Source organism: Vigna umbellata, chromosome 4 (genome assembly GCF_029865625.1).
Source record: "Vigna umbellata cultivar VRB3 chromosome 4, Vumbellata_1.0, whole genome shotgun sequence".
Taxonomy (NCBI): domain Eukaryota; kingdom Viridiplantae; phylum Streptophyta; class Magnoliopsida; order Fabales; family Fabaceae; genus Vigna; species Vigna umbellata.
In genome coordinates this window covers 16,993,164-17,101,112 of record NC_142168.1, presented here as the reverse complement: position 1 = coordinate 17,101,112, position 107,949 = coordinate 16,993,164, and the positions used below count along the sequence as shown (strand labels likewise).

The 107,949-nt window shown below is 35.0% G+C and overlaps 8 protein-coding genes and 3 pseudogenes across 14 annotated transcripts; 7 read left to right on the top strand and 4 right to left on the bottom strand.

Annotated features, from left to right (window-relative positions):
- Positions 1-7,628: 7,628 nt before the first annotated feature.
- LOC148199368 (abscisic stress-ripening protein 2-like) lies at positions 7,629-8,466 on the bottom strand. Its single transcript, XM_088114071.1, has 2 exons — positions 8,307-8,466; positions 7,629-8,026 (listed from the first exon to the last, which is right to left on the bottom strand). The coding sequence occupies exons 1-2, from the start codon at positions 8,451-8,453 to the stop codon at positions 7,841-7,843; spliced, it is 333 nt and encodes a 110-aa protein (XP_087970197.1). The 5' UTR covers positions 8,454-8,466; the 3' UTR covers positions 7,629-7,840.
- Positions 8,467-13,336: 4,870 nt separating this feature from the next.
- LOC148199367 (uncharacterized) lies at positions 13,337-15,184 on the top strand. The gene has a single exon (XM_088112639.1). It carries the CDS (start codon positions 13,337-13,339, stop codon positions 15,182-15,184), a length of 1,848 nt encoding a protein of 615 aa, XP_087968765.1.
- A 7,340-nt stretch (positions 15,185-22,524) lies between these two features.
- Positions 22,525-22,896, top strand: LOC124820913 (uncharacterized). Its single transcript, XM_047292702.1, has one exon. It carries the CDS (start codon positions 22,525-22,527, stop codon positions 22,894-22,896), a length of 372 nt encoding a protein of 123 aa, XP_047148658.1.
- A 5,599-nt stretch (positions 22,897-28,495) lies between these two features.
- On the top strand, positions 28,496-34,930 carry LOC148199366 (uncharacterized). 7 transcript variants are annotated; one of them, XR_015786056.1, is made up of 7 exons: positions 28,496-28,756; positions 28,897-29,083; positions 31,241-31,287; positions 32,364-32,407; positions 33,211-33,345; positions 33,439-33,914; positions 34,568-34,930. XR_015786056.1 is itself a non-coding variant. In XM_088113544.1 (7 exons), exons 6-7 carry the CDS (start codon positions 33,220-33,222, stop codon positions 33,667-33,669), a joined length of 357 nt encoding a protein of 118 aa, XP_087969670.1. In that variant the 5' UTR covers positions 28,496-28,756; positions 28,897-29,083; positions 31,241-31,287; positions 32,364-32,407; positions 32,500-33,126; positions 33,211-33,219; the 3' UTR covers positions 33,670-34,184. The 7 variants fall into 7 exon arrangements, 6 of the variants coding, with proteins under 6 accessions (XP_087969670.1, XP_087969667.1, XP_087969669.1 ...); XM_088113544.1 differs by lacking the exon at positions 34,568-34,930 and adding an exon at positions 32,500-33,126 and having other exon boundaries at positions 33,439-34,184; XM_088113541.1 differs by lacking the exon at positions 34,568-34,930 and having other exon boundaries at positions 33,439-34,184.
- On the top strand, positions 33,716-42,932 carry LOC148199365 (uncharacterized; annotated as a pseudogene).
- Positions 42,933-44,202: 1,270 nt separating this feature from the next.
- LOC148199364 (protein FAR1-RELATED SEQUENCE 5-like) lies at positions 44,203-45,045 on the bottom strand. Its single transcript, XM_088112638.1, has one exon. The coding sequence runs from the start codon at positions 45,043-45,045 to the stop codon at positions 44,203-44,205; it is 843 nt and encodes a 280-aa protein (XP_087968764.1).
- A 3,108-nt stretch (positions 45,046-48,153) lies between these two features.
- Positions 48,154-49,005, top strand: LOC148199363 (uncharacterized). The gene is made up of 4 exons (XM_088112114.1): positions 48,154-48,257; positions 48,331-48,432; positions 48,521-48,586; positions 48,677-49,005. The coding sequence occupies exons 1-4, from the start codon at positions 48,240-48,242 to the stop codon at positions 48,827-48,829; spliced, it is 339 nt and encodes a 112-aa protein (XP_087968240.1). The 5' UTR covers positions 48,154-48,239; the 3' UTR covers positions 48,830-49,005.
- A 977-nt stretch (positions 49,006-49,982) lies between these two features.
- LOC148199362 (uncharacterized) lies at positions 49,983-53,240 on the bottom strand. Its single transcript, XM_088112637.1, has 7 exons — positions 53,162-53,240; positions 52,905-52,939; positions 52,683-52,814; positions 50,553-50,681; positions 50,348-50,451; positions 50,180-50,270; positions 49,983-50,084 (listed from the first exon to the last, which is right to left on the bottom strand). The coding sequence occupies exons 1-7, from the start codon at positions 53,238-53,240 to the stop codon at positions 49,983-49,985; spliced, it is 672 nt and encodes a 223-aa protein (XP_087968763.1).
- A 10,854-nt stretch (positions 53,241-64,094) lies between these two features.
- LOC148199361 (uncharacterized) lies at positions 64,095-65,238 on the top strand (annotated as a pseudogene).
- Positions 65,239-69,810: 4,572 nt separating this feature from the next.
- On the bottom strand, positions 69,811-71,527 carry LOC148199360 (uncharacterized; annotated as a pseudogene).
- A 7,845-nt stretch (positions 71,528-79,372) lies between these two features.
- LOC124831776 (uncharacterized) lies at positions 79,373-86,513 on the top strand. The gene is made up of 3 exons (XM_088111866.1): positions 79,373-79,514; positions 79,837-86,143; positions 86,224-86,513. Exons 1-3 carry the CDS (start codon positions 79,373-79,375, stop codon positions 86,231-86,233), a joined length of 6,459 nt encoding a protein of 2,152 aa, XP_087967992.1. The 3' UTR covers positions 86,234-86,513.
- The last annotated feature ends 21,436 nt before the right edge of the window (positions 86,514-107,949 follow it).

Genomic DNA, 107,949 nt, shown 5'->3' with positions numbered 1-107,949 from the left:
GGTATAAGTAGGCTGTTATATTTTTTTCCTTGGAAATATAATTCAAATAACTAAACGGCAGTTCAACAAAAAAGCCAGAACATTATTTTTGGCGGAATGTGTTTTTAATTGCATCGTGTTCAAAATTAACCTGTATATGTTTTTTTTTTGTTTTGAATTAGTTCAGATAGCTATGAAAATAGTTAACAAGGTACATCAAATATTAACTAATGCTACTAAAATTTTTCACTTGTTTTATTTTATGGCGAGTGATACTATCTCTATACACATGCAGGGGATGATTAGTTTTTCATAGTATAACATCATTATTACGTCTCATTACATAAGCAAATTTATAGTATTAGATATTTTATGTTTTATTTAGATTATTTAAGTAGATTTATATAATAGGTTAGAATGATAATAGTGAGTTTAAGTCTTATATTGAGTAAAAATAAAAAAAATAAAGTATTATATAACTGTGGATGAAGATGAATGTATCTGTATTTTACTACGTATATGTTTAAAAAAGAATTGTGTTGTTAAGCTAGAGTATGATGAAATACATTATTATTTATATTATTTAATGTGTGAGAGACTGAAATTGATTAACGGTCATGAGTATGGAGTAAAGGTGAAGTTATGAACAATGTCACTAAATGTTGACTGTATTACTTATGCGTGCTTATGCTGATAGAACAAAAATATTATGTGTTTATGTTCATTAGATGTTAATTTCTATTTATATTTCAGATTTTAACATAATACTTTATTGTAATCAGAGTTAAGCAACAATTTACCTATCTCTTAATAATTACATCTAAAGCTTATTCGTTTTAATTACCTAAGGCAACGCGAAATTACAACTTTTACATTATTTTTAAGAAGACTGTGAAGTTTTGATTTTTTTTTTTTTTGAAATTTATTGTGTATCATTATCAATGTTAACACACATCTCAATTTTTTTGAAAAAGAAAAAAGTTAAAAGGACATGTTACATTCTCGAGTTTTGGGATTCTTTATGCTTTATTTCTTTTGGTAAAAAACTATCCATGAATTTGGCACACGAAAGAGTTGTCTTAATATTTAGAAAGCACATCAAGAAATGTCCTTAATACTATTATCATTTTGGCTCGAAAGGACCTCTTTATGTTAAAACATATCTAACGATAAATAGAAGATATTGGTTTAATCTCTTGAAAATAAAAATATAAAATGTATAATTAAAATTCATATAACCTTTATTTTTCTTTTATCTACACACTTTTTTACCTTTTTTTAATTGTTTAATTTACCGTAAAATTAATTCACCTTTTCAATATACTTTTTTTCTTATGAAAACCTTTGTGCATATATATTTCAAATAATCTATATAAATTAAATATTTTTTATTTTATATTTGAATATTTTTACTCATTTTTAACATTTTTATTCATTATTTTTTCTTACATAAAAATATTTAACTCTGAATTTAAGTGTTTAATAACATAAATTTTCATTAACTAGGTATTATAAAAAAATGTGTTCTTTAATCACGTTAAAACCCTTTTTTATTCTAGCGATTGTTTTATTTTTTAAAGAAAAATAATAATAATACAATTCAATACAATAGTACAATCCAATTCAATAATAAATTAAATATATACATAAGAAAATAATAATATTAAACATGATAACAATATTAGTAATAAATTAAAATAATAGAATAATATCATTATACATCAAACAATATAATACTTATGATTTTTATAAAATGAATTTTATCTATAACAATTATATATATATATATATATATATATATATATATATATATATATATATATATATATATATATATTTAACCCTTGGCACATGAGAGACTATCCATAAATCGGTGGTTAAAATGGACACTAAAAATTATCTATATATTTTTTTAATTGTTTTATCGAAGAACATTTTACAAACGATTTTTCGATCATTCATAACTCGTCAATAATTCTTATTTAGCCACAGATTTTTGTTATTATCAACAAATTTTATCTATAAATAATTCTATTTAATGAATATAGGTTATTAACTGAATAAATAAAAAAAATATTTCTGAATAGTTTGTGAATTATTGAGTGAGTCGTAGCATATCTAAAGTGGTGGATAAAGTTGTGGTTCGAAGGGACTCGGAATTACCAATAAGGTTGAAAGCACTGTATTATGTAATAGTTTGAGCATTAACCTTTAAAATGGATGCTATTAGGCAAGACATTACTTCCCACCTACTGATAGGGACTTACACGTGTGAAATTCCTAAATTGCATTCAACTTTTTATTATAATGCAAAAAAGTGATTCCATGTGGAAACCGAATTGTTGGGTTTGAAGGGTAGCATGTGACTTCAAAACACCCATAACATTTGATTAGTTGTTCAATTATATATAATTATCATTCATAGAAAGATAAATGATGATAACAACACAAAAAATAAAATAAAATAAAAACCAGTTCCTAAACCATCTACTAATAAGCAAGATTAATTACACTTTTAGTTTTTATTATTTTTAATTACAATTTTCACATTAATCCAACAACTTCTCATCCAATAATATTTTATTGGGTGGTATTATATTTGTCCAATTGAAAATTCCACAAAGTTGTTGATAATAAAGAAAATTATCATTTTTTTTCTTTTATAAAGTAATTCTGTGGCGATTAAAATAATTTAAAATCAATGTATAAAGTAACAATTTTTGTACCATCGTATAAAATTATTTATTGCTAAAAATGTTTTCTTTACTTATATCATATACTTTTTCTTGTTTCTATAATATTAAACGATTTATTATAATATTATCAGAGAAAATATATTTAATTTTTCGCTTTTCCTTTTGACAGGAACACCTAATAAAGATAAAATTTGTTTTTCATCTCTTTTTTTGATCGTTTTTATTTTGCATCAATCAAATTTTGGGCACCCCGCACTTGTATACTAACAATACTTTTTCCTATTATTTGAACAAAAAAAAATTGTTATATTTGAAAATATTACTAATACAATATACATGTTTATATTCAGCATGATACGTTTGGATTTAACATCATTGCAAGTCTTCTTGTGATGGGTACAACACAACACTTTTTTTAGCTGAAGTGCCTAGTTCACAAAATTAATTATAACCATTCTAAGTTACTTTGTCATCGTTTTTTATTCTTGAATAATAAACTTTTAATGTTTTCTAAACAGAAAAAAGGTGATATTTAAAAGTAAAACAGCAAAATATTTGTCTTTCTAAGATGATGGTATTAGTGTTTAATTGGTGTGAATAATGAAGCAACCTAGGTGTTGTTGAAAGGATTTAATAAGATTTTGTATATGAGAGTATATATTAATTCATGAGTATTATTGTTTTGTGTTTTGGTTTAAATAATAAATAGTTTGGTTTGAAAGAAATTATGTAGTGAAGCAAAGTTTGATCAGTGAAGTATAGTTTAGAGGAGCGATAAATCCTACATGTGGAATTAAAAACATATTTAACTTTATTATTATAAGTTTTTGAATTCAGATAATGTTAAATTATAAATTAATTTTATATTTTATTGATACTATATGTAACATCCCAAAAATACAGTCTAAAACTATATAATAGAATAATCACATTTAATAATATACAGATCAGTCTTACATTAGAAGAATGTACGGTTATGACTGAACGACCTTACAAAGCATTGCAAGAAATTAAAACTATACAGGATTACAATTCTGACCGAACGGTTTACAAAAACCTATACCGAACGGTCAATCAAAACAAAAGGAGAAGGTGATCAAACGACCACCTTATTATAACTAGACTACTGACCGAACGTCCTATTGTTCGGTCTTCACTTCTACCATTTTCTTCCTCAAGCTCCTCTTCTAGAAGCTCGTCTCCTTCTGCTCACATCCACAACGGATGATCATTGCAATGACAAGACGAACGTACAAAATATGACAAGATAGGAAACACAGGGTAAGCTTATGTAATTTAATTCATGTATAGACATTCGTTTCACACAATCAAACACACAAGATATATTTCATCATACATTTCATATAAATCATAATACTAGACTGACTGTCCGGACTGTATGAAATCTGTGTAGCTACAAGCGTTCGTGAACCCGGGTGATGTAGTAACTGGGATGCCCTCAACAACTACCACCCGAGGTTAGTCCTATGTGTCCAAAGTACCCCTAAGGACTAGGACCTCCTGCCGTTCCCACACATGACCTACCATCCTCTACGTGAGGACGAGTACTCACGGAACATCAGGATGAACCGCCAGCTTAGCATGCCCATAGTCATTATTTACCAATTCAATAATCATCCATGAGTCGTTCCTCCCTGGAACGCTCGTTCAAATCCACAACATTTCATTCATCTCATATTTTCTTCATCTTCCATTATAAATCTTCTCAAATTCATCTTTCATTATCAATCCTCTCAAATTTATCTTTCATTTCTAATCATTTCAATTTCCTCTTTGTTCAAAGATTATTAATGACACCAGATACCGAACGTTCAATCCTCACTCAGAACGAAGACGAACGCTTGGAACGAGACAAAAATGTCTCCAGTTCCATAATATAATAAGACCAAGGGGATTACTATCGGTTTGAGAAAGAAACCGAGTATAATCATATATAACAGGAACGACTAGAACGAACGTTACTTAAAAAGTGAGCCAATTAGATGAACTGACCCTTGAGAGTTCCAACCGAACATCGAAAGAACCATGCCAAGTACTAAGGCTCTAAGCCGAAACCAATGGATGTAGACACTTCAAGACATTAAGAGAATAATACTTAGAAGGATTCACATTAAGAAACCGAACGCTTATGAATACTTAGTTTATTTGAATTTACATCAAGATATCCGAATGCCAGTCAATGACCGAACACGGTAGAAAGAAAATCCTATTGAAGTTGGACGAACGTTATTTTCATCAAGATAGATCATACAAGAAACGAGTACGAGCGCTTGGTATAAGACCAAACACTACTCATTACGAGCGCTTGGTGTGAGACCGAACACTACTAAACTTATAAATAGAAAGCTTAATAAATATAATAAGATACTATTGGAATAGTGTTTAAGAATAACTAAAATATACAAATACATATATTTACAAATTTAAGTTTATCACAGAATACTCAGATACAACTACGCTTGGCCTAACGCTCAAGCATAGTATTACCACACGAAGACGCTCGTTCTCAACTAGGATTCTTTCCAAATGAAAGAATCCAATTTTAACCAAGGTTACTAGTATTACCGAACGGTCAAGGACCGTTCAGTGACGAACGTACACCATCATAGGGAAATTTCATATCCAGAATTCATTCATATTCAACTCATTTCTTAACACAATTTCATAACTTTATACAATTCATATCATAATCAATTTTTCATACTTCATACAATCCATATCATAGAAATTTCATATATTTCATATATCAGAAAATAGCACAATCACATGTCATTTCCAATCATCCATCACGAACGTTCATGCATTACAGTACACATACCAAATTAAATTAAATAAGTTTCCCTTACCTCTGAGCATAAACGAACGTCCTAGAGACAAAATACGGTTCGCCTGACTACAATTCCTTCTACCCTCAACGCTCAACAACTCTTCAAACTAAACCAAACAACAAAAAATCAACAATGGCTCAAACAAGACGACAACATGAAATCAGAACTTGGTTCGCATGTACCAGATAACGAACGCCTAACGAGAAAAAGAACTTACTAGTTCAGAACTCGAAACTGTTCGGTTCAAACTGAAGCTCTGGACGCCGGAAGTGCTTCTACGGTGCCTGAACGGTGATCGGAGAAGAAAAAGGATGAGTTTTGGTAGAGAGAAGGGAGAGCTTTTAGTGAGAAGGAGGAGAATTTGAGAATATCAGAGTTTGGAGAAGAAGATGCATGCAGAGAGTGTGACGTAAACTTTCAAAAACTTAGTTTTGTTTAAAACGAACGTCCGCTCATCTGCTGACACCTGCATTCCACTATTTGATTTTCGGATCCTCGTCGCTTGACACCTAGGGTCCGTTCAGAGGGGTTTTGGGTGTGTTTTTAATGATTCTCTCGTAAATACATGAATGAATATTTATGATTAAAATTTAATTGTAAAAATGTCAAGTAATACGTAAACTATACACAAAATGTTGAGTCATTGTCTTCTCCGAGGAAGTCATACAATTATTTTTCTCTATCAAATTTTTGAAGTGTATAAAACAATTTTGTCGGTAAAGAAAAATAATTATTAGCAAATATGTCATACTTTGACCTTAGATACATAGCGTTTTTTTTTTAATTTTTTATTTATTACGTGAATATTAATCATACTATTATTCATATGTAAACAATTTATCCATTTAAAATCACAATACAACTAGTTTCCATCATAAGTAAAATTTTCTTGAATCATATTCAAGCTTCACAACAAACATTCAACTTACGTTGAGAAAACTTGTCGTTTAGTTCTTTTCTTTTCTTTTTTCTCGTTCATGTCTGGTGATGTAAAACTCTTTGCCATCTCACAATTATTCCATATCTTGATTTTAGTGGAAAAAAATTTGCCCACTAAGATATGTTTATTTTGCGTTTCCAATCATTCTTGTTCTGGTTGTGGCAATGTTCAAAGTTATTATTATGTGGTTTTATAATTTTTGTTTCTTTCATCGTTTTGGATTATTATTGTTGATTGTTACATTTGGTGATTTCTACCTTTTTCTTGGTGTAGTAATAATGAGTGGTTTGTGATATTTTTTTATAATAGAGACTTTTAATGAGTAGTAATAATTAGTATTTATTTGACTGTTAGTTTGGTTTATCTCTCATTTGAGTTGGATGTTGAGTTTGTTGAATTTATATATGTCCATATTAAAGAGTGGGTCCAATAGCCTGTTTAGTAAAAAAAAATAACAAAACATATCAAAGGTGAAAAAATATATTTAGACAAATTTTCTATAAAAGCTTATGATAAAAAATTAAGTATTTTTTCTATAAATTAAAATTACTTTATGTAAAAACTTAAAAAGTAAAAATGACCAAAAAATATATAAAAAAATTCAACAAATAACTTACATATATAAGCCAATTTAATTTATAAGGATTTTTTATTTTATTTTTTACCATCCTTCTCAACCCCAGTCTAACCTGTCTTGGTTAGAACCTGTATATTAGCACATTCTCTCCAAGGTCTATTTAAATTTTAGTTCTTTCAACTTAAGAATCCACAGTTGAAATCAGAGTTCATTTCTTTAATGTGATCATTTTCACTTATAGAAAGAGATTGTTGAGTTTGCAACAAGCTAACTTTTTAAATCATTGTTGAATTTGCAACTTTATATATATTCATTTTAATAAAGTGCTTTTTAATCAAATAAGCAATTGCTTTTGCTGTTAATGCATTATTTCCTTTTTTATTTTAAAAATTAGTAATTTCACGCTTTATTTAAAAGTTCTTAAGAAAATTGTTTAATTCAGAAATACTTATTTTAAGTTTAACACAATTTTTCTAATGTCTTCAGAATGACTCTTCCATCATGCTTGCATTTCGAATGATTGGTAATATTTTATATTATCAGAATAATCAGAATATCAATGCAAGAAAAAGGGAATGATGATAAAATAATTTAAAATCACTCGACTATGTTATTAATATAGCCAATATAATGCAGATGTACATTATTATAGCATATGATAGTAGATACATAAAGTATAACTAATAAAACACTCTTCAAACATGCTCAGAAATTATTTTTAGGCACTGCAGAATATAAAATAAAACAGACACACTGATGATATTCTGAGCTTGAATATTGTTATCATGTTGATGTCGATTCAGCCAAAGAGATGATGGTGCTTCTTTCCATGAGCTTCCTCATCTTCTTTCTTGTCTTCCTTTTTCTCATGGTGTTCGTGGAACACAAAACCACCAGCACCAACCGCAGCAGCAGCTGCAATCTCCTCTTCTACCTTGTGCCTGTGAGCATGTTCTGGGTCTTTCTTTGCCTCGTGCTTCTCATGCTATATCAGATCATTCACAATTACAGCAAAACTAAATCAATTTGGAATCATATTTTCTTGAGATTAAAAGGGACTCAATCAACTCTTTTATGCAGCATCATGAAAAATTTATACAAAACACAAACCAGAATGGCATGTACAGAAATATATATCTTCAACCTTTTTCCAAATGAATGATGATTACTAAGTTTTTCCAAAGGGGAAGGGGTGATCACACACAGATAATAGATATATACGAGTAAAACGTGAATTGCTTGAAGGAAGATAGATAAGTGATTACCAAGGCATAAGCACCAGCTGCAGCAGTTCCAAGTTCTCCAAGGTGTTCAAGATGCTTGTGATGCTTCTCCTCCTTCTTGTAATCAACCTCACCGGGAACTTCCTCTTTGTGGTGGTGGAAAAGGTGATGGTGGTGCTCCTCAGCCATGATGATAGATATATAGAAAGTCAAAGCCAAAATGTATATGATTAGGGAAATGGGTTTTAGGTGTGTTGGGAGAATAAGAAGCTTAGTTGTTGTATTTATAATGGAAATGATGATCATCTTAAGCATGTGTGATTGGTTGGTTAGATGCACCTTTCTATAGGCCAATAGATGATTTTATAAAAGATTTACTAACTTTGCTGCCAATTGTAAAGCAAACAATCAGTTAATGTAATTATCTTATACATTAACTTTACTAGCACAAAAATATGTTTGGTAAAACATTTCAAAAACTATTTTAATTTATTTTATATGCTTTTAGTTGTTAGTTTATTTAATTTTTATTATTGTTTTTATATTTTACTACATTATTATTATTATTTAAAAAGAAATTAATAATTGTAAAAAAAAATTGTGAAAGATATATTAGGAACTTATAGCTATATAGTATAGATTATTTAAGGTAAAACTTCGAGTTTTAATTTATTTACTTTATCTTTATTGTTGTTTCTTATATTTTGAGATATTTTTTATATTAACAACATCTTTTATTTTAGATAATAGTTTATTAATAGTAATGATAATAATTTTAGGATTTAGGAAAACAACCAATTCAAATTGACTTTTGAAAGGGTATTCTATTGTTGAGACATGTCACACACAAAAACAATGTTTACTTGGTTGAAAATGTAGCAAAACTACTAGCTAAAGCTGTAACTCCTTCATATACAACATGACTCATCTACATATGCATATGCATGTGACATAAATTAGTGTATTATTTTAAACCAAACCACTTAACATTATTAGCATTTATGTAACATATGTAACATACATCTTGAATGAGATTATTTGTTCTAACCGCTTTAGCACCAGCTATCACAGAGATACATTTCTCAGCTACTCAAAACATTTCCTCATGTTTCCTCCTTAATTGTATATTGGAAACACTAGCTTGTCTTTCTTTTGAGAACAATTCTTAGTTGTATGCCTCTCCTTTTGGCGCTTGAAACACTTCACCTCAGTCCAAGGAAAATCTTTTCTCCCTGTGAACCTGTTAGGAAGTGGAGAGTCTATGAGAGGAGGAGAAAGAATTAATAGCCTAACTGCTTTAGCAGTTAGGAATGGCGGGAAAGGGGTTTGTATAAATAGAATTATGTACTTTGCTTTGGACAATTTTTGACAGTTAGTTGTATAGGCAGGTACCTTTTGGTCCTGTGGGGGAGATTAGGCTCCCATTGATTACTTGTACACTGTTTCTACCATACTGAATAACATTCATTCATTCATTCTTTCTTTTTTGTGTGAGATAGTTAGAGGGTGTGTTTGGGTTTCTTACCCAGAAACATAACAATTTGGTCTGACTTACCGGATCCCAAATTGGGCGAAGTTGAGCGTGAAGGAGGGGAGGATGGACAGACAGTTGAACGTCGTGGAGGGACAGTTGGAAGCGATGGAGATTGACGTTGACAGGATGAAGGCGGAGATGACCGCACTACGTCAAGATTATGCTGCCATGCGCTAGGACTTGCAAGAAATCATGAGGATGCTAGGGGGCGAAATCACGAAAATGAGGGACAATCGGACGACAGCCAAGCGTCCGTCAATGAAAACATGAGAAGGCGTGAGGAAGTAATTGGAGGGAAAGGGGGCGACCGACCGAAAGGGCAATCGAACTGGAGAAATAGGGTCAAATTGTCGGTGTTCGAGGGTCTGGACCCTTTGAACTGGATTTACAAGGCTGAGAAGTTTTCTGAGTTGCAAGGGGTTGTCAACACCCAATTTCGTCCGGGTAAGTAAATATTTAAAAAATAATAAAAAATAAGAGAATAATAATTAATGGTGGGTAAAAAGGGATAAAATAATAACTTTAATATCAAATACAATATTTTTGAAATGTTAGTTTAATATGGTAATAATTCGAATTAATATTCCGCTAATAATTATAAGCAATAACGAAAATAGTATATTAATATAATTTGTTGCATCAGTTGCTTTTAAAGAGGAAAATATGATTTTCTGACAATAATGATAATCAATGTTTTGAATATTATTTAATTTGTTTTCTAGCAACCATGGCAATTATTTCCCTATTTTGTTTTATTGTCAATTAATTCACAATTAAGGCAAGATTTCCATAATATTGCAATGTGTGTATATAAATATGCACTCTGCCATAGAGAAAGGGAAAAAAAAAAAAGAGAGAGACACTATGAAATAATGGAGATAGAAAAGGGACGAGAGAGTATAGAGAAAAGTAAATTATCACGCTAGAGGAACTCTGCCAACAGAAATTACCAAGGAAGAATTAGAGAGTATTGAAAGCTGAAAAGGTACGTCATCTTCACACCTCTTTTTTTTCTTTTTTGTTGCAATTTGAAGGTTTTTTCTAAAGGTTTTATTTTTTATACACAAATGACGTTCTTTTAAAAATCATGATTTTTGAAGTATAGATACGCGTCGACATATGGTCGGTTTCTTTCCTTTTTTCCCACCGTTCTTAAAAATAAAAAATACAAAATCTTTAAAATAAAAAAAATATCAATCTTGTTAAACCAAATCTTTTTTCGTGTTCACTTTTCAAAAATCCAAATCAATCTATAATATTTTTTTTAACAAACTCACAAACCTTTTTCTAGATAAAGAACTACGTGATCCCTGATTGTCCATCAAATGGATGTACGTAGGACCAAGATCAATTCTTGTCGGGTTCATAAAACAAAAAATATATTTTTGTCTCTCAATAGTTTATTTATATTATTTTTTTAGGGAAAATTAAACATTTAAAAAACCACTTCAATCTTTATACATTTAATTAAAGGTACTGCCTTTGGGCAGGCGCGATAGGGTGCTAACACCTTCCTTACGCGTAACCGATTCCCGAACCTGAAAATCTCTTTTCGCAGACCGTGTCTTATTTTTTGGTTTTCCATAGTTTTTCCATAATAAATTATGGTGGCGACTCCACAAATCTATTTCTCAAACCCGTTTGTTTTTCGGGTTGCCGTCCCGTCGCGATCCCGGTTGCGACAGATGGCGACTCCACTGGGGACGCTAGAGAATCAGGCCGTCTTAATTAAATGTGCAAAATTGATGTGGTTTTTATTTTATTTTATTTTATTTATTTATTTTCCCTTTATTCATTATATATGTTTGTCTTTATTTATTTTGGTAATTTATTTATACTCATTTTTATTATTATTATTACTTTGCATATCATGAGTGGGACTCTATACCCGGGTCTGAGTGTAACATAGAATTAGAGGGGTTGTGTAGCGGTGTCACGTCTGGACTATTTCCAGTTTGGCTATCGTGAGAACCCCAGCCAGTGTCTGTTCTCTTTACATGCAATTTCACACCTAGTTGCGTTTCAACTGTTGTGGAAAAGCTGTGAAAAGGACCATAGCTCTGGTGGCCTTAATTTTAGGTTTAGGAAGCTTTCCCTGTGAGATTGCATATGCAATGCTTAGGCTTTAGGACGTTGGACCTACCTCAAAAACATAAAACATGTTGTCTTTTAATCATTATTTTGGCATAGACATCTTCATGCATCATATGCATTAGCAACATTTTTATCATTTTCCTTCGTTTTCTTTATACATAACAATAAATGTGTCTTGTTTTTATTTAAAACAAGAACAAAAATAAATGTGTCTTGTCTTTATTTAAAACAAGAACAAAAATATCATGCTTTAATGAATGAATTGATAAGGAAAAATAAACACTTTTTAGTCAAATGAATTAATAAAACTTTCATTTTTTGAAGCATTTATTAACATGAAATTGTGAAAATAGTTTTCTTCTTCATCTTTTTCTATAATCCATTTTTTATCCATAAAAAAAATAAAATCAGTTTATAAGGGGCACTCTCAAAAAAATAAAAAAATTGAAAATGAAAAAAAACAGGGGCAACTTATCTAAGTTAAGATTTTCGAAAATAAGGCGATCATAATTTAATGGGAAGATATGTTTCTTCAAAAAAAAAATAAATAAATAAATAAAATAAAAAAAATAAGTATCATTCTTTGTAACCTATTTTGAGTCTTAAAAATTTAAAAAAAAATGTTTTTGAACAAGTCAGGTTAACATCATGTTATTTAAGAAAGATTTGTTTTTTGAAAAAAATCAAAATTTCAAAACACAAGTAAAAATGAAAATGGCAAACTTAATTTTCATTTCACTGTAACAAGAACTTGTTTTTTTAAGTCCATTGGGCTCAGTTGTTAGTTTTCTTCAAATTCAATTTCTTGAAAAAAAAGGCAAATGAATGCAATAACTGGAAAATATATAAAAAAAAACATAGAAAGGGAAATCATTACATTTTGAGTAATTTATCATCATACGTTTTTGCGACCAAATATTTTAAATAAACAATAGCATCTTCTGTTAAGACATGGGTGTGCATTGCTTGAAAACACTCATTTTCCAGCCTTCCCAAAAGAAAAAAAGATTGACTCTAATAAACAATAACGCTACCGTATACTAGAGCATATTTGTCTTGCCAAAGTTATTCTCGCTTGTGTTATTTGAGAACTCCCTAACTAGCCATGCAAAAGAAAATCAAACCATTTGGGGCAACCCTTTTTCAGTAAATCCTTTCCATACCTGTTCCCTATCATGAACAAAACCCATGCCTAAAAACTGGGGCAGCTTTGACGTTCATGGGTACATATATATTACACACCAACGTTGGCTATCCAGTGTCTTTTAAATCCTTACCACTTTCAACTTTTCTGTGATTTTTTTAGCATGCATCATTTCTGCATTTTCGCATAAATCGTTTTCATCTAATCTAAGTTAATAAAAACAGTATAAAGTTTAAGAAAAAAAAAACAACGACGAAACTTCCACGACATCCTTATAAGACTCGAGCAAACTCTAAAGCTATGGAAGATTGGGAAGAGGAACGTGAAACTATAAAGGCCGACATTAGTCAGCTAAAGGATCAAGTCGGTCAAATTTTAGAAGCGTTGAAAGCCATGAAAACCGCAGGAGAGACTTCGTCTGCAAAGGCTGATGATAATGCTCACACTCCAGTACATGACGCTGTGGGCACACAATTCACATTTCCAATGTATGGTTTACCACCAGGTTACACACCGCCAATTGGAGATTATTCAGAGGCAGAGCATACTTCTTTGGCTTTTCCCGTAACCAGCAATGTACTTCTCATTAGTACCCAGGGGCCTATCCATACAACTGAGGCAAATCTGAATGAAACGTCCAAGCTTCCCCACACAATTGTCGCACAAGATATTGCTTTGCAGGCGAACGTAGAAGGAGCGAAGGATAAACTCGAAGTTCTAGAAGGTAGATTGAGAGCCATAGAAGGGTTTGAAAGTTACGGGTTTGGTGACGTGGCAAAGTTGAGTTTGGCTCCAGGAGTGACCATTCCACACAAGTTTAAGGTGCCAGAATTTGAGAAATACAAGGGAAACACATGCCCTAAGAACCATTTGACCATGTATTGTCGAAAAATGGCTGCCTACGCATACGACGATAAACTACTTATTCATTTCTTTCAAGATAGTTTGGCTGAAGCAGCGTTGAGTTGGTATACGCATCTGGAATCCTCTCATATCCATTCTTGGACAGATTTGGCAGATGCCTTTGTAAGACAATACAAATACAACATGCATGTCGCGCCAGACAGGTTACAATTGCACCATATGGCAAAGAAAGATGAGGAGTCTTTTAAAGAATACGCACAACGATGGAGAGAGCTGGCAACGCAGGTTGAACCACCTCTATATGACAAGGAGATGGTTGCAATGTTTGTAAGCACACTACAACCACCTTTTTATGAGCATATGATTGGCAACGTGTCTTCCAATTTCGCCGATATCATCATCATAGGCGAAAGAATCGAAATCGGACTGAAAAGTGGGAAAATTATATCTCAAGCCACCACTCCGAAAGAGAAAGAAGGGGGAGTGCATGCAACATCAGCAATACCCATGTGGGGAGGTCATGCACCCACACATAGCTATCAACCAAGCCCGAGTTATCCTCCTTATGTGAACAATACAGTGTCTGGTCCCCAAATGAGACCTCGACAACCAGGATATTATCAACCACAACAGGCTAATGCCAGGGGCACTGGAGCCGGTTTAGGTCCAGATCAGAATGTTGGTCAGAACACTCATCCTAGGAGAGAACCAGAGAAGAATTTCACTCCCATTCCTATGACATACACAGAATTGTTACCTCATCTCTTAAAGAAAGGCATGGCCAGTATTCGTCCCATGAAACCTTTACAACCTCCATACCCTCATAATTATGATCCAAATACAAGATGCAATTTTCATGGGGGAAGCATTGGCCATTCGACTGAAAGGTGCATGGGTCTTAAGTTCAAAGTACAATCGCTAATTGATGCAGGATGGTTGAAGTTCCAGGAAGACAAACCTAGAATTGAGGTCAACCCCCTTGCCGAGCATGGAAACGCCTCAACCAATGCCATCGAGGTTGGACGACACAAACTAGTAAGGAATGTAAGTGAAATTCAAAGCTCCAAAGAGATCATTCTTGATAAATTGGTAAAACTGGGTTTGCTCAGGAGCAAAGGTGACCTTGAGAAGGCATGTGGAGTACATCTAGGATCCGAGCATTCCATTAATGAGTGTACCAAGTTTAGACTCATTCTCCAAGATTTGATCGACAGAAATTTCCTACAAGTATACCACAAGGATAAAGAAGAAGATGTATTTGCAAACCAAAGACCTGAAGGATAAAGAATTTGCCTGTGATGCTTATTGAAATGTAATCATTTTTTAATTAACCTCACTGCTTTGCCCGGAGCCTTGGGGTTCCTATTTTAGGGTTGACGCTTTTTTTTGCATTTGGTTTAACATTAAATCATGTTTGTTTCGTTTTTTATCATCATCTCGTGTCTTAAATATTTTTTTTAAAATCGAATAACATGGATATGACAATAATGTTTTTCCTAATTTTAAGCACCCTATCAATAACATGGAAGATGATTATGACTGACCCGGAACCCTCTCCAGAGTTAATGATATTTGTGAAGCAAGATTCTAAAGAAATAAAACTCCATCAAGTAAAGAAGTCTTTAGTGTAAGAGAAGAAAGCGAGAGAAAAAAAGGTAAAAGTCGACACTAGCACGAAGAAAGAGTTCAACATGAGTGTCTTCAGAATCAAAGATGAAGTACAAAAAGTAGTTCGATGCGAGATTTCTAGCTGGGGCAAGATACTCCCAAAAGGTGGCAAGTATCGTGTTGAAGAAGGACTATAATGAGCAAATTCATGTCGACTATCATACTTTAAAGACAATTTCTCATTGCCGCAAACCTGAACAATCAAACTTCCCATCGTCGTCCAAAGATGAATGGGATAGTCAAGGCCGCTAATAAAAATATATCAAGAGGAATATACCTTCAGTTACCTCACATCGGTACGCATATCGACTGGGGCAATACCTTTTTCTTGGGCATATGGAACCGAAGCAGTACTACACTTTGAGGTAGAAATCTCATCCCTACAAGTGTTAATGGAAACCAGTTAGAAGAAGCAGATGGAGTTCAAAATCGGTTTGATCAGCTCAATCTCATTGAAAAAAGATTGACCACAACATGCCATGGGAAACTATACCAGCAAAGGGAATTCCAAGAAGGTGAATTGGTCCTAAAAAAGATTTTGCCAATACTAAAGGATCATAGGGGCAAGTGGACTGCAAATTATGAAGGTCCGTATGTAGTAAAGAAGACTTTTGGTGGTGGTGCACTTATTCTCACCAGAAAGGATGGAGAGGGGTTACCTTTGCCAGTTAATTCTGGCGCAGTAAAAAATTTTCTAATGATTCCATGATAGGGAATGCTTTTAAGGTGGAATTGACAATATTATATTATTCAATAAATTTTTTTTTTTTTCATCTCTTTCATAAGGTCGTTCTTAACTTTCAAAATCCCTCCCGAAAATAATAAGCATCACAGGCACATTCACAGGGTGCGAGCTTGTCCTTAAGGGATGTCGTGGATTTAAAACAAAACAGGAAATATAATGCCATCTTTGGGCTCAGCTAATTTTTCACCCATACATGCATGCATTCATCATAGTGTAGGTATCATCATAGGAAAAGCATGGCACACCATTCATCGCCAACAAGAATTTGTAATTTCAATAGAATACAGTTCAAGGAAAATACATCAGTGACAAAATTCAGAATTTTCAAACAAAAAAAGAGACCAGTTTCTATCCTGGCACCAAAGACCAGTTTCTATCCTGGCACCTAAGACCAGTTTCTATCCTGGTACCTAAGACCAGTTTCTATCCTGGCACCAAAGACCAGTTTCTATCCTGGCACCAAAGACCAGTTTCTATCCTGGCACCTAAGACCAGTTTCTATCCTGGCACCTAAGACCAGTTTCTATCCTGGCACCAAAGACCAGTTTCTATCCTGGCACCAAAGACCAGTTTCTATCCTGGCACCTAAGACCAGTTTCTATCCTGGTACCTAAGACCAGTTTCTATCCTGGCACCAAAGACCAGTTTCTATCCTGGCACCAAAGACCAGTTTCTATCCTGGCACCTAAGACCAGTTTCTATCCTGGCACCTAAGACCAGTTTCTATCCTGGTACCTAAGCCCAGTTTCTATCCTGGCACCAAAGCCCAGTTTCTATCCTGGCACCAAAGCCCAGTTTTCATCCTGGCACAAAAGGAGTTATACGAATTTTACGAGGTTTCTGCACTCACCATTTAATTTTACGAGGTTCCTGCCCTCATCATTCAAGTTATGCGAGGTTCCTGCCCTCATCATTCAAGTTATACGAGGTTCCTGCCCTCACCATTTAATTTTACGAGGTTCCTGCCCTCACCATTTAATTTTACGAGGTTCGTGCGCCTCACCATCAAATTTTACGAGGTTCTTGCCCTCACCATTTAATTTTACGAGGTTCGTGCGCCTCACCATCAAGTTTTACGAGGTTCCTGCCCTCACCACTTAATTTTACGAGGTTCCTACGCCTCACCATCAAGTTATACGAACAAAGTTCATAGGGTAGGACACACCCCCCACAAGTGTCACGGCTTTTTCAGCGAGGTCCACAAGGTTGCCACATGCTCTACCAGGTAAGCTTCGAGGTAACCTCTCTCCTTTTCTTTAGACCCGAACGAAATTAGCGTCTTTATCTTTATTTAGCTTTTACTGTGATAACACAAAAAAACTCTAAGGTTCATGTTATCCAGCAAAATCCAAATAAAGAGGGGCAGCTGTCAACACCCAATTTCGTCCGGGTAAGTAAATATTTAAAAAATAATAAAAAATAAGAGAATAATAATTAATGGTGGGTAAAAAGGGATAAAATAATAACTTTAATATCAAATACAATATTTTTGAAATGTTAGTTTAATATGGTAATAATTCGAATTAATATTCCGCTAATAATTATAAGCAATAACGAAAATAGTATATTAATATAATTTGTTGCATCAGTTGCTTTTAAAGAGGAAAATATGATTTTCTGACAATAATGATAATCAATGTTTTGAATATTATTTAATTTGTTTTCTAGCAACCATGGCAATTATTTCCCTATTTTGTTTTATTGTCAATTAATTCACAATTAAGGCAAGATTTCCATAATATTGCAATGTGTGTATATAAATATGCACTCTGCCATAGAGAAAGGGAAAAAAAAAAAAAGAGAGAGAGACACTATGAAATAATGGAGATAGAAAAGGGACGAGAGAGTATAGAGAAAAGTAAATTATCACGCTAGAGGAACTCTGCCAACAGAAATTACCAAGGAAGAATTAGAGAGTATTGAAAGCTGAAAAGGTACGTCATCTTCACACCTCTTTTTTTTCTTTTTTGTTGCAATTTGAAGGTTTTTTCTAAAGGTTTTATTTTTTATACACAAATGACGTTCTTTTAAAAATCATGATTTTTGAAGTATAGATACGCGTCGACATATGGTCGGTTTCTTTCCTTTTTTCCCACCGTTCTTAAAAATAAAAAATACAAAATCTTTAAAATAAAAAAAATATCAATCTTGTTAAACCAAATCTTTTTTCGTGTTCACTTTTCAAAAATCCAAATCAATCTATAATATTTTTTTTTAACAAACTCACAAACCTTTTTCTAGATAAAGAACTACGTGATCCCTGATTGTCCATCAAATGGATGTACGTAGGACCAAGATCAATTCTTGTCGGGTTCATAAAACAAAAAATATATTTTTGTCTCTCAATAGTTTATTTATATTATTTTTTTAGGGAAAATTAAACATTTAAAAAACCACTTCAATCTTTATACATTTAATTAAAGGTACTGCCTTTGGGCAGGCGCGATAGGGTGCTAACACCTTCCTTACGCGTAACCGATTCCCGAACCTGAAAATCTCTTTTCGCAGACCGTGTCTTATTTTTTGGTTTTCCATAGTTTTTCCATAATAAATTATGGTGGCGACTCCACAAATCTATTTCTCAAACCCGTTTGTTTTTCGGGTCGCCGTCCCGTCGCGATCCCGGTTGCGACAGGGGTGATAAAGGAAGAGAAGGTACACCTAGCGTATGTTAGTATGGAGGGTAGCGCAGGCTACTGGTTCTGATTCTGGAAGGAAAAGGCCAAGAATCGTTCTTGGGAGGGCCTGAAGAAAGCGATGGTATGGAGATCCGGAGGACGAAACCGGGGTACCGTTTTCGAGATGCTAGCCGCAATGAAAAAGGAGGGCACCGTGGAGGGGGGCGACCGATCGGAAGGGCAACGAAACTGGAGAAATAGGGTCGAATTGTCGGTGTTTGAGGGTCTGGACCTTTGAACTGGATTTACAGGGCGAAAAAGTTTTCTGAGTTGCAAGGGGTGATAGAGGAAGAGAAGGTACACCTAGCATATGTGAGTATGGATGGTAGCGCGAGCTACTGGTTCCGATTCTGGAAGGAAAAGGCCAAGAATCGTTCTTGGAAGGCCTGAAGAAAGTGATGGTAGGGAGATTTGGAGGACGAAACCGGGGTACCGTTTTCGAGAGGCTAGCCGCGATGAAAAAGGAGGGCATCGTGGAGGATTACGTTCAAGACTTTGAAATATTGGTGGGTCAGATGCGAGGGGTGTCGAAAGAACAAATGTTGAGGCACTTCCTCGCTAGACTGCGAGAAAGTATACGAAGTCTGGTCAGACCCCATCATCTGCAGGAATTGATAGTGGCAATAAGGATTGCATGGGATGTCAAGGAGGGTCAAGGCGGCGCGAAGGCGGGGAGTTGGAACACAAACATAAATCAAATGTCTTGGGGGCGCGCGACGAGTTCGGTGATGTCAAGTGAGGTAGTCGAATTAATCTGATTCGACTAGGGGCGGCGGAAAGTATGGGATCGGTGAAAAGAGAAGGAAATGCAAATAGCGGAGCGGCGAAAATGGGGAATGCTGCGGGAAATGACAATAGAGGAAGAAGTGTGAGAAATCTGCCTTATCCGGAATTCTTTAGGTGTGGCGGACCGTTCAGTCCAGGCCACCATTGCCCTAAGCAGAGTTTGCGGGTGGTTATCTTAGCCGAGGATGAAAAAGTGGAAGAGGAGGTACAATTGACAGAGCGGGATCAGAAGCAAATGAAGTTATCACCTTTGTCAGTTGGAGGATTGACTCAGCCAAAGACTATGAAGTTGCAGGGGAGAATTGGGGAAGAAGGGTATTAGTGTTGATTTGACAGTGGTGCAAGCCACAATTTTATTAGTTGAAGGTTAGCAGAAGAGTTGGACTTGTCCATTGAAGATACGCCACCTTACTAGGTGAGACTAGGTGATGGCCAGAAAAGGAAGACCAGCGGTTGTTGTGGGAAGGTTCTGATCACCCTAGAGGAAACCGAGGTAGAGGAGAAATTCTATTTGTTTGACCTAGGAGGAGTGGACATCATATTGGGAGTAGAATGGTTGGCCAAATTTGGAGAGGTGATGCTGAACTGAGGAGAGATGACGATGAGCTACAATCAAGGAGGGAAAAAGGTGGTTATTAAAGGGGACATTGCTTTGGCTAGGAGGTTGGTGGAACCCAAGGCTTCTAAAGCTGACAAAGGTGGAAGTGTGGTCATTGGTTTGGGATTTGGGTCAGGTGGGAAAGGAGGCAGAGGTGGAAGACTTTCCAGGGCTGACCAGGACATAAGAGGAGGAGTTGGAGGAAATACTGAAGTTATCCTCCAGAGTTTTCCAAGAGACAGGAAGGTTGCCCCCAGATGTGTATGTACTGTGTTATTTGTGTTACATATGCTTATGCTTATTGTGAGATTTGTACAAGCATAGTTGTGGACATATTGTGTTGATTATTGCATACTATTGTGTTTGAAATGTGATTATATCTGTGCATGCATAATATAAATTTTGGAAATGGAAAAACAACATGTACGAAGCATATCTGTATGACTTAATCAATTACAATGGTGTGTTAATCAATTAAAGTCATTAGACAACTTAACTTTTAAATTGTGGCAAAACAACAAGTTTTGAATCGATTACGTTAGTGGTTAAATCGATTAAAACTTGTATCTTTGCACAAATATTTTTCAAGTGTGCTTTGATGGATTTTAAGAAGAAAAAATTTCAAAAATATGCTAAGTGTTAAAGCCTAATCGATTACATGGATCATGTATTCAATTAAGTCTGTTAAAGATTTGAAAACTATTTCATTGTTTGACATAACTATCTCAACGGTCATATTTTTAAATATGTTGACCAAACATTTATTGCAAATCGATTATATTAAGTGAGCATTCAATTAATGGCTTTGACTGTTGTTGATCTGTTATAACTGTGAGATGAAACCGATTAGAATAATAGCATAATCGATTAAACTGCGTCTGATTTGACTTACACTATATATAGACACATGATTTGAAATTCTGTAAGACAATTGAGTTTAACAATTTTCATATTAGTTTCAAATTGAGCTTTGAAGTTTTACAGAAGAGAGAAATGCTTCAAGAAACAATAATTGTTGTGGTGTACAAGTCTTGAAGATTTCTTGAGAAGCAAGATTGATAGATTCGTAAAGTCTGATCGTTCTGCACAATAGAGGTGCTTACTGCTGATCAGGAGCTTTAGCAAACGCTGAGTATTATTATTTCCCTGTAGTGTATACAGGAAAAAGAACGTGGTTCTTGACTTTGAGAAGGGTCTCAAAAGGGTGACTGTAAAGAGGATTGTTCTTGCTGCTAGTCATTTTGTATTTGCCTATATTAGATTAGTGATCATTTTTATACAACACCAATTCACCTCCCTCCTCTTGGTGTGAGAAACAGAGCACATCTTTTCTAACAAGGACTCACCAGGGCCATTATGAGTTCTTGGTGATGTCTTTCAGCCTCAATAACGCGCCAGCAACCTTTCAAAGCGCCATGAACAACTTATTACAACCTTATTTGAGGAGATTTGTGATGGTTTTCTTTGATGATATATTGATATACAACCCGAATTGGGAGGAGCACTTGAAACATGTGAGAGTGGTACTGCAGGTGTTGGAACATAATAATTGGATAGCTAATAGGAAGAAATGTGAGTTTGGGAGATCATAGATAAGATATCTAGGTCACCAAATTTCTAAGAGGGGCGTTGAGATGGATCAGGAAAAGATAAGGGCAGTAATGGAGTGGGAAAAACCTAAAACTCTAAAGGCTTTGAGAGGGTTCCTAGGCTTGACAGGATACTACAGGGGAATCATGAAGGACTATGGAAAAATCACAAAACTCGTGACAGAGTTTTTGAAAAAGGGGCAATCTGTTTGGACAGAGCACGCTAGGGATGCAATGGCAAGGTTGAAGGAGGCTGGTACATCAGCACCCGTGTTGATATTGCTAAATTTTAGCCAGACTTTCCACATAGAATGTGATGCTTCAGGAGGAGTGGGGGTAGTTCTGACCCAGGGAAAGAGACCCATCGCCTTCTTTAGCAAGGCTTTGTCTGAAAGGTCCTTAAGCAAGTCGATATACGAGAAAGAGTTGATGGCTCTGGTCTTGGAAATCCAGCATTAGAGGCCTTATCTCTTAAGGTAGAGATTCATTGTGCACACGGATCAGAGAAGTCTCACGTACTTGTTAGAACAGAGAATCACCACTCAGAATCAAAAAAATTGATGGCTAAACTTTTGGGATACGATTTTGAGATTTTGTATAAAGCAGGGACCACCACCAGAGTAGCAGATGCCTTGTCAAGGAGAAGGGAAGGTAATGGAGAGGAAGAAAAGGAGTTACGGGCAATTGCCAGACCTTATTGGCAGGATTTCCAAGAAGTGTTGAAGGAGGTTAAGGAGGATGAGGTATTGGTGAAGGTGATAGAGGATATTCAGAAGGATCTCAACTCTCATTCAACTTTTACTTTAGAGCAAGACAGGCTGCATTACAAAGGGAGATTGGTGCTTTCAGCCAAATCGATTTGGATTCCCAAGCTTTTGGTTGAGTTCCACATGACAAGAATAGGAGGCCACTCGAGTGTTTATAGGACTTAGAGGAAGGTGGCCAAATCTTTGTATTGGATAGGGATGAAAAAGTCACTAAATTTGTTGCGAGTTGCCTGGTATGCCAACAACACAAGTATCTTGCATCGTCTCCGCAAGGGCTGTTACCACCGTTGCCATACCTCACGCAGTTTGGGAAGAGGTGAGTATGGATTTTATAGTTAAGCTTCCAAAATCGCAAGGATATGATGCAGTGTTGGTAGTGGTGGACTGTCTAAGTAAATATGGTCATTTTCTACCATTCAAACATCTTTATTCTGCGAAGAAATTCGCAGAGGTTTTTGTCAAGGAGATAGTTTGGCTACATGGGATCCCGATTTCCATTGTCAGTGACATGGATCCTTTGTTCTTAAGTATTTTCTGGAGAGAACTATTTAAGATGCAGGGAACTCAACTCAGGATGAGTACCGCTTACCACCTAGAGTCAAACGGCCAAACCGAGGTGTTGAATAGGATTCTGGAAGGTTACTTAAGGTTTTTTTGTTTTGAGTAACCACAAAATTGGAGTATAGTGTTGCCTTGGGCTAGGTATGGTATAATACAAACTATCAAGGTGCAACCAAGTGCACTCCTTTCGAGACAATATATGGCAGGGGTCCTCCCTCTTTGAAAAGATTCATACCTGGGGAAACTCTAGTTGAAGCGGTCGCCCAGGAATTACAAACTAGAGATGAAGCCCTTAAGCAATTGAGGTTTCATTTAACCCGAGCTCAAGATCTGATGGCCAAACATGCGAATAAAAGGAGGAAACTAGTGGATATAAAGGTTGAGGATTGGGTCTATCTAAAAATCAAACCCCACCGATAATCTTTAATGCCATCCAGACTACACCCGAACTTATTAGCTCGATATTTCGAGCCTTTCCAAAGCAGGTGGGGGAAGTGGCATATAAACTACAACTATCGAACACGACTAGGATACACCCAGTGTTTCACGTGTCTCAACTTAAAAAAGAAGTCGGTGCAAAGAATGTAGAGAAAGAACTGCCACCAAAATTGCAAGCGGAGGGGCCTACTTTTTGGCCAGTCAAAATCTTGGATAGGAGGGAAATACAACAAGGGGAAGAAAGGATCTTACAAATATTGGTGGAATGACAGACAAGAGGAAGAGAGGGAGCAACGTGGGAGGATATGGTGACTATTAAGGATCAATATCCAGATTTCAACCTTAAGGACAACGTTGATGATGAGGCGGTGAGTAATCTTAAGAAGTGGAGAGTGTATGAGAGGAGGAGAAAGAATTAATAGCCTAACTGCTTTAGCAATTAGGAATGACGGGAAAGGGGTTTGTATAAATAGAATTTTGTACTTTGCTTTGGACAATTTTTGACAGTTAGTTGTATAGACAGGTATCTTTTGGTCTTGTGGGGGAGATTAGGGTCCCATTGATTTCTTGTACACTGTTATTACCATACTGAATAACATCCATTCATTCTTTCTTTCTTTTCTGTGTGAGATAGTTAGAGGGTGTGTTTGGGTTTCTTGTTTTGTTTCTTACCAAAAAACCTAACAGAACCTCTAAACCTAAACATTTCTTATGTAATTGTTATTGATGCAATTGTTGTTGTTGAAGGGATCCAACTACATTTTTATGTTGCTGGTTTAACATAAGGCTCTTATGATACCTTACCTTTACCAACAAATTTTTTCTCTCTCTTGAGAAAGCACCGCCATACTTGATTGGTCCTCAAAACTCTCTATTATAGTAATCACCTCCACCAAGAGATGAACCTCTACTTACAACATCAAGTCATTGACCTCTCGAACTTTATCATCAAGTCTCTCACAAGCTTCCTACACTTCCAAGCCTCAAACACTGCTTTCAATTGCGCATTGTCATATTCTTAAACCTTGTTGCTTACACATGCATTGACATGTCACTTTGTACCAATTGTATGAACTCTGTTTGTCTTGTTAACTCTTACTTTATCTGGAAATATCACCTTTCTTAAAACCTCCTCTTGAAGCTCATTTGATCCAAGGTCTCGCTTCTAGACTCCACATCTTGTCCATCCCACAAAACCATAACTTTGCTTTCCTCACCCCTTAATAGTCATCGTACAACAACTTCATATCTTTGAGGCAAAAGCTTACCTTATGGGCCTTCTCCAAAGGCAAAAATATGTCTAGTCTAGTATCAAAAACACAACTGAAACTACAACTTTATTTCTTCTTTTAAGAAACATAACTTTTGTATACATACTCTCTCAACATCTACTAACTTCATAACATACTTTTTACCCACTACATGTTGTCTATCACTCTACTTTTCCCAAACTTTCAAAATTAAGAAAAGAAAAAAAAATTTGATATAGTCATAAGTGTGAACCCTCATCACTCTATGAAGATCTGTTTTGTTCTTAATACTTCCAGTTTCATAAACATATCTACAATCTGAACTTAAAAATTTATACACGTAAGGAATCACAAACCAACAAACTTTAAGTCATCCTAAGGAAGAACTGCTCTGATATCATGAATGTAACATCCCATTTTGAACTCCTCTTTTTAGTTTTTTTAAGTAAAAAATAGAAATAAAGGTTTTAAAAAAATGAACTCACATGTGGTATATCTATAAGGTTTTAATAGTATAATAGTACTAAAATATAAGATTTCATTATAAATATTCAGAAAACAACTTATCCAAGATATATCTTACATTAATACAATATAGCCCAACCCGACTTGTTTTTGACGGGCCAAAACGGGTTGGACTGGCTCGTTTTTCTACCCCTAAGAAATATAAATTCCAAGCTTCTATATTATGTTTCTATTACAAAAAACTATACCTAACATGATCTAATATCGTTCCATGACTCAGACAATTGGCTAGAACATCCTTCAAAATGTGCCCTTACACTTACATCTTCATTTGCTCACACCAATAATGTTATCATTGAAAAAGAAAAAGACAATCACATACACAACAAAAAAATACAAGAGGGTAAGCTAATTTATAATAGAAGCACCATATATTTAGGAAACATGTTCAATCATAATACAATGCACTCCAAAATAATCACATAGATATACACCATATATCAAAGACTCTTATAAACTAAATTATCCGAATATACGCATTGATATCGGATTCTCTAGAGACATGGTCAACTCAGAAAGAGAAAAGAGAAATAGAAAATTAATTTCTAGAGATCATATATTTGAAAATAATTATGAATCTAATTATTTTATAATTGATCGTTTAATTTTAAAATAATGAGTCTCATTATTTTACAACCACGGTAAATCCTATGATACCAAATTTTTTGGTCCACTGTAAATCCTATGATACCAAATTTCTTCATCCTTACAATAATACTAATAATTTTTAGTTTGAAGTGTAAATAAAATAAAATGTCCTTAAAATAATAATCTATGTTCAATATAAATATGCGGAAGAGATCCAAAATAGTATAGTCCTCTAACTTTGTATCCTTCTCCATTTTATCTCCTTGACCCATGTTCTTGTATAATAAAAGATTTGTTATCAAAGGTTATTGAACAATTTAATATTTTGGTTAACTTACTTAAGGAAATCAAATTCAAAGGGAAGTTAGGGACAAATAAGAAAAAATTGAGATTTAGAGAGGGAGACAATGAGGCTTGACCGACACCCTTTGAAGAAATTTTAAAGCCATTGGCAAGAGTTATGAATGAAGGTTTTTCTTGAAAGGAAATGGTTGAGAATAAGAATGTATTACCAAAGATGTGATTAGAAGCACCTAAGTCAATTACCCATGAATTTTGAGTTTCCATTGATTGAGAAATACAAGTTGTAGATGTACTTGAAGTTAGAACCACAAATATTCGTAATATTCTTCTTTAGTGAACTTGGAATGGATAGTTTCAGCCATCGAGATATTAGCGGTTTTGGAAGGAAAATCATGCAAGAAGTAGCAATTTTCTTGATTGTGACCCATTCTTTTACAGTATGTGCATTAAAGACATCCCCAACATCCTCGTCCTCCTCCTCTAGTGTCAGATCCTCCTCTTCCTCGTGTGCCAACCATGACAGATGGTCCCACTAGTTCATGAGGTTCTAGAGTCTGAGGTGTAGGGACACGTAGAAGGCGATTGGTCAAGGTTTCCATGGAAGAGACATCATGACTGATCAAAAGTTGATCTTTGACATGATCAAAGTCTGGATGTAGAGCACGAAGGATCAACACCATATAATATTTGTCTAGTTTCTTCTTGATATCCTCCAAAGAGTCAACTTCCAAAAACATCCTCAATTCTTTTACATCAAATTGAGCATCAGTTATGAAGGACATCATATCATGGTCTGCCATTTTAAGAGAGACAAGCTTATTTACCATGTCATAGAGACGTTGAATATTGTTGGCATAGATGCTTTGAGCTTTCTTCCAAAAGGAGTGACAAGTTTTAAAACCACTAAGAGATATAAAAAGTTTGGGTGCCACTGATTGCCATAATAGGGCACATAACTGGAAATCAACTTGTTTCCACTTATCAGTTTTTCAACAGGTACATGGCTGCCATCTTGCTCAAAGTGATCATAATGTTCTTGACCAAGAAACCACATTTCAACTATAGCCGACCAAGATAGGTAAGTTTTGTCATTTAGCTTCTTAGAAGTGATTGAGGGACTTCTAGAAAATGAAATGGTACTTTTAGTCGCCATTTCTGATCAAGGGTTAAAGAACTAGTCAAGAAAAATAAAAACAAAATCTAGATGACTTTGAAAAGGGTTGCTTCTAGACGTTATCGAAACAAGGTTATAAGGGGCAGAATAGAGAGAGGAGAGTTCGGCGACAACTATGAAGGTGGCGCGTGAACAATAAGTGTTTGTTCACGGCACACAAAAATGAGTTTCGTGGCAGTGCGTGGAGGGGAACAACACTCTGGCATCAGCGAGGTTGGCTATCACACGGAGAGACGAACCAGATCTGGTGGTCACTAGACTAAACTATGACATCGATCGGTGGCGAATGGTGGCGAACGACAGTGGACAAGAGCGTACAATTGAAAGTACACTGGACAACTGCATATTATAGGTGGATAGCAACAAAAATACACTGGATAATGGCAATTAGTTCCCGATAATAGTGGAGAGCAATGATGGTTGTTTGGTAGATTAAGAAGGAAAAAAAACTAGAGCGGGGAACGCGCTTTTATACCATCTCATATTGAAACTGAAAATATATTTCTAGAGGGCTTCACTCTTCTTTAATCTCCATGTTACATATATAGGAAGTAAAAAGCAATCAACCAACTCAATCTTGTTAGAACACACTTAAACACAACTCACACCCCACTAGCACATAGCTCCCACATAACACTAATTAATTATTCTAAATATTGTCTTATTTTTTTCGAGCTTGGTCCTGCCCATAGAGGTCCGGGCTGCTCAAATGCTATTGGTTGAGACTGGTGGAGATGTGGTGGTACCCTTAAATTAAGGGCATAATAGTCTTTTGCCTCCTTGGGATCACATTTTAAAGTAGAAAAAGAATACTTTGACACGGTTAAAGGAATCCACATTCATTTAACACGGCGTGGGACCCAATAATTGTCAATGTCATTAAGGATATATTAGTCATTTCAGTCCGTGGGCTGCTGCTGAGGTGGTTTTTGAGAGACTAAATGAAACGATGCATTTCAGTGAATTGGAGCTGCTGATTTGAAAATTTCAAAGGGCGACCATTTCATTTTGAAAGATGCAGTTTTAGTGCTAGGGTTAGGATTAGGAGAGAACACAAGAAAGAAAGAAAAAGAGAGAAGTCCATGGTTGCCACCGAAGGGTGGACATGATCGGAGAAGTTCTTACTGGCGAAGTCGAAGGCGAAGGAGAAGTTGTTACCGGTCGTGAACGGTGTGGAGCGCGGAAGGTTCGTCCCCTTTCTATTTTCTCCCCTTTGTAGTGTTTGAAGAATAGAAAGTATGAGGTTGTTCTTCCTTTCTACTTTTGTCATCATTTGTCTATGTTTTCTTTAATTTTTGATTGATTTTCGAAAACCTTAAACTAAAGGGGGAATGTTATGAGAGAGAGTTGCGGTAGGGAGAAGAGCAAATGCTGAATCAGTAACGAATTTGATAGCTAGTGAGTGAGACGCATTGAGAAAACAAGTTTGGTAGTTAGAGAGTCAACACAGGAGCAGAGAGTGAGATACATGAAATTTGAAGCTAAGGTTGAGGAAAAGGGGAAATCGAACAAGGTATGTGAAGTTAAACTTTCTGTTTTGTGATTGTTTACGCATGGTTGTTAGTCTCTTTTTGAATATTGTACACACAACGCATCCTTCATCCTACTTTAAACCATATCACATTTTTTTTAATTGAATGATCAATCATTGTACTAAAAAACAGAGACAAACGGTTAAAACTACATTAACCATGCATAAGACTCAAAAAAAGAAGAAAAAGTTATGGCTTAAGAGTTACAAAAGCTATCACAGTATCATAATAATTACACTTACTTCCATAAATCCACATACTTAAGTGCTTTTGGAAATGTGATTTCAGTGACTTTTTATTGAAGTTTATGAATGTTTTCGGATATAAAGTTGGAAAAGTTTAGTCTGTTATTAGAGAAAGAAACTTTGTATTCTCAGTAGAGAAGCTCTTGAAAGCACTTCTATTTTGAATCCAATCACACCCATATGTTTATGATAAAGTTTTGTACATATATATTCCAGTTATAATGAAAAAAAAAAGCAATGCATGATTAAGTTTTATTGAACAAAATTAAATCATGAGAAGAATATCTTCTTTCTCTCTAGTTATATGAATGTAATAATTTGTGAAACTTGCCTGTGGTGTGTCATTTACGTGTGTTTGAAGTCGATACTCGTGCATGATCCAATCTGATTTTATTCCATTGGGTGCTTGAGCTTTGTAAAAGACTAGGGTTTTCCTCATTCCTATGAAGTCATGCTTTGAATAAATTGCCTTGTTTCTTCCAGTTTTTTTCCAAAACCCTGCTGCAGTTTGTGTATTTGTGCGAGTTCCTGTTGGATAGTTGTTGTCTTTATGGCTAAAGAAGTACCATTCATTCTGCTCTTCTGTTCCTATTCTGCAAAGCTCTTCATATTTTCAAAACACCAAAATATCAGTGACTTTCTTGTTAAGTTTGAATTATACAATCCAATTTGACTGTTACCTTGAAGATCCCATGGGTCAATTTTATATAAGTCAACATCTTTTATGACATGTAGGAGAATCCTTCGTGAGGTAACTTTCTTCCACATTTAGTAGTCAACAAGTTCCTAATCAGTGGGGTGGAACCTATAACCGGGGGTAACATTAGAAAAACTATTCATATTGTCCCTCTTTCACTTTGATCCCTGCATGTAGACAATACATATATTTTAGAAAAGATCCACATATCAAGTGAATGTAGATGTTGGGTTAAAAGTAAGCCAATCTTGTATATGCAGATATATAGTGTGCTACTATCTTTAAACATAAGGTTGTGTTGTTCTAAGTAAATAAATCTAACAAAGGGTAAGAAATGCATGTAGAAGGTTTAAAACCTCTAAGTCCAATCATTAAAAAAATGATCAATATTAGACACTGAAGGTAATAATCACCTCTACTTAAGAACTAATGCATATGAATAATAATAGTGCACTGCAAATTGGTTATAAAAATTGTTGTGAAATATTTTAACATAACATTCACTTTATAAATCTGTTCTCAACATTAGGGTTTATTCCTTAGCTCGTTTCTGGAAGCATGCAGAGGATAATTTTTTAACCTAATTCACCATGAAGGACGAGAGAAAATAAAATTATTTCCATAATTTTGTTTACCTTTCTAACATAAGGTTTTACTTTTTACTCCTACAATTGTCTTCTTTTGAGGAATTATATTTACATATTACTTACTTTCATATAGAATTTTTACATGTATCATAAAATAATATTGCATATTTTATCTCATAAAATATTGTTTTTTGTTTGAAAGCATATATAAGATTAGTAACAATAGTTATAGATAACTAAGCTTAAATATTTCAATATTTCGTTAGCATAAAATGAAAGTATATTTCCTCATATATCTTGTATGCAATTACAATATAGCTAGCATGTTCCGCAAAAGATTAGCCTAAAATAATTAAATTATGCAACACAGATGAGGAAGACCATTATTTCTAAACGGAAATGTCTTGGAATAATTAACATAAAAGAGTAGAAACAGAAAATAGAATAACTATTGTACATGTTTGGCTAGTTATTTTTTGTCTGGTAAAAGCATAGACTATGCCACAATTTGTATTCCAAGTCCTGACCGATGTGAGATTTGATTCTGCAACCATTCTAGAATTTGTTGTGGTGTTTGAATTTTAACTAGTTACCGATTATCCCTTATAGGTTTTTGCAGAGAAGAATATCAACATCGAAATTCGGAGCTGTCATTGGTTAGTATTGCTTTGAGTTTATATTTTGGTAATTATAGCTTTATATTCCATGACCTTTTGACCATATGTTATAACTGAAGAAGGTTATTGTTTGTTCTGTACTTTATAGTTTGGTAATTATTGTAGGTTTGACTAACATTTTGCGTACTTAAGTTTTCAAACTTTTTTTTGTGTTGATATGTAATTATGGTGGAGGTTTTGATACTCTAAGATGGATAGATGTTGTTAATTTTAAAGCATAGCTCCTCTTGACATGTTATTTTGTTAATTGTTCTTCCTGGTTGCAAGTAGCTGGTGCAAAAGTTGTTTCCTGTGGAGATTTTTGTTCAATTAGTCAAGTATGTATTTCATTTCTATCTTTATTCCGACTATTGAGGGGAGTATTATGTATGACTTTTACCCTGTGATTAGAGGTTGAAAGAAAAGTAAAAAGACATTACGAAATTATTAAAATGGATTTAATGATGATTTATATATCAGGATTTCATTTTGAACCAAGTTTGATGACATTCTTTGATCCTTGCACTTGAGTTTATCTAGTTGAATAGGTCTATTAATGTTGATTCTGTCGGGCTGTTTACTGTTATAAAGTAGTCATCATCCAAGAAAAAGCAGCATGGTAGTGTGCTCCTTTGTGATGCAACATTCTGGTTTTGGAATCCACTATGAGTCTCATTCACCACTGTTCTTCAATATGCATTTTTAGGCTTAGCCCTCTGATGGATTTGAAATTGTGCAAAGTCTTCGTCAATATTTTCCATCTTCATCTATTTATTTGGTTTCTTTCCTTTTCTTGTTTTTGTCATCATTAATGATTACAAATATCCATGTCACTTGATGTTCCTGTTTGTTATTGGGGTATACCTCATTTGTGGTCATCATGTATGTTGTGATTCCACAATAAGGAGTACTACACTTATTATATATGAGTGGCAGACGAAATGAGATACGTGGAAAATATAATTATTATATATGCTCCTTTGAATGTGATTTTGTTGTGAGATGTGCCTATATATGTCTTTCATTTTAATCTTTTATGGCTTGAAGTCTAACTTGTTTATTTTATGGACATTCAGTACAAACCATAGAGATAGTTGGAAGAGTCATTATGGAGAAACAGGTTTGAATGCACATGATGATGTATTATGTTTTTAAAATTAATTTGGTGAAGTGGTTTGTTTGACTTATTCAATTGTATACTTTGATGTATAGGTTTATGCACAACATTGATGTAGGACAAAATACTTGGCACATGTGAACACATTATTAACAGATGTGCAAAAGACATTGATACAAACAACTCCTTTTGCATGGCTATTGTCCATTGATGTGGATGCCAAAATGAGTAGGACACTACTTTTAGAATTGTGTAGTAGATGGTCAGAGAGGAGGGGCAGGTTTGAAGTTAGGTCTATCTTTATTCCATTCACCAAGTTAGACCTTTGCTTAGGTTTAGGGGTTAGGGTTAATGGAGAGATGTTTAAGTTGTTTAAAGAGGAAGTTGATTGTCATACTAGGAGATTGTTTGACACAATTGATGTAAGTGTACATAATATTTATGAAGAAATTCAAAAGCGTATAAAAGGGGATGAAGTGGGTGATGTTTGTAGATTATATTTACTGTTAGGGTTGAGTGAGTTTTTCTTCCCAAATAGAGGTGGAAAAGTTCACTTAGGTTTATTTGAATTATTAGATGATTTATCGTGTATTGGAAAGTATAACTAGGGGTGTGTTATTTATGAGTATTTGGTTTCTAGTTTCTGTGATGCTGCATTGTGTGTGGGAAAGAGACAAAACAGATCACATTGTCATGTGGTTGGTTGTGTATTTGCATTACAGGTATATTTTGATGTTAGTTACAAAAGTTATTGTGTTATAATTTATAATTGTTAGTTTTTTGAAATTGAAGTTTGTATGTAACAGATCTGGGCAATGGAACATGTTTTATTTGGTCACAAGAAGTTGGCTAAAACAAATAGTTGTTTACCTAGAATCCTTCATTGGATACATGTTAAAGTTGGTGAAGTAGAAATTGAGAAAGCCTTTCTGTGTAATGAAGTGAGATTAAATTAAAATATGTTAAACCAATTGGATGTTTTTTAATTTGTATTGATTTTAATATGAATTTTGTGGTTATTTTGTTTTGTATAGGTCATTACTGAGGTATATGTAAGCAATGAAGAGATGTGTACTGAAATAGTTAAAGAAGGCTTAGATGGTCATCATAATGCTGGACTGAAGGAGAACTTGCAAAGGCGATCTATGACTGATATTGTTGCAGAAAATGAATCTTTGGTTGCTATCATTGTTGGCCAAGAGGCATCCATTGGCAAGCTTGAGAAAATGGTTGACAACCTACAAATGTTTGTTGCACAGAAGTGACAATGGGCTAATGATGTTGAGAATTCAAATTCAAAAAAAGATTGACATGTTAGTTGATGAATTTGGGACCAGTAATTCAAAGGAAGATTATGAGGTAGTAGTTTCATCTGTTGGGAAGTCAAATTCTAAGAAAGAGTCAGAGATTGAAGGTGATGATGTGGAGAAGTCCAATTCTGAGAAGGTTTTTGACGTTACACCTGATGTTGTTGGAAAAAGTTTCAATGAAAAAACTGGTGATGTTTTAGGTAATGAAGAGATGGATACTGAAAAATCTGACATGTACACGCATTTAAAAGCTCAACCTAGGAAGCGTGTTAGAAGTGTTCTTTTGAAAACCCCTTGGACAATATTAGATAGGAAAAATCGTAGCCGCATTGTATAGTTTATGAACTTGTTTATGTTACAATATTAGGTTGAAATGATAAATATTGTTACCAAACTCAAATGTTATTTTGAATTATGTTAACTGTTGTATTTTTTGATGAATAGAGGTTGAATCTATGATCCATTTGTAATTGTTATTGAGTTGTTACTTTTTCAGGTTGATTGAACTTCATCTCAGAATACGTAATTTTTTATGTTGTTTTTGTTGATAAGGGAAATTGAATTAACCATGTGCTTCATTAGAGATAAGCAATAACTGAAATAGTTTTGTACTCAATGTTGTAAATTACTAGATTTTGTGTTGCAGTAAGTGGTTATTTGTTTGAAAAGTTGTGGTTGGTTGTAACAGATATTGTGATGGAAAACCATCAAGAAATCACATTGGACCTCTTACTAGAGCCATGGCAAGGAAGATTCAAGAAGAAGAAGGATCACCTAACATTTTACTTCTATGGAAGGTTACTTATAAAAATCCTTCTTCTCTTAACTAAAGCACTTATACTTTGTTTTGTAGGAACTAATAAATCTTGGAGACCATGATTGAGCCATCCAAGAAGTTAAATCAATAAAGGCAAGCAAAGGAGCCAAAAAGGAAGGTGCTTGCGGAATAGGAAATGCACCAGCATTTTTCACCCGAGAGAAGACCAATCCACGTGACTTGGCTTATTTGGAATGAAGCATGCACCTTGCTGGCTGAGCTGGAATGAGGCATGGACCTTGCTGGATCAAAATGAATGTGCCTCTTATGCTAAATAATTTGAATTTAGGAGGGAATTAAATCAGAAATTAGGCTCCTCTTCACCTATAAATAAGAGGGCCTTTTCTTTGTATTTTCTCACTTTTGAGCTTAATGATATGCTGCAGAATTTGCTTTCCAGCTTTTGTGCTCTTAAGTCACCTTTGATTTACTACTTCTTCTCCTTTCCTCAAGCTTCCTTCCTCTGTAGGAAGGCCCTCTGAGCTGTGAGGCTTCACCCATACACCTCTCCTCCATTAAAACATTTCAAACATTTCACTGTTTTCATCATTCCGCTACACCTTCTTGCACTGCTGATTTCTTCTGGTATGGAGCTTCTGCCTGCATAATTCCAGCTGGGATTAGTCTCCATCAAGTGGTATCTAGAGCTCGGGTTGTCCGCGCAAACCATAGCTAAGTGCCTTTCCATTCTGCTGTTTGATTCTAGTCCATTTTGTGCTATTTCTGTTTTTGTTTTCAGTCCAGTTTGTGATGTTTCTGTTTCTGTTTTGTTGCTGTTTTCAATTCTGTATTGCTTTTCCAGTCATTCAATTTTAGTTTCCTTTGTGTTCTTATATTGTCCTTTCATTTTAATCGGTGAAACCTTCTTGTTTGGGTCCTTTCCAGCTTTACATTTCAATTCTGTATTGTTTTAAGTCATGTGCAAGTGAATATTGCAGTTTTAATTTTTGTCACTGCTTTAGTATTCTTTTCTGCTGGTTTAATTCATTTTGTTTGAGTTCAAGTGCTAGAAAAGCTTTAAATCAACCAAATAAGGCAATGAGAACATGTTCTAGCCTTGGTGATAGAAGCAAAAGCACTAGAAATTAATTCTGGTTTCAAATCTGCTCAAGAAATTCAAATATGGTTTTAAAATTTGAAATCTGTTTCAGCTGGTTTTATTTGATTCTGCTGCTTGGCAAAAATTTGTTTGCTGTTATTGGAAGTGGCTAAAGGTGTGGCAGACCATTAAAAGCAAGGAAATGCATCTAGCATAGCTTGGTTGCCTTAAAAACCAGTAGCCTTTGCTGTCCAGTTTTTCTGTTCCAACTTTTCACCGTGCTATCACATCTTGTTTGGTTTATATCAAGTTTAATCATACTAAGTACTGTAATTCTAGCTTAGTTCAATGTATTGAGACTTCTTTGAGTCATTTTTTCTTTGTTGTCCATCTTTGAATCCCTGGAAAACTGAATTTGGTTGGTTTAATTGATGTATTTTACTGCATAATTTGATATAACAGAGGTGATTTTCGGAATCTGTTGTTTCTGTGCTTTTGGAAAGCTTGAGCAAGTATAAATTGATGATTGAAAGTTGCTCATACTGTTCATTTGGTCAAAAATTATTTGATATGCAGATTTACATCTTGATCCAACATTTTTTGAATTAAATTGGAAGTGAACCAGTGATTTTTGGTTGGAATCATTTTCTGAGTTGTTTAAGAGTTTGAAAATGCTTAAAATCATCAAGCAAAGTTGTTTGGTCATTCACATGAGCTGTTGAATCACTTCCATTCGCTTTTGGGTTCAAAACCACCATTTTCAGTCATTTTTTTTGGTACAGACTGCTGTTACAGCCACTGTTTTGGTATTGTTGTGCATAATTATTTTTGGATTGTAGCATGAGCTGGTTCATTGTTTTTGATTGAAAATTAATGATCAAAATAAGTCAAAACAAGTGTTAAAAAGCCTGTTGAACCGTGCAATTCAGTTTCAAGTAGTTAAAAACCCCAAAACACAAAATCTGGTTTTCATTGGGGCATTTTAACAAACACTTTGGTAAAATATAAAACAGTTTGGTCTAGATGAGTTTGTGATCTGCTATTTCTATTTTTGTTGCTTTCTTAATCTGTTCTAGTGCCATTATTAGGTTCATTTTGAGTGCTTTCTGTTATTCCATCCCTGTCCCCATTTGATTTCCCCATTCTTGGCTTCCAAAAATTGTTAAACATTCAAAAATCTGGTTTGAAATTCTGGTGCAGTTTGCTAATTCTGTTTGGTGTGTTTTGAGTGGAATCTTGAGGTGCTGTGGTAACTATTGTGAGGCATCCAGAAGCAGAAACCTTCACCTACTGAGGTAGCATATTAGGAAGTGAAAAGGGGGCTGAAGTGGGAACAAAAAGGGAGCTTTTGAGCAGCTGTAACTCTGCTATTCCAACAGCTAAAGATACACTAGAAAAGCTTGAAGTGCAACTTGTTTTGGAGTAACAATCTGCAGCAGCAAGAGAGTGAAGCTTACATTGTTTTAGGCCTTCTTTTAATTTTGTTTACACCACATATCACGGAACCTTTGTTGTTTAAAGTTGATTTTCATTTCTTGGCTAAGTGACTTGGGAAAATGCTCTTGAAGCAATTCCAAGATCACATTTAAACATTGTAATAGTCCAATTTCGTTTTCTTAGTGTGGAAGTGTGTCAAGGGGCTCCAAGTGTCACTTGCATTTTCACTTAGGGCCGTCTAACATTTACATTCTTGCATCTTTATTGCTTTCTTTAATTTCTTGCTTAATCTTTTTGTTTTTTTTAAGTCTCCGTGGTATATAGGATTGCATAGCATTTAGTCAACCATTCTTTGGTTTTAGGTTCATTTCATAACATTTGAAAAGAATTTGAAGAATTTCTACTTAGAAACTAAGGTAAAAGATAGCTCTAAGGAAACTCTGGCTAAGGAAGAACTTGGTTTCTAAGCTTGTCCATTTGTAACTCACCTCTTCTTCCTGGGAGCTACTTAAAAACATCTTTTGCCTCTAGAATCTCTTTAGAATTTTTTTCACCAAAAACAAAGAAAGCTTGTGAAAATCTTTTCACTCATTACTTGTCAAATATTTTGAAAACTTTGTGAAAACCTTTTCCTTTGACAAGAATGAGTCAATCAAGTGTGCAAGGAAGTTTGAAACCCCATAGTGATAGTTCTTTAAGGGAGGAATTTGAGCAAAAATTTGAACAAAGGGATAGAGAGATTAGTGAGCTCAAAGACATGATTAGTCAACTTTTGATTAATCAAGACAAAAAAAGAGAGAAATCTTCCCATAGGAGAAGAGAAGAATCATCATCTTCTCATAGTGAGCTTGAGTAATATAGTAGTCACCACAATGATGACCACTACCAAATGCCTCCTAGAAGACATCATAGAGTTAGAGAGCACCATCCAAGAGAGCCCAAAATTGATCTTCCTTCCTTTCATGGAAAGGATGATGTGGAAGAATACCTAGAATGGGAAATGAAAGTTGAGCAATTGTTTGAGTGCCACCAGATAGATGATGAAAAGAGAGTCACCATGGCTTCTCTAAGTTTTCAAGGCTATGCCTTAATTTGGTGGACAGCCTTGGTCAATGATCATAGGCTAAGACACTTACCTCCCATCAGGTATTGGAATGAGTTGAGAACCGCCTTGAGAAGAAGACATGTACCAACCTATTATGATAGGGAATTAATGGATAAGCTCCACAAACTCCAACAAAGAAACATGAGTGTTGAAGAGTATAGGCAGAAAATGGAGTTGCTTATGTTGAGAGCTGGAATAAGAGAGGAATCAAGGATAACAATTGCTAGGTTCCAAAGTGGACTCAACTATGACATAAGAGATAGGGTTGAACTTATACCCTACAATGATCTCAATGAATTAGTCCAACTTTGTGTGAGGGTGGAGCAACAACTCAAGAGGAAAAGCTCCACTAAGAAAGATTACCCTCATAGTTCCAACCACAAGAAAGAGTACAAGAGGGAGGGTAGTCTAACCAAGCCAAGGTATGAAGAATTTAGAGAGAAAGAGAGAGGGAAAGAAAAATTCAAAGAACCTTCAAGAGATCATAAAAGCAAGGAGACTAAGTGCTTTAGATGTGGGGGAAAAGGGCACTATGCATCTGAGTGCAGCAATAAAAGGTCAACTTACATTCTTGAGCATGAGAGTGAAAATGAGGGTTCTTCATATAGTGAGACTGAAACAACCACTTCTGAAGAAGAAGAAACTTTACCTTGTGATGGTGACTTACTTATGGTAAGGAGACTCCTGGAAAGCAAACATGTAGAATTAGAACAGTCACAAAGAGAGAACCTATTCCACACAAGATGCAAAGTTTTGGAAAATACATGTTCAATGATTGTGGATAGTGGCTCTTGTTGCAACTGTTGTAGTTCTAGAATGGTAGAGAAGCTTGGCTTAACCACTACTCCTCATCCTAAACCTTACAAACTTCAATGGATCAAAGAGGATGATGGAATAGTAGTTAAAGAACAAGTAAGAGTACTCATTTCCATTGGCAAATATGAAGATCAAATTGTTTGTGATATAGTACCAATAGAAGCTGGGCACATATTACTTGGAAGACCTTGGCAATATGATAAGCAAGCTCTACATGATGGAGTCACCAACAAAATCACCATTCAACACAAGGGAAAGAAAATTATTTTGTGTCCTCTTACACCTTCACAAGTAAGAGAGGACCAAATAATTCTTAAAAAGAAGTTAGATGGAGAAAAGAAAAGTAGGAAAGAAAGAAAGGAGAAGAGCATAACCCATGCCTCAAATAAAGAAGTTGTCCAACCACAAACTTTGAACATTTCTAAAAATCTTTTTCTTGGACAACCTCATTTTCTTCTCTATTGCAAAGAGGCATTTGTTTCAATCACTCAAGAACTTGGTTCTCTACCAAAGGGGTTGCAAAAACTTTTAAAGGAATTTGATGATGTATTTCCCAAAGAGGTACCAAGTGGATTACCACCTTTGAGGGGAATAGAACATCAAATAGATTTGGTGCCTGGGGCAAGCCTACCAAATAGGCCAGCCTATAGAACCAACCTCATGGAAACAAAAGAAATAGAGAAACAAGTTAATGAATTATTGAACAGGGTTAAATATGTTTTTAGTCCCTAAACTATTGGTCGTTTCTGGTTTTCGTCCCTCTTTCAAAGTAAGGTACAATTTGGTCCTCATTCTTTTCGAAACGTTCGTTTTAGTCCTCGAAATTTTGGTTTTAGTCCTCATTTGTTGCTAAATGAGGACCAAATTTTTAAACAGTGTTTAGTTTTCGAGGACTAAAACGAACGTTTCGAAAAGAATGAGGACTAAATTGTACCTTACTTTGAAACAGGGACGAAAACCAGAAAGGGCCAATAGTTTAGGGACTAAAAACATATTTAACCCTTATTGAACAAAGGATGGATCCAAAAGAGTCTAAGTCCTTGTGTTGTGCCTGTGTTGTTGGTCCCTAAAAAGGATGGAACTTGGAGAATGTGTACAGATTGTAGGGCCATCAACAACATAACTGTCAAGTATAGACACCCCATTCCTAGGCTAGATGATATGCTGGATGAATTACATGGAGCAAATCTTTTCACCAAAATTGATCTCAAAAGCGGATACCATCAAATAAGAATTCATGAAGGAGATGAATGGAAAACTGCTTTTAAGACCAAGTTTGGTTTGTATGAATGGTTAGTCATGCCCTTTGGCTTGACCAATGCTCCAAGTACATTCATGAGATTAATGAATCATGTCCTTAGGGAATACATAGGAAGGTTTGTAGTGGTCTATTTTGATGACATCTTAATTTATAGTCAAAGTCTTCAAGAGCACCTTAACCATGTCAAAGAAGTCTTGCTTCTTCTTAGAGAACATAATCTCTTTGCCAACTTTGACAAATGTACTTTTTGTCAAGAAAGTGTGTTTTCCTTGGTTTCAAAGTTGGAAAAGAAGGTGTACATGTTGATCCAGAGAAGATCAAGGCTATACAAGAATGGCCAACCCCTAAAAATGTAGGAGAGGTGAGAAGTTTTCACGGGTTAGCAAGTTTTTATAGAAGATTTGTGAAAGACTTCTCTACCATAGTTGCTCCTTTAAATGAACTAGTCAAGAAAGATATGCCTTTTCTTTGGGGTGATAAGCAAGAGTTGTCTTTTGAGACTTTGAAACACAAGTTAACTCATGCACCTATTCTAGTTTTGCCTGATTTTTCCAAAGCCTTTGAACTAGAATGTGATGCATCTGGGGTAGGTATAGGAGTTGTTTTAATACAAGGAGGACATCCCGTAGCTTACTTTAGTGAAAAACTTAGGGGGCCTACCTTGAACTATCCTACCTATGACAAAGAGTTGTATGCCCTCATTAGAGCTTTAAAAACTTGGGAGCATTACTTGGTAACTAGAGAATTCATCATACACATTGACCATGAATCTCTCAAGTACATTAAAGGGCAAGCAAAGCTAAACAAAAGACATGCAAAGTGGGTGGAATACCTTGAGCAATTTCCCTATGTCATCAAACACAAAAAGGGGAGTACTAATGTTGTTGCGGATGCTTTATCTAGAAGACACACATTATTAGTAACCCTAGGATCCCAAATATTAGGATTTGATGACATAAAAGAGTTATATGAAAATGATGAAACATTTGCATCCACTTATTCATCATGTCTTAAGAAGCCTTTTGATGGATTCTATCTTTCTGAGGGGTATCTTTTTAATAAAGGAAAACTTTGTATACCCCAAGGATCCATTAGAAAACTTCTTATCAAAGAGAGTCATGGAGGAGGACTCATGGGCCATCATGGAGTTGATAAAACTCTAAAAATTTTGAAAAGTAAATTTTATTGGCCACACATGAGAATAGATGTTCAAAGGCATTGTTCTAAATGTATAGCTTGTTTACAAGCTAAGTCCAAAATTATGCCTCATGGACTCTATACACCTCTTCCTATAGCTAATACCCCTTGGGAGGACATAAGCATGGACTTTGTCTTAGGATTGCCAAGAACTCAAAGGGGGTATGATTCTATATTTGTGGTAGTAGATCATTTTAGTAAAATGGCTCATTTTATACCCTGCCACAAAGTAGATGATGCTAGCTATATCTCTAGACTCTTCTTTAAAGAAATAGTGAGATTGCATGGCTTACCCAAAACTATAGTGTTTGATAGAGATGTGAAGTTCCTAAGCCATTTTTGGAAAACTTTATGGGAAAAGCTTGGAACTAAACTTCTATTTTCTACTACATGTCACCCACAAACTGATGGGCAAACTGAAGTAGTAAATAGATCTTTATCTACATTATTAAGGGTAATATTAAGAGGTAATAACAAATCTTGGGATGAACATCTACCTCATATTGAATTTGCTTATAATAGAGTAGTCCACAAGACTACTAATCTTTCTCCTTTTGAGGTTGTTTACGGTTTTAACCCTATCACACCTCTTGATTTACTACCTCTTCCAGAATCATCTTCTTTTCTTCATAAAGAAGGTGCTTCTAAAGCGGAGTTCATCAAGAAGTTACATGAGAAAGTCAAAATCCAAATTGAAAAACAAACTCAAAAATATGCAGAATACAACAATAAAGGAAGAAAGAAAATAGTTTTTGAAAACGGAGACCTAGTTTGGCTTCATTTGAGAAAGGAAAGATTTCCCTCTCAAAGGAAGTCCAAACTTAGTCCAAGAGGAGATGGTCCATTCAAGGTGGTCAAAAAGATAAATGATAATGCATACATATTAGACCTTCCTGAAAGTTATGGTGTCAGTCCTACTTTTAACATCTACGATTTAATTCCTTTCACAGGAGATGATCAACAGGATGAAGCAGATCTGAGGACAGATCCTTTTCAAGAGGGAGGGTCTGATGGAAAACCATCAAGAAATCACATTGGACCTCTTACTAGAACCATGGCAGGGAAGATTCAAGAAGAAGAAGGATCACCTAACATTTTACTTCTATGGAAGGTTACTTATAAAAATCCTTCTTCTCTTAACTAAAGCACTTATACTTTGTTTTGTAGGAACTAATAAATCTTGGAGACCATGATTGAGCCATCCAAGAAGTTAAATCAATAAAGGCAAGCAAAGGAGCCAAAAAGGAAGGTGCTTGCGGAATGGGAAATGCACTAGCATTTTTCACCCGAGAGAAGACCAATCCACGTGACTTGGCTTATTTGGAATGAAGCATGCACCTTGCTGGCTGAGCTGGAATGAGGCATGGACCTTGCTGGATCAAAATGAATGTGCCTCTTATGCTAAATAATTTGAATTTAGGAGGGAATTAAATCAGAAATTAGGCTCCTCTTCACCTATAAATGAGAGGGCCTTTTCTTTGTATTTTCTCACTTTTGAGCTTAATGATATGATGTAGAATTTGCTTTCCAGCTTTTGTGCTCTTAAGTCACCTTTGATTTACTACTTCTTCTCCTTTCCTCAAGCTTCCTTCCTCTGTAGGAAGGCCCTCTGAGCTGTGATGCTTCACCCATACACCTCTCCTCAATTAAAACATTTCAAACATTTCACTGTTTTCATCATTCCGCTACACCTTCTTGCACTGCTAATTTCTTCTGGTATGGAGCTTCTGCCTGCATAATTCCAGCTGGGATAAGTCTCCATCATATTGTGTACAAGAATAAAATGATGTAACTGATTTCAAGTGGTTTGATAACAATAGTTGAGTAAGCAGTTAATGTGCATCCCAATATTTGGGTAAAGGGAATGGTATTATGCACAATAATAAATTGGTCATTTTAAATGCTCACTCTTTTTGCTGCAGTTAATGGTTATTTTATTGAAAATTTGTGGTTGATCCTCACACATATTTCGTTCAACAATAAATTGATCAACCTTATTTCTATTCGTTCGATATTAAGGTTTGATTAAGTAGTTAATGTGCATCGCGTGATGTGGTCAAATGGACTGGTATTTGGCAGAATAGTTATTTGGTCATTTTAACTGGTTTGATTATTTGGTTCAGTAAGTGGTTATTGAATTACAATTTTCTGGTTAGTTGTCTCAGACATTTTGTACAAAAATAGAATACTTCAAATGAATATAATTGGTAGAGTATAAATAGAACATTTGGGTACAATGATTGTAAATATGACATTCATTTTCACCATATATTTTAAATCACATGACCCAAAAAAATGTAACAACATAGATATGAGGAATCGAATCCTAAATGTGAATATTGTATTTCAAAATACATTGTCAATATTAGTTGTGGACGATTGCGTGTTTTGCATGTCATTGTGTAATGATGTCAGCAGTGACATGAACCCAATGGATTGCACAACTGATACTTGCATGACAGAACAAGTGTATAAAATGACATTTAAATATATGCACGACTTACTAAATGTTAAATCAATAAATTATGAAAATGGAATTCAATCTTACCAGTCCAATTGAGTTGGATGTTGTGTAATGTGTGTTGAGTGTGACATTAATGTTGTTGCTCAATGTTATATTTGGTACGTCCATCATTGTTTCCTTTATGAGTAGTCAATATGAAGTTAGTTTAACTTGCATTAGTTTGGAAATTTTGACATAACCAAATGATTATTGCAACTAATAACGGTAAAAATTAATAACATAATTACTTACACCAATATCAATGGATGTTTGATTAGTGCCTTTTGTTGATGGTTTCTTCCTTTTTATTCTCTCAGTTGTTGACTTCAACCTTCTGTCTTATGTCGACCTTTCGCTTGATAAATTTAGGGTTTTGGTTTTGAACAGTGTTTGTACTGGTGTCTACATCATGGCCTATGTTACTATCATACAGGTGTTCTTCTTGTATGTGGCTGTTGTTGTCGACGTATGGTGAAGGTGAAATTTGTAGGCCATGCTTGTTTATAAATGAACTAAGGCTGTCAACCAATAATTGTGTCATGTGTACTGACTCACAGGCAATCTCAACAATATTTCCAAAACTCTTTAGTAAGTTATCATATCGTTCAATATGTGGGTCATTTTCCTTGTTGTTGTATGTTGCTCTAATATACCTGTGCTTTCTGCGAACATTTTTACACCATCTTGTGAGTATGTACTTAGCAGGAACCTCTGTTACTCGCTCTTGGGCCAAAACACAAACACAATGTCTACATATAATGCCCCTAAACTCAAAAAGCAAACAACTACAATTAACATCCATTGTGTCTCGCTGAAATGTAACCATGAATGCCCTCTCTTCCCTTATTTCATTATGAATGAAGTCCTCCATGACTTTGTACAGTGACGAATTATCTTCTACCACAACGCCATCAACGAAACAATTAATTTTACCTCTAAATTTTGACTGTATTTCTGTAAACTTAGCATGTGTGTAATGCTTTTGGAATTGCTGCTCTATGAGTGATTGTGAACCACATGCAAGAGTTGGGTTTAATGACGTGAAGTCAGCTTGGGTCTCTTTCTTTATCTTGTGTTGTAGTGCATTTTCGTATTGTTTAACAAATTCTTGAAGAGTAGTGCGGGAGTTAATATATCCATCAAAGAATGCATTCATGCTCTCGCTTCTTTGAGTTGTTGACATGCCAGCCCAAAAACTGTTTCTCAAGTAACAAGGAACCCACCTACGTCGTTCTTCGTAAAGTGAAGAAAGTCATTCATTGGTGTGAAGTGAAAAGGTTGTTATCATCCTCTCCCATCCATAAACAAAATTATCAACTGAATCAGAATTGTACACAACTTGCTTAAGTTGGCTCTTGATATCATTGTAAGCTGCATAACCTTGTTTCTTCATTGCTTTGCACTGATCCATAACAATTCCTTCGGGTGGTCTATTGGACATGCACCGAAGCCATGAATTAAATAGCCAAACAAATGAATTTGTGTCCTCTGAACATAACAAACCACAACCTAACAATATAGATTGGCCATGATGATTGACAACAATGAAAGGAGCAAATGGCATGTCGTACTTATTCGTTAAGTGTGTTGTGTCAAAAGATATGACATCACCAAAATACTCACAAGCTACCCTTCTTCGTGCATCAGCTCAAAACACATTAAGTATGCGGTTGTCGTCATCCATATCAATGTCGTAAAAAAATCCTTATTTAATTCCCTCATGGAAGAGAAATGGTTTAAGAGTGTCTTAGCATCACCATCTTTTGATAAGGCTCTTCTTTGTTTGGCCATATAATTTCTAACATCGTGTTCGAAAAACTCCATGTTCTCATAACCTCATGTTGCAAAAACCAAGGACCGAAAACTCTTGTTAATCCTAACTCCTGCTTCGGCATTCAAGTCTAGATTTCTTTTGACATTGAGATTCATTCTTTTATTGCCTTAGAACAATCTGGACTTTGTTGGACTAAGATCATGACTATGTACATCATCAAATCCTGAAATGTACCAGTTATCATCTCTTTTCAATACAATCATTCGAGCTGAACAATCATTAGCACATGTTGGACGTCCAATCATTTGATTCTAAATGGGGGAGACATATTTTCCAGCCCTAGAACACACCATCATGAAGTAACATAATTCGTTCTTGTTGTTCTTCCTTGAACTCCTTGTACGAATTCCAAAACTGTATTTGTATGCTCCATGTTCCTGAGTTTCCTACATTTAATCAATAGAAAAATGATTACTACTTACTGCACTAATTAATATGGTCATTCATATTCAAGAAAATGAATTTTGTATATGTCCATAACCATTTAAATAAATAACCACATACCGATGAACAAATAATCACTTACTGCACCATTAAATGTTGTTCATCAATGTCAATTTCTTTCGAAGATGTATTTATATGTCTTCCATCTACCTCTTTTTTCTACATTAATGGAGTACAATAAATATTACTAAAAAGTGGACTAATGAATGTCATCCTTGCTATTCAACTTCATCAATCTTGTACATGTACATAATCATTTGAGGAAATAACCAAATACGAATGAGAAAATAACTATTTACTGCACCATTAAATGTTGCTCATCAATGTCAATATCATCCGAATATGCATGTATAATGTTCATGTACTTTGTTTAAGCACATTAATTGAATACACCTTTTATTGTCAATTATTGGACTAATTAATATCGTCCTTCATAAATTTAAGTTAATAATTTTTCTATATGTACATAACCAGTTTAACAAATAACCACATACCAATGAGGAAACAACCATTTACTGTACCGTTAAATCTTTTCAAACGTACACTATGCAATGATTTCTGTCACACTGAACATTACACACCATTGTCCCATCTCTATGAATTAAAAGGGGGTATAAATTCAAACATCACACTGAGAACTATATCAGAAATACAAGGAAGATGACAAATATCATTCCCAACAATAAATAATGTGAACAACCTTCTGAGCAACTCTAAATGTTTTTGAATTTGAATAGAAAGTTGTAATAACTTACCTATTTAATAAAACTGCAATGGTTGTTGAGATTAATGCACTTCAATAAATGAGTCTGAGCTCTCCCCATTCAGTCATCTCGTCTCCTACCAATATTGTGGTTTATGGTTGGGTAAGAATTTCATTGAGTTGGAAACAACATTGTCACTACCTTTCATTCCAATCCTAAAACGAAAAAAATGTGTGGGTCATTAAGTTTTGGCAGAGGCATTAAATGGACTGTCATTGCATGACTTCTATCACAAGAAATCACAATTAATGCTTCGTAGGGGCATTTATGTAATTGCACAATTCTCTTATTAAAAACTATGGTTGGGTAGGAATACTAAACATTTCACTGGAAGGGAGGCACAATATTCGCGCTTCAAGGTATGCCCAATTTTAAGGTTTCATTTCCTTCACCCCCAACTAATTCTTTGCTTATGGATTTTATTTGGTTATGTCCACATCCTCTTCATTTTTAATTTTGTGAAGAACAACACAGACCTTCGTTGTTGTATCCCCGGTTTTGAAATTTCCCCCAATTGTTTGCTTACCTCAGACATCCATTTACTTAGTTTATATCCAGTTCCTCTTCAATTTTGTGTTTTTCTCATGCACATGTCATAGGATTTAGGGTCATAGGGGTGTAAGATACAACCTGAACGGTATACAACAACGGAATCAAATGGTACCTAGTGGGACCGAAAGGTAGAAAGGGGGGACCGAACGGTGCAGAGGGCGGAACCGAACGATAGACAACCATATGCTATAATGTTGTGGTTACATTTCGTTCTCGGTAATCCAATACTTTGCTTAGGGAATACATCATTTTAGTTTGTTTAACTTGATTTTTTCTTCAATTTTTTTTTGTCAACACCAACAGAACCCAATGGAGTCATGTGAACAACTTGATATTGATGAAAGTGATCTTGATGGTTTATTCGCCATTGCAATTCTAATAATAGTGTCATCTTGGGCCCTGCTGGTGTCACTGAGGCAACTATGCTTAACCGACAAGTGAATGAAAACATTCCAACACAAGAATTTTTGACTGACATAGGTAAAGCTTGTTTTGATCGTGACTTCACTTCCAATGCTTGGCTGTGGGCTGAAAAATTCATTGACATCCATGGTAAGTACCCTAATTGGGAGATGTTGATAGACTTTTTGTAATTTGCTAGTTTAGGAAGATTATCGAAATAATAATTTCATTTCAGGATTGTTGGTTAAACATGAGGTTGAACATATCTCAACCCTTGATTCATTAAGAGGAACTTGTAAGGTATCTTTGTTGCGATGTCTTGTTAAAGCTTGTGAACATAACGAACTGGGTGACATGAAAATAACAATTCGGGTTGGTTGATGCATATTTACTCTAACTACCATCTTCAAATATTATTGTGGAAAATGATCCTCTTTCTTAACAGGATCCAACAGGGACTGTAAAAGCAAGTGTTCACCACAAGGCCATTGATCATCCTGAAATAGGTGTACACTTAAAAGTTGGAAGTGTGATAATCCTACAAGATGTAAATATATTTTATTTTCATAAATAATTAGCTATTGACCTTATATTCCCACATCAATATATGGAGTCAACCAATAATGTTTGAACAGGTTGCAATTTTTTCACCAATACGCGGAACATATTATCTTAACATAACTCTGAGGAATATTGTTAAGGTAAAGATTTTTTTGAACAGTTGTGTATTGTACTGTCATATATATCGTGAACTTTTTTATGACTTTGAATGATAGTCTCGGATTGTGCAGGTTTTTGGAAGTGATATTTGCTGCCCAATTGATGACCTAATATGTCTATCAATACCAATTGATACCAACAAGCCTCCAACACGTTCTGTTGATGACATCCTATCCAAATTGATTCCACCTCTTCACAACGACAAACCTGAAGGCAGTAGATGAAAGAAGAACAATGAAAATGCAACAACTTCAAAACTTTCATAATTTGCTTCCTTGTATTTCAGATTTATCGTTCTTGTTTGTTGTCGAATATTGTGCGTGATTACATGAATGTGTTATGTAGTAAAATTTGTGGACTACTAAAGTTAGCTTGATCAATTTGTTGTTGCATTAAGTGTTTATGTAATGTCCGTTATGTTATAAGGTTTATATGATGTTCATTTGCTGAAAAACAAAATTTCATAAATTGGTGCAGTACCTGGTTATTCCTTCTTCATTATGTGGTTATATATGAACGTAGTTCTGCACAACTTACAAAATGTCTAATATGAAATCAATTCTCATCCAATGTTGCAGTTCAATAAGTCTTAAACCATAATAGAATGATTAAACAACAAAGTACAATGCTTACACTAAATAATTATAAGCAGCCCAAAACAATCAGGGACAAATGCCACAACTGAGTCCAAAAGAAGTAATGGTCTAGTAAGTGGTTATGTATTAACTGTTTTGTGGTTATTTGTTACTGTTATTATGTACAGAAAAAAAATCCTTTTTTTTCACTAAGTTCTTATGAAATGAAGGGTATGTTGTTTACTAAGAAATTGGTTATATACATGAAATGTAGTAGTTCTTAACGACACATTTTCATCACATTTGTGGTTGTAGTAACTGGTTATGTTGTTGGACCTATGTGGTTATTTCTGATACAATAAGTGGGTATATGGACAACTTTATTTGGTTAATTACTGAATTGATTATGTACAACAATACAAGTGTTCAAATTCAATTTAAATGTTAAAAAAAATTTCGTACAGTAAGTGGTTATATGTTCAGTTTTATATGGTTATTTGCTCAATAACTTATGTACACTATATGTTCTACTAATTTACTTAATAACTTATATACACAAAATGGATATTGGTCATTGAAACCTTTTAATTCACACGTGCTGCAACTACATTGGACATTGGTGGTAGTAGTACATAAGTAATGCAATTTGTGATTGTATATTATACATACTAAACAACTTCAAAAACAATAACAAAAATTGTATCATATTCTATCATATTCCACCAACTTCATTACAAGTTCTATCCCTTCTTTAGTGTCTTCAAATTCTTCATGTTGTCGTACTTCATGACTTCTTCATTTGCTATAGCATTCCACAATTCTTCATTATTGTACTTCTGTGAAGATTTCCTTCATGTAATACCCAATCACAAACCGTTTGTTGTTGAATAAGTTGTAATTGCTCCTGCATTGATATTACAGTTGTGAAATATTACAATTAATAACCTCTTATCATAAACCACATAAAACAATACAAACATATACTTAAAGAAGACCAACCGTTGTGTAATCGGGCATTTTTTTGCCATCAAATTTAGGTTGGTTGTCCCATAACTCCATATATTTCATCACCAACAAACCACAATCATACCTACACATTAAACTAATATTAGAAAGATTACATATATGAGACAACCCAATACATTGGTTATGGATAAGGTCACTAACGTATTTGGTTGGATTGACAAATCTTCTTTAATGACCTTCAATTGTCGCTCCTTACAATTTGTTTCATTATCAATCATATTGAATAACTCTTGCAAACAACCAACCTTACAAATTTGTATTCAACACATTCAATATTATTGTAAAGTTTTTACTCTAAAATAATACTTTCATCAAAAGAACAAGACTACAAAACAACTTCTCTTACCATTGCCTTATCAATAACATATCTGGTCTGCTTCTTATGACCAAGAGAATATAAAATAAACAATTCCCTTAATTGGCAATTGACACAATAGCACCACCAATGGTCATCACCCACAGTGGGCACAAACAACTAAAGAACCACAACCACAAAGATCAATATAGTGAACAAGACATGTTATGATAAAGGTATAGGTTGAAGTACTTACAAATTCAGAAATTAACAAATGATTCAATGAAGAACTTTGAGGTTGGAAGAAATGATGGTAATATGTTGCTTGCAATAATTCTCTTTTTTTTAGGAATCTTCATTCTTTCAATGATCATTGTCTACAAAAATTGCATCAATAACATTAGTTCTAACATGTGTACTTCAGTAAGGTGAAACATCAATGAATAATTAACGTACCGCAAAACGCAAAAAATGGATTGAAACAGCATCGAGTAATCATTCCTGATTTATGCAATTGATTGTACACAGTCATCGCAGTCGCAAACAACATAACCTACACCAAAAGTTCATAACCAATCATTGAATATCCTTTTCACATTTATATTTCATTAATATAAAATAATGTAGATATTTTGAATCCTAACCATTCTATATACTCCTCACATAGTACTTGTACACAACGCTTTTACCTGACTACTTACATGGTATTACAAAAAAAATTGTCTCTTGGATATCGTAATAACCAACCGATACAAATAATGATTTCAATTTTTCGGGTATTTGAACTTACGATGTTATCAATTTTTGCACGAGGTCGAAAGCATTGCAAGTCTCCTCTAGCTAAGATGTTGTTAGACACCTCCACAAGCGCTCTATATACAAAACAAATTCATCATAAATTTCAATTATAAAAACATTTATACATCATTTAATTTATTTTTGTAACCATTGTGTTATGTATAACTTACACATCACCATCATTAGAAAGCAATGAAGTGTAGGTGGTGTAAACACTTCCAAATCAATGTTCTCATGTCTGGAAGCTCCCTCCATACCCACATCCACAAAATTGACAATAGATAAATCATTCGTTTTGTCATATGTGGATGATCCCTCCATACCATCATTAAAAGATGACATTTCATTGAGAACCTCTTCTTGAAGACATCTTATTTTCATTTCTAACTCATCAAGTCGTTCTGCATGCTAATCAACTCTTCTCCTCAACACTTTCTCCTCTTCCACAACTCTAGCAAACTCTAAGTTCTCATCATTTGACTCAGGATTACTTTTCCCACCGTAAGATTGTGATTCATTTATTTCATCATTATCTAATTGCTCTTCAGACAAGTAGCATTCCCACAATATCTTCAAAACAAAATAGAATTTTACCAACGCTAATAAATCATATTAAGTAAATAACACAACAAATCTGAGGATTATATAAAAAAATATGGAATTACCTCTGTTTGTTGAAAAGTTAATTTGATTCTTTTCCTTTTATCTTTAATAACAACCCAATGAAGAAATCGGGGATAAATACACCCTTCACCAACATAATACAAACTGATGTGTTCAACAACCTACAACTGTAAAGTTCATCACAACAGTTATAACTCTTTCAAAAAAATATCATCATTTATTTCCTAACATTTAAATAAATGAATGTATAAACATACCTGCAAAAATATTGCACTCCCAGCTATGTGTATAACTTCGTGGTAAGATCTGCGATTGTATTTATCGCATGCCCGATTCAAACTACTTACTATCAAACCATGTACAACATCACCCGAGTTGTATATATTTAGATTATTAATGTTATCTAGTTTACTAAAAGGGACAATATTTATCACATTACTATTCGTAGCAAAATAAAATGCTCCAAAACCTAACAAAATATACAACCTACAAAACATGTCAACACTTTTTTTGGATTTAAATGTCTTATGCGGCATCTTTTCCATTATACTTAAAACTGTGATGTCCTCATCCTTAAACAAGTCATTGACAATGCCACCAACATCATTCTCTAAATCAACACTCTCACCAACATTAGGTAAACCAAAAAAAAAAAACTTCATCAACTCTAAAAGGCACTAAATTCTCCCTAATCCTAAACGCCTTATGAACCATGTCCCACCTAATAATTAACTCTATAAGAATGGGGCTAGAAATAACCATATTGTCAACCATATCCACCAACCACTTGAAAGGTGTCGACTTTAAATGTTCCTTTTGAAAGGATGACAGACAACCGTTCACTTGAACTATATGTTGTGTCTGGACTCGATGCCTAACTCTAAGTGAGGCCTGCAGGTATAAATCAAACCATATGTTACTTAATTGAATACAACAATGTGCATATTCAATATTAAATTATTAAAATTTAACCATACTTACCATTTCACTAACTTCTTTGTCAATATAACTATATCCTACAAATTTATCAAAACAAAATAAAATTGATTGTATAATACTATGTATCTCACTTGACAGTCACATGTTCAAATTAATAAATTGGTTAAATACAATGTATCTAACTAATGCATGCATAAAGTGGACCTGTGATATTAAAATTTGAACATTGACCACTTACTGTACCAAAAAATACAATGTATCTAACTAATGCATGCATAACTGACCATATCACCACTTACTGCACCAAAAAATGTGAACATTGATATTCAATATAAAAACTTTATAGTTGTACAAAACCCGATTTACAAATAACCACATCCGACTAACAAGATAACTAGTTATTGCAGCTCATTACTCAACTAATGCATGCATATAGTGGAACTGTAATATTAAAATACTACCAACTACATACGCGACTTATGGTGCAGATCAAACTACCATACACGAACAATATGGAAAGTGTAATAATAAAGTGGTTGGTCAGCTTTTCAATTCAGATATGCCTTTTATAATCATCAAATCATTTTTAATCCAAAACTCTATTATCACTTTACTTTCAATCAAGATGACAGTGAACCTGAAGAGGTGAGGAACTTGGTGCAAGGCACTGTCCTTCTTACAGGGAACTTTAATGTGTCAGATTTTGTTTGGTTCTTGTGGGAAGAGGAAGAGATGATGATCAAATCAAGGATCTACTTCATGTGTAATTAGACATACATGAAGATGAGAACTCTGACATAAAATTGACAAAAGAGAACATAAAGGCCTTCATCTTGGTAAGTCCACTTTCTGTGGCTAAAATTTGGTTGATTTCAATTTGAAGAAATTTTTGTGTTGGATCCAAAATTTGTGGAACATGAGAAAACTGATGATGTACTTGTATAAATTTTGCAGCACGTATTTATGGCAGGAATAGGCACTGCAGCCTTGACAATCGTATGGGCTCTGACTGAGTTTATCAACCATCCAGATGTGATGGACAGAGCAAGCCAAGACATTGATGGTGTGATTGGAAGTGGTAGATTAGTAGAAGAATCAGACTAGGAGAACCTATAGTCAAAGAAACGCTGAGGATTCCACCAAAGACTCAGTTGTTTGTTAATGTGTGCGCAATTGGTAGGGATCCCAACCACTAGGAGAACCCACTTGAGTTTATACCAGATAGGTTTCTTAATCAAGAGGGAAGTGGTAAGAGCCCGTTAGATGTGAGGGGACAATATTTTCATTTGATTCCATTTGGGAGTGGAAAAAGAGGTTGTCCTGGAACTTCACTGGCTTTGCAGGTTGTACAGGCCAACCATGCTCCTATGATTCAATGCTTTGAATGGAAGGTTAAAGGACAAAATGAGACTGTTGACATGGAAGACAAACCTGGGTTAACTCTTTCAAGGGCTCATCCATTGCTTTGTGTTCCCTTGCCTAGGCTTAATCCTTTTCCTCCCCTATCATATACTCTTCACCATAAATTTCACATAGCCCATCTATGCTTTTCAAAATGAAAAGGTGATACGATGTCGTTGAGGCTATCAAATTAATACTACTTTTCAAGGCAACTTCAGTATTGCCAAGTAGTATTTAAGAAAGTAGATAGGCTTAACGTAACCCTGAGTCGTCTCCTAACGAACACGAAATTGCTTTCGAATATCTGACTCTTATGAATGTTATGCAATGCTTAAAAGTAATGGTTGTAGAGTGTTTAAAGAATAAATAAGAAACTTAAAAACAGTTATGATGAAATAGGCTAATTCCACTCCTTTTCCAAGATATATTCATCATTGGTTATTCACAAATAATTGTTCAATTGATTATTATTTAAGTTTCAAATTAATTAAAGTACATTCTTAATTAATTTAAGGGCGATCATGCATTTAACCAAAGTAAATTCTCAATCAAATGCAAAACCTTACTAGATTATTCACAATAAATTCAACCAAAGTACATTCTCAATCAAATTTTATTGTGTTTAATCATGTCTATTCTTAAATCTCCTAACCAAATTAAAAGCCAATCAATCAAAGTAAATTCTCAATGGATTATAGTTGAAATTATTACTAATCAATCAAAGTACATTCTCAATTGATAGTAAAAACCATTTAATCATATGAAACTTCCTAAATTAAATCAAAGTAGATTCTCAATTAAACCTAGAAACCCTAGAACTCATATAATCAATATGCATGTAGATTCAAACATATTATGATGCAAAAATCTTTGCTTTTAATTTGATAGAGAGATGAAAGACATAGAGAGAGAACAACTTAAATCAATAATCAAAATAAACAATTGCATTAACTCAATCTAACCTTAGAATCCATAATGGAATTACAGCAGAATAGCCCTAGATGCTTAGCTCTCCATGAATGGAGTTGAATACAAGATGAAAGAAAAGTGAGAGGAGTATGAGAGAATGAATGAATTAAGTGAAGTCCCTTCGATCTCTTTATATAGGGCTTGATTGGGCTTGGACTCTGAGTATTCAGTTGACAAAATCTTTTATCTTATATCTTCCAAATAACTAAAAGATTTAGACAATTATAACATTATTTGGAAGATATTTTCTGTTGATATTCCCAAATTAAATTAATTCAACAACTGAATTTTATCTTTTAGCTTTTCTGACTTTCCAAAATTGTACAAATACCCTGAAATTGTCTCTATCTGCACTTTAGCCCCTTCTGAATTTCTAAAATTGCAAGAAAGCCTCTTAGTTGACCAGACTTTGACCAAAGAAGGCTTATTGACCAGGTTTGACCAAAGGAGGACGCGCCCAATGGGAGCTCGACACATGTCAGGCTCCTCCCTACCCAAAATTAGGGTTCAGAATTGGGGAAAGGGCTTCCCCCTACGTTCCCGCTTCCGCCGCTGTGGAGAAGAAGCTCGTGGTGGCCGTTTTGGATGCTGGCTTGGAGGAGACAGCAGGGGCTAGGTCTCACGATGGTGGGGAGAGATTGGGTTTTGCTGTGCGCATTTGGCTTCCTTTGATTTTCAGGTGGAGACGCGAAGATGATGATGAGAACAAAGGCAGCGTTGGCACGGTTTCTCGATGGCTGCTATGGATGTTGCGCTTTGGTGCTGGCGATGCGACGAGGAAGATGGTGGCCTGAAGATTGTCCGATCATGGCAACGGCGAGGAGGCTCGCGAAGTGATGACGGCTTTGGGTGGCAGCAGTGTGCGTTGAAGCGTGGATGAGAAGATGAAGATGGTTGTGCGATGGTGGAGAACTTCGCGATGAAGGAGGAGGAGTGCGCAGCGGCTTCACGGCGGCATGGAGATGGTGGCGCGATTTGGTTCCGAGAAGGGAGAAGATGAACGGAGGTCGCGGCGTGGTGGTGACGACGGCACGGTAGTGGCGTTGGGCTTGCGGCAGCAGCACGACAGTGGCGGCTAGGGTTAGGCTGGATTAGGGTTTCTAAGTTAGAGAAGACAAGGCTGACGTGGCGTGTTTTGAGTGGTTCACTAGTGAGTGCAAGGATAAGTGATGTGCCTTCATCTAAGTGGTTCAATCTGTTAGTGGTGGACTACCACGTGGCATGATCTGGTGAAGTTTGGCTTAAGAGGGGTATGGGTAGGGAAATTTAGGAGGTGTAGTAGAAAAGGCTTAGTGTTTGGGCTTGGTTGTTGGCCTGTTTTAGAAATAGGAGTGTATGTAGGAATTTTAGGAGGTGCAAGGGTAAAGTCTATCAGTTTGGCCCATTTGTATATTATTTTCTAAATAAAATCTAATTTTGGGCCTTGAATTGCCATTTGGACCAATAAATCTTATATTTTCAGCTCCACAAATAAACATTAGAACATCCAAGAATAATTTATGCGCTAAAACTCACTTTTTATGTCTCTTTATTTTCCAAACCCAACAATTTCAATCATCACAAATTCATTTAAAACCAACCATTTGAACATAATTATCCCATCAAAAATTTAAATCTTAAAGCATAAATGTGGGCATAAATATGCACTCATCAAAAGGTTTATTCCAAAGTTAACGTTGTTATTCAATTACAACTAAGATTTTGTTCCTATTATACAAACCTTTTTTATGTATTGAAGGGTCTCATTATTTCTAAGGGTCTCATTGTCTCATTGAATATAAAAACTTCTACTGTTGTACAAATAACCAAATAGGACTAACAACATAAGCATACTGCAGCTCATTACTCAACTAATGCATGCATAAAGTTTGTTTTAGGAAAATGCTTCGTGGACATGCATTGTGCTGTCCACATGATTTTGAGATGTGAATGTCTTTTTTTGCAAAGTTAACACATGATTTTGTTCTTAAAATTATGTCTGTACACCATATGTTGTTGTCTTTTAACTAAGGGACAACAAAGGGAAGAGGATGGGCAATTTATCTGACAATGAGGCACAATCAAGAGGGAAACACACTAACACAAATTACATTCAACTTCTGTAAACTTCATACTACCACTGAAATATAATCTAGTGGAATCAAGGCTACTCATAATGTTAATCAATAATACCTAAACATAAAATATGAAATTAACTTCTCTAAATGAAATTTAAAATTTTAAATATATATATTATAACTATTTCCAATTTATTTTGGGTGAATCTAAATTTTGCATCAGCCAAGGTTTCATTGTAAAGCAACCTAAACCCACCTCGGCCAATGAAGTTCTTAGATCAAAAAATATTAGTCACTTTCTAAAGCTCCCCAATTTTTAACGAAATGGACCCCGTATTACGCCTCAATTTACGGGGTCAAAATCAAACTCAAAAGTCTCAACCTTTTTACTAGTGTGCTTCCTGTCACACCACACATGAAGCTCCTACAGAAAAGTCTCAAAGAGTACTAATAAAACACATCACCAGCAAAGTGATAACGGTTGAAAAACCATTATTTTTATACTTAATTTTGATATTAAAAACACCCTTTATGACTTAGAAACTAGCTTGGAATCATGCTTTTGCTTATTTTTTTGAAATAAGGGAGTTGGATGGGTTTTATGCTTGGTTTTCCTTGTTTTGCAGGTTCCAAGATGAATTGAGTGAAAGAAGTGAAGTACGCAGAAGTTGGATTCAGAAAATGAAGAAAATGTGCATAAAAGAAGAGCCGCAAGTACCGCTCAATGCCAACGCACTCTGAAGACCCGCAGTCATCGCTGAGGGGCAAAACTACAACTGAGGGGCAAAATAGAAGAAACACACTTACCGTTGAGCGCCACTTTATTGAACTTTGGCCCAATTTTCATCTTTTTTTTTATCTTTTGTGCTAATTGGGTGCTCTAGTGCAGTGTTCTATAGTGTCTGCAGGATCAAATTTGAAAATCTGTACTAGGAGCACAAGATCATCAAGAGAAGAAGCACAACATCTACTGATGGATGCCAGGTGATTGAGTATCTACTGAAGGATACTATGCTATCAAACCCTTACTGATGAGTGTTGATGAAAAGGATTTGCATCTACTGATGGATGTTAGTGGAAGAGTATCTACTGAAGGATACTATGTTTGTATACACCTACTGATGGGTGTTGGTGATAAAGATATGCGTCTACTGAAGGATGCTAGAGGATTTTGGGTTAGGCTCGTGACGTTAAACAAGCGCTTATTGGGAGACAACCCAATTTCTGACTTTTTCTTTTGGATTTGAATTTACTTTGCAGGAATGACAGCATCTACTGATGGATGCTGCTATGATGAGGGTGATGAATGATAGCGTCTACTGATGGATGCTGATGAGAAGGATCCGCATCTACTAATGGATGCAGGAAGATTCAGATAAGAGAGCATCTACTGATGGATGCTACTGAGAGCATCTACTAATGGATGCTATGCTACTAGACATTTATTGATGGATGTTATTGACAACATCTACTGATGGATGCTGCTGGATCAGGATTTTTATGTTTTTTCTTTATTTTATTTTAATTTTGTTTTATTTTTGCTTATATACTTGGTTTCATGAGTTGTGCTGCAATGGTTTGGTATGATGTGGTAAATTGTTTGTGATGAGTAATATTCTTGTGTTTGCTCTATTGTTCTATGATGCATGTTGAGTTGATGATTGTTGAGGCGTTTTAAGCATAGATGGTGGTTGCTCATAGTTTTGTTAAAAAAACATATGCATGATTAATATGTTGGGCAAGATGTTTATCAAATTGTGGAACTTGAGTTAACCTGTGAGAGATTAGGCTCCAAAGGTTTTGATTGATTGAGTGTTATTGCTTTGGAAGCATGATTGATTTTTCCTAATTTTCTATGATTAAACCACTTGCTTGCTTGTTACAAATGATCAAGGCCATGTTTTTTCTTCTCCCTTAGAGCCAATGTTTATAGGTGAACCCAATAAAGATCAATGTTTTCTCTAACCTTTGCACCTTGAGCCTAAATTTGAAAAGTGGAAAAACCCTTTTTGAAATTCTTACCTTGAGTTAAGTAGAATATGTTTTTGTGGTAATAGAGAATGGTTCAAGTTTCGGGTGATGAGAAACCGAAAAAAACTTTGTGAAATTCATTAAAGAGCATTGGGCAAAAGCAAAAAGCAAAAGAGAAGAAAATAAAGAAAAGAAAAGGTTAAGCTCAATGCAAGTCAAGTTTGGGAATGAGTTGAATATTGGTTTCTCACATAAAAAAGGAGAAAGAGAGATTATTGTTAATGTGAATGAATGAATTATGCACTCTCTTAACTCGAGGAATTTTGTTGTCTAGAAAAACCAATTTTCTTCTTAGCCCAACCTCAATATAAGCCTTGAAAAGCCCTTGTGATGATAACTTGCTTGTAAGTGTGTTTGATATGTGTTTAAATGAAAGGCAAAGTTGATTCATGTGACATTGTGATGGTAGAGTGTAAGAGTGTCACCTCATTATACACTTTTGAGTGCTTGAGTGAAATACTTTTGATTGCTTGAGTGAAACACTATCTTTGGTGAGGAATTGTTCCATCCATTTTATGATAACATTCTTGCTTGGTTGTTGATTATTCATGAGGTTTGCATCTGTTGTGTATGTCTTGATTATGTGAGCACCATAGTTGAAGCTTGATTGGCTAAAGCACCATTATATCTTGACTAATCTTTCTATGATGAGCACTCATGAGTGATTTACTTGTCCTAAGTGAAAAATGCTTTTTAGTGTGCTAGACCATTGTAGTATCATTATTTCATTAAAACCAGGTTTTGTTTTGCTTGAGGACAAGCAAAGTTTCAAGTTTGGGATTGTGATAACGTTGAAAAACCGTTATTTTTATACTTAATTTTGATATTAAAAACACCCTTTATGACTTAGAAACTAGCTTGGAATCATGCTTTTGCTTATGTTTTTGAAATAAGAGAGTTGAATGGGTTTTATGCTTGGTTTTCCTTGTTTTTGCAGGTTCTAAGATGAATTGAGTGAAAGAAGTGAAGTAGGCAGAAGTTGGATTCAGAAAATGAAGAAAATGTGCATAAAAGAAGAGCCGCAAGTACCGCTCAGTGTCAATTACCGCTGAGCGGCACTCTGAAGACCCGCAGTCATCGTTGAGGGGCAAAACTACAGTTGAGGGGCAAAATAGAAGAAACGCACTTACCGCTGAGCGGTAATTACCGCTGAGCGCCACTTTATTGAGCTTTGGGCCAATTTTCTGTAATTTTTATGATCTGTTTTGGGCTTAGACCTGTTTTCTGTTATTCTTATGGGCTTGGGCTTACTTTTCTGTAATATTTAGAAGTCTATATAAGGCTTTACTCTTCCTAGGGTTAGTATCTTTTGATGGCTTAAGCACATAAACACTTTTCACCCCTTGGGGGTAGATTTGGAGATGGTGATGGCTCTCCTCTTCTCTTTCTACGGCTTTTCTATCTCTTTCATTCTTTCATTCCATTATTCATCTAGTTCTTCCATGACGATGGAGGGATAACCCTTATTGTTGTTGGGAAAGATGTAACCTTCTTAAACTCTCATGTATTGAATTTGTTCTTCAAAATCTTCTTTAAGATACATGCTTTCTTTTAACCAACCGGAATCATCCACAACAAACCACTGAAGCGCCTCAAACACAAAAATGGGAAGCAATTAAGAGTGATGGAAATCGGGTTTTGAAAGAAAACCTAAATGGGGATTTCGATTGTGAACCCAAACAAGAAACAAACCCCAGTAGGTGATTTTCCACTTTTACCCTCCGTCACTTTGCAATTTTTTTTAAAAAAAGCTGACGTGGACCATGTCAAATTAGTGTAACACGTAGGCGTGTCAACCTATTACTACTCTTTAAAGTAATGATGTTTGAGCCGTTCTCAGCTGGGAATTTCATCGGCATGTGTGGGTGATAACAGTTGAAAAACTGTTATTTTTATACTTAAAATTTGACCTTAAAGACAACCTTTATGACTTAGAAACTAGCTTGGAATCATGTTTTTGTTTATGTTTTGGAAATAAGAGAGTTGAACAAGTTTTATGCTTGATTTCCTTGTTTTTGCAGGTTTTAAAGATGAATTGGGTGAAAGAAGTGAAGCAGCTAAGAGTTGGATTCAGAAAAGGAAGAAAAAGTGCATAAAAGGAGCTAAGAGTTGGATTCAGCGGTAAATGGCGCTAAGTGGCACTTTGAAGACCCGTAGTCACCGTTGAGGAGCAAAACTGTTGCTGAGGGGCAAAATAGCAGTCACGCACTGACCGCTGAGCGATATTTACCGCTGAGCGGCATTCTTATGGGCTTGGGCTTACTTTTCTTTAATTTTTAGAATATTATCTAAGGTTTTAGTTAACCTAGGTCAATGATCTTTGGCTGGAACAAAGCAAAAACACACTCTTTCACCCCTTGAGGAGGATTTTGGATGCTACAACTCCTTTCTCACCTTTCTAGGGTTTTATCTTTCACTCTTTCATTGTATTTCATCTAGTTTCACCATGAATATGGTGAACTAAACCTTTATTGTTGTTGGGGAATCAATGTAATCCTTTGAAGCTCTCATGTATTGAATCTGTTCTTCAAGATCTTTCAAAGATACATGCTTTCTGTCATTAATTGTTAGGGTTTTTCCTCTTTGCTCTAAGCATGCAATGTTTAACTCATTCGATGTCATGATTATTGATTTTGTCGATATGGACTCATACGGAGAAATCTAGATCTGGGAAATCTCTTCCAATAGTAGTATAAACCTAGACATAGGAGTATGATGGTTGGTTGCCTTTAAGCTTCTGTTCTTTATAATGCATGAGTGATTGTTAGGAAGACAAGACATTGTAAACTAGTGATTATGATTAGGCTTTCTTCGCCGCGATATCGGGTTTAAGGTAATTTAGAAAGTCGCATTAACAATTAATGAAGAAAGATGAATTATAGAATACATGAGAGTGGATAGGATGAAATTGATAAACCCCAACAACATATTCATTCATATATTTCAAACCACGTGTTTTGTCTCTTCTTGCCCATTGATCAATACATGCATTCATATTTACTTTTCAGTATTTTGCATTTAAACCTACAATATTTTGGTCACAAGTCTTAGATAATCAACAAATCACATAACTGTCTAGGTCGTGAGTCCTTTGGGAGAACGATACTTGGTCTTACCAGTTTTATTACTTGATACGATTCGGTTACACTTGTCGAGGGTCTAACAAGTTTTTGGCGCCGTTGCTGGGGACTCGTGGTTTAACTAGTGAATTTGTGTGATTATTGATTAACTTTGACTTGATTTGTATTTTTTTTTATATTTTAGATTTATCTTTCTATCTTTTTATCTTTTTATTTATCTTTTTGTTTTTGTTTTTATCTTTTTGTCTTTTTGATTTTATTTGTTTTATCTTTTCTATCTTTCTATCTTCTATCTTTTTTTATTTACCTTTTCTATCTTTTTATGCTAACAATTGTTTCTAGGAACTTGTCTTCTTGTGTATGCAGGAAGCAATTCGGACTAGAAGCAAGAAAAGTTCAGAACCTCTTTTTGAAGGCTTGGACTAAAGTAGACGAAGGAGAAGAATCTGTACATCTAGAGAACTATTCCCTCCTCCAGAAACACTTTTACAACCTTCACCATAAAGGTTTAACCAAAGCACTGAAAATATGGCAGAGAAGAATAATGTTAGACGCACTCTTGCAGATTACACCACTATGGTTGGCCCTCAACATTTTAACAGTATAGCAAGGCCGAGGGTCAATGCTGCAAACATGGAGATGAAACTGGCGTTGATACAGTTGGTCAAGAGCAACCAATTTAATGGGCTATCGCATGAAAGTCCATATGAGCATCTCACTACCTTCAATGAAATTTCCAACACTGTAAAGATTAATGGGGTGCCGGATGAAGCAATCAAGCTTAGTTTGTTTCCTTTCTCATTGGGAGGCAATGCTAAGCTATGGTTGAACTCTTTTCCAGAGGATAGTTTCATCGAGTGGGAAGTTGTGGTTGAAAAGTTTTTAAACAAGTACTTCCCACAATCTAAAGTCAACAAATGGAAGCAAGAGATATATTCTTTCAGAAAAGGCATGGAGGAGACATTAGGTCAAGCATAGGATCGGTATAAAAGTTTGTTGAGAAAGACTCCCATGCATGGCTTTGATGAAGCAGTAGTAGTCCTACTTTTCCTTGGAGGTCTTGGTTCACAAACCAAGTTGATGTTAGATGTCTCAGCTGGAGGTAATATTAAATGGAAGACTCCAGAGGAAGCAACCGAGTTGATAGAGAATATGGCTACTAATGATAACGAGTTGCACAGTGAAAGAGGAACTCCAATTCAACAGAAAGGGGTTCTACAATTGCAATCCAGTGATGCCTTGCTCGCTCAGAATAAATCATAACTCAACAGTTGGAGAATTTAACAAACACACTTACACAATTGCCAAAGGAGCTAAAGGGAGTTGCATAGGTTCAACAAATGTGTGAATTATGTGGTGGTGACCAATGCGCTTTTCCAGTGGAGGCCTTGGAAGATGTAAATTTCATGGCCAATCAATTTCCATACTGCCAAGGTAATTACAACAAAGGGTGGAAACCTCACCCAAGCATGGGTCAAGGTCAAGGACAAACTGGACAAGTTGGGCAATTCAAAAGGCCACAGTAGCAACCATCATTATGGCAACAAGTGTCTACACTCAATGAAAGATCAACAAAATTGGAAGAAACTCTTCAATAATTTATGCAAGTAACTATTTCCAACCATAAGAGCATCGAAGCAGCCATTAGAAACTTGGATGTGCAAGTAGGCCAAATAGCTAAAAAGTTGGAAGATATGCCTGATAAGAATTTTGGGGCTAATACTGAGGTTAACCCTAAGGAAGAGTGTAAAGTTTTAGTGAGTGTGGATGTTGAAAAAGTTGAGTATGAGAGAAAAGAAGAAAAAGAAGAGAGAATAGAGAGAAAAGGAGAGGATGAGAGTAAAGAGAAAGAAGAGAAGAGACAAGAGAAAAAAATTGAAAAAATTCTTCCTTATCCAAAAGATTGTGAGAGAATAGAGAAAGAGAGACAATATGGGCATTGTAAAGATATCTTCAATCAAATGGATGTTGATCTACTTGTGAATGAAGCATGGCAACAATTTTCAGCTCAGGTAAATCATATGAATCAAATCTCCAAAAGAAAAAGATATATATAGATGAGGAGATTAATGAGTGCAAAGCTGTAAAGAACCAGGAAGTTTTACCATTCCTTGCATTATATGAAAGGAAAGGATAAGGAAAGCCCTACTTGATTTAGGGTCAAGTGTCAATTTGATGCCTTTATCTATACTTGAGCGAATTGGAGATCTTAAAGTTAAGCCAACAAAGATGAATTTGCTAATAGCGGATGGATCTTCAAAGAAGCCTTATGGTGTAGTGGAAGATGTTATGGTTTGTGTAGGCAAATTACAATTCTTGGTGGACTTTGTGGTGATGGAGATGGAGGATGCAAGGATTCCTATTATTCTTGGAAGACCGTTTATGAAAACGGCCAAGGTCATAATTGATGTAGATGAAAGAATTATAGTGCTTCAGGATCAAGAAGAAAGGGTGGTTGTTGATGTCTTCAAAGAAGAGCAGCAGATGCAAAAGGAAGAGGCTAGTCATAAAGCTAGATGTCAAGATGTACCCATGACTAGCTCTAAATATGCAAACTCGTACTTCAAAGATAAAAATTGTTTCTTGTCACAGGTTAGGGAGGAAGAAAAAGATGGCAAAGGAAGGACGGTTCATGATGACTTGATGCAAGCACAACCCAAACTTGGTAAACATGTAAGATTGAAGAACAAGTTATGGGTTGTGAAAGACTATAAAGAGAATGGAGTGATAGAGATAGAATCCCCATATTCAAGAAGAGTCAAAGAGGTGGACCAGAAGCAGTTGATGAGTTGGTGTGATGACAAAAAGATGAACACCAACATTAAAGATGGAACTTGAACTTTACTAGGTCAAGCTAGTGACGTTAAAAGAGCGCTTGCTGGGAGGCATCCCAGTGATTTAAAAACATTGATTTCTTTAGTTTTTATTTTTTTTTAATGTAATTTTATAAACTTTGGACATTTTTATATGTTGAGACTTTTGGTTATAGCATCTACTGATGGATGCTAGGTGGTTAAGTATTTACTGAAGGATACTAGATTTGTTACAACTACTGATGGGTGTTAGTAAGAAAGGTTTGCACCTACTGATGGGTGTTGGTGGATTTTGGGTCAGGCTCGTGACGTTAAACAAGCGCTACCTGGGAGGCAACCCAGTTGATTGACTTTATTTTTGTTTGTTTGTTTTGATTCTGCTTTAGTTGCATGATAGGGATTGAATGTTTGAGTGAGGTAAGAGATTAAATGCTTGGAGTGAGTAAGAGGGATGAGTATAGGACACGTAGGGCAAGCTAGGAAGAAGGAGAGCAAGTCACGCAAATGCCGCTCAGCGGTAATTTCCGTTGAGCGGTAACACTGCAGTCTTGGGGTTTTACTATTTGGTCCATTTAAGCTCAACGAGAGTAGGGCCCATTAGGGTATTTTTATATCCTAGGGTGTGGTTTTGCTTCTATTTTCATATCTACCTCTTCACACACACTCTCAAGCATTTTTCTAACAGTTCTCTCCACTTTTCCCTCTTCCCCCTTTAAAAAATCTCACTTTCACTCACTTTCTCACTAGGGTTCCATTCAAGTTTGGGGTTTAGTGAGAGCACTACAATTGGGGGTTGTTTTCTTCAAATTCCTAAAGCATTTTTCATTCATCTAGCGTCTCCACCCAAGTAAGTTCAAGGAATTTTAATTATAGGGTTCTTGAAAGCATGAATTTATATGGACATAGTAGTTTATGCATGACTCTTTAGGGATTTTGATTTTTATGCATGATTTGATTAATTAATTGCTGTTTGAACCGATTAAAATGCTTGATTTGGGTTTGGAACTAAGAAGATTGCATGTGGGTGGAGAATAGGACTTTCAAAAAGAGGTTTTGAAAAATCTGCAGAATCCCCGCTCAGCGGAAATTTCCCCTGAGCACGATTCTGGCAGAGTTGCTTTTATGGCTCTTTTGCTTGCTAGTTGAATGTGCAGGTTGCGCTGAGGGGCTCTATTTGCCCTCAGCGGTGGTTTGGCATGGTTTTGGGGTGTTGTTTGTGGTTTACTAATGAATAACAACATGTCTTTTGGTTTTATGAATTGTGTTTGATGTAGGGATGACCTCCTCCTCAAGCAAGAGATTCAAGACTACTGCTTCCAAGAGGAAGGATAGGAAACCAGAACACGCCCATTCTAGCAAGTTCCTTTCTCGCAAGCATGAGAAGCACTTCAAGATTGTCCAAGATAGGAGGCTCCTAATGGAAAGGAAAGCTGGACTGATTCCTAATTTTGCTCCACAATTTGGAGAGCAATTGGTGAGCAGGAATTGGAGATTAGCCACATACCCTGCACCAGCTAACATAACAATGGTAAAAGAATTTTACACCAATGCAAGGAGGTTGGGTAATCATCCTGATGAAGACTACTTGAGCTATGTTAGAGGCCACGCCATTCGGTATGATCCTGACTCTATCAACAGATTTTTAGATACTAAATTGGTTGGTGAGCAGTGTTAGTTTGCTTTCTGCATGGAGGAAGGAACTGATTTTGATGATGTGGAGAGTGTTCTAATGTGTACCTGGAGGACACTTCCAGAGCAACAAAAATGATGCAGTAGTGAACATTAAGAGGACTGATTTAACTCCTTTAGCAAAGTATTCGATGGCATTCTCTCATGCCAACATTCAGCCATGCTCCCATGTTTCAGACATCACTGTCAGCAGGGCACTTCTTCTATATTGTGTGATCAGAGATATGAGCATTAACATTGGCCAGGTGATAGGCAATGAGATACAGGTGTGTGTCAACACTATGAATAGCAAGGCACCTTTGGGACATCCCTCCTTGATTACGCACCTGTGTGAGGTAGTTGGGGTGAATACTTCTGCCCCATCATTTGAGAGGCCGAGAAAAGCTATTGATGAGGCCTACTACAGATAGTACTGCGAAGGTGAGGAGGCAGCTTAGCCAGTTCCACCACGCCGTCCTCACAGAGGCAGAGGACTAACACAAAGTCAGGCATCTGCAGAGACTCATGAGGCAGAACCATTTCAGATCAGGGACATGTACATGTCTCTTATAGATGCCCAGATGCAATCCATCCACAGAGGGCAGGTGGCCACAGCTGAGATGATCATTGGGATGTATGATACACCCCCAGCACACAGGTGGACCATGGATGAGTTTCATAACATGGTGGCATGGCTAGAGGAGCACGCCCAAGGCAGTAGAGCTGGAGCAGCTGAAGCTTCAGCTATGGAGGATGATGAAGATGTTGATGATGAGGACGCATTTGAAGATGTTGAGGATGATGAAGAGGAGGAAGACACAGATGACGACACAGGCTAATGAGGAGCTGAGATAGCATTTACTGATGGATGCTATCAGCACTAGAGCAGGATCTTTTTTGTCTTTTGTTTTAAATCTGTTGAACTCATTTGCTTCTGTTTGTAGAATATGGTTTGATGTACTCAATTTGAAACTTTTTTGTTATGATGGTTTGCTTGTGACTTTTGTGTGATAAGTAATGTTTGATGATGCTTTGATATTGATTGATGTTGAGAATGTGCACATTATATGCGGAGATACAGGTGGTTCACAAGATTTGTGAACAAATGCATGATGTTGTGATTGTGATTATGATGCTAAGCAGAATGTGTATGTGGAATGGTTAAATAAGCCTATATGTGAGGTTTTGAGATTCAGAGTTTTGATTGAATGTTATCACATTGAAAGCATGAATGACTTTGCCCAGGTTTTCTATGATTGAATCACTTGCTTGTATGTGTCATATGATCAGGGCCATGTGTTGGTAACCCTCTTTAGCCAAAATGCATGATTCTAGCCCATTAAAAGAGAACACTACGTGTTCTATCCTTTGAACCATTAGCCTTGAACATGATTTGAAAACCCCTTTTGAAAAAGCTTTATCTTGAGTTGAGTTGAAGATGTATAGTGGTATTGATAAATGTTCAAGTTTGGGGTTGTTGGGGAGTCTAGAAAGGGAAAATAACAAGCATTAAGCCAAGAGCTAAGCATGTGAAAATCAAAAGAAAAAGGAAGAAAAGAAAGAAAAAGAGAAAGGCTCAATGCAAAAGAAAGTTGGGAAGAAGGAAGAATGGTTTTGCTTAGATGATTCACTTGACTCAAGGATTTTGTAATCTAGAAAAACCAATTTTCTTGTTAGCCCAGCCACATTATAAGCCATTGAAAAGTCCTTGTGATGACACTTACTTGTGAATGAGTTTGATTGTGATTAAATGAAAGGAAAAGTTAATTCATGTGACATTGTGATAGTAGAGTGAATGAGTGACCTCTTATACACTTGTGTGTTTAAGTGAAACAATTTTTCTGGTGAGGACAAATTCCATGAGCACATAATTTCATCTTTAACCTAAAATAGCCACCTTCGTTGGCTTGGAGAGCAAGGAGAAATCCTCTTCAATAGGAAGGAGACAAGTGACAAAAATCCTCTCAAATGAGAGAGTGACATGTGGCAACTACCTATGGAAAAACTCTCCATTCCTAGAGTGACACATGGCCACTAACTAGGAGGAAAACTCTCCAATGGGAAGCCTCCACATGCCATGGACAAAATCTTTCTCCCTTGTCCTCCAAGCTTAGCCAGAATCTTGACTCCTTGGTCGATACACCCATTTTGGATGTCCAAGCATAGTCAACTTTGGGTCTTTGCCCTTTGTTTACTTGTTTGGTCAAAATCCTATTATACTTGGCCTAAAATACAAAACCCAATTGAAATCCTATACTACTAGGCCTATAATACAAAGCCCATATAAAATCTAGACTAGTTGGCCCAAAATACAAAACCCAAATAAAATCCAGACTACTTGGCCCAAAATACAAGGCCCAAAATTATTTTTACTCTACTAAATCTTCATGATGACTTAAGATGGTCCAAGAGAAGGGGTCTAGGTCCATCTTCTATAGATGCCTCCAACTCTTCATGAATGTGCTAGGTTATGACAAGGGGTATGTCATCATCCCCGCCCCTGTGAAATGAATTTTCGTTCAAATCTTCAACATGGGCTGGCAACTTCCTTTTCTTTATAATCTTCAATTCTTCCTTATTTTTCCACCAAGGTCAAATACACATTTTATAACAAAAGTTAGAACAAGTTTTATAACAGTGAGCATATGAAGGATATAGCTCCCAATAAGGATACACCATAAATCAAATGAATGATTAAGGTCTTGGAAAGTAGGAGCATTTTTCTTGAATTTTATTTCCCACACAAGGATGCTTTGGGTTTTTTCTTGTCATGCTTCTAGAGGTAGATGGCAAGGAGACCTTTACACTTTTACTAAAGCTTTTGGCCCTTAATATCTTAATTTTCTTGTTGGGGGCATTCTTGAGACTTGTGCATCATGCTTTGACACTTAGAACAAAAGGTGTCTTTTATTTTCTTTTTAGCTTCTTTTTATCTTTCTTTTTCTATTTTCTTTGTCATTTGTGCTTGATCCTCTTCCACTTGAGAAGGTGTGAGAGGATGAAGTACAAACTTCTTTTTATCGTGAGTGATGGTTATTTCATTGGTGTGACCATTATGTAGAGATTTTCTATCAAAAAGCCAAGGTCTTCCCAATAAAATGTGTCAAGCATCCATAGGTACTATATCACATAGCACACTATCGTCATAATTCCCTATGGATAGCTTAACCATCACTTGTTGATTAACTTCCAATTCCTTATCCTCATTGATTCATTGAAGTTTATAAGATTAGGATGAGGAAAAATAGCTAATCCAAGCTTGTTAACCAACCTAGGGCTACAACAATTTGAACATGAGCCACTATCCACAACAAGGGAACATGTTTTGTCTAAGATTTTACATCTAGTGTGGAAGATGTTATCTTTTTGTGTGTGCTCTTGTGAACTAGGTTGATTATGGAGAACCTTTTTTATCATAAGAAGTTCTCCCTCACAAGGATGGGCATCCTCACTTGCGCTTTCTTCTTGTTTCTTTGCACCACGTCTCTCACTCTCACTTTCTTTATCTTGGCTACTATATACATCAATACCCCTTAAGATCATGGTCTTTTTGGTGGGGCATTGTGATGCAATGTGACCTCTAGAAAGACACTTGAAACACTTAATTTCACTAGTGCAAATGTGAGATGATGTTCCCACCCTTGGCCTCTCTTTTTCTTTCTCTTCTCTCTTCTGCCTCCTTAGATTCCTAGAGAGTTCTTCTTCTACCACTTGCTTACCCCCCCTCTTGTAGTCTTTCTTAACACTAGAGTTAGAGTGGAAAACTTTAAAACCTTTTCTTAAAACTTGTTGCTCTACCTTAATGCAAATTTGTACCAAGTCATTTAAGTCTTGGTAGGGCAAAAATTTCACTCTATCCCTAATCTCAAGATTAAGCCCACTTAGAAATCTAGAGATGTGGTCTCTTTTTCATCCCTAATTTTCGCCCTCAATATGTAGAGCTTCATTTTTTTCCTATAGCTCTAAATACTCATGTCTCTTTGTTGGAGTCTTTGGAGTTTGTCCATTAGCTCCCTATGATAGTATGAGGGAATGTGCATTCTTCTCATGGAACTTTTCAAGTCATTGCAATAGATGACTTGGAGAAAACTAGAGAGTCTTATCTCTCTCACTAGGGAGGTCCACCAATACATGGCATTCCCTTGGAAACTCAATGTGGCCAATGTGACCTTTCTCTCCTCACTCACTTGATGGCACTCAAAAAGTTGTTCAACTTTCATCTCCCAATCTAAGTATGCCTCAACATCTTTTTTACCATGGAAATGGGGGAGGTCTACTCTAACCTCTCTTGGAGTGTGCTCTCTATCATGAATTCTATGTGGGTGTGGTTCATAGTACTGCTTTGCAAGCCTATTATCTACCTCTTGGTGTGTGAGTTGAGTTGAAGTTTTAGAACTCCGCCTTGTATGACTCCTACTTCTCTTTATTTCCTCTTAGGCTTTTTCTTGTTTCTCATTAAGGACTCTAAGTTCTTCTTCCAACTTAGCAATATACTCTTCTCTTTCAATTCTTTCTTTATCTTTGAGAAGAGTTTATTGCCTTTTCCAAATTTTAAGTGACTTTATCGCTTTTGCTAAATTTTTCAAAGTGGGTTTTACATCCTCACTAGAGTCGCTTACAATTTCATAGGAATTAGTCTTAGACATCCTTAAAGGTTTTGAAAAAGATGCAATGTAACAAACAAATACTTAAATTTCAAATAAAGTTCCTTAAGAGACTTAAGGAGGCAAAAGACACTGAAGTTCACTTCCAAGAAAGGGAGGTGAATCACAATGGATTTCTTAAATACCAAACCTTTCCAAGCCAAAGTTTACCTTAGGCACTCTTGAACCAAATTTTTCAAAGGGAACTAAAGTTTAAATTAAAGTTGACACATACTAAAATATCACAATTAAAGAAAACAAATAAACTAGCTATGCGGCCTAATGATTAAGTTAGAAGAAATTTGGTTCCTCCAACCAACTAAAAATGAAATTTACTAAGAAATAAAGGTTCTTGTTAGGAGATGGGATTGAGAACCAAAGAATACCCCAAGACACCTAACAAAGCCGTGAGTTATAAGAGAAAAAAAAAGAAAGATTACAAAGCCAAAAAAGTTACAATCAAATCAAAGCTTCCTCCCAAGATGTTTCTCTCCTTTCTTTTTGGCTACCACTCTAGACTTCTATCTCCCTTTGGGTCTCCACCACCTAAAAGGATACCTCTAAGATATTGGATCACCTCACAAAGAGAACCTACACCACACAAAGTAACCAAAACCGAAATTGTGCAAGAAGAAACAAGGAATAAAACAAATAAAAAGGTAAAAAAAAATAAAGGTTTTGCAAGAGGAATTTAATTATGACAAAAAAGCTAATAAATCCAAGAAGACAAGAAATTAAATTTTAAGAAAGAAAGGTTAGCACTCAAAAGAAATCTTAATGAAAGGTGTTAGAACAGATTCACAAAAGGAAAATTAATAGAAGAAAAGTGGGTGATTCTTGTCTTTTGAAAACTTTGAGAAAATGGGGCACTAAGGCCACTCTTTTAACATCATAGTGAAGACTTTTAGCCACTGTAAAATTGAAGAGAAAAAGGCCAAAAATAGTGAGCAAAACGTTCCAAACAGATTGAACAAAAACAGTGGTAGTGGTCCAAGCACACAATTGTTTTCAACACTTGTTAGGCTCTCTTTTGGTACTCTTTTGAAGCCTTATGCTTAAAAGCTTTTATCACTTCTTTTTCCACTCTTTTAAGGTGCAAAATAAGACAACCATGCACTTGGAACAGAGGTGATATATGGGTTTTAAAAGCCACAAAGACAAGAAACACAAAATAGGAAAGAATCCTACTATAATCAAAATGAAGTTGAAAACTAGAAACGTCAATAGAATTTTTTTTTTAAGATCTTGCCAATGATCTAATGGAAAGTATGAATCCAAAACATCAAAGATAAGACCCTCAAATGGTTGTATATGGTGCAATTTTTCAAACTAAGTTACATAGTTCTTTTGATGATTTTTCAAAGTTTCAACTAGGAAATAAAGACATCAAAAGGACTAAACATGACTCTAGACAACATGGAAAGATTTGAAACATAAAATGACTCAAACAAACATATATTGACCAACAAAAAACATTAAGGAATGACTCAAAAAGGAAAAGGCACAAAACAGTAGTTAAAACTACCAAAACATAACTTGAAAAACGCTAATGCCAACATTCTAGCAGCTTTGACCTTTGTTGAGTATTTTACTCATAACTTTCTCCAAAGAAATCCAAATGAAATGATTTTTTTTGTTTGAAACTAGACTCATGGGCTTTCATTTGAGTATATTTTACGTATTTTTTGGCCAACTGGGCTAGGTGCAGTTTAAGTTTGAAAATCGTCATAGTTTACTACCAGAACAAATGATATGAAAAAAAACACAAGACAAGTAAGGAATAACATCAACAACACAGAACAATAAAGGATAGACAAGGACCAAAAGACAAGAATCCTCTCAAATGAGAGAGTGAATTGTGGCCACTACCTATGGAAAAACTTTTCATTTCTAGAGTAACACATGACCACTAACTAGGAGGAAAACTCTCCAATGGGAAGCCTCCACATGCCTTGGAAAAAATCTTTCTCCCTTGCCCTCCAAGCTTAGCCAAAATGTTGACTCCTTGGTTGATACACCCATTTTCGATGTCCAAGCATAGTCAACTTTGGGTCTTGGCCCTTTGTTTACTTGTTTGGTCAAAATCCTATTATACTCGGCCTAAAATACAAGGCCCAATTGAAATCCTATACTACTAGGCCCATAATACAAAGCCCAAATAAAATCTGAACTACTTGGCCCAAAATACAAAGCCCAAATAAAATCTAGACTACTTAGCCCAAAATACAAGGCCCAAAATTATTCTTACTTTACTAAATCTTCATGATAACTTAAGATGGCCTAAGAGAAAGAGTCTAGGTTCATCTTCCATAGATGCCTCCAACTCTTCATGAATGTGTTAGGTTGTGGCAAGGGGTATGTCATCAAAAGGGGACATGGGAAACGAGAAATGGATGGAAAGGGGAAGGGAATAACTTCTCACCAGAGCTTTTCATTGCTTCACCAGAGTCTCACTGGATTGCCTTACTGTAGAAGATGACCCTTTATGATTGCTTCATGAGAGAGAAAGGAGAGGAACCACACATTGTGAGAGAGAGCACGTACAAAATGAAAACAAAAATGGAGAGTAGAGAGAGAATGAAAATGAAAATGGGAGGGGTATTTTCATAAACGAATTCCTATCACTCTTGCACATATAATTCGTTGTTAACATATTGGGATCCAGCTAAGAATTCGATCCAAGCACCTATGTCGTCAACATCATTACATTAGACTCTTTCTTTCTTTTCTTTTCTTTTTCCATTATAAGCCTCCCAAAACGTTATTAATTCACTATGGCAAAAAGTTAACAAACAGAAGGTTTCCATTCATGGAATAATTTGACTTTTTTCTTTCAGTATCATTTTGCATGGCATTAATAGTATGTGATATTATAAGCTTTCATTTGATAGAAGTTGCAACTTTATTTCTCTGATTGCTTGAAAAGTGGACTAATATTTTTTAACATAAGTGAAGAAAATTCATAATTTGACATATCACGTCACAAAAACACAACAAGTCACAGAGTTACACTATAGAAGCTAATGAGCTCACTTCCCAAAAGCCCCAAAACATTTTAAAAAATCATGCTCTGATACCACTAATGTAACATCACATTTTTTTACCAAAAGAAATATGAAATTTAAGAATAGAAGCTTTGTTTATTCGAAACATCATTCTTGTCCAAAATACTTAAAACGAATTTTAAATATTAAAACTTAAAACATTTTTCCAAATGCTTTCCGAAAACAACCAAAAGTTTCCTAGTGTGTCTCCTCACACTTATACGTATTCAACTATATTTGTATCAAACTTTGTTCCTGTATAACACACACGTTATACGACCATCGCACAAACACAAACAAGTAGGGGTGAGCTAACATGCAAAAGATCATTCATAAAACATGTATAAATATATTACTTCACATAAGAATGATCATGGGGTCATTCACTTGTGGGGCCTCTACTACTCTTACAGAGTCATTGTCAATGCAATACATCATGTCATCCACAAGATTAGTCCGTCAACACTTATGTCCAAAGAAGGCACATAGACTAGGATCTCATGTCACTCTCACCACACAAATCATCCTTCTCTACTTGAGACTAGATGGTTATTAAAGTATGAGGATAACCTCCAACATCAGGACTTCCAACATCAACGTGTACACTAGTCCATTACAAACATAGAATCTCTTTGCAAGACCCTTGACCAATCTCATATCATGTTCATATTCATCAACCAATTAATCATGCAAATTTGATCTAAATTCATGTTCATATCTTAACTTAGAATAGTTTTCAAGTCAATGATACAACCATACATACAAATCAATAATACAATCACTCAAGATTTCACTCGATTTGATCAAAGATTATTAACAACTTAACCAATTGAAATATTACAGGGAAGCATTTTTCTAATTGTAGACATTTAATCAATGATCTAATCTGATCAAAGTAAATAAAAACATGTTTAGAATATATGGTAAAATTTTAGTTCAATCCAACGGTTAATGAAACAGAAATCTTAATTTTGCCTAGATGATCCAAAAATAGAATTAAGGTGGCGTTGAGTTCCCTAAGAAGTATAAAACTAATTTCTCTGTATTTAACATTTAATTACAAATCTGAGCGGTCAAAGTGAATCAATATGTGTTAAAAACTACATATCCAAATTTTAGGTTAATCTAACGGTTAACTAGGTAGAAATTGAGGTTTTACCGAGAGAACTTAAGGACATAGATAAAGTGGTGATCAAGTTCCTCAAAAATTAGAAATTAATAACCTTAATCACATACCTCATCTTAATAATCTGAACGGTAGAAGTAAAGTAATAGATCTTAGGAATCATAAATCAAAATATTAGCTTAATCTAATGGTAAACGAAGTGGAAATTGATGTTTTACTTATATAACTTAGAGCTAGAAATAGAGTGATGATCAGTTTACTCAAAGAAGAAAAATTAATTCCTTAATAATCTGAGCATTCAAAATGAAGTAATATGTCTTATAAACCATATATCTAAATTTGAGGTTAATCTAATGGTAAATGAAGTAAAAATGGATGCTTTACCGAAGTAACTGGAAAAATAAAAAATAGGGAAAGCATAGTCTAGAAAGAGTTAGCTCTCCCTACCTCTTTTTTAGAATTTGTGCTTAGTCCAAGAATGTTTTTAAACCCATGTCCCTAGTGTCACCACACATAACTACCATATGAGCTATCACAATTTCTTGTTTTATTTACCACTTTTCTTTCATATAAATCTATTCATCACATTTTTTATCCACAAAAAATTACTAATAATAATAATAATAAGAGAAAGTCATTACTATTTATTATTAAGGTAATTATTTTCATTGGTCTTACATTCTTCGTGTAGCTCAAAAATCATTTTGAATCAACATAATCAATTATTATTAAACATAGTGGACTATTTACGAATTAAAATCTCTTTAACATAATTTATTATTGTCTAAATTAATTGATAATTCGTAAAACATGTAAAAATCACATTTTGATAAGGATAATTGATTTTTTTAAATATAATCAATTATTTTTTTAACATAATTGATTATTTTTTATCATAATCAATTATATTAAAAAAAACATAAAATTAGTTTTTCTATGCAAATTTACTCAAAAGTATATTAGAGATTGATTTATGCTTTACATTTTGAAAAAATTTAGATAATGAGTCATGGAGAGAGGAACCAATAATGTATCTTCACATATATAAATGTTGTAATTGGTTTGTATATAGTATTTGATAAAGTAAAGGAATTAGGTGTTATATATATATATATATATATATATATATATATATATATATATATATATATATATATATATATTTTCGAGGACTTTAGTTCGATACTAATTTCAATGCTACTGAATGAACTAAATCAATTCAACGTAGATTCTTATGGAGTGTACTAGCAAATTTATATTTTTCAATATGAATTAAAGTGTTTATGAGTTCATTACCAAGATCAAATGGATGAAAAATCCACTTATATTATGAAATAGAATCACAAATATCTTCAAATTAAGTTCTCTCTTAACATAAATTTCAATCAATAATTTGTGCATTTATCTTCAACAATCATATTTTTGGTATTTTTTTTAAAGATTGTGGTAGATGGCTCAAAATATAAAATGCAGAGTAATAGATGAATAAGAGAACAGAGATGAAGGTTTTCAACAATAAATCGTAGTAAAGTAAATTACTAAGGATAGAAAAACAACCAGTAAAGTAAATCAACAAAAGTTATGACCTAAATTGCTACAACAACACCAGATTAACCATTTTTCTTGTTTTTGGTGTTATCAAACTATTTGAAATTATATCCACAATTTATCACCCTTTTTTACATTGAACTACCTATTTATATTTTTTCCATTTATTTTGAGAATAACTTAACAAATAAAATAAAAGTAAAAATAAATAAATAAAGTAATTGCCTTAAACTATCCATGTTGTGCCAAATGTTCTCTTTATTTCCATGTTTTGTAATAATTATTGTATATAACTTCTCTCTCTATCTAGTTGTAGTCTTTGCCCTTTTGATCGCCTGTTTTTTATGTCTCTATCTTGATCATACTTTTTTTCTATGTCTTTTTGTCTTAACTCGATTTTTATTTATGTTTTTTTTCTTGATCAGGCTTTTCTAGATTTCTTAATAGTACTCCCTCAGTTCCATTCTTCAATTCTACTTGTTTCGACACATTTTTTTTCACTATTTTACTCTCTTTAACCTTGTGTGTCGATTTACTTATTTATTCCTTTGACTTAATTTATTTATTGATATCCTCAACAACATGATATATTTGATGTGAATTGAGCAAACTTATATGTTTGATAAATAACTTATGTGAATGACATTACCAAGATGGTAATTGGACTTGACTAAGATATAATGTGCATTGAGTACATATATAAATTTCACAAATTCCTAAATTATGCACATGGGAGGGAGTATTGGAGACGAGAAGTTGACAAGGGTTCTTGCATTATCCTCATTATAGTAAATGGAAGGAGTTGCATTAAAACCTTGTGAACTACTTGGTTATTAAGATGTAGTAATACCTCTTTTTTTCTAGATTGAAGTGTACTTTAATTCAAAAGTCCTTTGGAAATTTCTTCCAGCAACTTAATCACTTCATGTAAGACTGCAGAATATCAATCCTACATTTGCAACGTATTAAACATCTATTCAAGAAGAAAAGGAGAAAAGAACTAAAAATCAAGTACGATTGTTTTATTTATCAAAACTAAGATTTAATTTATCTAAAGAATGAATTATAAGGTTGATTTAGTGATAAAAATTTAAAAAAAAATGTGAGAGAAATTGTGAGTTCAATTTTCCTTATTAATATTTGGGGAATATAATAGTTGAAATTACTGTTATTGTTTAATGGAATTAATAACATGAAAATAACAATATTTGTTTTATCCATTTACCTTGTCCAAAAAATGTTGAAATAAAGTTGTTATGAGTCTGTATTTTCTATTTTATTATTTTATTTTAATGAGCTAATAACATTTATATTAATTTTAATTTTATATGTTTTTAAAATAAAATGGTTTGTATTTTAAAATTTAAAGTTTAACTATGCAAGGGTTTCACTCATCACAATTACACTCTCATTTTGTTAACCTGCGTTCCTTCCCTTCCACATTACACAATACATTTATTACAAATAAAAGTAAAATAAAAGCATAATTTATATACACCAAATAAAAAATTCTTATTCTCATTATACATTACCAAAAATTATAAATTATACTATAATTACGATATTTATACACTTAAATTTGTAGTTTGTAGAATAAGAAAAGAAAGGGGGTTATGGAATATATTTTATTTTTACTTCTGCTTGAAATGTTTTTCTTCATCAAACAAAAGCTATTAATCAATCTTTTGGGCATAGCATTAAACCTAGTTCATCACATAACATTTCCAACCATGCTTCAAACCTTGGTTTTCTGAAACAAGAAAAGCAATAGTAAGTGACACAAATAGTATTGGAATTTCATTACAAGACAATAATCATGAATTCACTGAACAAAGGTCTGGTTTTTAATGAAGAGAGCTTTGAAAACTAGAATCTTTGAAAGGAATGGAAGTACTAGCTTCCCTCAAAAGAAAGAACAACACAAACCGTATAGGCATCATCCTCATATTTAGGACTCACAATGAAAGAAAAGAATAATACTTCACAATTATGACCAGCCAATGATAGAAGCCTCAAATATCATTTTTCTGTTTGGATACTTATTACAAAATCTAAAACTTTTTATTTTAAATTCTGACACCACATTTTTTTAATCCTTGTTCTGGAAATATTATAGCAGCAACATAATAGATGGACCTGGAATTGGGACTCAAAATCACCAAAACTAGAGATGACGTTGCTTCCATCTCTGAATATCGATTAGCAAAAGCAGGACCTGTTTTTCAATCTAGAGAAACAAACACTGCTTTCATCCTCACTGCTCATCTCAAAGGTCAGTCTTGTAACATCTTGCATAACTCATTTAGCTTTTTAGCAGAGATCACAATTATTCTTCATGATATACAATCTTGCTTGAATCAGGCAAAACTATTATGATGGCAAAACCCTCTTTCAAATCATTTAATGCAGTTATATACTTAGAATTCAAACTTGAGTATCGGTTATGTAAGAACAAGGCTTGTAGGATTTGAAGGATATCTGTGATCTAGCATATAAGTGATAAGTGATGTACTTGTTTGTCCTTATTTTCTTTTCACATTTTTGTTCTTTTATTCTTTATGGAATAAATCATAGTAAGTATCCAATGAAAACAGGTTTTAAGAAGAATAACATTAACATCAAGATTAGTGAAGATGGTAGCAAGATATCAGTTAGTGGAGAGAAGCCTGTTCAGAATATTTTGATGATGGGATGGTTAATGCATAGGAAAGAGGTTGATGTTGCAGGGTTTAATAAGGTTTTCAAAATTCCTGATGGGGTGAAATTGGATGGGATCAAAGCCAAGTATGATGAGGAGGAATGGATAATGAACATTGTCATGCCAAAATTGGTTAAAGGAATTTGTGGGGTTAAGATTGAAGAGATCAAGGAAGAAAAATCTGATGGAAGGAGATCAGAACAAGAGAAAATTGAAGGTGATCACATTCCTAGTGCTGTTGGAGAGACAAGCCAAAAGGGGTCTAAAGAGTCTGAAGTTCAGGAAATGGAGGAGAGTGAACATTCTATGGAGAAGAAGGAAGAAGTGTCTCACAAGATACTTGATGATTCCAACAGGAAAATAACTAAGGATACTGTACATAAAGAATTAGAAGAATCTAAAGTTGGAACTGATGGTGAAAATGGAGATAGTTTTAGAGAAGTTGGAAAGGAAGAATATGAAGTGAAGAAGACATCAGAACCAGAGCAAAAAGTTGGAGTAGCCACCTCACAGAAAATTGGAGAAGCAAGCCAAAAGGAAATCAAAGAATTAAAGTTGAAGAATGAGGATGGAAGAGTAAAACCATCAGCAGAGGGGAAAAGTGTAGATGAAGGTATGCCTAAAGACATTGGAGGAGATACAAGACAAGATAAAGAGTTGAAGGTTCAAGAAATGGAGGGCAATGAAGGTTTTGTAGAGAAGGAGGAGAAAGGACCAAGTGAAAATATGCTTGATGATGCCAATGCAAACATAATTGGAGAGGTGATCCAGAAAGAAGAAGAATCCAAGTCAGAAATCAAGGAAAGAGATGGAGAAAGTGTGAAAGAAAATAATGTGAGAGCAGGACATAAAGGAATAAAGATATCAGAAATTGAGCAGAATGTAGGTGCAGATGTCACACAGAATATTGGAGATAAAATCCAAGGAGTATCTAAAGATTCTGTTATAGAACAAATGGGGGGAAACAAAAGTATTGTAGAGAATATGGAGAGAGAAGAGCCAGAAGAGATGGTTGTTGAAGCCAATGTGTCTACTGAAGGAGAGACACTTGGAGAGTCAAACCAAAAACAATTTGGAGAACCGAGTTCTGAAACTGAGGATAGACTAAATGAAAGTCTGAAGGAAAATAGAATGGAAACAATGAAGGCCCCACAACTTGACCAAAATGTAGATGATCAGATTCCTGCTAACATTGGTGGTATAAGCCAAGAAGGATATAAGGAGTCCAGGATTCAATGGAAGAAGAAAACTAAAAGCATAAAAGAGAATATGGATGAAGGGAAATCTGAAAAAATTCCAATTCAGGCAAGTAAGGATGGTAAAAAGCACATATATGGCAAGAACATGCAAGAGAACATTAAAAAGCCTAGGATTCAAACAGGGAATAAAGATCATATTCTGCCTAAGATTGAAACTGGGAATGGAGATCAAGTATATGATGGAGTAAAGGCTGGTAAGGAAGAATTTGATTTAATGGAAATAAGAAGGAAAGAATTTCCTCAGAAGTTACCAAAAGGCACAACTGAGGATGGCAAAAGGTTGAGTGTTTCAAAAATGCAAGAAACTGAAGATGTCAAAGAAGCAAAGATCAAAACAAAATGGAAAGAGAATGAATATTTGGTGGATAAGGATGAAGGTGAAGAACTCAGAAGGATGCACAAGGAAGCCAAAAAAGACTTGGCAAAAAAGACACTGCAAGAAAATGAAGATGTCAAAGAAGAAATGTCCAAAAGAAAAGACGAAGGGATTGAAAAAATTGAAGATAAGGGTGAAAGGAAAGAACACAACAGGTTGTATATGGAAGCGAAGGACTTCAAAAAAGAGAAAATACAAGAAAATGAAGATATCCATGAAGCAATGCTAAAAAGAGAAGGCAAAAATAATGAACATTTTGGGGATAAGCGTGGTGAAAACCCCGAAAGGATGCATATGGAAGCAAAGAAGAACATAGCAAAGGAGATAATGCAAGAAACATATGGTGTCAAAGAAGCAATCGTTAAAGGAAAAGGAGAAGAGATTGGAAATTTTACTGATAAGGGTGAAGGTGAAGAACCCACAAAGATTATTACGCATGCAAAGAAAGAATTAACAAAAGAAACAGAGCAAGAAAATGAAAAAGTAAAAGAAGCTATGCTCAAAACGAAAGACAAAGAAATTGAACATTTTGTGGATAAGGGTGAACCCAAAAGCATGGATGTGGAACCAAAGAAGGGCTTAACAGCAAAGACCATGCAAGAAAGTGAACATGTCAGAGAAGCAATGGTCAAAGGAGAAGGCAACGGTTATAAATATTTTTTGAATAAAGGTGTAAGTGAAGGACCCGAAAGGATGCATATAGAACCAAAGACGGACATGGCAAAAGACAAATTGCAAGAAATAGAAGGTTCCAAAGAAGCAATGGTGAAAATAAAAGGCAAAGAGATTAAAAATTTTGTTGTTAAGGATGGAGGTGAAGAAAACAAGAAGATGAATATGAAACTAAAGAAAGAGTCAACAAAAGAAACAAAGCAAGGAAGTGAAAATGTCAAAGAAGCCAAGGGGAAAATGAAAGGCAAAGAGACTAAATATTTTGTAGACAAGGGTGAAGGTGAAGAACCCAAAAGCATGAATGTGGAAGCAAAGAAGGAAGATGATAGAGAATGCAAAGATTGTGAATGTTTTGTGGATAAGGGTGAAGATGAAGAGACCAAAAGGATGCTAATGGAACCAAAGAACGTAGCAAAAGAGACAATGCAAGAAATAAAAGGTGTCAAGGAAGCAATGGTCAAAAGAAAAGGCAAAGAAATTGAAAATTTGGCTGATAAGGATGAAGCTGGGGAACTCACAAAGATGCTTGCGAAGTCAAACAAAGAGTTAACAAAAGAAAAAAAGCAACAAAGTGAAAAAATCAAAGAAGCTATGGTCAAAAGGAAAGCCAAAGAGACTGAATATTTTGCTGATAAGGGTGAAGATAAAGAACCCAAAAGCATGTATGTCGAAGAAAAGAAGGACTTAACAACAAAGACTACACAAGAAAGTGAAGAACCCAAAAGGATGCATATCAAACCAAAGGACATAACAAAAGATACAATACCAAAAACAGGTGTCAAAGAGGCAAAGGTCAAAACAAAAGAGAAAGAGATTGGAAATTTTGTTGACCAGTATGATGGTGAAGAACACATAAAGATGCTCGTGAAAGAGTTACCAAAAGAAAGAGACAAAGAAAGAGAAAAATTCAAAGAAGTTATGGTACAAAAGAAAGTCAAAGAAACTGAATATTCTATGGATAAGGGTGAAGATGAAGAACCCATAACCATGCATGTGGAAGCAGAGAAGGACTTAACATCAAAGACTATACTAGAAAGGGAAGATGTGAGAGAAGAAGTGGTCGAAACAGAAGGAAAAGATTATGAATATTTTGTTGATAAGGGTGAAAGTGAAGAACTTAAAATGACAAATATGGAAACAAAGAAGAACACGGGAAAAGAGTCAATGCAAGAAACAAAAGGTGCAAAAGAAGCAATGGCTAAAAGAAAAGGCAAAGAGATTGGAAGTTTTGAAAAGGGTGAAGAAGATAAAGAGACTAAAAGGGTGCATGTGGAAGACAAGAAGGACTTAACAACAGTGACAGTGCAGGAAAGTGATGGTGCCGATGAAGGCAATGAAAACAAATGCTTTTCGGATGAGGGTGAAGATGAAGAACCCAACAGGATGTATATGGAAACAAAAAAGGATTTTAGAGAAGAGACATTGCATGAAAGTGAAAATGTCAAAAATGTGAAGGTAAAAAGTGAAGGCAAAGACATTGAATATTTTTCAGATAAGAGTGCAGACAAAGAATCAATAAGGATGCTCATGGAAACAAAGAGAGACTTGACAAAAGAGGAAATGCATGAAAATGACGATGTCAAAGAAACTATGATCAAAAGGAAGGGCAAAGAGATTGAGTATTTTGTGGATAACAGTGAAGGTGAAGTTGAAGAACCCAACAGGATGCATATTGAAGAAAAGAAAGACCTAGCAACAAAGACAATGCATGAAATTGAAGATGCCAATGAAGTCATGGTCAAAAGAAAAGACAAGGAGATTGAAAATTTTGGTAAAGAATCCAAAATTAGGGAAACAAAGAAAGACTCAACAAAAGTGACAATGAAAGAAAGTGATGATACCAGAGAAGCAATGGTCAAAAGAAAAGGTAAAGAGGTTGAACGTTTTGTGAATAAGGGAGAAAAACCGAAATGGATGCATACGGAAGCAAAGAAGGACTTAACAACCAAAACAAGAGAAGAAAGTGAAGTTATCAGAGAAGCGATGGTCAAAAGAGAAGGGGAAGAAGAGATGGGCTATTTTCTGGAAAAGGGAGATGAGAAAGACATACCAAAAGAGAAAATTCAGATAGTTGAGAAGATTAAGCATGGAATTACGGATAATGATCAACGAAATGTACTAGGAAAAACTACTGAAGGAAAATCCGAAGTACCATCTGAAGAGGGTCCCAAGCTGGTGGGGGAACAAGATGGAAGTAGAGGACTTAAGGTTTCAAACATGGAAGACCCAAAAGAAATTATCAAAGAAGAAATGGCTGAAACAGAAAATTTAATGGAAAAGGTTCAAGGGCAAAAGTCTAAGAAGGGCGAAGAAGCAAGGAGAGTTATTCAGAAAAACACAGCAACTGAGATCTTACAGAAAGAAACTGAGGAGTCCAACAATGAAAGGAAGTCCAGAGAAGGACCAAATGTACCAAACAATATGGTCAAAGTCGTATTTGAAGTGTTGGGGACTTTTCAGGCAATGCTTCCCAAGAAGGTGATGGAAGCAATTGGCCAAAATAAGGATAAGAATGAATATGTTACTGTGAAGTTGAAAGCAGAGGGGTCTATAAAGATGCATGTTGAACCAATTGAGGCTTTTGATGAGGATGAAACTGAAGAAAGAAGCGAGAAAGAAGTTAGAAAGCCAGAACTCAAGTCTACTGACCAAATAAGTGGGAAAGAGAATGTTGATTTTGGGGTATTTGATGGAAGAAAGAGACCACAATTTCTAGAGATAGGAGAAACACAAGGCGCAAAAGAAGACAATGCACAAATAGAGGAGTGTGCGAAGAAAATAGATGGAGATCGATCTGAGAAGATACAAGTTGAAGAAAAAGGACGGAAGTCGTCTCAGTCATCTCAGAAAGGAAGAGAAGGTCCAAAGATCCAAACGATGGTAAAAGATCAACATCGTTTGCAAGAAGAAAAGGAAAAGCCCTTGGGAAAAACAACAGCAGCAGAAGATAAGAAGCCTAAAATGGGGGAAATAACTCCAGAGTTTGAGAAGGCTAGTGGATTCAAAAGGGCTGCAGAAAATTCGCATGAAAGTAGCAAGAGAGAACATCAAATAATGACTCCAAAGAAAGAAGTTGAAAAATCAAAGAAGGAAGAGCATTCTCCTATGCCTACAGCAAGCCAAAGAAAAGAACCTCTTGAATTATCACTGCCAAGCAAGGACTACAAAACTTCAAAGATAGAGGAAGTACAACAAAAGGAGGGAAAAAGAACCATGCATTTACTAGAAGCAACCTTTTCCAAAGAAGGAGAACTTGCACAAGCCATAGCTACACATTCAAAAGAAAAAAGTGAGATTGATGAGCTGCAGGTAAATCAACTACCATCTCCATCTACAGAAATGGGGAGTACAGAACCACGTGAATCAGAAAAGTATGGTTTGAAAGAAGATGGCTATAAGGCTGTGAGTTTAGATCATATGCAAGAAGGAAAAGATGAAACGGATGAACCATCAAAATTTCCAAGTTCATCTTCCACTCAACCATTTGAAGTTGAAGGAAAGGATAAGATAAATGCTAGTTGTGATGATGAATCTCAAGATTCAGACACGGACTCTGAAATAGATGGGGAAACATCAAACCAAGGTGAAACAGACGAAGAAGTTGTACAAAGAGAGACACCACAGCCAGAGTCCCCTGAAGATCAACAATGCACCCACAAAGCTCTGGAAGAAAGCAATGGAACACATGAAATAGAAGAAGAAAAGACAGATGAACAAGGAGATGAATCCGATCAGGAAGAGTTGGACGAGCAAAAAGAAGGTGAGGAGGAAGCCATTGGAGGGAACAAGGACCAGAAAAGGTCAAAGAAACTTATCATTTCCACCATCATAGCAGGATCAGCCCTTCTTGCTTCTGGAATATTTCTTATCATTCGACATAGAAGATCCATAAAAGGGTAAGTATGTGTTCATCAAATCTAGTTTCCACTTTTCTATGTGAAGAGAATCTTCCTTAGTGTTCCTGTTTTGCTCTCAGTGCTAAGTGATATTCAAAGTGAGTTGAAGTTTACATTTCTGCTCAATTTTTGAACTCCTGAGAATTCAACGGAGAAGAATATGCAATGGCGTGTTTGCTGTGTACATGGCAACACCTTTGTTGTTTGGGTAAGCAAATTGGTACGCATGACTTGGATCTTCTCATGTTTTATGTAATGAGAAAGAAAAATGTATATTGGCATGATTAACCAAACTTACACAATTAACAGTGGCTCTTGTTGTAGTCCTAAAATGATTTGCAAAAATGTTATCTTTAAATTTATATTTTCTTCATCATTTCAATTGATTAACTATTTTATGTTGGTGTTATCATAATTCATAGTATTTATCATTTGTACTAAACGATTTGTCACGACATTAGTAAACAATCTTCAGTAGATGATATTTTTTCTTCCTTCCATCAGACAATATAAGACTCTGATTGAACTCCAGAATTGTCTATTGAACATGATTTAGAATGAATCATAACACATGAGAGCAATACTGCAATTAGAGCAATATTCCAATATTAGACCCTGATTTATAACATTGTTCTTATGACATCAGATTCTGATGTGCTTGAAATTGGAAATGGAAGAATGAGCGCGCACGAAACAAAATCGTGTCTTGTTCACAATTTCAGCATTAGCTAAGCCAAGGTACCGTGAAGTCAAATTCAAACGCTTATTTGTAACTTTTAAATTAAAATTTAAGGCTTTAAAAATAAAGATATTTTTAAAGAGTTATCCTGCATAATTTTGAGTTCTCTGTTTATGGGTATGTGTGTTGTTACCCCCACTTGTAAGTGTATCAAATTCTAATTTTATTATACAAAAATCTTCTCTTTAAAGACTACTTTTACTAACACTATATAAATTATTTTTTGGTGTTAAGAATATTTTATTTAATACCCTTTTTATTTAAATTATTTTTAAGAAATTCTTTAGAATATTCTTTCAGTTTTTAGTTATTATTTAGATTTAAAAAATATTTAATATTTTGTTATGTTTTGTTCTATATATAAAATATATGAATAAAATAAAAAAGTTCATTCAGACAACATATGATTCATATCTTTTCTAAAAAACAGTGATGAGTTTATCTTGGTGACATGTTTGGAGAAAAAAAAACTCATAATAATGATGGCATAAGTAAAGGTCACATAAAAAAAACTCAATTCTATTATTTCAAGGTTTTGAGTAAATGGTATTGATTTGTTGAGTAAATTGGATTCATGTAACATTTATTTCTAAAAAGAAAAAACCATTATTTAAAAACCAAACCAAACAATCAGGAGAATAAATTTTATTATAAACATGAAACAAAATTATTTAATAAATATCTATGATTGCTAATTTCTTAGCTCAAAAATCAAACTGCTTGTTACCTATAACATCCTAAAATCACTAGAAAGTTTCAACTAAATTAGGGTAAAATATATATTGTATCGCTCAAAACATTTCAACATTTCGGAATGCTTGTTCAAAAAAAAAAAAGTAATCCATTTACTTTAAAACATGTGTTTTGAATAAATATAAAAACTAAGTCTATTAAATTTTTGTCGAAATTAAAACTAATATTTTAAATACTTTAAAGTGCCGAAAACTTTTCTTCTCATTATTTACCACCAAACTCCTTCATTTATGATAAAACTTACATATATTTATAATTTCGTTATATATTTAAAAAAATCATTTTTGAAAATCATGTCTAGCACTAGTAAGTTGTATTATCATAAGACTGTGATGTCAAGATGAACGCAAACTAGCTAACATTATGTTTGTGAAAATGTGATCGTGATCTTTACTATAATCATTAGTTTGTTCTTTATCATATAATTTTATAGTATTCCTATCAAGATATATAAACCATAAGTATGATCAACAAGTTCATAAGTTCACTCCAAAAGGAGCAACTCAGAATTCAGGTATTATACCAATAATCAAAGAAAAATTACTTAGAGGAATAACATTGTGAAAAGAAAGAAAGAAAACGACAAAGAGTTTTCGAAGAATCTAATTCAAACATCAAGTTTGATCCCTCCTTATATTGCTCCTCGGTTACTGTGTTATTTGCTTTTGCATCCTTTTCGTTTCTACGTGCGTCTATATGAAACGTTGGAAAAGTCTTAAAATCTTCATTCTTTACATTTTTAGAATTTAGAATTTAGAAACTTGTTATGAAATGCCCAAATATAAATGTGAAAATATATTTCAAATATATAAATTACATAAATTCAAAATATATTTTCAAATTTTAAGATACATTTTAGATTATACATTATGGGACATGACCGATGGGTGGATTCCCGGCATGTCGGCCGCCGTCCATGCGAACAAGTCTCTGTTCTTCCACAGGAGCGACCTAAGCTTTTTTTCCACTCCGGACTCCAATCCCCTCGTCATGGTAGTCGTCTGTGAGGGTTCCTTCCCTATTAGGATCGGTTGGGTCTCTCCCATAGGTTCAAGTCGGTCTTTCGTGTTCGTCCTCGGGTCGAGATCGGTCATGGCGACTTCAGAGTCGGTTGCCCTCCTCTTCCCTTGATGGGTGTACAACTTCAGACCGGTGGCATAACATTCCCGGGTCGTCTTCTGATCTGCCCGGACAATGCATATGCTTCCCTTTTCGGAGGGATATTTCATTGTGAGGTGGGGTGTGGACACGATCGCCCCAAAAGCATTTAAGCATGGCCGGCCGAGCAACACATTGTACGAGGTGTTGGCCTTGACCAGCAAATACCGGACCCTCTTTTCCTCGCTGGACCGCCCGGTCCCCAGCCTTGTCCTCAACTCCACGTAACCCCGGGTGTCCACTCTTTCTCCCGCGAAGCCTACAATTTGGCCGTTGTAAGGGACGATGAGATCCTCCGAGATATCCATCTGTTGGAAAGTTTTCCAGTAGAGGATATTTACTGAACTCCCCTGATCCACTAAGACCTTACTGACGTCGTAGCGGACGATCTCAGTCGTTATCACCATTGGATCATCCTGGTCGGGATTGGGTGCGTGGAAGTCTTCATCCGAAAAGGTGATGGGAGGCATTGTGCGACGAGGTTTGTCCACCGAATGAACGGACTGCAGAGCCCGAACATGTCGCTTTCGCGCGGACGAAGACGATCCTCCTCCTGCGAAGCCTCCCGAGATGGTGTTAATGTGACCCCGCAGAGGACGTTCGCGGCTTCTGCTGCGGCTCCTGCTCCGTCGCCGCTTCGAACATGGGCGTTCGGCCCGATCGTTCCTAGACCTGTCTGGTCTGTAAGCTTGCCGGGGAGCCGAACGCTCCGTAGGTGCCTAGGGACGTTCCACCCGAACGTACTTCTTAAGTTGTCCCGCCCGAATCAACTCTTCAATTTTGTCCTTCAGGGTCACACACTCCTCGGTGGTGTGACCCATATTCTTGTGGTAAGCGCAGTGTTTGCTCCCATCCGCTCCGGATGGAGTAGGTCGCTTCACAAGTTCGGGGAGCAAATTGTTAGAATCGCTGCAGCGGAATTATTAGCGTGATAACAAACCAAGAGGGTTTTTAATCCGAACGTGTGCCTTTTAATTTCTACTCAATTAAACTTACCAAGCAAATAATAAAGACAAATAAAGAGAGTAAGGTTGAGAGAAATTTGCACAGATGATTTTATCCTGGTTCAGATCACTAGGATCCTACGTCCAGTCGCTTATCTCAAACAAGATAAACCTTTTTCACTATCACAAAACAGTTACAAATATTAGTCACACAGAAAAACAATTTGTAACAGTTTAGAAATTACCACCTCTCTTGAAACCACAAGAGACGAACTTACACCTCCTTTGAATCTTCACAAAGGATGAACACCTCCTCCGAATACTTCACGAAGGATGAACACCTCCTCCGAATACTTCACGAAGGATGATTCTCTTCCGAACACCTCCTTAGACACACCAAGGATGAACCAGCTATTCCTCTATCACCGTAGCAGTATTTCACCAACTCTACAGACAGAGTTTCCTTAGCTGAGCAAGAGCACACAAGTCTCAATGATTTCTGAGTACTAGAGCACAAGGGAAGAGTTGTTTTTGAGATAAACAGAGAGCCAATTTATAGACTCAGCCAAATACTCTTCCATTCTTCGAAAACGGGCCATCTAACGCATTTAATCGATTAACATAAGTATTAATCGATTAAAATGAGTACAACGGCTAGTTTTTCAAATCTGAAAACCCCAACGGTCAGTGTTAATCGATTATTCTCAAGATTAATCGATTAGCTAATCGATTATTATACACTTTAATCGATTAGTCTAGTGGCGCTTGGGTTTTCAGGGCCAGCCTCTGTTTTAATCGATTAATACTTGTTTTAATCGATTAATACAGTGCGATTTTGACTCTGGACATTAATTATATAATATAAAATTACATGGAATCAAAACCACTAAAAATCTAAGTCCTAGACACTAAACTACAATTATTACAAAAGCTTTCCATAGCAATACAAGTCTTCATAACATCTTGAATCTTGATTTCTCTTGACTTGATTTGGACATCATCAAAACTTCATCTTCATCATTTTGCTAACATTCTCCCCCTTTTTGATGATGATCAAAAACTCCTTTGATTTAAAGCTTTTAGTAATAATCTGGATAAAACACAACTTACGGAAGAAAAAGTGCATTGGTGAATAAGCACAAATAGCACAAATAGGCAAATAAGCTTTAAACATTTTCTCCCCCTTTTTGATCATAATTAAAAAGTTGTGTTTGATGTTCTCCTCCTAAGATAATACTCCCCCTTAATAAAAGCAAGTATGCATATGAGCTAAAAATATTTTAAATTTAAAGATTCATTCAAACATGCACAAAAGGATATATAAAGCAAATATTTTTAGGATAAAGAACTTATAAAACATTGTTTAATCATATATTGAATTATATAAGATAGGAATTTTTTTTTTTTTTTTTTTTTTAAAAAAACAATCCTAAGATATTTCTAAAAAATTCCTAGATCTCTTCTAATGTTTACCCCTGTAGATATGCCTCCAACTTCGTAATGATAATCCTCTAGGTTGTTTCCACATTTTGTTTAGATCTTCATTTTGAGGATTGTCATCATTCTTCGCTTCATTTGTTGTCTTCTACAAATCTTCATCATTGCCTGCATCTAATTCAACTGACTCAAGAGGTTTTGCCTCAAGGTCTACAATTTCATCAAAGACAACATGCACACATAAAAATTTTTCCGATTGAAAACTATATATGCTTTGTATATTAGAAGATATCCAAAAAAATAGTTTCATGGGCCTTGGAATAAAATTTTCTTTGTTTTAAAGACATTCTAAATATTAAACAATAGGTACCCAACTACTTGTATGGGTCCTTTGGGTTAGATTTAGAAAAAAGAAATCATTTTACAACCCAAACATATCTACCACTTGGAACACCATAATGCTTAATTTTACATTTATTTGAAGTATGACCCTTTTTCATACAATAAAAGCATGATACAAAGTTTGTGTTCCTATAAGTTGTTCCTTTTTCTACCCATGTTCTACGGGTTCTATTATTATGTTTATTTTTAATTTTAGGAACATACTTATTTTTAACAACCTTATTTTCATTATTTTTACTACATTCTCCTAAGGTTGTGTGTTCTAATAGTTTCTTAAAATTTTCACAAGAAGCACATTCATTACTACTAGTAAATTTACCCTTTTCAAAAAATAAAACTTTATTTTTCAAATCTTTATTTTCTTCACAAATATTTTCAAAATTTAATTTTAAATTTTTATTTTCTTCAAGAATATTTTCAAAGTCTGATTTCAAATTTTTATTTTCTTCAGAAATATTTTCAAAATTTAATTTTAAATTTTTGAAATCCTTTTTCAATTTCTTATGAGCTTTATCTAATTTTTCAGATTCTACTATTAAAGCAGCATAAGTTTCATGCAATTCATCTTCACTAATTTGACTATAATTATCAGAATCGCTAGATGTACTTACTTGGCTTCCAGCGTCGTCGTTCACCACTAAGCAGATGTTTGCTTCTTCATCAGATTCGCTCAAATCGGAAATTGTTTCGTTGTCATCGTCCCATGCGATGTAGGCTTTCTTTTTCTTGAAGTTTTTCTTTTCCTTTATTTCTTCATTCTTCTTTTGATTTGGGCAGTCTGCTTTTAAGTGCCCCATTTCTCCGCAACCATAACATTTATAGTGTGAGGAAGATCCTTGATTTTCTTTCTTTTCGAATTTTAATCTTCCTTTGTCTTTTGATTTCATGAACCTGTTGAGCCTTTTTATCATGAGTCTCAAATTTTCTTCATCTTCTGAATCTTCATCTTCCATTTTGCTCTTGCTCCTTTCCACCTCAGATTTCAAGGCTAGACTCTTTTTCTTAGTTTTTGCTTTTGCTTCTTCTTCATCTAGTCTTCCGAGGTCAAGTTCATGCTCTCTCAACTTTCCAAATAATGCCGCCATAGTCATTGTGTTGAGATTTTGTGACTCCGAGATTGCAGTCACCTTAGGTTGCCACGACCTGTCTAAAGACTTCAAGATTTTAATGTTTAATTCATCAGTATCAAATGACTTACCTAGTCCAATGAGATGATTGACAATGTTGGTGAAGCGTTTTTGAACGTCGGAAATTGTTTCTCCTTGCTTCATCCGGAACATTTCATACTCTTGAATCAGGGAATTCTTTCTTGCCCTCTTTACGTCATCCGTTCCTTCATGTGTCACTCTGAGCACGTCCCACATTTCTTGAGCAGTTTTGCAGACAGAAACCCTGTAGAACTCATCAACAGTCAATGCTGATGCAATGATATTCCGAGCTTTTACGTCATTATGAAATCTTTTCTTTTCTTCAATGGTCCATTGACCACGGGGCTTTGGTTCCTGTGTATTGTTAGTAGGAACAGAAGAACCAGACGCAATAACATCCCAAATTTCACAATCAATAGATTCAATAAATATTTGCATCCTTACCTTCCAGAATGCATAGTTCTCACCTGTAAATAGTGGGGGTCTATTGATTGAAGCACCCTCTGCAAAGGTTTGATGTGATCCTGCCATTTGAATGACTATCAAAGCAAGCTCTGATACCAATTGTTAGAATCGCTGCAGCGGAATTATTAGCGTGATAACAAACCAAGAGGGTTTTTAATCCGAACGTGTGCCTTTTAATTTCTACTCAATTAAACTTACCAAGCAAATAATAAAGACAAATAAAGAGAGTAAGGTTGAGAGAAATTTGCACAGATGATTTTATCCTGGTTCAGATCACTAGGATCCTACGTCCAGTCGCTTATCTCAAACAAGATAAACCTTTTTCACTATCACAAAACAGTTACAAATATTAGTCACACAGAAAAACAATTTGTAACAGTTTAGAAATTACCACCTCTCTTGAAACCACAAGAGACGAACTTACACCTCCTTTGAATCTTCACAAAGGATGAACACCTCCTCCGAATACTTCACGAAGGATGAACACCTCCTCCGAATACTTCACGAAGGATGATTCTCTTCCGAACACCTCCTTAGACACACCAAGGATGAACCAGCTATTCCTCTATCACCGTAGCAGTATTTCACCAACTCTACAGACAGAGTTTCCTTAGCTGAGCAAGAGCACACAAGTCTCAATGATTTCTGAGTACTAGAGCACAAGGGAAGAGTTGTTTTTGAGATAAACAGAGAGCCAATTTATAGACTCAGCCAAATACTCTTCCATTCTTCGAAAACGGGCCATCTAACGCATTTAATCGATTAACATAAGTATTAATCGATTAAAATGAGTACAACGGCTAGTTTTTCAAATCTGAAAACCCCAACGGTCAGTGTTAATCGATTATTCTCAAGATTAATCGATTAGCTAATCGATTATTATACACTTTAATCGATTAGTCTAGTGGCGCTTGGGTTTTCAGGGCCAGCCTCTGTTTTAATCGATTAATACTTGTTTTAATCGATTAATACAGTGCGATTTTGACTCTGGACATTAATTATATAATATAAAATTACATGGAATCAAAACCACTAAAAATCTAAGTCCTAGACACTAAACTACAATTATTACAAAAGCTTTCCATAGCAATACAAGTCTTCATAACATCTTGAATCTTGATTTCTCTTGACTTGATTTGGACATCATCAAAACTTCATCTTCATCATTTTGCTAACACAAATCCGCGCTTAGTGCCTCTCGGAGGATCTTCTCCCTGGGGGCGTTCAGGGGGGTATACTGTTGAAAACGGGGTCCTCGGCATGGTTCCTTCTGCCTGTGGTCGCCCGGTTTTCACGCCGAAATGTCGGGCTTCCCTCCGTCCGCCTTATCCACCCTAAGCTCCTGGCTTTCCTTCTTGTAGGACAATTTCATCTCCTCCACCCTTATCTCGTCTGTCGTGCGTTCCCTCGGCTCTTCCATAGTCTTGGGAGCCCGCCGACAGAAGCTGTCTTTAAACGGCCCCGGCTTGAGCTCCGGGAGAATGTAGTGGAGGGCGAGCTTGGGGCTTAACGCCTTCACCCGTCGGACGGTCTTCTGGTACCGGTCCATAAACGCCCTCAGCGTTTCTTCCTTTCCTTGCTTCAGGGTGACCAATTCGAACACGGTCAGGTCTTGTGTAGTGTTGGCCGCGAACTGTCGGTTGAACAGTCGTTTTAGGCCGGCGAAATTCTCTATGGAGTTAGGGGGTAGGGAGTTAAACCATTCCAATGCTTCGTCTTCCAAAGACAACGAAAATGCCCGGCACCAGATAGCGTCGTTGCCTGTTCTGAATGCCATGGCGTTTGAGAACGTTTTGATGTGGGCCTCGGGGTCCGTGGTCCCGTCGTACATTTTGAATTGCGGTGCAATGAACTGTTCCGAAATCTGAACGTCCATTATATTTTGGGTGAAGGGAAGCAATAGCGTGGATGAAGGCTCCGGCTTCACCACCATCCGCCTATCCTCGGCCGCGCTCTCCGCGTGCACTTATTTAGCCTTGCTTCCTTCGGCCTCGGACTCTGTCGGCCTCCAAGTCTTGTCCCATTCACTGTTGCGTTCCATGTGATCTTCCGCAGCGGCCTTTCCTTTCTCCTTGGCCCGCTCGTCCTCCCCGTCCTTTCCCGCGATCTCCCGGGCTATCCGGGCCTCGCAGTCGGCCTTAACCGCCGCCAGCTCGTCTTCATGACGCTGTTGCATCTCGTCCATCTTTTGTTGTAGAACTCTGATCATCTCAATCGGGTCATCCATGCTCATATTTCTCGTGGTCACCATTGGGTTTATAAAACTACACGGCCCCACGGTGGGCACCAAATGTTTCGGATGTGAAGGGTTGTGTCGTCCAATGTCTCCACGTCCTCCTCGGCTCATGCTTCGTGTGTTCGGTCCTCCATACTCGCTCCTCAATTTCTTCCTCAATCCGCGGGTGGGAAACGTGCGAAAGATTCTCCGATGCCAAAGTCAGCTGAGAGCACTGGCGTTTTTCTGTCGAACAGTAATAAATGTGTAGTAAATGCAACCTATCTACCACTCACCCTGGATCTGTATTTATAGTTTTCGCTATGGGCTTGGGATTAGTGAAAAGTTAATCACGGCCCAAATTCAGCCCAATAGCTTTTAACCTCAACTTACCTTAAACCTGGTTAATTAGCGGTATGGCCGGTCGGTCTCCTAAAGTTCGGCTTTTGAACCAGCCAGCCCCTATGGGCAACTTGTGTAGCAAACGACATGTCCGACCGACCTTTTAGTGTATCCGGATGACGAGGTAAGGTTGCGTGATCTCGCATGGGCGTCTTGTTTGTTATGCCGATCCTTCAATGACGAACCGAAGAGTGGCGTGTTTGGTCCACTGTAGGCGTCCGACCTATCTGTCGTCCGGTCCCTACTGGTACAATATTTATATTATAAAACTTAAAAAAATACATTATAGATTATAATTTAAATTAAATTTTTAAATTTAAAAATATATTTAAAGATTAAACAACTCAAAATATTTTTTTTAATTTCAAATTGCACACTAGAATTATATTTTCAAATTCACATATTTTCTATTCATTGATTATTTAGAAACTTTTTTTTTTCTCACACTTACAAGGAGAGGAAAAAAGGTTTCTTTTAGCAACCCAAATTTCGGCATTCAAAGTTTTTATATTCATCATGAGCATTGAAGTTTCAATTCTAACTGAAAAATCAAACGGCACAATTATACTTAAAACATAATAAATACCTATAAAACTAAAAGAAAAATAAATATACAAATCCTATTAAAAAAATATTAAAAAACTTGAAAGAGTTTCAAAAATTAAGTATTTCGATAAGTAGATTGAAAACTACATGGTGAATACTTCCTAAAGATACTTCGATATTTTAAGTCTGTGTTCGTATGAGCGGAAAGTATTGTTTACTCAGTTTTGAGAGCGATGAATTGAGATGAATGTCGTGTTCGGAGAAATGCGTAGACGGATTTAAAGGTAAAAGCGGAATGACTCTACTGTTCACTCACCCGTGAATGTGGTGAGATTTGGAGGGATCCTTTCTAAAAAGTCACAAGTGTCCCTCCATGTGAAACTAATTCCAGTTGCAATTTGGCACCTTAATATAATCGGATATAAGTAAATTCGAATCGATTCCAGTTGCATTGTTGAAAATAAAAACACAGTTACGCTGCTGCAATGTGATGAGGTTAGTATGAGTGTATGATTGTTTAGAAGTATTTGTTGTTTTTTCCTTGTAGGTTGGTGGTAGATGAAGAAGATAATGTTGATGGAAGATGAAGAAGAAAGTGGTTGATGAAGAGAACGAGTGTTTGAAGCTGAAAAAGATGAAGAAGAGCAAAGCGCATTCGATTCCAAGGGGCATTTATTCGGTTCCAGTCCCGTGAAGAACACCAAAGGCAAGCTGTATTCGATTCCAAAGAACCTGTACTCGATTCTAGCCCCATGAAGAACAACAAAGGCAAGGTGTATTCGGTTACCATTACCTAGTATTTGATTCCACGCGTACGAAGAACTCCTGGTCCTGAAGGACGAATTGCGGTGGAAAGGCAGGAATAACAGAAAACTTACCTCGCGAGAAACCTCTTCGGTGCGGCGTTGCCGATTGGCGTGGGTTTGTTCGGCGATCCACTTGCAGCGTTGGTTAGGATAAGAGAGAGGATGCCATGGCTTCTGGTTGAGATAGGAGTGGCTCCAGGCAGTGCTGGATTTGGTCTTGTAATCAACTTATGCCTCCTCCTTCTTCCCCTTCCATCACATGGATTCTCAATTCTTCTTCACCTCTGATGAATGAAAAATATTGTAAAATCTCGTCAATTTTTTAAATCCAGAAAGGTAACTAAAGTAGATTTTAAATTGTTTTTTAGATAAATAAGTGGAAACATAGGTATATAGAATAAATACTTTTTAGAATTTTAATATAGATAATTTTGTTTATTAAAGATAGATTAATTGGATTAAGCAAAATAATTATACAACTTAAAGATAAAATAAATAATGTTACAAATAAAATAACAAATAAAATCATACCGCTTTGTCATAAATAATATTACAAAAATATTACAATTAAAAATATTACAATTAAAATAAAATTTTTTACAATATTAAAATTAATTTTAACAAATTAAGGTTAATTTTTTACTCTTTATAAACATTTTTACAATTAAGTATAACATTAACAAATATCATTTTATATTATTTTAATAACTAGGAAATTTTGGTAATATTTATTTTCTACCCATTAAACAAATTTTTTAAATAGGTCACATCAATCAAATTCTACACTAATTCTCACAAACTTTACTTTCAAATTCACTCTCAATTACCTCCAAATTCACTCAAACAAATAATAAAAAGTTTATCTTCAGATCTTTTCAAATCCATTTAATCACCGTCTGTTAATAATCTCATATGCCTAAGCTATGAATAAAAAAAAACTAGTTCTTCGTACTAAATACTCATAATAGTTGTATTCACCAATTCGGTTGACCAAGCTAAAGTTTGTTTTTAAAGTTGATTTATTAAGTGATTGACCGATGGATTCGCGTAAACCCGTCAATCCATATAATACACTAAGCATAATCATGGGATATGAAAATTGGTAGGCTCGTGCACCTCATCAAATTTCTTCTTGCACACACCATCCAAGGAAAATACTTAAATACCCTTATCATTGTATCACACCATCATTATCATTGTCTCATTGCTGTTGTCACCGGTGTCACCACCGGATCACATAAAGATACAAAAAATGCTAAAAGAACTCATTCGGGAATGGTTTTTTTCTGGAAAATATTTCATGTATTCAGAAATATTCAATCCGAAACATATAGGGGTGTTTAGAAAAATTCATTCCCAAGACTATTATATGTATTCTACAAAATTTGTTGCAGAAATTTATTTCGAAAAACGTAATCGGTAATATATTTTACGTGTACCCGAAAATTTTATTTTGAAAATCTCATTTCGAAAATTCGTTTAGAAAATTTTGTTTCCAAAAATTTCATTCCAGAAATTCTACAAATCCTGTTTTGAAAAACCTGTCCCAGAATTAATAATTCGGAAGTCACTTCTACAAAAGTAATATGTCATTGTAAAAAATTGATGGGTGCAGGAAGAAATTTATGGGGTGCAGGAAACCATATTCCACTCCTCATCATCTTATTCTTATGAGTCATTTTCTTCTACATCCCCTCCTTTTTTTCTCCCAAAAAAAGCATCACTACTTTTTTCAATACATCTCATTATCAATTTTAAATTGTATTTATGATTAACTAATTTAAATAATAATTATAATTTACATAATTCAAAAATATAATTCTAAACTGCAAAATCTTAAACGTAGCTCTAAATTATGCAATTTGAAGTATAATTCTAAATTATTAAGTCTAGGTTATGGTTTTAAATTACAAAATTTAAAATATAGTTCTAGTTTGTAGAATCTATAATATAATTTATGTTATGTAATCTAAAATCATGGTTTAAATTATGAAATTTGAAACTATAATTACATAATTAAAAACCATATTTCACATTTTGTAATTCAAAACGATATTTTAAATTACGCAATTAAGAATCCAAAGAATATTTAGGGATTATGTAATTTATTCTATGGTTCAATGATTTAAGAACGTCCTACATTGCTTAATTTAAAATCACAGATATAGTTTGGAATAGACTTTTCGAAACCTATTCAAAACACATAATTTGTGTTCAATGTATTCCGAAACAAGTGAGGTTTGTTTATTTAAATAATAGACAAAGTTATTTTATTAAATGCATTATAATTATACAGTGTATCAAATGTGAATTTTAAGTAAAAATAAATGCTAAAATTGACAATTAAATGTATTTAAATAAAATGAATGTTTATAAAATAATCAGAAAAGACTCAATCTTAAAGTAATATGTACCTATCAATTTTTATACAAAAGTTGAGAAGAAAAAGCAAAAAAGAAAAAGTTTGAAGACTAGTTCTTAAACTAATATTATGTCTGTTTAATGTATTCTCTCTTTTAATTTGGACGATGTAACATCCCAAAATATAGCATAAAACTATATAAAGGAGTTATCATATAATAATATAATAAAACAGTTACTGGAAATAAAGTTACCTTACAATTATTACAAAATAACCATAAAATTTAAAACTTTACAAAATTCTTATACTACTACAAAACTATGTACATAACCGAACGATTATTACAAAGATAAAGTTATGACCGAATGGTTAATATAAAACTATGATTAGAGGTATGACGAACGATCCTAATCTAAACAGCAGGGTCCTCGACATCCAACGCCTGCTCCAACGAACACTCCTCTCCAACTGCTCACACCCACAGGATGATCATTGCAAAAGAAGAACCGAACAGGAAACATGGACAAAACAGGAAATAAGGGTAAGCTAATGTAATTTAATTGTATACACATACATACATTTCACACAAGTCCAAACAATGCAAGACCAAACATTACAACATACCAAAACCGAATACAAGCAAGCATATACAAACCGAATACTCAAGTAGTTATGACCGAACACTATACTCATGCATAGACCGAACACCATAATTCATGCATAGACCGAACACCTGACTTGACCATCCGGATTGTATGAATGTGTAGCTACAGGCGTCCCTTCACTTGTGGTGGTGAAATAGCAAGACCTCCATCAAGCTACCCCACAAGGTTAGTCCAATGAAGATTACCTCGATACCCTGAGGTTAAAGGACCTCCTACCATTCTCACACATGAGTTACTCCTCTCTACTTGAGAATGAGTAATCACAAAATATCAGGATAAACGCCAGCTTAGCACGATACCCACATTCATACTTTATAATTCCAATACCATCCACGAGACATTCTTCCTTGGAATTCTCTTCCACATTACTTGAAAACATAAATCCTCATCAATTAACATAGCATGTCATTCACCAATCATATACTCACTCATAAGACTGAAAACCCTGTGAACTTTGGAGACCGAACAGTTTCTCACCACCCTAGGACAAGACCAAACAGTCTATAACAGACAAGACCTAACAATTTACCGAACACTAACGAAGAACGACTACTAGGGAAAGTCTAACACTATATTAAAATTGAGTACTAAAACTAAGTTGAATACCGAGACTAAACTGAGTGTTATTATAATACTGAGCGTTAACACTAGTATAAATGCTAGTATAAGACTGAGCGCTAACACTAGCATAACTGCTAGTATAAGACCGAGCCCTAACACTAGCATAACGCTAGTATAAGACCGAGCGCTAACACTAGCATAACTACTAGTATAAGACTGAGCGCTAACACTAGCATAACTACTAGTATAAGACCGAGCGCTAACACTAACATAAATGCTAGTATAATACCGAGACTAACACTAGCATAAATATTAGTATAAGAACGAACGCTGACACTAGCATAACTTCTAGTGTAAGACCGAGCGCTAACAGTAGCATAACTGCTAGTATAAGACCAAGCGCTTAACCAAGACCGAACGACCAACTGTGCACACTTCGCGTTCTGCAAAATTCTGTAGAATTACGAAGAACACCAGAATTTACCACTTTTATACATTTTTTTGCCAACTTAATGATTCTAACCGGTCACAATGCCTTATTCAAACTCACTTCACTGCCAAAAATCACTCCCAACCTCAAACTCTCATTTTCACTCTCTCACTTCCTCAAATTGACACTGGCCGAACTCTTTTTCTGCATATTACTCCCTAAATCCAGTTCACAGAGTTGAGTCCTCACATTCAATCGAAAACAGAAATTCAACATGCATTTCAATCAATCATACAATTCATTTCAAACATATAAAAATACAAGTTAAATTATTTAGCTTCCCTTACCTCGAATGAACCAGACAAATTCTACACTTCCACAGTCTTGCCTAACCCGCAAGTGGCTAACTTCTAAGGCAGCCTACAAATTTCTGATCGGTGAAAAGGAACCAACCAGAGGATCAAAGACAGAAAACATATTCAGAGAAGTAGTTGATGAACACATGCAAGTTGAACAGTGCTTGCATGTAACAGAAAATGTAGGAACCTCAAAGGATGAAGGAATTGAACTTACCAACTCCAAAACAACAACTTGATCGATGAAAAGAGAAGCTATTGACACCAGGAAAGTTCAGTCACTGCCTGATTGATGATCAGTTGAAGAAAAAGTGAGAATTTCTAGAGAGAATTTGTAGAGAGAAGGAGGAGAAAATAAAACTCAGAAGTTTGGAGAGAAGAGTTGCATGCAGAGAGTGACACTAAATTTTAAAATGTTCGCTTATATACTACTGTCAAAAATCGACCGGTCTTCTCAGCTGCATACACATGTCTTCCTCCACTTTCTCTGAATTTCACAGTCTTTACACGCGATATAATTTGAATGTTATGTGCCGAAATATATTATTTTTAAATTAATTTTCTAAAAGTATATAAAAAGTTATCTTTAATATTAGAATTGATTAAAATTATTAATATATTAAAATATTATAATTATTATTTAATACAATTTAGTATGTTTGTAATGTTTGAATTACGAGATGAACCCATATAATTATAATTAGAAAGTATAGAAAGATTTGGGAAATGATTTCTAGAACTCGACATCATTAAATTTACTTAACAGAATGGATTTCAAATGTATTGATTGTTTACTTATAAACAGGAAACTTAATGTAAGAATATTTTTGTCAGATACTTGAGGAATCCATTTTTTATAAATATTCTTAAGAAAATGTTATAAGAATATTTTATAATCATGTTACAAAAATATTATAATTAAGAAAACATTTACTTTATTCAAAAAAGAGTTAAGAAGAATATTTTTCAATTTCATATTTAGTTACTTTAATATTGTTATTTGATGAACTTGTTTTTCTTTATAATCAACATAAGTTACTTTCTATAATTATTATATTTATAATCATTTTAACAAGTAATCACTTTAATTTTTTTTTTATAAAAGATGTTTTTGAAGTACCTAAAAACACAATAAAAGGGATTAAATAGTATTAATGAAAAAAAAATTCGCAACTCTTCTGATATAACACGTTGGTCAAGTATTAGATTTGTTAAATAAGTATTTAAACATTCGACCTTGTAAATAATTTTGAAAGATAGTTTCCTTTTTACGTGTTCTTCAGAATATACACTGTAGTGTTTATAAGAACTTCCTTAATTAAACGAGAATCGTTTAGTGCAAATGTTACTTGTATGTAGAAATAAAATGTAGTTGTTGGTTTTAATAAAAAAAGCAATTAGACAGAAGTAAACAATAATTGCACTGGTATTTTTATACTCGTTCACTCCAATTAAGCTACGTTCAGTCTGCTCTATTCAAAGAGGGTTCCGCTATAATCTTCAATAAGATTACAACTCAGTATTCTCACCACTCCTGGTATTCTTAATCGGCGAACACTAGTACAAAAAAAGGATTTTAACTCGCGCATTTGATATCGGTTTAGCTGTAACCGAAGAAAAAAATTACGCGGTGGCATTTTTGTAATTATTAGAAACGTATACACCTCGGTTCAAAAAGAACCGATGCCTGAAACTGGCGCGGTGACATTTTTGTAATTATCGCAAACGGATATGCCTCGGTTCAAAAAGAATCGATTCCTAAAACTGGCGCGGTTGCATTTTTATAATTATCGCAAAGGTCTATTACATCGGTTGTTTAAAGAATCGAGACATAAAATAGCTAAAAAAAAATTTAGAGAGTTTGGGCATCAGTTCTTTATAAAACCGAGATCGTAGACCCTTATTGCCTCGATTAAAAAAATAACTGAGGTAATAACATGTGTTTAGGGTTAAATTTCGTGAACAGAGACAGAAGTTGCGCCGCTCCTCTCTTTTCTCCCATTTTCTTTCGTTGGCGAGAGGGAGGCTTCCTTCCTCTTCTCTGTTTCGATGAGGCGCGACGGAGGGATCATCAATGGCGCGACAGAGGCGTGATGGAGACGCGGCAGAGGCGCAAGGGCGCGGTGGTCGTTCTCGTTCTTCTTCTTCTTCTCTCCGTTTTGATTTGTAGCAAAGGAGGAAGCTTCCTTCCGTTCCTTTTTTTGATTTCAATTGGGTTGTTTTATGTGTGATTGATTATATGCAGGAGTGGTGGGGTTTGATTTATTCTCTGCAGGTGATGGTGGGAGCGCACCGTCCTTTGATTATGGTGGTATGAGATGTAGCAGTGGGCATTGATGATTTACGGCCAAGGGCTAACAACTCACCTGGCGAATGGTGAAAACAAAAAAAAAGAAAAAACCCCTTTACAGCCTCGGTTGGATTTGAACCGGCAAAAGCACACACCGTTTTGCCTCGGTTGAGAACCGAGGCAAAAAGCCTACCCCTTTTCGCCTTGCCTGTATATGCCTCGGTTTCGGAACCGCTACGTATAAGTGAAAATAACCTCTATCGTTTTCCTTTATTGGAATAACCTTCTGTTATCCTAGACTGGATGAGTATTCGCACCACTCCTCATATCCTCAATCAGCGAATAACCTCTTGTTACCCTAGACTAGATAAGTATCCCTGATCAGCGAATAACCTTCTGTTACCCTAGATTAGTTGAGTATTAGAACTACTCCTAGTACTAGACAACACTACCTAGATTTCCTTATTAACTCCATTGAGTTCAACAAGTGTTTTAATTCTCTTCAAAATTGCAATCAACGATTGCTTACAAGTCGTTTAGACTATTAGTCTCGCATAGAGGATATGTGAACAATACAATACAATCTAAACACTCGCAGGTGTTGCTCTCTTTTCTCTTTTTCTCTCTTTCTTACAACCGTAAGCAAATTTTACAATGAAGCTCGAGAGTATTGATTAACTTCTTTTTCTTCTCACATATTCTCTTTTTCTTAAGCTCTTTCGTGCTTCTCTTTTGAACGTTTTTCTCGGGATGAATATTTTCGTTGTAAGTTATTCTCTTCATTCTTGCTTTGAGTGTTCTTCTATTTAAAGGCTCTTGGAGAAAATCTGTTAGAATGAGCTCTTAGCCTTGATCCTTATGTCTTCTCTTTCTTCATGTACACTTATGATATTTTGAATAAAGCATGTGGATGCGTGTAGAGTAGGTTATCTGCAAAGAATGGAGTAGATTCTGCATGCAGAAAATATGTCTTATCTCTTATCACTTTGTTGTTTTTGAACATTAAGCATTTAATGTCATTTAATGTTTGCTCATTAAAAAAAAGTGTTTTTCATTTTCTACCGTTGAGGTAGCGTTTGACAATTAAGTTTTTCTTCTAAAGATGCCAAGCATTGAGAAGGAACTTCACCGTTGGACGAAGTAAAAGTTTTAGCTCATGGTATCATCTAGCAGATGTAAACGTTTTTTGTTTTTTGTTTTTTCCTTTTTAGAGCAAAAGCGTTTAACAAGTTTTGTTTTATTTTATGTTTTAGGTTTAAGCTTTTTAGAGTGTCACTTTTTCTGTTTTCCCGAGAGTTCAACTAAATACCCCATGGGTACAATATAGCTTTCGTGTTTAGCATAACTCTCTTAAACGCTTTGACTTATTAATCGTTTAACATTGCGTCTGGGTACTTGACTTAGGTGTTTATATGTTTTCCACAATCCTAAGTGTTTTCCTAAGGCTTTTGTGTTGTTGGGAATTTTGAACCTAATACTCATGTTTTGCTAAGAAGTGGACTTAAGTCTAACTCAACCCCACAAAACTGGCTTGTAAGGTAAGGTTTGCACCCACTTATATACTCTAAATTGGCCTTATCTCTAGTCGATGTGGGACTTCCAACACACCACGTTCACGTATAGGTATATACATCTCGAGCGGGAGACTAGACATCAATGGGTGGTCTGATAACAGCCCAATAGGGAGTAGAACAGGCTCTAACCTGACTTTGATACCATGTTAAGAAGTGAACTTAATCTTAATTCAACCTCACAAAATCAGCTCGTAAGGTGAGCTTTGCACCCACTTATATGCTCCAAATTGATCTTATCTCTAGTCGATGTGAGACTTCCAACATGTTTCTACCTATGGTATTTTCAGATTCTTATTTCGTTTAATGTTATTTGGTTAAACTTCAAAACTTGAGAGCGTTTAGACGTATAGACGATTTTGTCTTAAGAATCTTATTTATTACAAATTTATCACAATTAAAATAAAATTGTTTTAGCATGACATGACTTCATTTTAGTTAAAATAAAATCATTTCAGTATAACATGACTTCTTCTTTATAAAGTCATGTCAAGTTAACACGATTTTTTTATAATCAAAATTATTGTAAAAATGATTTTATTTGAATAATTTCATAATAAAATTACACTATAATAATAAAAAATTTATTCACTTTTTTTTTCTTAAGATTACAACTAAATATTAATACACTTGTTTAATAAAAAATTATTTATAATAAAAATAAAAGAATATGAAAATAAAAAAAGAAATTACCTTTAATTATTAAGCGGAATAATTCCTTTGAATTGTTTATAAATTAGAACATAGTCTTACTCATGCAAGAAAATTAGAGTTAAGTAGACCTCTTCATAATGTAAAAAGTATAATCACCCATAAGTTATATTATCTTTTAAATCTTTAAAATAATATGAATTATATTTTCAACTCTTACTATTAGAGAGAATGAAAATGCACTTGAAAATTCACGTAAAATTATCTATAAATAATAGGTTTTTAGGAAAAAAAGTGTCTTGTTTTAATTACCATAATTTGACCTTCTTTTAAACAAATAATACACTTGAATATTTTTTTCTTTTATTATTTTTTGGGTTAAATATGTTTTTAGTCCCTAAACTATTGGTCGTTTCTGGTTTTCGTCCCTCTTTCAAAATAAGGTACAATTTGGTCCTCATTTTTTTCGAAACTTTGGTTTTAGTCCTCGAAAACTAACACTGTTAAAAATGTGCTGACGTGGCTAACCGTAGACTGACACACGATTTTTTTTTCAAGTGTTTCTCACCTTTTCTCCCCTTCTCTCTCTTCCTTCCATCTTACACCCAACTTCATCTTTCACAGCATCCCTGATTACATCTTTCTCATGCAATATTACAAAGTCATTTGTTGCAGTTAAGACTTGAAGCTGATGAGGTAAGCTATATCAAAACTGTAAAAAAGCCTCAGTTATATTTGGCTTTTACCTAGCACAGGTGTTTCATAAAATGAAAACCACTTTTACAGTATATGTTGCTTCCCTCTAATTGTTTTCTTTTCAATGTGAAGAATTTCTTGAATTTAACTAGTTAGTCAATTTGCAATTATATTCCATGCTTATTCGTTTTGGTTCGCAGAGAAATATCTGATATCATTCCCAACATCTTTTTCTTTTTGTCAACACCCAATTTCGTCCGGATTGACTAAATAATGAGTCTCTTTTTATTTTGCCTTATTTTATTTTCTTTTATTTTTATTTTATGTTATTTTATTATTTTATTTCTTTAGTTTAATTTTATTTTACTATATACATTATTTCGTTTTATATTATTATATTAGTTTATTTCACTGTATTTTATTTAGTCTTTTCTAAAAAAAAATATATAAAAGAGAAGAAAAGAAGAAAAGCAAAATAAAAAGAAGAAAGAAGAAAGAAAGAAAAAAATGAAAAAAAAAAACAAAAAAAAAGGGGGGGTAAAAAAAAAAGGGGAAAGAAAAAAGTATGGTGTTTAAATTGGAGAGGTGCTGCACGGTGATGGATTGGATTTTATTTCTTGGAAAAATGGTACATGAGAAATTAAAGGCACACTAGGTTACGACTGTGAGAGTGCTTCATGATGTAGGATTAGGATATTTTTGCGTGGGGAATAAAAAGCACATGGTGTCACGAGTTGAAGGAATTTATGGGCTTTTAAAAGAGTGACTGCCATGTCTTTGAAGCCAGAGAATGAGAAGCCCACGACCCAGTAATAGCAAAGAGAAAGCTGCCACGTCCAACAAATTAAAGAGTTACTTCCAGCAGCATGTTACAGCCCATGGGCAACATATACTTGCTACATACAGCAAGATGCTTGAAAACAAGTCCAGCCTTCACACGGTCCAGCAACAAGGATTTTGGTGAGTGTCCAGAGTCCCACACAAGTCCAGCAGCTTGGGAGGTAGGTCCAGCGATCACCGAAAATGAGGCAGAGGGCATTCATTTCTTGAATTTAAGTAGGGCACATGATGTGGTCTCGTGGGGGGAGCAGCCACCATATATAAGGGATTGAGCATTGAATTAAAAGGGGGACCACCCAAGGGGACACCTTCATCACCCATCCCTGTAACATCTCCCATCACTCTCTCGGTCTTTGGTTTTTAGGCTTT

What these genes read in the sequence shown, in the direction of transcription:
- LOC124831776 (XM_088111866.1), top strand. Translation starts at nt 79,373, where the DNA reads ATGGACCTGGAATTGGGACTCAAAATCACCAAAACTAGAGATGACGTT. An exon ending in CCTCACTGCTCATCTCAAAG is followed by an intron (nt 79,515 to 79,836) that starts GTCAGTCTTGTA and finishes CAATGAAAACAG; the next exon opens with GTTTTAAGAAGAATAACATT.
- LOC148199367 (XM_088112639.1), top strand. Translation starts at nt 13,337, where the DNA reads ATGGAAGATTGGGAAGAGGAACGTGAAACTATAAAGGCCGACATTAGT.
- LOC148199362 (XM_088112637.1), bottom strand. Translation starts at nt 53,240, where the DNA reads ATGTGGTTATTTGTAAATCGGGTTTTGTACAACTATAAAGTTTTTATA. An exon ending in TGTTCACATTTTTTGGTGCA is followed by an intron (nt 52,940 to 53,161) that starts GTAAGTGGTGAT and finishes ATAAATTTGTAG; the next exon opens with GATATAGTTATATTGACAAA. An exon ending in TGGATATGGTTGACAATATG is followed by an intron (nt 50,682 to 52,682) that starts GTTATTTCTAGC and finishes GTGGTTCTTTAG; the next exon opens with TTGTTTGTGCCCACTGTGGG.
- LOC124820913 (XM_047292702.1), top strand. Translation starts at nt 22,525, where the DNA reads ATGGCTAAACTTTTGGGATACGATTTTGAGATTTTGTATAAAGCAGGG.
- LOC148199368 (XM_088114071.1), bottom strand. Translation starts at nt 8,453, where the DNA reads ATGGCTGAGGAGCACCACCATCACCTTTTCCACCACCACAAAGAGGAA. An exon ending in CAGCTGGTGCTTATGCCTTG is followed by an intron (nt 8,027 to 8,306) that starts GTAATCACTTAT and finishes GATCTGATATAG; the next exon opens with CATGAGAAGCACGAGGCAAA.
- LOC148199366 (XM_088113542.1), top strand. An exon ending in AAGCCTTTCTGTGTAATGAA is followed by an intron (nt 33,346 to 33,438) that starts GTGAGATTAAAT and finishes TGTTTTGTATAG; the next exon opens with GTCATTACTGAGGTATATGT.
- LOC148199364 (XM_088112638.1), bottom strand. Translation starts at nt 45,045, where the DNA reads ATGAATGCATTCTTTGATGGATATATTAACTCCCGCACTACTCTTCAA.
- LOC148199363 (XM_088112114.1), top strand. An exon ending in GTGTGATAATCCTACAAGAT is followed by an intron (nt 48,433 to 48,520) that starts GTAAATATATTT and finishes ATGTTTGAACAG; the next exon opens with GTTGCAATTTTTTCACCAAT. An exon ending in CTCTGAGGAATATTGTTAAG is followed by an intron (nt 48,587 to 48,676) that starts GTAAAGATTTTT and finishes CGGATTGTGCAG; the next exon opens with GTTTTTGGAAGTGATATTTG.